Source organism: Mytilus edulis, chromosome 11 (assembly GCF_963676685.1).
Source record: "Mytilus edulis chromosome 11, xbMytEdul2.2, whole genome shotgun sequence".
Lineage (NCBI taxonomy): Eukaryota > Metazoa > Mollusca > Bivalvia > Mytilida > Mytilidae > Mytilus > Mytilus edulis.
This window is the reverse complement of record NC_092354.1, coordinates 64074472-64199825: the sequence shown is the minus strand read 5'-3', so window position 1 is coordinate 64199825 and position 125354 is coordinate 64074472. Positions and strand designations below refer to the sequence as shown.

General features: G+C 33.2%; 6 protein-coding genes and 2 long non-coding RNA genes across 8 annotated transcripts; 4 read left to right on the top strand and 4 right to left on the bottom strand.

The window, feature by feature from the left end:
- The first annotated feature begins 4410 nt into the window (after nucleotides 1–4410).
- LOC139496052 (uncharacterized) lies at nucleotides 4411–11119 on the top strand. The gene is made up of 5 exons (XM_071284480.1): nucleotides 4411–4584; nucleotides 4896–4965; nucleotides 7648–7877; nucleotides 8619–8763; nucleotides 10688–11119. Exons 1-5 carry the CDS (start codon nucleotides 4454–4456, stop codon nucleotides 10907–10909), a joined length of 798 nt encoding a protein of 265 aa, XP_071140581.1. The 5' UTR covers nucleotides 4411–4453; the 3' UTR covers nucleotides 10910–11119.
- Nucleotides 11120–15826: 4707 nt separating this feature from the next.
- Nucleotides 15827–16483, top strand: LOC139494482 (uncharacterized). Its single transcript, XM_071282641.1, has one exon. It carries the CDS (start codon nucleotides 15827–15829, stop codon nucleotides 16481–16483), a length of 657 nt encoding a protein of 218 aa, XP_071138742.1.
- A 145-nt stretch (nucleotides 16484–16628) lies between these two features.
- On the top strand, nucleotides 16629–17102 carry LOC139494481 (uncharacterized). The gene has a single exon (XM_071282640.1). It carries the CDS (start codon nucleotides 16629–16631, stop codon nucleotides 17100–17102), a length of 474 nt encoding a protein of 157 aa, XP_071138741.1.
- Nucleotides 17103–17122: 20 nt separating this feature from the next.
- On the top strand, nucleotides 17123–19171 carry LOC139494479 (uncharacterized). The gene has a single exon (XM_071282639.1). The coding sequence runs from the start codon at nucleotides 17123–17125 to the stop codon at nucleotides 19169–19171; it is 2049 nt and encodes a 682-aa protein (XP_071138740.1).
- Nucleotides 19172–23414: 4243 nt separating this feature from the next.
- Nucleotides 23415–30040, bottom strand: LOC139494941 (complement C1q tumor necrosis factor-related protein 3-like). The gene is made up of 3 exons (XM_071283068.1): nucleotides 29816–30040; nucleotides 29141–29209; nucleotides 23415–23837 (listed from the first exon to the last, which is right to left on the bottom strand). Exons 1-3 carry the CDS (start codon nucleotides 29892–29894, stop codon nucleotides 23434–23436), a joined length of 552 nt encoding a protein of 183 aa, XP_071139169.1. The 5' UTR covers nucleotides 29895–30040; the 3' UTR covers nucleotides 23415–23433.
- A 5971-nt stretch (nucleotides 30041–36011) lies between these two features.
- Nucleotides 36012–76803, bottom strand: LOC139496051 (E3 ubiquitin-protein ligase MIB2-like). Its single transcript, XM_071284479.1, has 19 exons — nucleotides 76650–76803; nucleotides 66424–66652; nucleotides 64766–64940; nucleotides 62677–62783; nucleotides 61757–61954; nucleotides 60845–61062; nucleotides 59396–59500; nucleotides 54347–54451; nucleotides 52396–52567; nucleotides 51272–51441; nucleotides 50286–50434; nucleotides 49278–49434; nucleotides 47484–47638; nucleotides 46666–46792; nucleotides 46076–46178; nucleotides 43151–43233; nucleotides 41479–41654; nucleotides 37980–38197; nucleotides 36012–36490 (listed from the first exon to the last, which is right to left on the bottom strand). Exons 2-19 carry the CDS (start codon nucleotides 66623–66625, stop codon nucleotides 36447–36449), a joined length of 2664 nt encoding a protein of 887 aa, XP_071140580.1. The 5' UTR covers nucleotides 66626–66652; nucleotides 76650–76803; the 3' UTR covers nucleotides 36012–36446.
- A 2711-nt stretch (nucleotides 76804–79514) lies between these two features.
- On the bottom strand, nucleotides 79515–82043 carry LOC139496050 (uncharacterized). The gene is made up of 2 exons (XR_011657536.1): nucleotides 81919–82043; nucleotides 79515–80208 (listed from the first exon to the last, which is right to left on the bottom strand). It is a non-coding gene; the product is annotated as an uncharacterized lncRNA (long non-coding RNA).
- A 13390-nt stretch (nucleotides 82044–95433) lies between these two features.
- On the bottom strand, nucleotides 95434–97945 carry LOC139496049 (uncharacterized). Its single transcript, XR_011657535.1, has 2 exons — nucleotides 97812–97945; nucleotides 95434–96133 (listed from the first exon to the last, which is right to left on the bottom strand). It is a non-coding gene; the product is annotated as an uncharacterized lncRNA (long non-coding RNA).
- Between the last annotated feature and the right edge of the window lie 27409 nt (nucleotides 97946–125354).

Here is a 125354-nt window from a genome sequence, read left to right as displayed (position 1 = left end):
TTTTGTTGAGAAAGGTTTCTGCAGATATTTTCAGGTTTGTTTGAGACATGTAGTCAGATGGGATCTATTAGTAGTTTCCATGTGGGAAACTATTAGACCAATCTATTTGATGTCTGAGGGTTTTAGCTGTTCCCCTAATGGATCGGTAGTTTCTTTCCGGGATCCTTTATCATAGGATTTTCGGCTTTCCTCTACCAGGAAAACAGCTGGGCATTTAGCGGTATCGGTTTGGATTCCAAGTATGTCCTCTCCGGTTTCCCGTTCGTTGTCTAGGCATTTGTGCGGCATCCGTGGTGACCTTATCCTTTATATAATGTTTTTTATATTATTCATTTTTTTTATATTTTTGAGAATGAGCGAGTCAGGTGAGTGGGTGTGTTGGTGTGTTGGTATGCTTTATTACATTGTACTTATTGTTTTGGGGAAGGTTAACTTTCTGGTAGTAAGACCCGTCACGGCAAGGCTGGGAAACTGGATAGGCAAATGCTCACATTAAATCTGTATCGATACAGTGTGTTAAATATCTTCCTTTTACACCATAACCCATGGTGGTGCTCCTACTGAAGGAGGGAGATACGGAACATACATACGTTAGTACTATAGACATCACAGTCAGACCATCGCATTTCATCATATCTAACAACAAGTAAACGTCACAATTGTCACCATCGCACTTCAGCGTGTTAACCAACGCACTTCAGCGTGGACCACCGTACTTCAGCGTGACCATCGCGATTCAGAATACCATCACAGTTCCGAGTCCTACACATATACACATTCATGGATCTGTCGATACCTGCATCTTGGCATTGCACAAGATCGTTTTTCTCTGACTGTTGTTGACGTCCTTACACTAAATCCATGTGCATAATTTAGTCTAAGATGCATGATTTTTTTATTTGTTGTTAGTGGCTTTTAACTAGCTGTCAGTTAACTGTGAGTATTATCAGATCTGTACCTAGTGTCTTTTTGTTGTTGGAATGTACAAGTACCCGGCCACGTCCATTTGTATTTTGTTCATCTGATGAGTTCAGCATTTTTCAATTGATTTTTATAGTTCGTACTTATGTTGTACTGTTATATAACTGTCCCAGGTTAGGGGGAAGGTTGGGATCCCGCTAAGATGTTTAACACCGCCGCCATTATGTATGTATGTATGTGCCTGTCCCAAGTCAGGAGCCTGCAGTTCAGTGGTTGCATGTCGTTTGTTTATGTGTTACATATTTGTTTGTCGTTCATTTTTTTGTACATAAATAAGGCCGTTAGTTTTTTGTTTGAATTGTTTTACATTGTCATTCGGGGCCTTTTATAGCTGACTATGCGGTATGAGCTTTGCTCATTGTTAAAGGCCGTACGGTGACCTATTGTTGTTATTTGCTGTGTCATTTTGGACTCTTGTGGAGAGTTGTTTCATTGGCAATCATACCACATCTTCTTTTTTATATCAAGAATTGACAAAATTATAAGAGGAACCATGCAGCATTACACTAAAATACTTCCGCTCTATGGACGGGTGGTTGTTTCTTTGACACATTCTTCCTTTCTATTCTCAATTTTATTAATTGAACATTGAGGGTCAACATAAGTAGATCCTGACTTGACAAAACCCAGATAATACCAATTTTAAAAATTAAACCGACAAAAGATCATACAACAGGCAACAAAACACTTCGCATAAACTAATGAATGGGCAATACGATATTTTGTTTTATCAGCTATTTATTTTACAGGTAACAAATACACATACATACTGACAATAGTTAATTTTGGTAACGGCACATGTACTGAACTTTCCATTGTGGATACGTATGGAAAAGTGCTTATGAGCTATGAACCAACTAGAACGTTTTCAGACATTGATATATTGTGCTCTGCAGAAATAATAGTACCAAACACTGTAAGTAGAGTTTACCTAGTAAAATCCAGTTTTGTATTTTTTTGGGAGTTTATACAGTGTTCGCCTTTAGTCTCGTAGAATAAAAACGAGAAAATACACGAAAAATAATTCATTTCTTGTGTATCGTCCCTATAAAGCATATATATAATATTAGGAACGTGATAGGCTATATTATACGATTCAAATCTTATTATACCTTAGTTATCATTTTTTATGTAAAACAATTTCACAATATTTCGACTATTTTTCAAATTGCAAGCGTTGAACTATTGAACCGGTCAATAGTTTCAAACTATTGGACCTCAATGAAACTATTGAACCGCATGCGACTTTATATTTCGCGGAATTTTTAAATGCAGCTAGGGGATTTGATAATTTAGGAAACACCGTGTGAATTACAACGTCACGTTTTACCTTTCGTATCCAGAGTTGCAGGACGTAGCCTAAGCATAATTTATTAAAGTAAACATTTTACTGTCTGCGTCTTATATAACAATAGTTGACTATTCCACGCATTTAATTGTATGTTGTCTTTTTCGATATAACAAAACACTTACTGACTGAATATTCGTTGAAAAGTAAGTTTATTGTCACCTCGGATACAAGTTTTGCCCTCGGCTACGCCTCCTGGCAATAGTTACACCCCGGAGACAATAAACTTACTATTAACTCATGTTTAGTCAAAACGTATACAATATAATATCCAATCGTCCATTACAAACGCATTATAAGTAAAGCATGTAGGTACGATTTTTAAAAAAGGTATAACTGTATGGGGTTTTATAAATCTTGATGAAATTGCAGAGTTAATTATTAATTAATACTAAATACCTACTTATTATTCATGGCATGCAAACAGTAAGTGTCATATTTGATAATGTCATAATCGCAGAGAAGAAGACGATATCAACGCGACAATTCTCCACAAAAGATCAAAATGACGTAAGGAATCATAGGTCACTGGCTGGTTTTCAAAAATGAGGATATCAAGTCATTAAATCAATATTAGCAAATAGTAAATATCATAAGTCGACGGAGAACACAAAGAATAATGCAAATTCGAGAGAACCGCACAAACATTTTTACATATTTATTGAATGATATAGTTCTACATGCAGGCTTTTATTTCAGGCTTTTCAAGTTAAAGTAACTGCTGTAGATGAGTCCAATGCCATAATCATTCGCACTGATCCATCTGTCATCAGACCCACTAGTGTTGAACTGATGATTACATCATATAGAGGTATGTTATAATATGGTCTGTTCAATTTAAGTAATATAGTTGTATGAATTTTTACTTTGAAATAGGTGTAGGTCAAGTATAAGATTGTGTGCCGTTACGTTATCAAGATAGTAATGTAAATTAGTATAGTCATGTACTTTATGGTAACAACACATTATATAATATATTATTTTAATCGAAAAGACAAACATGCTTACGAAAGACAATAATATACAATTACTGCCTTTTCATGAAGTAAGTATGTGGTTTTATTGGCTTTTGATAAACTTAGCCCAACGGTCGAAATAAATAACTTATTTAACCCGCCACATTCTGTATGTATGTGCTATGCCTGTAATGCAGTGGTTGGCGTTTTGTTTATGTGTCACGTTTGTTTTTGTTTAATTTTTGTACATAAATTAAGCCGTTAATTTTCTCGTTTAACATTGTCATTTCGGGGCCTTTTAAACCTGACTATGCGGTATATGCTTTGCTAATTGTTGAAGGCCGTAGGGTGACCTATAGTTGTTTATTTCTGTGTTAGTTTTGTCTCTTGTGGAGAGTTGTCTCATTGGCAGTTATACCACATCTTCTTTTTTATAATCCACCTATTTACTGAAACAAAAGACTAATTGTTTTATCCAATATACCGAGAGAGGTGTATGTACTCGCAATTATTCACCCAAACCAATTTGTTATGCATTCAAAATCCTATTCATATGGAAAAACCTATATAGTTGGATCAATTTGGAATAAAAACAAGTATCCATATCGGAGGAAGACAGTCCGATTAATTTTTGAAGTTAACACCATGAAGTCCCTACAAAAAGAAACCCATTTTTTACGAGGGTAAATGTGTATTATCTTTAAAAAGTATAATTTCTAAATTTGGTTTACACGCAACATTTTGTTAACGGATTTACTTTGTCGTGACTATTTAAATTTAGTAAGTCCCCAATAAAAAAAGCATCGAATTGACTTAACTATTGTAATCGATGCATGCAAACTTTTTCCAACAGTTTGTCAGTTAGACATGACGACATTATGTTCGTGCGTTGTACTTAATGCTTGAATCCATTGATTGAATATTTGAAATATACACATTTAAAAAGACATCATGCACACAGTTGTAGTAAGTTATTAACAAATTAACAATTTACAATTTACAATGCATGGGCTTGTAAATAAGTATCAGCATTTTATGTGTATTGTAACCTAGATGTCATCTTATTAGCCTATCATCTTTCTGTCTTTTTTTTTGAATAGATGACATTGCTCTTGACAAGGAAAACGAAGTGTCATACAGTGTTGTTAATTCAGGAACACATAAAGAGATGTACAATGTTCGATTATTCGATGACAAATCATGTGCTCTTGAACCTCTGATATATTACCATACCTTGAATGCAGGAGATCAAGCAAATGGAAGTTTTATCCTGTTTCCGAAAAACGATATTGGAGTTCTGTAAGTATAAATATAAACTGATTTACACGTGGTCGTTGATTCAAGTATCTTTTATTCGATTGTGTAGTCAAATGTGTATCAAACGATTTGTTAATTAGATATAGAAATATGTGATATGAGTGCTAACAAGACAACTCTCCATCCAAGTCTCTTTTTATAAAAGTAAACTGTTAGAAAAATTAAGATTTATTATAAAAACTGCACTCAATCCCAATCGATTTATAATAATAGAACACAATACTGTGTAATTTAAAATTTTCTTTTCCTCTTATATTTTCAGAAAATTCATTATTTTTTTTACATTTACTTAGAACATACCAAGTAATGGTAGAACTGAATACAACGTTAGAACGACGACAAACTATAACAAAGAGGGTATCGGTAAGTTCATGCAGATATTCGTTCAGTTTTGATTTGCGATGAAATGCATCACTGTATTTAACGCGCTATGCCCAGAATGTTTTCTTTTGTGTAAGTCGGACCACAACTTTTGAGTACAATGTTATCATTTGAGTAAAGTTACGTTTATTACATATATGTACCTTTTTTGCTATATATATAGGATTAATATGGGTACTTTCGCATTTCTTTGTTGTTAACTTGGGTTGTCTCTTAAATCGATTTACTGTTTTAGTTTGATATTTGGATATCGTAAACCACTGATGCCGTCACAAGTCATTTTCAACCTTCTTATGTTTTTATCATTTTTCAAATAATACAAGGTTTTCGCACTTACGCCACATAATTTCCTTCTATTATCTTTTTAATTCATTATCTAATTTAATTTGTGACGATTTGTTCGAGTCGTGAGAGTGCTATGCATAGAACATATAAACAAGAAAGAATTCATTCAGATCCATTATAATTGTAATAAGTGAAATACTATAAAAAAATTAATGAAATAAAACAGCATTACTATATAGTCAAAGCAAATCCAACCCTTATAACTTATGTGAATTGTCGGTTATGAAATAATTTTTCCTTAATATTGCAGTAATATGAAATTTTGCAAAACAGTCCCTACATTCTAATATAGGAGATACTGAATTCGTTCCATATTACTTCGTCTGCTTTGTTTTTAGTTAGCAATATTTAGGTTTTTTTTGTATAACATATGTCTTTTGAATGATATGTTTAAGCCATCTTTCTTAGAAGTAGAATCATTTAATCTGTGTGATAGAGAGCATTTAGCACAATGTGGGGTGACAAATAATTGTGTTATTTTCCCTATACCACATTCCTTAACTTTTTCGTGTCGAGATTAACTACTGGAAGGATAGACGTCTCCAAATACAATAGATACCATGCATTAAAACCAACATAATTGATAAAAAAAAGTCTTAGATGCATGATTTTGTATTAGTTTTTTTGTGGCTTTGAACTAGCTGTTAGTACTCTCAGATCAGTACTTATTGTCTTTGTGTGGTTGGGATATACTATGAGTTAAGCCCATTTTAACTGATTGTTATAGCTCGTTCTCATGTTGTACTGTTACACCACTGTCCCAGGTATGGTGAAGGATTGGGATCTCGCTAACATGTTAAAACTCGCCACATTCTGTATGTATGTGCCTGTCCCAACTCAGGAGCCTGATATTCAGTTGTTGTCGTTTGTTGAAGTGTTACATATTTGTTTTTCGTTTCCTTTTTTGTACATGAATTATGCCGTTAATATTCCAGTTTGAATTGTTTTACATTTGTCATTTCGGTGCCTTTTATAGTTGGCTATACGGTATAGGCTTTGGTCAATGTTGAAGACCGTACGGTGAACTATAGTTGTTAATTTCTGTGTCATTTGGTCTCTTGTGGAGAGTTGTGTCATTGGAAATCATACCACATCTTATTTTTTTATATACACTATCACCTGAAATGCCAAAATATCAAAATATAAAATAGTGCCCCCTCCAAAAAATGGAAACAAAACAAAACAATTAAAAAGTACAAATAGTAAATAAAAAAAACGTCTAATATAATGCTACTCAACTTCGACTACAAAGGAATGCATTTTATACGAAGACAAATATTCCATTCAATTATATATCAATAAATGAAATTGAGGGGTATGTGTCAAAGAGACAAAAATCCGACCAAAGAGCCGAAAACAGCCGAAGTCCTGACAATGTAAACTAGTTTAGTGATAATAGAAGACATACTAAACTCCGAAACATACACAAAAAACTGAAATCTTAAATCCTACAAGACTAACAAAGGCCAGAGGCTCCTGATTTTAGACAGGCACAAAAATGTGGCGTGGTTAAACATGTTTTTTTTAATGTCAAGATGTAAACAACGTTTCAGGTAATATAAAGCATGCTTCCTAATTTTATATTTTACCATATGTTTGGAAAACAAAAGTGTTTAAACTTCAGGAATCTGACAAACACGTGCGAAAATCATTAACCAAATCTGGCACTTTAAGTCTTGCATATTGTGATAGTTAATTATATAAAAACACGAAAAGCTATATTATACAAAAAATGAAAAGCTATATTATACAAAAAATGAAAAGCTATATTATACAAAAACATGAAAAGCTATTTGATACGGTATACAAAACCTTAACGCAAGTCCTAATTTGAACCTGTGATACATTAATGTTTACGATTTCTATCATAAAGACATCAATATAGTCGTCAAATCTTTAAAAATCTTCCTTTTTTGCTTCATTTTTGGCTGATATAAAAAAAGAAGAAGATGTGGTATGATTGTCAATGAGACAACTCTCCACAAGAGACCAATAACACAGAAATTAACAACTATAGGTCACCGTATGGCCTTCAACAATGCAAAAAGCCCATACCACATTGTCAGCATATTTTTAGTTTCAAACAGCCGATGCGTGATTCGCAGTATAACAGTGTCCTCTTTTCATGCTTTTCTCATGTTTTTGTTTTTAATTTGATGTATGCAAGTAGATTTAGAAGGTTGCAACATTTGTTATATACCGTTGTATCATTGTTTGTTTGTTTGTCCGTGTAAAACAGATGACAAATTACATGTATTATAAAAAGTACGAAGTAACAGTTGTTTTCCAAATATGTGGTATTCTCAAATTGTGTTCTAGGTAACGAAAACTGAGAGGCCAGTCTGTGAAGTTGTATCAGTGATGGGCAAATGTGAAATTCCTTCACTTAATACTGCAAATTGTTCAAAATATAATTGGTATGCTGAAAGTAACTTATACTTTCGTGGAACATTAATTGAAAGCATATCGTCTTCCGGTGGTTCAGCTGTTCATTTGGAATATCAGAATTTAACAGACATTACAGAAGGACCCCTAAAAATCAATATAAGGTAAATATCTTATTTTTTGATTGTCAGGTATTGTTTCTTACAGAGCCTCCAGTCTACAAAACAGAACATTAATAACGCGGTTCAATTCAATAGTTCCTTTTTAAAAGGTTTCTTGACGAGACTTAAATTATTCAGTGACAAATACTTTAATTGCACATGGTATAACCTAGATTAAGAACTCGCCAAAAATCACCGTGGGTTACTAGAGCAGAGAGTAGACATATGAACGGTCAGCATATTGTTTAAGACGAACGAAATGTATTAAATGCAATCAACGATGAAATCATATTAATAACGAGATGTCAATCCTTAACGTGAATACTTAAAGTACACAAATGTGGAGTTTCAAAGTTGCTCCCCTTTTTTCTTCTTTAAAACGTTTTTATATTGATTGCTTTGAAATATTTACTCACGATCTCACTATTTGGAATGTTTGTGCATATAATACATAAGTAATTAAATTTTGGATATAACACGTCTTCTGATTGGCTGAAAGTGTTTTGTCTATCAGCTCATAGACACAATTCTGTCATGTGACCGCGACGTCATCAACGTTTTGTATCATTATCTTTTCCTTATTTGAATTGCATTAGGAATGATTTTTACTGTCTATTCGACATAACATCAGGAATGTGATGACCACTTTCAAATAACACTCTACACGGGTTAACCACATGTTTGATGTTCATAGACAAAAACAAATATTACAGTTATTCCTTAAATGTATTATTTGTATTTTAGTGGTGTATGTTGTACACCTTACATAACAATTGATGCAACCGATGTTGACGGCTTTATGTCACGTTGCATACTAGATCTATCTAACGGACTTGAAGTTGAATCAGTCGATCCAGTTGAGGATGTTATTTTAATTCCATCTACACCTGTAAGTAGCCAGTACATTTCTAAATGAATTTGAGAGATTTGAATGTTTTCAATCGGTAAATTGTCTCTCATTTAAGGGGGTAGACATTGGTTCAGGGAGATAACTCTTTAAATCAGTTAAGCGTTTGTAAAAGTCAAGTTCATCAATGTTTTTTAAGCATTTACCTGAAACAGATTAAAAATAATCTATGTAACCTAGAAGCTTAGAATATGTTTTTGAAAATGGTTGACACAAACGTACTGATGATTTTAAGAGTTGTTTCCCTTAACCTAGGTCTACCTCCTTAAAGGGTTATCACTCCTATTTAAAACGTTTTAGGCAAGGGACGACCAATTATCGTTATAGTATGATAGTAGTAACATTTGAAAAAAAAATGAAACGTGGTGTCGCGTTTATGCCAATATTTGTCTCGTGGATAAGGTAAAGTATTTTGTTAATCAAAAGAAGACACTTAATTCAAATTTAGATTTAGTACAGATGGTAAAACATGATGATTTATTTAGAATAATTCGAACAACTCATTCATTAAATATCTGTTCATTATTATTTAGACAAACACTGTTCTGTAGTAGAATTTAATAATTTTAATTTTCCAAAGCCAATATGGCTATATAATGACGGTCAATTTTACTTTGTGGACGAATCTAAGGTGCTCGAAGAAAACAAGAGATTGTCCTCAGGAAGAGTGAAAATCCTAATGAATTACGATTGGGGTCGATCGCACCTGTCACCTACGGGAATCGAACTTGCAACCTCAGTTGAGACAGACCAGTGATACAATACACGTATCGGTCACGGAGGCCCTACAATAAAACCTAGACACCGCTGTATTGTTTATAAAATTATTAAAAAAAGTAAAACAATATGTTTTCTGTTATCTTCGACTTCGACTGAAATATGTTAAATCAAAGCGATTTACAAAACATACAAAGTAATTAAGATATTCAGGGGTACAATTCTTTATTTCGTTATACGTAAATATAAACATTACACTTGGTCGGGACATTATGTAGCCTTATCAGGTATTGTAATTGGTTTTGTTTTATTTGATTAAGTGTATTAGCATTCGCAGTTTTCTATTTCATTCTTGGTTGGAATTCATATAATTTTTGTTAGTTTTACTGTTTTCTGATGAAATTGTCGCTTAAAGATTGAAAGTTCAGATTAACTCGCAAGTTATTCTCAGCACTGCAAAAGTCAAATCCGTAATGTACGGGAGGCAACTCTTGATATTAATTTCAGTAAAGGCATAGGAAAATATAAGGGAATATAAAGTATCACATGGGAAAAAAGTAAGATAAAAAAAAAATACTGAACTCCGAGGAAAATTAAAAGCGGAAAGTACCTAATCAATTGGCAAAAGCAAAAGATAAAAAACTTCAAACGAATAGACAACAACTGTCATATTCCTGACTTGGTATAGGCATTTGCTTATGTTGGAAAGGGTGAATTAAAACTGTTTTTTTTTATCGCTAAAACTCTCACTTGTGAACGCACAAAACGAGGTATTCTCATGTTTTCACAACATTTTCCATAAGAAGTTAAGCTTTGTTTGAGCAAATTACATTGTGTGTAAAGATTGCAAGTCTTTTAATGTCTCGGTTAAATGCATATCAACTTCAAAGGTAAGTTTAAATACATGATATTCTTCGTTGATATGTATTAATATAATTATTCCATTGACATTAAATAAAGGCAACAGTAGTATATCGCTGTTCGAAATTCATAAATCGATTGAGAAAAACATACTCCGTTTCTACAAATATGTCGATGATAAATGTGGTTTACTTTGAATCATTTATGTGTGCTTCATAAATGGAAACATTATCCCAAAATTTGCATTGCAAAAGGCGTAATAAAAATTCCAAGCTTGAATGACGATATGCCATATAAGACTATAAACTCCTACTTTTCTTTGTTTCAGACAAACACCAACAAGTCATACGTAGTAATTGGAGCTGTCAGTGGATGCGTTATATTCTTATGTATAGTCATATTGATTGGTGTGATAACTAAAACATATTTCGGACGTAAGGACAAAAAGAAGAAATACTGCATCACATCAAGGAATGGTCTACAGAACAAACCAATAAGAAATGTTCAAAACATATCTTTTTCATTTCACAATAGACTTGAAAAATTTTAAGATTATGACAATGATTCTTATTCGCAATGCTACTAAAATACATTTTGATGGTTTGTTTCATATTTTGTCAGAGACATACTGTGGAATCATTTGTTTTTTTGGACACCAAATTTTGTGGGTTTCGTGGGTTCTGGTGAACCACGAATTCTTCCAACGAATAACATTTTTCAATAGACTTTGAATAAAGAGATTGGCAAAACAACGGCATCACATATCCACGCATATGTTTACAGCAATCCACACAAATTTATATCCACGATAATAAATGAATCCACAGTATCTCATTAGTACTTACAGGCGATAGCATTCGCAAATCTATACCAGTATAATTTAGACAAATCAATAATTATACCTACAAATACGAGATTCAAACGTATTTCAAATTAGTTTGCAATGTATACAGCAACTGAATGTATAGAATTGTAAATTATGTGTGATAATTGTTTATTAAATCATTCTTGACATCTGTCAGAATTTAACAATATACTGGTATTATATCGATTTTTTGTAAATTTAAAAACACAAAGAAGAAAGGTCAATGTTTTGTTTTAAGTGAGAACATATTTATGTATTAATATCGAAATATAGAAAACAAATTTTTCTACTGTATTGTTCAGTGCAATCCATTGAATGCTTTTTTCAAGTGGCAATTCTCCTTATACCCTATTCATATCCATAAAAAGCCTTTTGTGGTTTTTTTGTATCAGTGCTCATTATTAGTCTGTATCATGAAGTTGTGAAAATATGACAAAAATATACGAAACAAAAGACTGTGTGCTTGTATTATCCATTTATGCTAAGCAGTTCATAAAACACTGATAACTTGTACAAATTTTTGTACAACATTACAACTTATATATATGTTTGATCATCTTTAAATATCCATAATTTTACGTAAAACACTGACGAGTCTAAAACGTGAGCACACGAACTTTATGATCTCTGAACAATATGCACATAAACCGGTTATTAACTTGTTAAGGTATAAATAAACTCATTATAGATGTTAGGATTAAATTTTGTAATTACGCCAGACGGGCGTTTCGTTTACGAAAGACTCATCAGTGACTCTCGAATCCAAACCAGTTAAATAGTTCAAATAAAATACGAAGTTGAAGAGCATGGAGGCTTAAATTCCAAAAAAATTGGCAAATACAGCTAAGGTAATCTATTTCTGAGGTAGAAAACCCTTAGTATTTCAAAAATTCAAAAGTTTTGTAAACAGTTAATTCATAAATATGACCATATCAATGATAATTCATGTCAGCACTGAAGTGCCGACTACTGACTGGTGATACCCACGGGGAATTAAAACTCCACCAGCAGTAGGATCGATCCAGTGTTTGTAAATAAACTCAACATAGATACCAGGATTAAATTTTGTAATTACGCCAGACGCGTGTTACGTCAACAAAAGACTCATCAGTGGCGTTCGAATCCATAAAAACTTAAAAAGGCAAAATAAAGTAAGAGGTTGAAGAGCATTGAGAACCAAAATTCCAACAAGTTAATTGCCAAATACAGCTCAGGTATTCTATTTCTGAGGTGGAAAACCCCTTAGTATTTCAAAAATTCAGAAGTTTTGTAAACAGTTAATTAAATATTATTTTCTAAGAGACAAATGCCTGTGACATTTAGATAAAAACAGCTTGAACAAAAAAAGCCAATTGGATCAGAAAAGAAATGTCAATAGTAACTACATGTATACAAGCATACATTTACCATTTAAAGACCCAATTACTGTGCCGCGCATAACGGACTGACCTTAAAGGGAAATGATACTTAACACATATGATCTAAAAACACAGTTTGTTTTCCAACGGTACTAGTTGTGCATCCCTGAAGTTCGACATGTTATACTTCTATCAACATGATCAAAGAAGAATTCATTTAAAACACCCGCGTATCGACAAATCTGAAGATCGTAAACGTCATTTTCTAAAAATTAAATATATATTAGCAGAGGTATTGGTTTTATCAACTTATCTAGTATATCATGCGACTCCACCGTTCAAAACTTTATATCTCTCTATTTTGATAACATCATGAACATAGAACCACCTATAATTTCAAACACACACAAAAAACCCGCAGAAGTTTAATTTTTGATTATACGTCGGTAACATCAGACGTGAATGTAGATAATAATACTCCCTGAAATTGAAACTGTGAATTGTCGAAGTTTAGATATGTTCCTTATGGCCATGTTATTACAGGGACCTCAGTATCGTCCATCACAGAGAGGTTAAAAACTTTGCGAAAAAAGGACCAAAATATCGTCCTTCGTCTAAAATAGATTGTCGTCAAGTCACCAAAGATGCTCTTTCCTCGTTTTGTAAAAAGTTGTGTAAACGGGAAAAATCTGATAAAATCTCTTGATTTTTATTTAAATAAATGTATGAATGTCGTAGATAAGAGAATATCACATTTGAATATAATTTAGAAGTAAAGAAAAGAGTAAATTATACACATATTTCCAGAATAAGAAATAAACTTCAAGAACTTTCAAATCAGTTTGTGTTTATACCGGCCGACAATGCAGCCAACAATGTGGTGGTGGTATGCAGTAAATAATACACGGACGTTTTTAAGAATGAAATTTTAAATTCATCTACATTCAGGTACATCCGCTCCACAGACATGACAGAGAGTCATATAGTAAACAAACATATCACAACCACATCAAAGCTTAAGGCTTCTTCTGAACATTGGAAGGTCCCTACTATGTATTGGCTACCTAAACTACATTAAAAAATCCATTTGAATATCGTTTCATCTCGGCCTCTAGTGAGTGTTCTAAAACCAATCTTTAATTGCTTTTAATATGTTCAATAAATAAACGCATTAAATATAACAGGAGAACAACGACATTAACTACTATCAAAGAGCTTATCATAAACTATTGTAATGAAATATATGAACATAGTGGTATAAACTATTTTTGGAGTGTAAAAAATTCTATGGATGTTGTAGCGGCCAAATTTGAGAACAAAAACCGTTGTTGCCTATTGTTGTATTTTTTGGTAAGTAGTGATATTCTATTTTGAGATAAGTTACTTTTCCTTTACTTTAATGAACCTCTTTAGGGAATTTGCACGAAACGTGCTTGGTGAAAATCTTTGATTATGATGAAAATAAGGAATACCACGAAGTAAATAAACAAACACTGAGGTCAAAAAGTGTAATTAGTAAACGATCATCACTTTCAAGATCAAGTTTATCATCGCAAAGGTCAAAAGAAGAACAAAAACGAGTTGAATTAGAGACAAAATTGGCAGCACTTAAAAGAAAGAAAGACATTGAGTTAGTGTAAAAGCCGGTTTCTTGAGGCTTTTAGTAAATAATAAACTAAACTTCTGAATAAGGTTCTGTAACTTTTATTTCAGACTAACGAAGTTCAATACTATATGGTAATGTAAATAAAGCCCTGTAAAATATAAATGTACTTATAAATTACAGAAAGATAAATCTGTTTACTAAGTAATAATAATTAAAACTAATGTTCGTAATGCATAATCAAACTTATTTAGCTGCATACATATGTATCTGATCACAAAAATATATAATGTGGATACCATAGCAATTACTTGTCTCAATTACAATTATACCAATTCGACTTTAAATTATTATAGTACATGTTCTCATATGCTGTCTCATACCAAAGTCTATTGAGCAATACTTGTTGATGTTGATAATCTAAACTACACAAAACGTAAGCTGCATGCTTGTTAAATCAAATAGCAACTAATCACAAAAAGTAACAATAAAAGCAAAGCAAATTTTTAAAACTAAAGCTAAGCGAAGCAAGAATACAAATACACTTAGCTTACCTCACATATCGTGCAAGTGGCACATTTCCATATAAACTATATTACACACTATATCTTTAATACAGTAAGGTTTAAATATACCTGTATAACAAAAATGTTTATTATAAATCTTTGTTAAGCAATGTTTATTGTTTATAGTAAAAATCAATATTAACCTAGATATCTATTTTCAGTTCTTATATCGATTTACTTTAATTCGATTAACCTTTAAACATTACAACATTCTTTCGGTCCACTCGACACTCGCAATCATTCAATTTATATGTAAACTTTATCTTCAAATCATTATACCAGATTTAATAGGTTATTGAAGTATTATTTTATATGATCGTAAAATTCAACTCTTCTTATGTTTTAATATATATTTACGTTCTCTTTTGTTATGAAATTTAGCTCTCGTTCTCGACATTCAATCTCAACATGCATACGTGTAAAATATGAACTATAGGACAGTTATTGCAAAGTTTATAAAGAAAGATATAGGACTGACCTTATTTATGAAACTCCAAATCACAGAATTGTTATTGTATAGATTGTTATTTGCAGACAGGTAAAATTATAGGTGTTGACCACAAGATGTCTTCCCATAAGATATAGAACAAAAGTACTGACCAATAGAAGAAATGTCCGAAAGCGCTCAAATCAACCGTGAAAATAAAGTAATAACTACAGTGAAATCAGACTTAACCAAAGCATAAGAATAGAATTCGTCCGTCAATAGTTCATGTCAATAAGTTAAAATAGAATAACACATAATACTAATCCTTAATTACAGAATGTAATTAATAAGCTAACAATATAACTTTATTCAAATATGTACTAATATCAATTACTGAGAATATAAAAATATACAAAATACATAAAATAACAGGCTATCACATTAGCAAAGTTAAAATTAAAATTAGAAGAAGAAGAATTGCAACTTGACACCGATATCGCTATAGCAGATGCAAAAACAAAACTATTAGACAAGTATGAAAATCTTGAAGTTGAATCAAATAGTACATGTAGTACTCACGTTTCCAAAGTACAATCAAAACCAAAGAAATCTGACACTGCACAAAAAACAGCTGTGAATTATAGCGTAATGGCAAAACCGTTTGTACCAAAGAACGAGATAAAAGAAGTACTCGAAATTAGACCAGTTAAAACCCTAAAGGTCAATAAAATTATATCTACCGCAAACAACACACATTTGAAAGAACCTACAAATGAACATAATACGACTGTGATATCCAGCATTAAACATGATGAAAATATGAACCATATTCAGGCTAATACAATGGAAAATAGTATGTCTGCAGTAGTGAAACACTTACGAAAACCTACACCGGATATTAAGAAATTTGGAGGAAACCCTTTAGAATACAGAAAGTTTTATAGACAATTTCAAGCAAGAATAGTTGCAAATACAGATAACGAGGAGGAGAAAATGACTTATTTGGAACAATTTACATATGGCGAAGCAAGCAAAGTAGAAAGTGGATTCAGCCATAGAATAGGTGAACATGCATATAGTGCAGCAATCAAACAGTTAGAAGAAAGATACGGAGATACAGAAGTTATTGCAAATGCATTCATTAAAAGAGCACTAGAGTGGCCTACCATACAAGCTGGAGATTCAAAGTCACTTGATGATTTCTCTTTATTTTTGATTGAATGTGAAAATGCAGCTGTAAACATGGAAGCTATGCGTATTCTGGAATACTCCGAGAACATTAAACGACTAATGATTAAATTTTGAGAAGGGACAGTACTACATTCCGCTACCCTTCCGTGACAGCAATGTGAAACTGCCAAAAAATGCTTCCCAGGGCCAGCAGCGATTGAGAAGTCTTAAGAACAAGTTTATCAAGAATCCTAAATTCAAACAGGACTATACTGATTTTATGGACAAACTGTTAGAAAGAGGTTACACGGAACACGTCCCTAAGGAACAGTTCAACAGAAAGGATGGACGAGTATGGTATATCCCGCATCCTGGTGTTTACCACAGTCAGAAACCAGACAAAATTAGAATTGTGTTTGACTGTTCAGCTACATATATGGGTGTGTCTCTAAATAAACAACTCTTACAGGGACCAGATCTCACTAATAACCTTCTAGGTGTTCTCATAAGATTCCGTGAAGAGAAAGTTGCAATTTTAGGAGATATAGAAGCTATGTTTCACCAGGTGAAAGTGCCACCACTTGATAGAGACTGTTTAAGATTCTTTTGGTGGCCAAACGGTAACATGGAGAATGAACCGGAACAGTATAGAATGACCGTGCATTTGTTCGGTGCCACATCATCACCAAGTTGCTGTAACTATGCGCTAAAAAAACAGCTGAAGACTTCGGTGAATATTATGACAAAGAAGTAGCACACACAATAACTAAGAGCATGTATGTTGATGATTGTCTTTCGTCATTATCGACTGACGTTGAAGCAATATCGTTGATAAAGAACGTAACTTCTTTGTGTGAAAAGGGTGGATTTCATATGACAAAATGTATCAGTAACAGCCCACTCGTAATTAAATCGATACCAGAGGAGGAGCGTGCCAAAGAGGTCAAGCAGTGGAGTCTTGAGGATGACCTCCCGGTTGAACGAGCATTAGGTGTGCAATGGTTTATAGAGACTGACACTCTTGGATTCAGAATTAAGTGCAAAGAAAAGATAGCGACTAGAAGAAGTATTCTTTCAATAACTAGTTCAGTATACGATCCTTTAGGAATTATATCGCCGTACGTGCTGAATGCAAAATCTATTCTACAGGGTTTGTGTAGACAAGGGTTTAGTTGGGATAAAGAACTTACAGGACCTGATTTAAAGAAATGGAACGATTGGTTAGATCAGCTTTCTGACCTTGAGAACGCGAGAATAGACAGGTGCTATAAACCTGAAAACTTTGGAAAGGTTGTTTCATCTCAGCTTCATTGCTTTTCTGATGCTAGTGAAATTGGCTACGGAATGGCATTTTATTTACGTCTTGTTGATGATGAAGGTATGATTCATTGTTCTTTTGTACTCGGCAAGTCTCGGGTAGCACCATTGAAAAAGGTAACTATACCTAGGATGGAACTTACAGCCGCAACTCGAGCAGTAAAACTAAGTAAAGTAATATTAGAGGAGTTAAACTACAGCATAGACAAAACATTCTTTTGGACAGACAGTATGTCAGTATTACGCTATATCAGCAATCAGAATATATGTTTCCACACTTTCGTTGCAAACCGCTTAGATATCATTCATGAAGCTACAATTGTTGATCAGTGGAAGTATATAAATACAAAGCTTAATCCCGCCGATTATGCATCTAGGGGAATGTCAGTTTCAAAGTTTGAATCAAACCCAGACTGGTTCAATGGACCAGAGTATCTTTGGAAACCAGAAATAGAATGGCCAGAAGGGCACATAGACAAGACTATTATTGATGAAGATAAAGAAGTGAAACGAGTCGTTAACACTACAATATTGTCAAGCGAACATCACGGATTAGATAGACTGTTCTCTCTATTCTCAGAATGGAAGAAACCGAAGAAAATAACTAGTTGGTTATTTATTGCGTTGGACAACTTTAGGAAACTCGTTAAGAAAAGAAAACAGATAAGAAACAGACGTCAGTCAGAAAGTGAGAACTCAGTGGATAATCAGAATGAACGAACATTTAGAAAATCATTGAACGGAGTAACGAAAGATGTTCAGATCACGTTACCGACAACTGAAACTCTTAATAGATCAGAAATAGCTATCATTAAATATGAGCAAAGTGTTCACTTTGAAGAAGAAATACATGTACTTCAAAATATCGACCGAGGTAAAGTGTTAAAGAAGTCATCTAAACTCTTCAAACTTAATCCATTTATAGACGAGCATGGTTTGTTAAGAGTAGGAGGAAGATTAGAGCTTGCTGATTTACCGTATGATGCGAAACATCAAATATTATCACCGAAAGACTCTAACATTTCAAAGTTGATCATTGAAGACATTCACCGTTCAGTAGGACACTTGGGTAAAAACTCAATTCTGGCGCAACTAAGGCAAAATTTTTGGATTATTGGTGCTAGCTGTATGATTAAAGGAATAGTATCAAAATGTGTAATCTGTAGGAAGTACTGTGCACCATTTGTTGACCAAAAAATGGCTAATTTACCAAAAGAGAGACTTATATCCGATAAACCACCATTTACGATGGTTGGAATGGACTTTTTTGGACCGTTTCAGATCAACCAAGGAAGAAGTTTAGTGAAACGCTATGGGGTTATCTTTACTTGTCTCTCCATTCGTGCCGTTCACTTGGAAATCGCACATTCTATGGATACAGATTCTTGTATAAACGCAATCAGACGTTTGATATCTCGCAGAGGAAATCCAGAATTCATAAGATCAGATAACGGAACAAATCTAGTTGGAGCAGAAAGAGAAATTAGAGAAGAAATAGAAAGATAGAACATAGACAAGATAAATAATTTCATGCTTCAGAAAAGTATAAAATGGGCATTCAACCCTCCTGCCGCGTCACACTTTGGAGGCGTGTGGGAGAGATTAATAAGATCAGTAAGAAAGGTGTTATATTCTGTCATGCAAGAGCAGAGTCTTCTATTGAACGATGAAAATCTAAATACATTGTTTTGTGAAGTGGAAGCAATCTTGAATAACCGTCCGATTTCTGAAGTATCTGAACACGTAGACGATTTAAAGGTGCTTACTCCGAATCATATTCTCTTATTAAGACCTGGCGAATACTTTCCTCCAGGAACTTTTTGTAAAACAGACAATTACGTAAGAAGACGTTGGCGACAAATACAATATCTAGCAGACATTTTCTGAAAGAGATGGACTCATGAATATTTGCCTTTATTACAAAGTAGGCAAAAGTGGAACTCTGAAAAGCGAACCTTGAAAATAGGAGACATTGTATTGATCCAGGATAATACACCGAGAAACCTTTGGAACTTAGGGAGAATCATTGGAGTACTAAAGGACAAATCGGACAATGTTCGTATAGTGAGGCTGAAAACATATCCAACAACTTTATTACGACCCATTGCAAAGTTGTGTTTGGTATTAGAAGCTGATATTTAGAGTCATAGTTTGAACTAGTCATGTTAGAACAGTAACTTGTGTTTAAAAGTACTTTGTTGTATAAATGGACTATATAAAGGTTTAGTTTATTGATTGTCACTTAAATTGGGAAATTATTTGGCCTCCTTATAATTTTTGATAATTGAGTTCTTTAAGACCACAATTAAGGGGCTGGAATGTAGCGGCCAAATTTGAGAACAAAAACCGTTGTTTCCTATTGTTGTATTTTTTGGTAATTAGTGATGTTCTATTTTGAAATAAATTACTTTCCCTTTACTTTAATGAACCTCTTCAGGGAATTTGCACGAAACGTGCTTGGTGAAAATCTTTGATTATGATGAAAATAAGGAATACCAGAGTCAACCAATATGGTATGTTTCTTTTATTTATTACAGATAAATTATCTTTCATGTTTAAAGTTAGAAATTTTGAGTTTGATTGATGTAAAACTGATAAAACTTGACCTTGATAATTTGGCAATTATTTACCGTAAATGTTCATGCTATTACTTTTTTGAAAGAGAACAAGTGTATGTTACTACCGTAAATGTTATGATAGTTGCCATTTTGTAATGTATTAATTCAGAAAATGTTAGTTTTGATAGTAGAATTTAGTGTGTTTTATCTTTTATTTTGTAGTTAATCTTTTCGTACCTGAATAAAGAGATTTGAACGGAAGGAATTAGTATTTATTTGGTATAGACATCTTAGATGTTTTAGATAAATTACGTACTTTTGATGATCCTTTTGATTCTGTTGACAGTTTTGATTATTCTACTCTTTACACTACACTTCCACACTATCTTATCAAACACAGTGGCGGATCCAGAAATTTTCATAAGTGGGGGCCCACTGACTAACCTAAGAGGGGGCCCGCTCCAGTCACGCTTCAGTGATTCCCTATATAAGCAACCAATTTTTTTCCCAAAAAGGGGGGGCCCGGGCCCCCGGTGCCCCCCCCTACCCTAAATTCGCCTCTTAAACAAAAGTTTTTCTATTCAATTAATTGGTCGTTTGGTAAAGCTGAATGCAAATATATTTGCTGCAACTCATTCAAAGCCTTATTCTCTAAAGAGAAAGGTAAATATGCTAGGTATACTTACTGGAGGTGTGATGAGATGATTGAAGCTGTTAATTTTCTCCTTGATAAAAGTTATGTACGTTTCGGCAAAAAAATTATCGACAAGTTGTAGGTATCCCTATGGGCACTAATTGTGCTCCTTTTATAGCAGACTTGTTATTGTACTGTTACGAATCACAATTTATGACTAAACTCAGTAAAGATCCGTCGAAATTGCATTTAATTGATAAATTCAACAACACTAACCGTTATCTTGATGATATTTTTTCGTTAAATAATCAAGAATTTTCTCAATATACTGCTGAAATTTACCCCAAGGAACTTACTTTAGATGAATTAATTTAAACTGTAATAACTGTCCTTTCCTAAATTTAGATATTTCGGTTTTAAACGGGAAACTCCACACTAAAATTTACGACAAAAAGGACGATGTTTTTGTCCCCTATTATTAATTTTAAATTTTTAGATGGTGATGTTCCGTTGGCACTATCTGACGGTGTTTATTTATCACAGCTCGTTCGCTATGCCCGTGTCTGTTGTGACGTTTTTTATTTTAACGCACGTAATCTATGTATTACTGGTTAATTATTAAACCCTGGATTACCATAGATTACTTAAAACCTTAACTAAATTTTTCCATAGATATAAAAATTTGGTTTGGAAGTTTGGTTGTACCTGTAGAAAACTTATTTCAAACGGAATAGCACATCCTCTTTTTTACTAAAAAGTTGTTAATAATTATCAAAGGTACCAGGATTATAATTTAGTACGGCAGAAGCGCGTTTCGTCTACATAAAACTCATCAGTGACGCTCATATCAAAATATTTATAAAGCCAAACAAGTACAAAGTTGAAGAACATTAAGGATCCAAAATTCAAAAAAGTTGTGCCTAATACGGTTAAGGTAATCTATTCCTGGGATAAGAAACTCTTTAGTTTTTCGGAAAATTCAAAGTTTGGTAAACAGGAAATTTGTAAAAATAACCACATTATTGATATTCATGTCAACACTTCGGTGCGACTACTGGGCTGGTGATAACCTCAGGGACGAAACGTCTACCAGCAGTGGTATCGACCCAGTATACTGTGCCCGGAAAATATGACATGATCCTTGTAAACTTACCGCTCCTTTTAATAAACTTATTCTAAAAGGTTACCAATTCAACACTGTAATAAGATCATTGAATTTGTTTTTATGGTATAAATATTGATTTTGTTATCAGTAAATTAAAAACCAAACTAAATATTACTAGTATGTTATATACATATACACATTCATGGATCTACAATCTGTCCATAAATGTATCTTGGAAGTGCTCAAGGTCACTTTTTACACTGAATCCATTGAATTTTTGGATGTGTACGGATTGATATTTTAGTTTTAGATTCATGATTTTTTTATTAGTTGTTAGTGGCTTTGAACTAGCTGTCGGATAACTGCGAATACTCTCAGGTCTGTTCCTAGTGTCATTTTGTTGTTGGTATGTACAAGTACCCGGCCACGTCCACTTGTATTTATGTCCATCTGATGAGTTAAGCTGTTTTTAACTGATTTTTATAGTTCGTTCTTATGTTGTACTTTTTATATGTGTTATATATTTGTTTTTCGTTCATTTTTTTACATAAATAAGGCCGTTAGTTTTCTTGTTTGAATTGTTTTACATTGTCATTTCGGGGCCTTTTATAGCTGACTATGCGGCATGGGCTTTACTCATTATTAAAGACCGTACGGTGACCATTAGTTGTTAATTTCTGTATTATGTTGGTCTCTTCTGGACAGTTTTCTCATTGGCCTTTATACCATATCTTCTTTTTTTTTATAATGAAAGACAAATACAAAAAAACATCTTTCTAATCAATTAACTTTCGCTTATATTGGCATATCATATATAATTCTACTTCTCGTTAAATGTTTGTATCTCATTTGCCCAACGGCAACACATTTCCCTGCAGTATAATACATTATTACCCATCGGATTGAGATTACATACATCCCCGATACGATACCTCGAACACGTTGTTATCAAATAAGAGTGCATTACCAGGGTGTGCTTTTGCCAAAAATATACTGTTCAATTAGGGTTTGTGAAGAACGACATATTATTCTGCGTTTAAGTTTACTCCATTTTGCATATGTACTAAGTCTGGTTGTTTGGGCTGTGTCCTGTTGTTTTTTGTTTGTACGCATGTTATTTTTGAACAAGTACTTATGGCGTATGTATGTGGTCTGGTGAAATAAGGTGATTTCTGTAATCTGTTGATGTAATACTAAGAACTGTCGAAAAACATGTCCTTGCAACTATCTTTAAATGATCATGAATTCAAAGGAATGACTCAAACTTTTCCTCAAATTTAAAATGATTTTTCATGTGCGTTTGTGTTCAAAATTATATGCAAGGTCCATTAAACTATTCTTGATCTGTGGCAATGTTATCCAATGGTATTTTGATTTTGTTCACCAAAGACATATTTGATCACTAAACCGTATCAATTTTATAAATTGAAGACAAAACAGATTCAATATAAATATTTTTAATAGTCATATATTATACACTGTAGCCCGTAAAGAAGCACCAATCGTCATGTATATTTTCCGATCCTACGCCAGGGAAATGACGTATTTTGACAACATCTCCCTTGCGGAGATATACAACTGCATTCATTGACCCTGTTTGTGATCCTCCACCAGTTGCCGCATGACCCCGCGATATTTCGTTGTTGTTTTTAACCATTTGAAGATTTAACTCAACACCTCTACCTCTCAGAAATGTACAGGCAAAGAAATATATGCCATCACAAGGCGCTGTGAAAAAACCCGAGTGTTGGTCATATGCTTGACCAATATTGGTTATAACGTCATCAAAAACAACAATCTGTTTCGAACCAAGGGTAACACTGGGTTTCAATCTTGCATGAAATGCAACTCTACAGGTACGGATAGGTGGATATGCTATTTTTAAAAGAAACAAGAAGAAAATTACACAACTGCATCAGTTTTGCTGTAAAACAATTGTTCATATTTTGTGAAAACTAGAAGAAAAAAAAATTAATAATACGGTGACATTTTTATTAATTGTTTAATTTCATTGACGTCTAGATATGCATTAGCTTACAATGTATTCATTGTTTCTGTTCATTACATTTGCGCGCATTCTTTTACAGGCATTTTCGTAATGTTGCATGCGTTTGGGTGTTATAATACCTTATGTTTTAATGCACGTTGTTTAACCAAACATAAAGTATTTATGTGCTAAAATGCTCCATCTATTTTGAACATATGTGTAAATAACTGAGCACATCCAATTATTTACACTTCAACATTAGCCTCTACTTTCTAAAATCAATAAAACAAACACAAGTTTGGATACTGAATGGCGCAGTGACCACCTCTAAAATTTTATTTCTTATACAAAATGTATCTGATCTGCATTTTAGTCTATCAAACTAAAATAATAAAAGTCCCATCAAAAACACAAGATGTCAGAATCTTGGACAATATGTTCTGCAACAAAATAATCTACAAAATAAATACAACACTTTTAAATACTGTTCTACATAAAACTTGAATACAAATATTTTGTATACAAAAAAAAAAAATGAAAATAAACTTCTACCTATATATATATGACGTGCGCGTATGTGGTCACTACCCAGTCCTCGATAACTAAAAACCCGTGCAATTTACTTTTATACTGACCGCCAAACCGGTTAACGGCAATAGTATACAACTTATACAAAATCTCCCTTATAAAATTAATGCGCAATCTTTCAAATACCTTCCGCATACCGCACATTAATTCATTTATGTTTTAATGCACGTTGTTTAACCAAACATAAAGTATTTATGTGCTAAAATGCTCCATCTATTTTGAACATATGTGTAAATAACTGAGCACATCCAATTATTTACACTTCAACATTAGCCTTTACTTTCTAAAATCAATAAAACAAATACAAGTTTGGATACTGAATTGCGCAGTGACCACCTCGACGCACAAAGAAAGTAGACAGAAATATACAAGTAACTAAATTCCAAGATGTTTAGAAACTGATAAACGCTTTTGTAAATTTCCTACCACATATCCGTCTTTGGCTCTATCTGATTTCCAGCGACCGTGCATTTTAAATAATCTATCAGATATACCATTCTGAGCGGCGGCTGTTGCCCCTCAAGCTCTGAAGCTATGTAAACCAAAATCAGTTTTACTACAGCCAAAATCAGCTAATGCCATAGATACGATTTCTCTAGTTCTAGTGTACGACAGACATACATTTTTCTTTCTTAATGAAAATACATTACGATTCTTAAAAAAACGAGATCGATCTAAAAATATACATATCGGACTTCATATCTATATTTGCTACATCTAAATAGTTTGAAAGTAAAGCAACAGGACATTGTGGACTTTCTAGATTTGATATCAAAACATGGTTGCCTTTTCTATAACAATCTGTTTTGCTTCTTTCGACAAAAATATCTATATAACCATCACAAAAACTTATATGTTTGGCTTTAATGTTACATAATTCATTAAAACGTAAAAAACCAGTATAAGCTATAGAACAGATAGTAAGTAAACGTAAATCTTTGAGTGTGCTATTGGAAGTATTATATCTAGCAAACAATTTAATCATAATATCAGGTGTCACAGGTTCGTTTTTCTTAATAGGTCTAGAAAGTGTTTTTCTTGCTGACTCAACTATTGAACAAATTAAATCTGAGTCGCAAGGATTTTTTACACCAGCTAAATTGTGTGCCCATCTGATACTATAAAATGCAGACTTTATTAAACTAAAATGATTTGCAGATTCTATTAAATTTTGCAGATAAAGACCAACATAAATTTCTTTGCCTGGTAAAGTACAAGTTATTTCACGATACTTTTCTGTCCATTTGGCAAATCTTTTAAAACCACCACTATATTTGTCTACTGTAGATTTAGCTCTAGCATCAGTTACAGTTGTTGGCAAATTATGTAAAAGCACACGAAGCTCAGGATGTGCCACTTTTTCATTTTCAGACCAGAATCCAGTAGAAAATATTTTCTGTAATCAAATAAACACTCCCATAAAAAATGTATTATATAATCAATACATACCGTTATGATTTCTATATGGTCCTGTGACCAACACTACACAATGCAAATAGGCAACACATCTTAGAAGATGTACGTCCAGTGACACTTTTTAAAACATATGGTCCAGTGACCTCTAAACACATACATGATCCAGCAACCTTTAAGGCAGTCCAGCGTAATCAGTACATAAAAAACACCCAGTGGTGCAACATCCAAAATCTGTAAATAATAAACAACATATTAATTCATCTGAGATGCATCCAAACGAACATCTAAAACATCTCTGACAAACCAAGCATATTCTAAATTTTCCTTAAATAAAAGAGGTCAACACGCAGACGATGGCCATTTCGGAACGATTAATGTTCCTACTGCCGTGCAATTAGTTAAATGATTGATGCATTTGCTAACTAGATTAACAGGAGGGACTAACCGATTATTATCCCCCTTCCAATTACAAGTAAAAGCATCAATTGCACTCGTACCCGGATTCCAAAATAGAGAATTAAATCTCCCGAGTTTCGCATTGTTCATATTAGCGAATCTATCAACTGTATGTAATCCCCATAATCTATCTATGAAGTTGAAAAATTCAAACAAAATACCCCAATCGTCAATATCGACGATCCTACTCAAAGCGTCTGCTTTTTCGTTATCTTCCCTCGGGATCCATTCTGGATGTAACGAAATATTACAAGAAACACAAATACTAAATATTGACAAAGCCAACGTTTGCAATTCTGGTACTTTGCTACCTTTCTGAATAATACCAACAGCATTTTGGTTATCTGTGAAAAACGAAACTAAACTATTCGATAGTAAATGCTTAAAGCTATCTATAGACAGTTCAATAGCTTTCAATTCTCTCCAAGTGAAACTTTTAATAGCTTCATGCTTCAACCACTGCTTGTGCATGATATAATCAGAATTAGCTACAAAACCTGCAGCTGCACCATCACTGGCGTCAGTGAACACTTTAAAATCTGAAATTTCTCGCAAGATTGCCACAGGCTTTAAACTAACGACATTTTGTCTCCAAAATAAAATTTCTCGTATAGAACCTGAATAAAAATTCAAATCTACAAATTGATCCCACTCATCTCTACTGTTAATCACTGAAAAAATGCACCTAGTCATTATCTGTGTGACATTTCCTATAACTGGGGTAACAGAAATTATTTTACCACAAAATTTCGCAAGCAACCTTATTTTCACTTTTTGAGGCTGTTCTAAAATTACTCCTGCTAAATCTACAAGATTTGCCACTTTCTCTGGAAGCAATTGAAATAGACAAAGCTTCAAATCCCATATAAATCCAAGCCAGACTTAATTCTGGACAGGCCTCCAAATACACTTATCTTTATTGGGTACAAATCCAGACAAAATCTAGTCATGTTTCACCCGTACAGCTTGTTGTGCACATACCTGTTCTTCTTCTGCTAACGCCAAGCCATCGTCCAAATAAACAGTTATCTTAATATCATCCTTACGCCAATGTTTTACCAAAGGACGAACTACCTTTGTAAAAATGTACCCTGCTGATGAAAGCCCAAATGGCAAAACAGTAAAAACGTAATATTTTACAGAATTACCAAATTTCCATGAAAATCCCAAATATTTTTGATGATTAGGAAAGATATTTATGTGATGATAACCAGACTTAAGATCAAAGACGAATCCAAAACAATTCGAAGTTAAAAACTGACTAGCTGTTTTCTAGTCCGAGATTACTCTGACGTCCAACGGCTGTTTTGCCAGACAAGCTGGGGCCGTGGGACGTCAGAGCTCGTCCCATATCAACAAGTGGATATTTGCCCACCCAAAATAGATGCGCTGCTTCGTCGCTTCTGGTGCCGACTGACGGCCTTAGAATTATATAAATCGGGCATCAATCTGTTCATTTTTTATTTATCTTTTCATTTATGTAAGTTTTACCTACCTGCCAACCTTTATTTTTCCATATTTTAACAGATTTCATAGAGACCCTTTGTACCTGTAAAATGTCCGAATTTCTTTTATGCAGAAGACCCTCTGGAAGATGTGTAGTTACTGTTCCCTCCGTTCTTGCATTCCTTGGCCCAATGCCCATACAACCCACATTTGTAGCAGATGTCTCTGGCTTTTGATCTGACGAATCTTGAATTAGGGCCCGATGCCCCGCCAACACAAAAGGGCGGCTGTGAAACAGTTGCAACACATTCAGCTCCACGAGCGACTGAAGACGGACCGCCAGTAGCTTCAGCGGGTCTTTTCTTTACACTTCTGTTACCGCTACTACCCTTTGTTACTTTCATCTTCTTCACGGCTTTCGTCTCTGCAGCTCGTATCTTCTTCTCATCTTCTGAAGTGCTAGCTACCTCGTCAGAAAGATATTCATCAACGGTTTTCCATCCTGCCTCTGACTTGTCCGCTATACGGATCAGTTTGTTTCTCTTCTTTAACACCTTTTCAGACTCCTCCAACAACGAAACGGCCTTGGAATATCTCTTATGATGCAAGTTTCTAAAGCGCCACTAATATTGTCTAAAATGTCTGAATTTATATCAAACTGCACCTGATTTTCTTTGTATCGTAAATTATTCTCGGTGTTCTTGACTTTACGGGCTAAATCTTGAGTAGTGTCAGCAAAATTTCTTTCAATCCCCGACAATTTCTTACCAAAGTAGTTTTGCAAACGCGAAAGCAAATCAGCATTGGAAATCTCCTCATCAGGAACCGCAGCATGTGAACCAACTTCAGGTTGAATATCATTCAATAAGTTGTCTGGCTCCATATCGGACATGATGAAAATAAACTTCTACCTATATATATATATGACGTGCGCGTATGTGGTCACTACCCAGTCCTCGATAACTAAAAACCCGTTCAATTTACTTTTATACTGACCGCCAAACCGGTTAACGGCAATAGTATACAACTTATACAAAATCTCCCTTATAAAATTAATGCGCAATCTTTCAAATACCTTCCGCATACCGCACATAAATTCATAACTTTAAAAGAGAACTTTAATCTATCTGTGATCCTTCTATGAACTATTTCAATAAAATCCACGAGGAGTTTTACTTGACTCAATTATAGTTGATCTTTTCCTCAATAAATAAATAGAAAATTATTGTACATTAGTATTATATTTATTTGGAAAACTTGTATAACAAATTTTAACATTACTTACTATTACCAAGCAGTTTGTATGCCTTCTGCAGGGTGTTAATTGCATCTACTAATGTTTCCTTTGCGGTACCTTAAATGAGAGTTTTTGTCATACACATAATCTAAAGGGGTTAATATGTATTATTATTTCAAGCATTATAGTTTAGGCAAAATTAATGACAAGAAACAACGTATCAAACTAAAGTTATAATTAATTTATGTAAACCAAATAATTTTCGCGAGCGTTTAATTTTCGCAACTTTCGTGAGTTAAAATAACGTGAATGTAAATTGTCAACAATATGTAAAATTTTTCTTATTTAAGTGCATGAAATAAATTTAACATAATAGAATTAAATCGCATCGAAGTGTGAAGGTAGGTGTCAAACGCGAAATAATGAACCCGCGAAAATAAGTTGCTTTACATAATTAGATAAATATAATTGATTTGAAACTATCATGCCGACAATACACTGTCAGAAAAGGTATGTCAAAAAATAAATATTGAACCCTTTTACAAAATAAATTGCTCGAAAAAACAATGAATGATAATAAACAAATGTTGATGATCCAAGTTGTGAGTTAATTGATTTAACAAGAACATATCTTATACTTGCTTCGAGATTTATGCATTTCGAATTCACAGGATAAAAAATAACTTTTGAGTTATACCGTACAAACGCATATTAAAAACGTACCAGCATTTTGGCAACAGTCATCCCCCGCGTAAGCAGTTATTACAGTAATCAACAGTAGGCTGATATGTCGGTTTTTCATTTTAGTTCTTCAAAGTGGCCCGTGTAGTTGAATCGGTAGGTCTAGAATTGAAATATCTGAATTAATACTGTAATAGTTAATTATGACATCTCGTTATAGTTTCGTTTCTTATAAATGATGAAAATGATGACATAGAGTCATTTAATACAATAATGATCTTATTGCGTGATACGTTCAGTGTATTTAATTACAAATATGTTACACATATGTTGTATGCTATAATAGATTGGTTGGTCTGTTGAAATAATGATATAATTGATTCGTTTATTTATAAATAATTAACTCCCAGTGGCCAATATTACAACAAATGTCTTAAACGTTTGTGTCTGGAACATACACAACTTAACACAACTATAAGTAGACAGATAAACATTTTCATACAAAACATGTTAATACATTGAGTCAAAATAACACATGATTAGAATGTATTGCATTGAACATGTTGAAGTAAAAATACAAATTTCAAGGCCTTTTGATTGACGAGGTTGTGCAAGACCTGTTGGTGACCTTCTGCTGTTGTTTTTTATTTGGTCGGGTTGTTGTCTCTTTGACACATTCCCCATTTCCATTCTCAATTTTATTTCAATGTTGGCCATAGTATTGGCCAGTTTCGCCAACTGTGATAATATTTGTCATTTAACGAATTATCCAAAATGTACCTAATTTCACATATTCAATGAAAACTGTCCGACATGACCGAAAACTTATAACATTGAAAATAAAATGCAATTAAAACAAAATAATGCTGTCAATTTTTTTTTTAATGGAGTTCTGTTATAGCCTCCGTGTTTTAGTTGTTGGCACATTTAAATTGTATGTGATATATTGAAACGCTGCAAAAAGAAATCATCATCGTTTTCATTGCTCAAGTCGTACAATGTCGTACAATGTAGATTAAGGAGCTATCGGAGCTATAAGAAGGTATATTGACGTAACATTTCTTTATTTAGAAGAAGAAAAAAAAATAAAGTAAATAACTCGAAAATGATGTTTTATTCGATAAAATTTTACAAGTTTAAGTGAAAATTGAAGTGAGCCATATCCCCGTGAAAATATTTATTACATGTACCTTCCGCACTCGAGGCGAGTATAAGTTGCACCTAATGAGGTGAAGATAGAAAAGGTCCTTTTGTAAAACAAAACTGTTAGACATCACGTATTTCATCGCAAATATATATATTAAACTTTTATTGAGAGAAATATGTTATCCGAAAAAATTTCAACAGTGAAATACGTCAAAGAAGTATAGTTTTTAAAAGAGAGGAGAAAGACACCAGAATTATATGCTAACCCAGAAGTCGAAAATAAACTAACGGGTTATTTAAAAGTGCGCACTTCATTTTTTTTCCGAATAGATAGAAAAATATTAAAAGTCATTCCTTATTTAAAAAAAAATCCATTTAAAAGAAAAAATCATGAAAAAGAAACGTTGGTGACATGAACAGAATAATGTGTATGATCTGATAAACAGAAACCTTTTAGTCAACAAGAAGACATGTGAAATCCAAAATTGAATAATACATATCAAGATAAGTAGAATGTTACATATCTAATCGAAATCGAAATCATTGATTCTGACATTATTTATGTAAATCAATATCTGATACTGCATCTTTCATTAGCCTTTCCGGACTTCAGACTTACAATAATACAAAACAATATCTGATACTGCATCTTGCATTAGCCTTTCCAGACTTTATACTAACAAAAATACAAAACAGCAACGGCGCCTTGTTTTGAAACCATTTTCATTTAGGTCAACAGAGTTATTTTATTTTTCTGTTTGATAATTGTCTTGCTTACAAGAATCCATATATGACTCGTAAAAAGATATTTTTACATATGTGTATACATGTGACGGGAAATACAACATTGATCTTGTCAATTGGTCAATCGTGTAAATGTCTATTTATTGTAAATTCAAAGTTATAAGGGATACCCTTAGTTTCACAGTATAATTATTCTTCGCTAAACCACACACTACGGAATGATATATATATATATAGAAATGAGGATACATTTTATATGGCCTTCCAAATACCGTTTCAAACCCTAACATCACTGAAGAGACATTTATTGTCGAAATCCGGATCTTTTGTACAAAAAATATTAACACCTTACGTTTGTGGCATAACATCGTGGCCAGAAGTTAATTGTTTTCTGTTTAGTATTAAATTTATATTAAGATCCATTTTGTTACATCTTGTGATCAATTTTATTTGGCAATCGCCAATTGCAGTCAGTAGGGTTAAAGAACATCAGTTGTTCGACCTGTTAGTCAAATGCGTTTTGTTTAAATATACTTCTTCACTTTTTTGGTCTTTTGGAAAATGTTGTTTGTGCTGTATTTACACCCTTCTACAACATGTGTACAACGAAACTTGTTTTACATGCACACGTGTAAAAATTGCGGTTTTTATCCAACGCAATCATAGGTTTGAACGGAGTTTTCAATTAAGACTCGTTTATATTTTTTCGTTTGGGCTTGTGTCATATTTTCCCTCCAGTTTATATGATCCGTTCATCCTATTTTGACTCTTAAAATTCAAGAGTCTATCTAAAAATGAGGGTACATTTTATATGGCCTTCCAAATACCGTTTCGATCCCTTACATCACTGAAGAGACATTTATTGTCGAAATCGGGATCTGGTGTACAAAAAAATATTAACACCTTACGTTTGTGTCATAACATCGTGGCCACAAGTTAATTGTTTTCTGTTTAGTATTAAATTTATATTAAGATCCATTTTGTTACATCTTGTGATCAATTTTATTTGGCAATCTCCAACGGCAGTCAGCAGGGTTAGAGAACATCAGTTGTTCGACCTGTTAGTCAAATGCGTTTTGTTTAAATATACTTCTTCACTTTTTTGGTCTTTTGGAAAATGTTGTTTGTGCTGTATTTAGACCCTTCTACAAAGAAATTTGTTTTACGTGCACACGTTTAAAATTTGCGGTTTTTATATAACGCAATCATAGGTTTGTACGTAGTTTTCAATTTAGACTGGTTTATATTTTTTCGTTTGGGCTTGTATCATATTTAACCTCCGGTTTATATGATCCGTTAATCCTATATTGACTCTTTAAATTCAAAAGTCTATCTAAAAATGAGGGTACATTTTATATGGCCTTCCAAATACCGTTTCGATCCCTAACCTCATTGAAGAGACATTTATTGTCGAAATCCGGATCTGGTGTACAAAAAAATATTAACACCTTACGTTTGTGTCATAACATCGTGGCCACAAGTTAACTGTTTTCTGTTTAGTATTAAATTTATATTAAGATCCATTTTGTTACATCTTGTGATCAATTGTATTTGACAATCACCAATGGCAGTCAGCAGGGTTAGAGAACATCAGTTGTTCGACCTGTTAGTCAAATGCGTTTTGTTTAAATATACTTTTTTCACTTTTTGTGGTCTTTTGGAAAATGTTGTTTGTGCTGTATTTAGACCCTTCTACAAAGAAATTTGTTTTACATGCACACGTTTAAAAATTGCGGTTTTTATCCAACGCAATCATAGGTTTGTACGTAGTTTACAATTAAGACTCGTTTATATTTTTTCGTTTGGGCTTGTGTCATATTTTCCCTCCGGTTTATATAATCCGTTCATCCTATATTGACTCTTAAAATTCAAGAGTCTATTTGAAAATGTGGGTACATTTTATATGGCCTTCCAAATACCGTTTCGATCCCTAACATCACTGAAAAGACATTTATTGTCGAAATTCGGATCTGCTGTACAAAAAAATATTAACACCTTACGTGTGTGGCATAATATCGTGGCCACAAGTTAATTGTTTTCTGTTTAGTATTAAATTTATATTAAGATCCATTTTGTTACATCTTGTGATCAATTTTATTTGGCAATCGCCAATGGCAGTCAGCAGGGTTAAAGAACATCAGTTTTTCGACCTGTTAGTCAAATGCGTTTTCTTTTGGAAAATGTTGATTGTGCTGTATTTATACCCTTCTACAATAAAATTTGTTTTACATGCACACGTATAAAAATTGCGGTTTTTATCTTCTTCTTCCACTTCCAGGATTTTATAAATCACTCAAATTGGGAGTTCCTTCCTTTTCAGGGTTTCCAGGCTCTGGTTCTTTGCCTTTTCCTTGAAAACATTATCGTTGATAAATTCGTTGTCTACGATTTTTGAACTTCCGAGTTCCTCCATCTTTTGAACGAAAGCCATACTTGTATTTACCCTAGGATTACATCCTTCTAAGGTATTTGGGTTTTGTGTAAAAGACATACATGTATTTGTATTTACCCTTAGACTAATTGAAACGTAATGCAATGTCGATATAAAACGAACAACCCAACACCAATCTAGATCAACAAACAAATTCACATCTTATTATGTCCTTCGTGACCTACTCTTCTCGCTACTATTGATATTTTATATAAAACTACGGTTACTAAAAAAAAATATTGCGGGCTTATTGCTGTTTGGATTTTAATAAATTTAATACCAATAAAAGCAGAGTTGTGAAACGTTTTTCTTTTCTGATGAAATAAAAACAAAAGTTTTATTTTGAACCCGCTGATGAGGAGGGGCAATAGGAGGTCCGTTAACATGTTGACAACACCTCCATTTTGGAAAAAATAGTTAACAAATAATGCAAAAATGCCGATAACAGTTAACACAGTGGGTTAAAAAATGATAACATTTTAAATTGATCTTAGATAACAATTAACAACACCTTGAAAAAGGCCAAAACAGGTAAACATAAAAAGGTTTTGCCCCCTACTCGCTGTTGTGTGTCTGAAATGGTAACATAGGTTAAACTAACAACAGAGTAATTAGATGTTTTTTTAGGAGTCATTCTTATCATTTGTTTGAAGTTTTAAGAAAGAACATGCATACTTAATTGTTTTGACTAACAATAAACCACATGAAGTTATTTTTGTGTGCCTTTGTTTACTTTCTTCGAGTAAGGGAGATAACTTGCGTAACTAACAAAGCACGTTTTTTACTCGAATTCCGACAGAGGCGTGCAATTACGTATACTTTGCCTTAAATGAAACATAGGAAACAGTCATCCAATTCGGAAGAAAAACCCATTCTCAAGTTGGTGCCAGTTTAGCTGTTTTAATGTATTAGGACACTATAAATCGATGCCTCGCGCAAAATAATGTACCCTTTTTTCCACTTTACCAAACCAATGAAGCGTCAGCGTCAGCATGGAAATTAAATGCGTAACTAGCGATACACGTTTGTATCCCGAATTCCGGTAGTAGGCTTGCAAATACGTATACTTCGCCTTAAAAGTAATATCGGAAATAGTCTTCCAATTGATTACATTCAAACACTTGAGAAAACACGTATCCAGACAGATATAAGACTGTTTAAAATGTGTCAAAACAATATCAGACTGAATAACGAATGTTAACAGTGTTGAATAACGAATGTTAACAGTGTGCGCATACAATATTAGACTGATTAAAGACTGTTTGAAATGTGTCCAGACAATATCAGCCTGAGTATAGACTGCATGTTTAAAATGTGCTCAGACAATATAAGTCTGAGTACAGACTGATTACAATGTGCTCAGACAGTATAATTTCGATTATGATAAAAAAAAAACAAAAAACAAGTGAAACTGCGAGCTACTGCTTACTGATGATACCCCCGCCGCAAGTGGATAATATTAATAGTGTAAAAATATGCAAGTGTTCGGTAAACGGGAAGTTGTCGAGTGCTGAATCTGAAAACGCATCACACGGTATAGCTGACTTATATAAATCCTGAAACCAAATTTCAGAAATCCTTGTATTGTAGTTCCTGAGAAAAATGTGACGAAAATTTTCAACTTGGCTATCATGTGTAAAATCATACAAGTGTTCGGTAAATAGGAAGTTGTCAAGTGATCAATCTGAAAACGCATCACACGGTATAGCCGACTTAGATAAACCCTGAAACCAAATTTCAGAAATCTTTGTATTGTAGTTCCTGAGAAAAATGCGACGACAAATATTCATGGGACGGACGGACTGACTGACGGACTGACGGAAGGACAGACAGAGGTAAAACAGTATACCCCCTTTTTTTAAAGCGGGGGTATAAAAACATGTTGTGCTGTAAAACTGATACAAATAACAGCAACAGTTACAGAAAACAGATTATATTCATGCTTTTTATAAACAAACGTGTGGGATTAGTAATTCTAACGTTTTAATACATTTTACAATAACTAGTTATTAACATGAGCGAATAAATATTCCTAGAAGTAAACGTCTATTTCTTTATTATGATGATTTATAACCGCCTTCAATCCTATTTTTTGCAAAAGGTCTTGCGACAGAGACTACTACACACATGACAATTGACTATCGCATAATTCAATTGTTGTAATTGGTTATCTACGACTGCTTGTTACGAATAATGATATTTACTAAATACGCATTCAAAAATGAATTAAGGATATAGTACATAACATGCATGGGAGACAATTTGTATACAAAACATTCTCATTAAAACTACTAACATATTTGGTTAACAATATTATTTTGTGAATAGCAAATTTTATCCTCAATTTCCTTTTTACTGCACTTGACAAGGATTTTCTAATACGATACGTCTTCCTTCTGTAAATATAAAGAGGGAAAAAAACAGAACATCAAATAAGACAAAACATCTCGATTCAATTTTAAAATTACTTTAATATTTATACAAACCGGTTGATTAACCTTTAAATACATGAAAAGAAGATTAATCATACTGTTCTGATGTTTTACATACAGTTATAAGTGTATAAGAAGAAGAAGTATACTTAACATCAAAATTATTTTCATTTACCTGTGTTTAATTTTGATATTGCAAACGGCGTATTTTTTTTTCAATGTTGATGTTTTTCTGAAATAGTTTAGCATTTCACAGCGGTATACTAATTTTATTTTATTTATTTACCCTTTACTTTTATTAACTTTGTATTTACATTTTATCATAGATCAAATCTATTAGTTCAGTGTATGTTCATTTGTGTTGCTTCGTCTTTTGATTGAGTTAGACCATTCCAATTGATATTTTAGAGTGTGTCTTTCTATGTTGTGATATTACAATATTGTTTCAGACAAGGGTGAAGGTTTGGTACCATTAAAACGTTTAAACCCGCTGCAATTGTTTGCGCCTGTCCTAAGACAGGAATCTGATGTTTAGTCGTTGTCGTTTGTTGATGTGGTTCATAATTGTTTCTCGCTTCTCGTTTTTACTATATAGGTTAGACCGTTGGTTTTCTCGTTTGAATTGTTTTACACTAGTATTTTTTTGGGGCCCTTTATAGCTTGCTGTTCGATGTGAGCCACGGCTCCGTGTTGAACACCGTACCTTGACCTATAATGGTTTAATTTTAGAAAATGGGGCTTTGATGGAGAGTTGTCTCATTGGCACTCATACCGCATCTTCCTATACCTATATAAGGACTACTAGGAAAATAGATCTTCTTTGAACGGTCTTCAGTTTGAAATAATACATATCCTGCTATACCCACATTTTTGACGTTTTTTACATATTATTCTGTTTGTTAAGCTCAATATTGTTGTCAATATAATGGAATTATATGCGACTGTCATACAAGTTAGAGAGTTAGCTTCAAAACCAGGTTTACTCCACCATTTTCTACATAAGCAAATGCATGTACCAAGTCAGGAATATGACAGTTGTTTTCCATTCGTTATATTTGTTAAGCTTTTGAGCTTTCCTTTTTCTAAAGGACTTTCCGTTTTGAATTTCTCTGAGTTTGAATATTTTACTTTTTACAAAGTAATAACACAGAAAAATTATCTTTGATATTCAATTGTCCAGTGTCGAATATAAGAGTTTAACATGATACAAAATATCTTTGTTAGGCGAACAAATAATTAAGGTTTCAAAATGTGAATTATGATTGTGAAATATCGATTATTCTCCTGACATAGCGGGTAACCTATCTACGGGTCAAATTATTGTTAACGTCCTTATATTTTAATAACTGTCTTGGTTATGATTTGTAAGAAAATATCAAAATCAAATTCAATATCAATTTGATTCAGGCATAACGCTGAATATGGATGATTGAACCCAATGTGTTATACTTACTATCATCAATTCGTGCTTCAACATCAGTTCTACATTTTGGACATGTGTCAAAACGAACGCTACATTCAGCACACACAAGTTTATGACCGCATGGCCGAAAAGTTGCATTGGCAACATTTTCGTTACATGAAATGCAGGGCAAAACTAGCAAGGCAGACAAAAGGGCCAAAAATGGATCACCAGCGGCAGTTGCTCCGCTCTGACTTTTCTCTTGTTGCCTGAAACAATAAAAAGAAGAGCAAATTGTCATAAATATGAACTGAAGAGTCTGTGTCGCTCACCTTGGTCTATAAATAGATGTGCATATTAAACAAAGGACAAAGATGAATTCATGACAAAATTGTGTTTTGGTGATGGTGATGTGTTTGTAGATCTTACTTTACTGAACATTCTTGCTGCTTACAATGATCTCTATATATAATGAACTTCGCCCAGTAGTTACAATGGAAAAAATATTCTAAACATTTACAAAAATTTACAAAATTTATGAAAATTGTTAAAAATTGACTATAAAGGGCAATTACTCCTTCAGGGGTCAATTGACCATTTTGATAATGTTGACTTATTTGTAGGACTTACTTTGCTGTACATTATTGCTTTTTACAGTTTATCTCTATCTATAATAATATTCAAGATAATAACCAAAAGCTGCAAACTTTTCTTAAAATTACGGGTTGCCTGACTGGTCTGAAAATTTCAGGGCAGATATATCTTGAACTAATGAACAATGTTTTCCCGTCAGCTCTAAATGCTTTAATTGATTTCAGAAATATGAGCCATTTTACCCTATGTACTATTTTTAGCCATGTCGGCCATCTTAGTTCGAGGGCGGGGTCATCGGACAAATGTGTTAAACAAGATACCCTAATGATGATTATGGACAACTTTAGTCAAATTTGTCCTAGTAGTTTCAGAGGAGAAGATTTTTGTAAAAGATTACAGAAATTTACAAAAAATTGTTAAAAATTGATTATAAAGGGAAATAACTCCTTAAGGGGTCAACTGACCATTTTAGTCATGTTGACTTATTTGTAGATCTTACTTTGCAGAACATTATTGTTGTTTACAGTTTATCTCAATCTATAATAATATTCAAGAAACACAAGTTTACCCCCTGTCAGATTTGCTCTAAATGCTTTGGTTTCAGAGATATAAGCCAAAATCTACATTTTACCCCTATGTTCTATTTTAGCCATTGTGGTCATCTTGGTTGGTTGGCCGGGTCGCCGGACACATTTTTAAAACTAGATAACCCAATGATGATTGTGGCCAAGTATGGTTAAATTTTGCCCAGTAGTTTCAGGGGAGAAGATTTTTGTAAAAGTTAACGACGACGGACGCCGGACGCCAAGTGATGAGAAAAGCTCACTTGGCACTGTGGGCCACGTGAGCTAAACAAAGAGATGTCGTATGGTTGCCAATAAGAAAACTATCCATTAAAGATCAAATAAAACGGATGTAATCAATTATAAGCAACCATTTTGCTTTCAGCAATGAGAATAATCCATACCGTTAAATGCTATAAAATACCCCAACATGGACATATGTAACAATTTACTTGAGAAAACTAACGGCCTAATTCATAACCAAAAAATTACGAAAACTAAATATGCCATACATGAGCCAACGACAACCTTCAAAGAGGCCTCTTCAAACAAAAAGCTCCCGACAGGCACGTTAAGTAGTGTCCTAGGCATTCAGAATGCTACAACCAGTGTTTTTTTGCAAATGTTGTTGGAAACATTAGTTTCAAAATATGTATGCACGATTTATTAATCTTAATACCTTTCAAAGCTTTGTATACAGTTAATTTATAAATATGACCATATTTGGTACATCGTTTATGTATCATGTCAACACAAACGTGCTGATTACTGCATTAGTCATACCATCAGGCATATACCTTAAATAAAATATGGTCCGGCCCGTTAATAACCAAACGAGTATTATATTCATATGGTCCGACCATACGCGTATGGTCGGACAATATGAGTATACGCATATGGTCATGACCATACGCGTATGGTCCAAATACTCATATGGTCCGGAACATATATACATATGCCAATGGACGTTTATAAACAATCAATCATCCAAATTTGAGTATTTAAATGCCTTTAACATAGTAATTCTATATCATTCTTCAGTGCATGGACATAACAGGGGGTGCAATTGAAAGAAAATCCTAGATTTTTGTAGTTTGCCTTGAGACATTTCTGTATGAATTTATAAATAAATCAGCGATCAACTCAGTTGGTTTCTTATTAATAAACATGTCGTTTTTCTGTTAAAAATACGTCCTAAGATTGTGATAATTATAGATCCAGAGGAATAATTGTTTAATCAGAAAATTTATTTGCAAAGTTTTATTTTCCTTTAACTAATTATGTAAGTCTACGTTCGCATTTATTCAATGATACACTGCTCTTCAACTGTTACGGTTCTTTTTATAATCTTATTTATTCGTCATCATTTTACAAATATATCATCATACAAGATATATCGGTTCTTACACATCATTGTCTTTCAATTATTCGACTTTGGTCGTTCCTGATGAAGGATAAACCAGAAAAGAACTTCGCATGATTATGAAGAATTGTTTTCATTTTTTTGGAACTGAATCTCCTTACACTTTTGGAGATCACCCTCTGTTTTTGGTGAAGTTCGTTGTGCTCAGTATTTAGTTTTTATTTTAGTGTTTTGTAGACTGTCGATTTGTTTTTGTCATGGCGGAGGTGACACGGCGTAGTAACTCTGAATAAATAAAATATGATTATCAATGCAAAACAACCCACTGGAGTCAAAGTAGCGTAGATTTAGGCAACGCTAAAGCAATATACGGACTTCAACAATGCGTAAAAATAAACCTGTAGTCAACTAAAAAAGACAGTGTTACAAAATATACAGCACCATAAACACAAACCAACGGCCTGCATTAGGGAGCTACCATTTGATTTTTATGGGGGGGGGGGGGAGGGGGGGGGGGGGCTAGGATGAAAAATTTTGTCCTGCATTTTTATTTTTTAGTTTATCCTGACTTTTTTTACCTAAATTGTCGTCATGACTTTTTTTTTTTTGCAAGTGTGTCATCCTGCCTTTTTTTTTACTCAAAACCCCTGTCCTGCCTATTTTTTTCAAATTTCATCCTAGCCCCCCCCCCCCCCCCCCCCCCCCCTAAAAATCAAATGGTAGCTCCCTTATGAAACAATACAAGAAAATACAATACAAGAAAACTACTATGACAAACAGAAACGAACATCGACAACTGAATCACATGATTTTGACCTAGGACACGCTCTTATAGATTACGAGGTTAAACATGGCACTGGACGTTAAACCATACCCCAACTTGGGGTAGTGAAGAAACAACTTAACGTATTAACAAACTTAAAATCAGAGTGAAACGGTTGAATACATTAATATTTCTCTCGTTTCAAGTGACAACATTTCATTATTACGCTGCTTTTGACTTTAGCCTGTTATATAATAATGTACTTACATCCTCTTCATGAAGTTAAGAACTCCGTCCCGTACTCTAGGACTTTTGCATATTTGAAGGGGAGTTTTCCCTGTATTATCTTTGATTGTAGTGTCTGCATCGTTGTCAATTAACAAACAGGCGATTTTCACACGTTCGCTCTCGTCATTTGGTCGACTCAACATTAATCCCAACAGCTGCACAACAAAAATATTAAGTAGATGAAAACTTACTATCAAGGTACAATTAAACATTTATGAATGAATTGACAATGTTAAAGTATAGAAAAGAACGTTCGCTCATTCGTAACTTCTAATTTTAAGTAGACGGATTACTGGTTTTGCGAAAATGGTTTTAATTTCTCGCTTTACTTATACAAATTTGATAATAGTATATTGGCAGTATCATACGTTTGGCGTCGAAAAAATGAAGAAGACATATGTCCTTTAGCGCAAAAGAAAAACAGTAGTGCACTCAATCACCTTTCTTGCTTGCTTTAACTTAGGAAACGTTGTCAAATGACAGCGTTATTTTATTTTGTGGAAATCAAGAATATGGCAGTTGTTATCAAATAGTACGTTTCTATGTATGAAGGCGTTAGTGTTGTTGCACTTCAGTGTGTCCGTTGTTCCGTTGTTTTCCTCTTATAGTTGACGTGTTTCCCTCGGTTTTTAGTTTGTAACCCGGAATTATTTTCCGTACTGTTGACCATCCAATTGTTTTGATACGTTTGTCATTTATGAATTTTGTAAAGACGAACTGCACGTTTGTCCTATTAAATTTCAATCTTGGTATATTTGATGACTTTGTACACCACTGGAATTATTCGATTGATGGTGGAATAACATTTGTTGGTGCTTCTGTGTTGACATATAATATAACCGATACCATCATTATCTCTATTTCAGGGACGACTAGTTATATAGGCAACTGTGTAACCCTCTTAAAATAATGAATTGTTGTTTTTATTTTTATCTGTACTATGTATAGAAAGTTATATTATTCAACCTCTCTCATACCTGGAACTTTTGGTTTTCAATGCTTGTACTTTAATTTTAATATATAAATAGTAAAACATAGATTGGCTAGAGGTATATGGGGAGGGTTGACATCTCATAAACATGTTTAACCCCGCCGCATTTTTGCGCCTGTCCCAAGTCAATTCAATTCAGTTCAATTCAAAGTTTTATTTAGAGTCGATATTCAATAAACTACATAACACAAGCTCTAGTGAGCTTTTCAAATCGACTTAGGTCAGGAGCCGCAGGCCTTTGTTAGTCTTGTATTATTTTTGATTTTAGTTTCTTGTGTACAATTTGGAGTTTAGTATGGCGTTCATTATCACTGAACTAGTATATATATATATATTTGTTTAGGGGCCAACTGAAGGACGCCTCCGGGTGCGGGAATTTCTCGCTGCATTGAAGACCTGTTGGTGACCTTCTCCTGTTGTCTTCTCTATAGTCGGGTTGTTGTCTCTTTGACACATTCCACTTTTCCATTCTCAATTTTATTTAATGTAAAAAGTGTCAAAGAAAAAAAAAATAACCGAAATACCAAACTCCCAGGTAAATTATAAAAGAAAGAAATCTATTAAAACTAACGAAAAAACAACCAATCATCATAAAAAAATATCTGTAAAACGTTTGCTTTTAAATAAAATACCCTCCTCCCCCAAAAAATGATATCTTACACCTGGGAGTTTCTGTTGCTCAACACCAAGCGTGACATGTAAAGGTGTATGCCCAGTATTACTCTTTGTGTTTACATCGGCATCTGGAAAAAAAAGTTCGATAATTTTATACGAACACAGGTTCAAAAGACTATGACATTTATGAGAGGCGGTATAATATGGAACGCCATGACTGCCTTATGTTGATGATCAGCATTATATGTGTTCACACCATTATATGCAATGCTCACAACATTATATGCAGTGCTCCCAGCATTATATGCAGTACTCACAGCATTATATGCAGTGGTCAAAACATTATATGCAGTGCTCACAACATTATATGTATTGCTCACACCATTATAAGCAGCGGTTCCAACATTATATGCAGTTGTCGGGACATTATATACAGTGGTCACAACATTATATGCAGTGATCACACCTTTATATGCAGTGCTCACACCTTTATATGCAGTGCTCACACCATTATATGCAGTGCTCACATCATTATATGCAGTGCTCACAGCATTATATGCAGTCCTCAAAACATTATATGCAGTGCTCACAACATTATATGAAGTCCTTACAACATTATAAGCAGTGGTTTCAACATTATATGCAGTCGTCGGGACATTAAATGCAGTGGTCACAACAATATACATTTTTTGTTGATGAAGGTGATAATCGGTGATGGTGATGATGATGTTTGATGTAAGATGAGATTGATGTATGATGAGATGATTCGGTAAACTTCGTTTTTTTTATAATCTATAATTGGTAATGCCCAGCAAACAAATTTATTAAATTCATGTTATCATTAAGGCAGTATACAATATTTAAAACATTAACTTATTGAAATAAGTAAATTAAGAAGTATGATCAATTTACCACAAATTTTTTCAACACCAGGGCAGTTTAAACTTATTTTGATGATCAGTTTCACCATATTCACAACTTAATATGTAAGTAAGTAAGTGAGTAAATAGTGTATTAAAGTGTCACATATTGATTGACATAAATATAAATAACATTATATAAATATATACACATAAAACAATCAATATCCAGCCATAAAAACGACTTATGAGACACTAAAAAGCTTATATACTTAAAGTGTGTAATAAATTGCTTCGCCGAACACAACTGGATACGGCCGCAGAGGTCAAACCCTAAACTGTTCGGACAAAAATGGACACACTGTTTACACTTGTTTCAGGTCTGAATTTGGAATGTAATTAAATATTTGACACATAATAGGTTTCTGACACAGAATAACTGTAGTCAAAGAACTTAAAATTGGTTATATAATTTAAATTTATACTTAATTTTTTGCTTTTGCACTACGCTGTTGCGAATTTCCCCACCCTCCTCCAAAAATTAAAAAAATACCCTCCTTTTTTGTGCAATACACTTTATATGCTGTTACATACTGACCCCTACCCGAAGAAGAAAATTTAGGTCAAGATGACTCTTTTTTCATGGACAATCGTTCCTATCCAGTTATAGTAAATCATTCTTTTTTACTCACAGTTTGTTTCAATCTTTACCTAAATGCAAAACTTAGATACATGTTTTTTTATTAGTTTTTAGTGGCTTTGAACTAGCTGTCAGGAAGTGTGATTACTCTCAGATCAGTACTTAGTGTCTTTTTGTTGTTGTGATATAGAAGTACCCGCCCACGTCCACTCTATTTGTTAGATGTATTTATATTTGTATCCATCTGATGAGTTAAGCCATTTACAACTGATTTTCATAGTTCGTTCTTATGTTGGTCTGTTACGCCACTGTCCCAGGTTAGAGGGAGGGTTGGTATCCCGCTAACTTGTTAAAACCCGCCACATTCTGTATATATGTGTCAGTCCCAAGTCAGGAGGAGCCTTTATTTCAGTGGTTCTCATTTGTTAATGTGTTATATACATGTTTCTTTTTCGTTCGTTTGTTTGTACATAAATTAGGCTGGTAGTTTTTTCGTTTGGAATGTTTTACGTTTATCATTTCGGGGCATTCTATAGCTGACTATGTGGTTTGGGCTTTTCATTGTTGAAGGCCGTACTGTGGCCTATAGTTCTTGAATTTCTGTGTCATTTTTTTCTTTTGTGGAAAGTTGTTTCATTGGCAAGCATACCACGTTTTTCGTATATTAACTGTGCAGACTGACGAACAAACGTAGGAAACGTTTTATTCAATCCCACAAACTCAGTTTCCATAAGAGATGATAAGTTCAAATAAGTTTAAATGAAAATGTTAAACTGGGTCTTGAAAGTGTAAACATTTCTTATGAAAGTTTATATCTCTATATAAGACTACTGGTCATATTTAGAAGACAAACTGCTTGGCGTGCTAAAAAGCTTGTAAAACCAGAATGTTTCCAAAGTACACGGATGCCCCACTCGCATTATCATTTTCCAAGTTCAATGGACTGTGAAATTGGTAAAAAATCTAATTTGGCATTTAAATTAGACAGATCATACCATAGGGACCATGTGTACTAAGTTTCAAGTTGATTGGACTTCAACTTCATCAAAAATGTACCTTAACCAAAAACTTTAACCTGAAACTCCCACTTTTATTTTCTATGTTCAGTGGACCGTGGAGTTGGGGTAAACATGCTAATTTGGCTGTGAAATAGGAAAGATTATATCCTAAGCAACAGGTATACTAAGTTTCAAGTTGATTGGACTTCAACTACACCAAAAACTACCTTGACCAAAAACTTTAACCTGAAGCGGGACAGACGGACGCACGGACGAACGGACGGACACACGGACGGACGAACAGTGGGATGCACAGACCAGAAAACATAATGCCCCTCTATTGACGTATAGGTGGGGCATAAAAATTGGAATAATTGATGTAAAGTTATGTTAAACACCTACAATGAAATGCTTTAAACTGAATTTTCCATATCTGTTAAATGATTGGTGATAAAAATAAAAGCGCACTTACCGTTTTCGATTAGCAACTCAACCATTTCAAAATATGCTTCTTGACATGCAACGTGAAGAGGAGTTAACCCTTCTTCATTCTTAAGATTAATGTCTGTGACACCCTAAAGCATTTTAAAAAACAACTTATTAAATGGTAAAAAAAATCTTCATTTCTTATATTTCCATTAGTCGTACTTGTTTTAGGTACACATGTATATCAGATGGTGTGTGTTGTTTAACAAAAAATAACATCTAGAAGAATTTTAAAATTATAGATTCAGATGATAAATATTTACTTCAGAAACAGTCATGACAGAGTAACTTCAACATGCATTGAGAATGGAAATGAGAAATGTATCAAAGAGACAACAACCTAACCAAAGGACAGAAAAAAAACAGCCGAAGTCCACCAATGGGTCTTCAGCACAGCGTGAAAATCCCGCACCCGGGGGCAGACTCTCAGCTGGCACCTATACAAAATGTGTCTTAGTTCATTAAAACTCTAAAATATATAAATGAACTCAAAACATACGAAACATCTATTATAGTTATTAATCTCCTTCATTGATCCTTACGTTGTGGTATGAGCATTTGAAAACATATGTTTACCTTTGTTAAAAGGGTTTCCGCAACATCTTGGTGATCATTAATAGCAGCAATATGCAGTGCCGTGAATCCACCTGTTTTCGTTGTTTTAGACAGCTCTGGGGATTTTTCTAACAGTTTTTCTGTCGCACTTTAAGATAGAATTTACCGTTAATATAGACAATCTGATCAATTTCTTTATTGTAGTTATTTATGTGGTATGATTGCCAATAAGACAACTCTCCACAAGAGACCAAATGACACAGAAATTAACAACCATAGGTCACCATACAGCCTTGAACCAAAAACAAAGCCCATACCGCATAGTAGCTATAAAAGGCCCCGTAAAAAAATTTAAACGAGAAAACTAACGGCCTAGTATATAATTAACAAAATAATAAACGAAAAAAGAATATGTAAGACAGCAAAAAACGACAACCACTGAATAACAGGCTCCTGACTTGGAACAGGCACTTACAGCATTTGGCACATTTACAATATTTTATGAAACTTGATATTTGTAAACAATATTTATTATTTTTAAAAACTGATGAACTTGGTCCTGTAATAGTGACGTTCCTTTGGTATGGTAGTGAACCATCAACGCACCGTGATTTTTCAGTTTGTATTTATTTGAGAATCTGTTGTGGTCATAATTGTGAGATCATAAAGACGAACATTTGTGTATGGATAAATACGTTATTGAGATTCCAACTCAAGTTAAATCAAACCGAGCAATTAGTGAAGTTTTCGCATCTTTATTACCCACATTTAAAGTATTATCAGGAGGTCATTTGCAGACACACTAGTAAAAATATAAAATTTCACATTCTAGTACATACTTATCATTTCCCTTGAATGCAGCAAAAGTTAGTAGGTTAAAATCTTTGTTATTACGAAGTGTCAGGTCGATTGATGGAACAGCAAGTAATAACTCGACTGCTTTGTCGTTTCCTGCTGCAATAGCATCATGCAATGGTGTATCACCTTCGACATCCTAAATATCAAATAACAAAATTATGAAACGAAATTCCTTAAAAAAAACCCACATGTAACTGCAAAATATCTGCTGATAAATCCATCATTTTACGGTAAAAAATACCAAATTCAAAAGTATTTATGACTCTGTTATTTTCGTCTGAACTATGGATCTCCAATGCTCTTTAGCTTCGGAAGTGAAAGAAGTAATTGATTAACAAGGATTTAAATCTGCAAACGTGGCTATAAAACTAAGTCGCGCTACCCCGTTTCGTATACAATAACATAACAATTTCGAAGAATGTTTTAAATAGTATAGTTATCCATTTAATTAGTTATCAAAGGTACCAGGATTATAATTTAGTACGCAAGACGCGCGTTTCGTCTACATAAGACTCATCAGTGACGCTCATATCAAAATATTTATAAAGCCAAACAAGTAAAAAGATGAAGAGCATTGAGGATCCAAAATTCAAAAAATTGTGCCAAATACGGCTAAGGTAATCTATGCCTGGAATAAGAAAATCCTTAGTTTTTCGCAAAATTCAAAGTTTTGTAAACAGGAAATTTAAAAAAAATGACCACATTATTGATATTCATGTCAACACCGAAGTGTTGGACTACTGTGAGAGTTTAAGAGTTTAATAAAATTTAAAACACGAAATCTCATCAAAGAGGACAGGTTTATTATTTGGTATACAAGTCACTCATTTCGTTTAGATTCATCAGTGGCTCACGAATCAAAATAATTCAACAGTCAAACCAAAATCGAAGGGCATATAAAAAAACAACAAAACTTTGAGACAAATACGCGTTTTGCCTTGGGAAAATAGTATATTCTAAAGAAAATAAACATATCAATGATATTTTAAAACAACACCTCATTGTCAAAACATTTATCAGAAAAACGGCTAAATACCTTAATATACAAAATGATCAGATATTTCATTATATGGAAATACCAAAGGATCAAACACATTTCATAGTTGGAAGAAAAAATTAACACAGCTCGACCAAACGAAAATAAACTTGTTAGCCTTAGAAACATGATTTCTTTTATTAGTTGTGATTGTCTTTTTAACAAGCTGTCAGTTACTGCGAGTACTCTCAAATCTGCCTTTTTTTGTTAAAAATGTACAAAGACCCTGCCACGTGAGGTTTGTGTTTTTGTTGGATGTTTTTTTCTGCTTTGTATCGATCTGATGAGTTTTCTTATGTTGTGCTGTAACACCACTATCTGGGTAAGGGTGAGCTTGACGCTCAAAAACATGTTTAACTCTGCTACACCCTTTATGTCCCTGTTCAAAGTCAGGAGCCTGTAGTTCAGTGGCTGACGTTGGTTCATGTCTATCATATTTGTTTTTCTTCAATTGTTTCGTTAGTTTTTCTCAATTGCTTTGTTTCATATTTTTCATGTCGATGCCCTTTTTTAGCCAACTAATTAAACGGTATGGGTTTTTTTTTTCATTTTTGAAGGCCGTACGGTCTCTATTAATTGCTTATATCATTTCCTCCACTTTTGAATTTGCAATCATATCACATCTTCATAGTTTAATATTATATGCCCGTTAATGAACCTGATTTGGGAAAGTTATAATTTGGTTTTTGATTTAAAGAAATGGAGTATTCAAAAAAAATTAATAAAAGTGTAGACTTACCTGCTGATTAGGGTTAATACCCTTTTGTAGGGTAGCTCGTAGAAGCTCGTTCATTCCAAAGTAACTTGCGTGGTGTGCGACAGTGCGCTTATGTCTCCCTATAACTTTGACAGATGCTCCTCGCTGCAGTATGTATAAAGCAATTGCTTCTTTTTTCCTGAATGGTTATTGTAAACTTTGAAAGTTACTTGAATTTGCTTTTAAATGTTTATTTGAGGTAAATTTATCGCACTTATCTTGTGTACCTACATATTACACAAAGAATCCTTCCCAATTAAAATTTATAGGTCTATTGTAACACTGTAATGTGCCAATTCTAACATAACTGTACACGTTTTTCAGACACTTAGAAAAGAAAATTTCATAATTTGTGTCATGTTAAAATGTAGACGTATCAAAATAAAATCCACGTTGCAATTCAAAATATTGCACAAAAAGCAACCAAATATCATGTATATTGTACTATATTACGATTCTACTATTTATAACCGCTACTTTATTTATTGTTTGTCTTGCTTGCAAGTCTACAATTATGTAATTGTTAATGTATAATTGTTATCCTTCTGTAGCACTATACATGTGCCTAAGTTGTAATAAATTGTCTTGTCTATCTTTTAATATATAAAACTAATGCATACGCTTAACAATATATTGAACAGGTTGATTGTTTTGTGCTGTTGGATCCTAAAACGAATCCTTTACCATTGTTTACAATAATAAAAAATGAGATGTAGAAAATGTCTTTGTTATCGGAATTTATGACGAATTTTCTTTGGCAATGTTATTATTAAATTTACTATAAGATATTTTCTCTCTCAAGTTACCTCCTTTATATATCACTTTTTCCTATTTGTTAGCATACTTGTAGTCCAATATCTTCTGATAAAGTACACTGATGCATGGATTATTCTGAGATTGTTGGTAAATTGACATCTGCAAATTTTATATCAGTGTTTGTGCATACCCTGCTGCAAACATGATGAGCGCCGTATTAGCATTTATACATACCCGGCTGCAGCTATGAGGAGTGCTGTATTGCTGTCCTCAGAAAGAGTCTCCAGGTTTGCTCCGTTTTCTAATAATAGCTTGACTATAGACAAGTGTCCTCCGTGACTAGCAAACATCAAAGGTGTCAGTTCTTTGAACTTGCAGTTAACCTTTAATTTTTTTAACGTATTTAAATGATTGAATTTTGATTTCATTATTATTATGCTATATTTTTTTTTATTTGTAGTAAAACTGTTCATAGTTTCTATGATTAGTATATAAATATTCATAACCATTTAATTATTATGCATTGTAACAAGCAAATGGGTACATGTGTAAAAAAAATACAAGTAAAATTTCTGTGGGCGTAAAACAGACTAGCACTACTGTATTTCAACGTTGCCCCAAATTAAATTTCTTATTTTAGTATATTCCAAAAATAACTTTTGTCTTGTGCGGCGTTGAGATGTTTCAATTGAAAATAGACAAAAGTTTTATTTCCTCATTTTAAAAAGACCGACAAGATTTTACGTCTTATTGTCTTATGATTTTTCTTGTGAATTCGACAAATTAAATCTATAAAACTCGTTAATCAAACGAACAGTTTGTAAAGACAACATAGAACAGTTTTTTTGGCTGGACAGTAGATATTTATGGATATGAAGATGACCTACAGTTAAACAATTGGTTCTTAATAAGAAAGTCATCTTTGAATCTGCTTTCAAATCAGTTGTTTCTTTTTTTTAATCTAATGTTAGACATGGTTTGCTTTATTTCAGTACAGTAAATGTAAACGGTTTTTTAATGATCTCACAATGTGTCACCACGAGGGACTGAAGCATTCCTGGTATTAAAAAGCTGCGATTATCCCAAATATTAAACAGAATTTAATTGGCACCAAGGACTATATTACGTTCTTTGTTTCGTGTTGTTATCATTTTATTTTGTTGTCATTGTGTAGTCTGTCTACTAGGTTTAGGTTTATCTTCATCCAATGAAACTATTACCAAATCTTTCTTCAGTTTGATATATTGCTGAACAGAAGCTATATCGCCTTTTACTACAGCTTGCACCATCTGCTCTGGTCCAATGGTTTGCATCCTTTGTTGATCACCCAGGATTACCATGTGTGCAACAAGTCTCGCGAGGCTGTCTGATAAGTCATTTCTTGTACTTTCTGATATAAGCAAAGGTTTAGTCATTTATTTAAACAATGTGAATAATACCACTAAAATAAAAAGAAAGTCACAGTTACAGTCCTCATTTTATAATAAGACAAAGTAACCTTATTTGTATAGCGCTAACCACATAATATAGTCTTACAGTATCAAACTGTTAGAAATAAATTGTTTTTCCTGTAAACTGTTTAGTCATGGACTTTATTCCATGATGATTTCAACTTACCAATCTACAAGTTCCAATTTCAACATAGACACATACCCTTTATCGAATAATATATCAGTAGATACGTTTATCTCGTGCATTTTAACCTCACACTACGTTCATCAGCAGGGATGTGTTGTTCACACAAAAAACAATCAAAAGAATTATGAAAAGAACGACAAAAATCGACATGTTTTACGGTCATTTTAAGGCCAAAAAAAATATGTAAGTTTCCTATTTCCCTACCTAACCTATAGTTTAAGCTTAGAAATAGCCTACCTTAAAGTTTTCTTTGTCATTTTTCAATAAGCACTGTTAAAATAAGAAATCTCTCCCATTTCCAATAGACTCGATGTAAACACAATTGTAAAATTAAAAAAAATCCATACCCATCTACCCTATTTTTTACAAAGATGTTATAGGAAACACATATATTTGGTCTTACGATAAATGTAACTGAAACATTCTTATGTGTCTCAAATCATCAGCAGTATTAAATCTTAATATATGAGAAGTCTTATAATCTGCATTTGTGGATTTTGTCCCATTGCTGATTGGGAATTCTTGATTAAATGTGTATTCAAATGGAGGTAAATGGATGCTTAGCAAGAGACGTTAACGCTGTCGACGCATCCAGTCTTGGCTTGTTCCTTTGTGAGTTGATACGATTCCCTAAATGTTTGTGTTTGTAACTTTGATTTGAAAATCGACAAACAACTGTTGCATTATTTAATGATTTTATGAAAACCTTCTCTCGCTTTTGGTTCCATTTGGGTCTGTACCAATTCCAGAGTATGGACCTCTTGACCTGGTGCAGGAATAAGACAGGCAGGACTATAGACCCAAACTTGCTGTCCAAACTGTACAACAACGTCACCATCGCTGTCTATGTTCTCAACTTTTCCTATTTTCCCACATGCCTATAACAATGTTAATTTGTATTCATTGTCGTTTCTATTTTTCGTAATGATACTAATTATTTGACTAACTATATAGAATTGTTGTTCGAATTCTTGTATATGAAGAAAAATGCAATGAAACAAAAATCTACAAAACTATAAAAAAAAAACATTCGCAAAAGAGTATAATACAAATATCGAACTCCAAAGGTGATTTGCAAAAGGTAAGTTCATTGTAACTGACAAAATCAAATGCTAGACTCTTTCAAACAAAGGACGGAAAGAATGGAAAACAACTAATATATTCCTGCCTTGGATAGGCTTAGACCTGCTTTACAGCTAGCTTAACCTCCCGGTTGCATGACAGTTGTCGTTATACAAATGACACGATTGGATAAGCAACACAAACAAACAAATATGACAATAATTGGGATCCAACACTGAGTAAATTCACATCAGAAATATACAACACAACTCAATAAAATTTCAAATAAACATACAAAGATATCTAAAAGAGTGGCGAAAATACCAGGGGGTCATCCAAACTCATAGATCGATTATAAACTGAAATAGACATGGCTCAAAAGAAAGAAAAAAACAGGTTCGGTGTAAGCCAAGGCTCTGTGTTGAAGATCGTACTTTGACCTATAATGGGTTACGTTTACAAATTGTGACTTGGATGGAGAGTTGTATCATTGGCACTCATACCACATCGTCTTATATATAAATGATAGTACACAAGACACAATATAGAAAACTAAAGACTAAGCAACACGAACCCAACCAAAAACTGGGGGGGGGGGGGGGTATCTCAGGTGCTCCGGAAGGGTAAGCAGATCCTGCTCCTCATGTGTACCCGTCTTGTTGCTCATGATCTTACAAAACCGGTAAATAGTCTAATTCGGTAGGTCATATTCGTGAAAAGGGAACGGGACTGTAGTTCCGACATAAGGAACATATCCGATAATATCTGTGAAACGGATATTTCATAACGGTCAACAAACTCTTGAAGGTGTCTGTAAAATTTACAAAGGGATGCGAACAAATACGCTTACAAAAAATGTTTCCGTTGACAGTACATACAGTTTTTGTTTACACTTTTTTGATACAGTACAATTTAATTTAAAAATACTTACAAGGGTAATCAGCACTATACTTGTAACACTTGCGTCCGAATCACAAACACAAATAAAGTCATTTTAACATTAATGTGAACTCTGTTGTAATGGAGTTATGTTATGCCATCTTTCTGTCTTGTTTATTTTTAAGGTTTAAAATTATCATTATATCTACTCATCAGTCTTAAGTAAAACATAGGAATGAATGAATAATTCTTCCGTTAGTTAATGGACATCAATTTAGATAAAAAGACTTTTAGAATAAACCACAATTGATGACAAGTGTCTTTAAATCCCAAATTACGCCGAGTCAAGAAAAGATACGACTCTGACAGATATTCAATCTACATCTTATCTCCTCAAGACAAAGCAAATCAAAATATGAATATTTTTTTAAATTCAAGAGCATCGTACTAATAAAACGTGTAGTCCTGGAGCTAAAACAGAGATCACTGACCTGTAGTTCCATTATTATTGTAGACCATATACATACATAAAACAGAGTTTTAAAGCTGAAGAGATTATTTGCGTTCTGTAAGAAATAGGCAGAACATACCAAATTGATATTCAACCTTTGAAACGCCACTGATGAATATATCAACAGGTCAAATGAATTTCCAACTTATGGAAATACATACATATAAATAAACTCACTAATGGTGAGAAATATTTCATGATATACCTTTTTCATGGCATCTTCCCATCCACCGTGACCTCTCTGCAACAATTCAACGACTTTTTCACCTGGTAGTATCTTAACTGTGTCACCTTGCTTGACATTATAAACCTTTAAATACATTTATTTCATTAAACTTGTGTTTTCCTCTTCATGTATGTACATACTGTGATGCATATTTTTTATTATATATATATTCATTTTCCTCTTCATTAACGCTGTAATTTGCATATATGACCTCAAAAAGCCAGTTAGTCTTTTAAGAACGTGTCTACGTTAGGATATATACTTTTAATATGTTCTTGAATGATACTTTGTGTCAAGTTGCTGATTATATAATTATTCAAATGACAATACGTTGTCATTAATCATATTCAAATATAAACACTGTTATAATACCATTACATTATTTAGTTACTGTCAAAACAAGTGAAGACCAACCCTTATAACACTACTGGAGCAATGCCCCGTAGATTGGCCATCGAAATGTCCGTAAAAATGCGTGTGATTTTCACAGTGCTTTTCACGGTTAATTTACGGTGGGCCATGAAACTAATCCGTGATAATGCCGTGGAATGACTGTCGTGAAAAGGCTGTGAAAAAATTGTGAAAAGGCCGTGAAGAGATGCCACCTGAAAACTTGGGCGAAAAGACCGTAGAAACCCTGTGAACAAAAATTGTACACCGTGAAAAAGTCGTGATAATGCATTATGTGCCCATTGTGAAAAGACCGGAAAATGTAGTATCGTATGCCTAGATTTGTCGTGAAAAGGCCGTGAAGCGGTGCCAACTGAAAACTTGGGTAAAGAGACCGTCAAAACCCTTTGAAAAACAAAAAATGTACACAGTGAAAAAGTCGTGATAAATTATGTGCCCATTGTGAAAAGACCGTGAAATGTACATGTACTATTGTGATAAACAGCCATTCACTGATTGTGAAAACTCCTGTCAAATGTTAAATGTATTTTTCAGGCTATAATTTAACAAAAAAAATAAATGCTGTTTCAATCAAGTGAAGTGAAATGCCTGAAAAACTAGTGTAAATATCTACAGACACATTATTTAAGTACAATGCAAGCTTAAGTGAGACTATGAAAAACCATATTAAAATGCTGTATTTTTTTTAGTAATAATTGTGACAAAGAATAAAAATATTAATTTTAATAGAACTTTAGTAATTATGTAAAGAAAACATAACAGCACACAAATGTCAGTGTGATTAAGTAGCTGAAGTCAGCTGTAACATGTATTGTATAAATGCTGTACATCTCTTGGGTCTGATTTTACCACTTCATCAATATTTGTCTAATGTAATCCTTCACTTCACTGCCCTTTTGAATAAATATTCCAGAAAAAACATTTATAGAAGTTCTTATTAATTCCCAGGAAATACTTTTAACTGAAAAGCTCTTCTTTCCAACTGAATTCCTGAACTATTTTATATAAAGACTACTATATTCTTTTGCTCTTCATTCCTAGAATAAATAAAGAAACATTACATATTTTATACATGTATATAAAAAAAAACTATTTATATATTCAAATTAATGTTTGGCATTTATGTACATATATATACTTTAAACAGCTACAATATTATTCCATGCAATACAGGACTTCACGGCTAATGACCCTATATTGAATAGGGGGCAGATTGTCATACTGGAGGTGCACATGGTATGAAAAATATTAAAACACATCATTGAAACAGAACAGCCACTTGGAAACATGCATCGGTTTTCCCATATTTCCTTACCATTTACCAGAAAATGTGCCCCTATCCAATATGGCATCATTAGTTAACGAAGTTCTGTATTGTCAACTTATATTTTTTTTTTTAGATTTTTTTAAAGACTAAAGACACTTTTATGACAGACTATAAAATTTAAATGTTTCTTTGAAGTGATAATATGTATGGCTTAAGCCAAACTTGTCTAGTGGCTTTAATGAGTCACAGCTATTTATTTTACAGGGGGCCAGGGGCGTAGCAACTTTTACTGCAGATACATTCGCCGTACTAATTTTTTTTAACACCTCATTGCCATACTAATTATTCTTATGATATGGCTCAAACCCTCTAGAAAGGACATTTTGCCGTAAACATATTAAATACTTTCCCTGCTACGCCTCTGATTAATACCTTTTGAACTCTGTGTCCCGACGGCCAAGTCAGAAAATACTTGAAAGTCTTAAATAGCTCCCGACACATTCAAAGGGGTTTATACCTCTGATTATCAGAGTGAACTCCATTCCACAGATAATTATTGCTTTTATAATCATTTCCAATTATCTATGTCTACGTAGTGTACTGTACATCAATGTCTTTTTTTTATGTGGCCAGTGTTGGAGAAAAGGACCACCCCTTTTTTCCCCAAATACATAAACAAATCAAAACCGTAATCGTATTTAAAGGATCCGGTAAGTTTTAGAAAATATTAACCGAAATGATTAAAGGAAATAAGTACAACAGTCTTAAAAATAGGTGAATATATCTCATGCATGTTTGTGCGGTTTCTGCAAATTCAGTGAAAATCAGTTCAATGGAAATGCTCACACATGTCATCTACACTTTGGTGATATGGTGCATAAAAGAATAACATATTAAAAACTTATCAACTTACCTCAAACTTGCTGTCACTCGTCTTGCATCTATAAAGTAAATATTAATCGACCTTCGCCGTCTTTCAAATTTACAACATTGCGGAAATGTTCCATCGAACTAAAGATAAAGGATACTACAGATACAGTTAAGTCGGCCTCATATCTTGACTTACATCTAGAATTTGACAATGAGGGTCGGTTGAAAACAAAACTTTACGACAAAAGAGATGATTTCAGCTTTCCAATTGTGAACTTTCCATTTCTAAGTAGCAACATTCCAGCAGCACCTGCATACGGGGTATATATCTCCCAATTGATACGATATTCCCACGCCTGCATTTCCTATCATGATTTTCTTGATAGAGGGTTGCTGCTCACAAGGAAGCTATTAAACCAAGAGTTCCAAATGTTGAAGTTGACCGTTATAGAATAACCGTTTCACAAATGATATCGGATATGTTCCTGACGTCGTAACTACAATCCCCTTCTCTTTCATGAATATGACCTACCAAATTATAATTTTTACCGAATTTTTTATCACATAAGCAACACGACGGGTGCCACATGTGGAGCAGGATCTGCTTACTCTTCCGGAGCACCTGAGATCATCCCTAGTTTTTGGTTTGGGTTCGTGTTGTTTATTCTTTAGTTTTCTATGTTTTGTCATGTGTACTATTGTTTGTCTGTTTGTCTTTTTCATTTTTAGCCATGGCGTTGTCAGTTTATTTTAGATTTACGAGTTTGACTGTCCCTTTGGTATCTGTCGTCCCTCTTTTACAATTACTCGAAAAGAAATACGAATCCGGATACGGCCTGATATTCCCGGAAGTTCTCGTTTTCCATGTTTCGGTCCCAATTAAAATTAATCTGTTTACATTGTTTATAATAATGTACAGACGAGAAGCAAAATACTTTTCTTTAAATAAAAAATATTTGTTGGCACAAATTCATTAATTATAACAACGAATGGTTTCATTTAAAAGTCAGTCCTGTACAGTAGTATTGCATATAACATGTATAATAATAGTTAAACAGACATATATTTATAATGAAAAGTTTATAGGATATTTAGAAAAATGTGAGTGGAAATAATAAGACCATATTACAATAATCACATGGGATGTTTTAAATCTGAATTAGGATAAAAAAAAATATACATGAAAAAATATCACGGGCTTTTCACTGGTTTCAGCAACCAGTGAAAAGGCCGTGATATATTTTTTATTAAGCATGAAAGGACAATTTATCACGGCCTTTTCACGGGATATCGAAATTTCACGGTCTTTTTCTAACATCATATATTTTTCACGGCCTTTAGAAATTTTTACAAAAGTCACGGGGTATTTTCACGGGGTTTTCATGGCCCTGTGATATTTCATTGCATATTCATGGGCTGTTGTTACGATAGTGTAAGTTTCAAGCAAAAACCATTGACAAGAAGACTAAAAATTAGATGGCAATTTTAAACATTGAGAAAAAGAAATTTAGTCATTGGTTACCAACACCACTGTGATGTTCATATGTTTAACATTTGCAAAACAAATATCATGACAGTAAGCAGAAGTCATAGATAGGTAAACATCTCACAAAATTAGTTAGACTTACCATTATTATTCATTATAAATACGATCACATTTTAACTACTGTCAGACAGTGTACCACTTACCAATAGCCTAATTCAGAATTACCAAGTAAAACATTAAAAGCGATATGTATAATAGTTAATTAAATTTATTTATATGAAAGTTTAGCAATTATAAACTGAAGCGTCTCCTTCAGAAACGACTACAAAGCTGATATTCGTGGGGGTAAAGACAACTATTCATGTACTGCACCCATTGCATACCAAGCTTGGAACTGACGTGACGATAAAATAAGGGAAGACATATCTTTGTTCCAATCTAAAATTTAGGTTATGGATTTAAGGTAGCGCGTGTCAGTGTTCCTCCTTAAAATGATACATGTAGTGAGTTGTCCAACTTATTTTTATTTTTTCGTACTCTATAATTTATATTTTTTGCATGCCTTTTTTTAAATATAGACATACTTCAACATATTTTAGTTCTTATTTGTTATTGCATGAATATCCGTTTGTCTGCATTTTACATTTGTTATTATATGCTTTTCATTGCTGATTATTTGCTATACATGTAATGTGCTTTGATAGGAATGGTAATGCTTTATATGTATTTTAATGTGTAAGTGTCGTTTAGTACTTACAATGTAGTTTGAACGTCTGATTTGTGCTGTTTACAACTTGAACTCTAAGAGATGATGACTTTAACTCTGATACGAAGAACATAAAAAAGCAATTGCACTATGGTTGTGTGTGAGGACTTTTTGGCATAAATATACACAACATTTCGTATCCATTAAGTACTGGACTATAATTTATACTTTAAAAAATGAATTGTATAAATTCAAGGAGTTCTCTACTAATTTATTTACTTAACTCACTTTCCTAACAGCACCTTGATAAAACTGCCATGAAATTCCATCGTACTGGACTTCAATGATGTCGTTAGATTCTATCTGTTTTACTATACCAATCCTTCCAATACACTGGAAAATAAATTTTAGTACAACAATATTGCTTTTGTTGGAACTTGTAAGACTTTATATACAATTCAGAATGGAATTAGAAAATATGTCAAATAGACAACAACCCGACCAATGCATAAAACACCCGAAGGCCATCAATGTGTCTTCAACACAGCAAGAAATATCCCGCACCCTAAGGCGGGCTTCAGCTGGCCAATAAACACAAATGTGTAAAGGTATGATGAATTTGGATGTCATACTAAACTTCAAAATATATTAATGAACTAAAATTTTAAACAAATACAAGGCCAGAGGCTTCTGACTTGGGATAGCATAAAAAATGCGACGAGATTAAATATGTTTTTTGATATTTTCACCCTACTCCTATACCTTGCCAATGTAAAATAAACAAACACACATCAATACGTTGATTTCGTTATAATTGTTAGCCTTTCTAAACAAATGTGACCAGACAAACATTAAAATCTGTATAATGACCCAAGTTTTTATTAGATGATGTGTTGTTTGGTTGCTATATTTTTAAATTAGTAGTTAATTCAGGGGCGTAGCTGCCGTTAGGCACTTTAGGCACGTGCCTACACATAATTTTTTCAGAAATATTTTTTTTATCAAAAAAAATAATAATAAACAACGTTATATATATATATATATATGTAGATGAACTCCAGTGAAGTTGTCACAACTCGAATGTCATGTGTACACTAGTCTCTCGTCCTTAGTGAATGGAATATTGGATAGAATTGAATGTTTTTATGTGTGTACCTTATATAGAAACTATAAACTAGAACTTTGGTTCAGATCATTTCAATTCTATCAATAAAAGTTTGAATGAACCTCAGCTTAGACACATGAATTTTTAAGTAGTTTTTGTTAGTTTTCAACTAGCCTTCCACTTTGTCTTCACCCAACTTGCAAATGTTGGTCGTCCGTTTGTTTGTGCAGGATGCATAAATACGTAGTCACGCCTGGTCAGAATGGGGACATTTAATCTTAAGCCTAGTTGTAGAGAGAATCCCACTCTTTGAGGAGTTCGTAGTTGGTCTACTGAAAGGCAAAGTTTCTGCTCCTATCCAATAGTCCCTCATTTTCCAATGCATGGCATTTTCAAATTACCAGACCTTCGTCCTGTACAACACCTATTACAGGACTAAGTTCCCTGTTGTGTTTATTGTAAATAATATTTTTTTTGTTTGTTCTAAACTTGCATAAATATTTTACACTGGATGTTAAGAAATCAATCTATCAACTAGCTTCCAGTAGTTTTGAGTACTGGCTCTAAGATCTACTAGTAATGACCACAATTATTCATTACCATGATTTTTCGTTCTACTTTTAAATACTAACTTCAGTCATGCGCATACTCCATCCTCCTTTTCCGCGTTGAACTTCTTTTAGTTCTTCTGAAGGAATAAATACGCATACACGATCGCCCACATGTATGACAGAATCAAGACCTGGGTTGTCAGCCTCATCTAAATTTTCCTCCAAAAAACCAAGTTCTTCTTTTGGCTTTGGTTTGTCGCCCATAAAACTGTATTCTCTTGTTAACCTTTGTGATGAATCTGCAAGTACATCATTCAATAAACAAACTTTTGACTGGCTGTCATACAGTTTTGTTATAAAGATTACTCAACATCAGTTAAGCCCGTCAAAAAAGTGCCATGACTGCATGATCCAGCATGCATTTTGTATCACTCAGTTTATAGAAATAATACTTTATTCGTGTTGTGCGCCTTTCTGGATTTATCTTCATCGGTAATGCTTAAAAGAAAAGTGTGAAAAGCCAGGAAATTATAAATACAAGAAACTTTAGTATAAACAATATCACTTCATGGAACAACAGAATAGCCACATTCAGCCAAGTTTGATTTTGCAAAAGGGCGTTGGAATCTTACTTTCTTAATTCTTTAACCGGGTAATTTGGGGAAAGTTGCTAGCAATCAATATGTACTGTACAAATGCTTTATCGGATGATACCCAAGGGACTAATAGTTCTTTCGGTAACACAATCAAATATATGATGAACTAAACACTCTATTGAGTGTGTAAGAGGATTATATTTTAAAATAAAACTGGTCCCTTGCATCAGATAACACATCAGTACTCTCTTACAAAAGTCAAAAACAAAACATTACGAAAAATATCAAACCAAAACAACTTAAACTACTTAATCAGATCTAATATCAATTTGTAATTTTTCGAAGGTTAGCTATTCGTAAATATAAATATATACGAATAAAGTGTGTCGTTATTTACCAGGAATGTAGAGATGGTCTCTGTAGTAGTCTGTCCCTACGCCTGGTTCAACATATATTAAGTCCATTTTACCACTTGCTCCGACCCGATATTCACAAGTTTTTCCATTTGTCCACTTTACATGGACAGCATTACGTGCACCAGTATCTGTTTTGTAGTTTTTGAGTTCAGTTACTGTTCCTTTTGTACCAGGACCACCTTTGTACATAAAATAAGTTAAATGGTTGTTCATTTTGTTTTGAATAGTCCTAATATAAATGTATGTTTTTCTTTTCAGCGCACTCATGAACACATTAGCCTAAGTTCCCATAAAATTATTAATTCTCATTGAATCCCATCAAAAGCTGGACTATTCCAAAGTGCTCGGGAAGGGTACGCAAAAGCTGTTCCACATGTGACATTCGTCGTGTTGTTCATGTCAAGACACAACCAATGTACCCCCAAGGGTGACTGGGGAATAGAAATATGGTCACATGGTCTTCTTCCTACCGGCAGTAAAACGCTTGCCAAAGTGGGGTTTCTGTTTGGCTGTGCGGGATGTATCAAGTATGCGGCCACGGCCGGTCAGAATGGGGACGTTAAATCGGATTCTTCGTGTAAAGATAGTGCCACGGTATTTTCACGTTAAGAACCCTTGCAACAACTCTTAGATGGCCTGTTGTAATTTCTGTCCCTATCCAATATACCCTCATTTTCCAGTGGTAGTCAAATTTCCTCGACCATCATCCCGGTTGCCTCTATTACAAGACCTACCTATTGTGTTCATTGTCAACCTGTTCTCGTCCTGAACATGCATGAAATATTTGCCACTGGACGTAAAGCAACCGACAATCAATCAATCACAACCGCTGTAAAGTCTATTTTGTTAGGTCACATTCTAGGATATACTTATTACGTTTGTACTTGGAAATGCTACTAACCGTCGTCTTTGCCATAGTTCCAGTCCTTGCCTCGTGTTACCACCGCGCCTGGAAATATTCCGAGTGCACGCATTTTTTGAGAAATGGCCCTCTTTTTTACTTGTTCCCTGTATAAAATAGAATTTATTTCACGTTATGACAAATCAGTATGCAAGCAAACTAAAATTGACAACTTCAAAGTAAACATTGAACTACTCAAGAAGCATGACTGGTTGTCTTGACATTTTAGCGTATCTTGCTATAAAACATAAGCAGATAAAATCTACAACGGTAATAGATCGCAGTGTGAAAAAAATACAGACCAGAAAACTATAATGATACTTAAAAATATAAAACTGCGAGGATAGGTAATTAGTCTAAGTTTGTTATGGTGAAGGTAAAATTTAAGTAGTGTCTTTTTCAGTTGTCCTTCCTTCATAACTCTATTGGATCAGTATGTGTGTAAGAGGCACAACCTGTAAAACGAAGTCCAAACACTCTAGACGTTATTCAACTGGTGATAACCCGATATTTAGAAACAACACGTTAATCATGTAACACAGTTTGAAGTGATTCGTTTGTTTATTATTCAATATATGATTTTATTGTATAGCAATATAATATTTTCCACAGAACGTAACCAAAAGTTAGCGTGCAATGAATTCTAATATTGCACTAGTGCAATAAATCTTTAAAATTCATGACGTCATTAACGACAAAATCTTAGTTTAAACCAATTTTTACTTTCAAATATTATATTGATATACAATAAAAGGGTTATTGCATGAATATTGGGGAATATTGTCCCTCGTAGAACATATATTGCACTCGCAAGCTCGTGCAATATAAAATTCTACTCGGGACAATATTCCCCAATATTCATGCAATAACCCTATATTACTGATTTTGATAATGTGTTATTATGTTGCACTGTTACACCACTGTTCCAATTCCCATGTTTAACCCTGCAACATTGTGTATGTGCCTGTCCAAAGTCAAGAGCATGCAATTCAGTGGTTGTCGTTTGTTGCCGCCGTTAAAATAAATTGAACAACAGGCTTCTGATTTAGGATGGGTGCATACAAATTCAACGGATTTAAACATCTTAACACTTTAACATTCACCCTAGCCTGAACAGTAGTGTAAACATATATAAACTTGAACGCTTATGTATGTTGAGCTATAGCAAGCTCATCAATACTTGATACATTTTACGGTTACCAACACGAATTGGTTAACAAGTACCATGTGCACATATACCTCATCTCAAAAAGAGTCATGATTTAGAGTTTTGAGAACTATACATGTATATGCTGGGCTGAAAGTGTTACTCTACGGATTGTGTCTTTTCTATAACAAACGTATCACACTCGAAGTATTATAGACATATATGCAACACAGGAGAGGCAACCATTTTTCTTATTTCAATGCATTTCACTAGATTTGTATATTCAATCTGATGTGAATAAAAGTTATTTTTGCTGTTTATTATTCATGGCACAAGAACAACAAATCGTAGTGACAAAAACATTCAAAAAGTTGTATATGTTTTTGTAAATGATAAAATGAAAAAAAGAAAAACCTGATGAATGTTATGTAAGGCACCGGTTGCTGATTTGTTTCAATAGTTAATTAACCTGTAACCACTACGTTTTGACTCGATGCAAATTTTGATTATCAAGGATTTTCATTTCCCCTGTAACAAAATGGATGATCTTTCCTGGCACTCCGGCTTTTTAATATTTAAAAAGTGCTGTAAGTAGCGTCAAACACAAATCAATCAATTAGCCGTTTCAGAATCTAATGCATCCTGGGTAATATTTTCAAAAGTGTACACCACAACGTCCTGATTGGTTAAAAATGTCATAAACAATGGAAATTAAACCAATGACGTGGCGTTATTTTCATTTTAGGGTACGAACAATGAAATTACCCATGATTCTTTAGATTCTGAAACGGCGAATTATTAAATATGTTTCTTGCACCTTTTTCTGGATTCACCTGTAACATCAACGTTCAAACCAACACAATTGAAAGCCAATATCAAAAGACATGGAAAGAAATAAACACTTAGTTATCATGAACAACTATAACTACAAATTATGCTTACGGTCTGCTTGTTGTTTGTCTGTTATATCGTTCAAATTCGTGACTTAGATCGTGCTTATCAGAGAAATAACAAATGGTACAAAGATTGACATCATTGCATTTTCCACATTTCCATCGAGTTCCTAGTATGGGTTGTCTTTTACATACATTGCATGCTATTCCGTAATGCTTTATCCCTATAACAAAATTCTCATTAATTCTTCATTCATATTATACAAAAATACAAAATGGAAAGTCCTTTGTCGAATGACAAAATCAAAAGCACAAATGTTAGGATTGTAAATGAAAAGAACATATATCTGAATATCTGGATTCTTTTGTCTGCTTGGTTTTTACCCCAAGGGTGCCTGGGGAAACTAAATATGGTCACTTGGTCTTCTCCCGACCGGCAGTAAAACGCTTGCCGAAGTGGGGCGTCCTTGTGGCTGTGCGGAATGTATCAAGTTCGCAGTCACGTCCGGTCAGAATGGGGACGTTAAATACAATGCCTCGTGTAAAGAGAGTGCCACGCTATTTGCACGTTAAGAACCCTTGCAACAACTCATTGAGGGGTTCGTAGGTGGCCAGTTGCCAGGCAAAATGTATATCCCTATCCAAAATACCCTCATCACGAATGGCCTCTATTATGACAAGACCTTCCTTTGTTCTTGTCCTGAACATGCATGAAATATTTGCCACTGGACTTTAAGCAACCAACAATCAATCAATCAACCTTCTTGGTTTTTAAATGTGTCTGAAGGAACTCCGACTCATATGAAAATAAGAAGTCGGAAAGGAGTGGCGCACGGGTCCTTCTCATAGAAATGTTGACGATTTGTTGAAAAGTTTACCTCAAATTAAAAGAAACTCTAGCATACTGATCACTTGTTCCTCTGTGTAACATGTTTTACCTTCTTGTTCACTATAAGCAAAATATAATGTATGATATCCTAAAGCAATATTCATACCGTATGCTACCATTTTTATATTGAGAACTATTTCGTTCAAACGACTTTCAGTTTTACATTAGGGATAATGGTATACAGGGTTGAAAAGTCAAAGGTTTTGATAGAATTATTCTATGAGAAAGATTGAGATCCAATATTATCCAGAAGATCTTTAAAGTTCTTTTTTGAATCCACATAGGGTTAATATATACATGCATGTACTGGTAAATTGCTCCGTTATCTGAAGAACCCCTAGAGAGCTAACGCTGAGAGAGTACAGTAAAATCCATGTACACTCCCTATCGGGATTAATTAAGATGTGTCACTAACGTATATATATACGTCAATTTTTTGCAAGGACAATCAAACCCACCCAACACAAAAGGAGTGCTAGGACACTGGGAAGTCTGTAGAGGAAGACGAAGTACTCGGAGAGAGCCACCGGGCCACTCGGCGGAAACAGACAAACCGGAGAAATATCAGAAGATTGATTTCCAGGTCAGAGTAGGGAACAACTCTGACCAACCGAGGCCTCCAAAGTACCCATTCTAGTACAAACTCCGGTTTGGGTACCAGAGAAGTGTGTAGAAGGGTGAAAATCAACCTTGTGATGTACTGAAATTTCCAGCGTCCCGAGTCAGGATCGAACACGGAAACTTCAGTACTGTAGCCATCGGTTCTTTTACGCTAGTAAACAGTTTCGTTATTATAACATACAAAGATATTTTATTACCTGCAGGTGCATTATCAACCACTCGCAATTCCCTTCGCCCGTCCTTTCCTATGTTGCACGTTGTCAAATTTCCATTGTCCCAAACGACATCTACAGAATTATTTTCCTTAACGCAAACAACTGTTCCCAAATGTCCTTCCCCGCCATCTTTTTCACCCTGTTTCCAGTCTGGTCCTCGCACTACTCGCAAGCCAATGGACATTCTTGTTTTAAAATACCGAAACAGCACCTTGTAAAACAAAAATTTAATAATTATATTAAACTTATCAAATATATTAGGCTTATAATAAAAAATATAATCAAAGATACCTGAATTGAAATTCTGAACGGCAGACGTGCGTTTAGTCCAAAAAAAAAAAAAAAAACAACTAATCAATGACGCTCAAATTAGAAAAACTTAAAAAGACGTTGAAAGGACTCACGACCTAAATGTTAAACGTTTTCCAAATGCAGCAAGGTTATTTATTCCTGGAGTAGATAATTCTTAGTATTTCTAAAATTTCATAGTTTGGAAACAATTTATAATTATGACCACATCAATAAACACTGGAATCGAAAAGCTAAATGTTACTTTCTTTACAGACTATGGAAAATATCATTTCTAAATCAAACGGAATTTATCTCAATAATTTATATGTTGTCGCTTACCGAGAGAAGAATATAAAAAGCAATCTTAACAAATCGGCAAAACACCTACAATGAAGAATGTTTGTAAATCAACAAAAAAAATTAAATCGATTTTAAATGAATTGAAAAATACGGGTTTCTGGTTTTATATCAACATCTCCCATCATAGTATATGCATAAAGATAGTTGTGGATGGTACCTTTCAAGCTGATTCGATCGTTGTGTGTCATCATTCATCAAAGTTTTGTCATGCATTGACGAGGAAATTAAAGTGTTCATGTTCCAACTGATCCTATAGAATTCAAGTCCATGGCAATAAATGATAAACAACCAGAATCGACAGAAAAAAAAACACAGCACGACCCCGGAGTAATTTCAAACTGTATTTTGTGTTGCTTCTTTTTTTCCTTTTTTCAAGGTTAAATGGTTTGATACCTTTTGCAAAAAGTCTCATGGCTTTATCATGTATACATATGAGGTAAAAGCAAAGGTCAAAATCTAGAACGTCAAATTAAGCTACGACCTTAAGATCAATTTCAAGTTCATAAACCAAGAACCTCAAATCAGAAGACCAAAAAGGTCTACTTATATTTGGTTAATAAACGTTGCGCACGATATTGGTGTCACTTTGGAAATATGGGTTAGATCGCGGGTTATTCAAATTCAAGCTCTTATCCTATACAATAAATATCCATGTTATGCATATCATTCGAAAGGAAATAAGGGAGCTACCATTTGATTTTTATTGGGGGGGGGGGGGGGGGGGGTCTAGGATGAAATTTGAAAAAAATAGGCAGGACAGGAGTTTTGAGTAAAAAAAAAAGGCAGGATGAGACACTTGCAAAAAAAAAAGTCAGGACGACTATTTAGGTAAAAGAAAGTCTGGTTAAACCAAAAAAAAAAGGCAGGACCGAACAGAGTGAAAAATAAAAAGGCAGGACAGAGATTACAGCTAAAAAAAAATGCAGGACAAAATTTTTCATCATAGCCTATAACTTCATTTCAAGGGTGTCCCGCTGTCACAATTTTGTTTTATGTGCGTCTTTGAAATCCCAGTGCGGATTCAATAGTAAGTAGAATGATTTAAAATTTTACAACTGTATTGTATACATTTAACGTTAAATGAAGTAATACACGTTTTTAACTGTAAGAGAAGGAAGATAGTCAGAGAAGTTTAAATAAAAAAGAGAAAAAATGTCCCAATTAGCTGCTCAACCCGTAAAAAACCTTTCTGTCTCCACTTTCATAACATATAACGGATAAAAATGGAGAGAGAGAGAGAGAGAGAGAGAGTAGTTGTCCGACATATATGATTGGTGGCACACATACATGTAGCTAGATCCAAAAAATTGTTCATGTCTTTGAAATTTTGTTTTAATTCATTTGAATTTTGCATTTGCACCGGCTTGAAAAAAAAACATAAAGAAATATCTGTAATATAAGCTGCATTTTCACATGAGTAGAATATACGGTCAACGTTTGAAACTTTCCGTGGGACAACGTCAAAATCGTCGTTTTATAGGAACGTCGTGTAACGTTAAGTGGCACCAACACCGTGCGTCACTAAAATGAGCTACATCACTAACGCCTATTTTTAAATACAAGAGGGAAGAAAACTCCCTTTTACGTTCAACGTACCCTTGCAATCAAAATTTACGTGTTACGACATGTCGCAACTAACAAATTAGTAAAAATAATTTGTTGATATCTTATACGGTTTATGGGAATAAGTGAAAATAAGCAAAATTCAAAAAATAGAATATGACCTTGACATTTGACCTTGAACTAATTTTCCTTTTTTTTTTACCAAGGACCTCAAATCAAAAGATCCTAGGTCTCTATCACTTATGGTTTACAAGATAAAAATGCAATCACTTAAATCTAAAGCATAAGGGGAAATAACTCTCATATGGAGCGTTCATATTGCTTCAGTCAAAATAGGACAAATCATGCGAAGGATATAACGAGCAATTTTATAAAATAATTTTGTCGTAATATTTTACGGTTGCGAAGGAGAAGTGGTAACAAGGAAAACAGTGTTTGGGGAGATAACTCCTACAAAGAAAGTATTCGGTTACGCAGGGTAAACAAAAGCGCATCAATTGTTCGATATCATATACCAAATATCAAAGCGACATATTGCGAAACAAATATTTATCGCCAGAACAAAATTATGCGGAAGAAAAAAAAAATAATCAGAAGAAAAACAATAGGTCTTTCCACAGAAAAGTGGAAACCCCTAATAAATATTCAACTAATTCAGATTTAACGATACGTTACAAAGACATCATTCTATTGAAATGCGAGTTTTCAAGACCTACACAATCCACACTGAAATGACCACTGTCATGTTAAAAATCTTTTGAGCTCTATAAAACATTGAAGAGGAATGATAAAACATTTTTCAAGACAAGTAAACATTAAACTGTTTCTCTTGAATATAGGAAATTATCAAGCAACCGAAAACAATACAACAATAAAAAAGTCAATAATGATCAAATATAAACTGTAGAACTTCTAAATTCCTATTCCATTAAATAAAAAAAAATAAAAAAAAACAATAGTTCGTAAATCTGACATAGACCAAATACTTTGTACCATTGTCTGTAAATGAACATACATTAACAAAGTAAAATAACAAAAATACCGAACTCCAAACAAATTATAAAACGGAAAGTCCCTTATCAAATGGCAAACTAAAAAGCCCCAAACATTTAACACATTGAAAACAACTGACAAGTTAGAACACAACTTGTGAGAAATTGTATTGTATGTCTGTAAAAACAAATGTTCTCCGTACATTGTAAACAAATGTTCACGGTAAACATTTAACACAAAGTAAGTAGTCTATTTATTGCAGTGTTCAATGACCCGAATACGAAATTTACGTCTCGGTTATTGTATAGAAAGGTATATACTATGAAAAATAGAGCGAGGGGCTTTGCCCTAAGCTCTTATTTTCATAGTATTTACCTTTCTATACAATATCCAATTTAGCACATATTTACAACTTGAGTAATCCTGTAATTAGTCTATTGATATGTTTTGGCTAACTGGATGTAGCTCATTTACGTAGTTTTGTAAATCTACTCACTATAATATCATTGTAAAAATGGGATTTCAAAAGGCCCTTGACTTTAGAATGTAAAGAAGGTAGCTGCTGGTGTAAGTATGTTTATTGATATGAACGAAGCGTTGTTTTACTATACATGTACTTATTTACATGGTAAGATGACAAAATGAATTGACCAAGAGCAGACAATTCTTAAATTGCAGTGAAAGCTTTACATTCTTGAAAACATTTTTTTAATTTCACATAAAACCTGAAACTATCTTAAAAATGCTTTTGAATGAGTACAAACAGTTGGATCCACCTCCCACATCTTCGATTGAAACACCTTTTTGAAATGGCTGGATCTGCCCCTGGTATGTACCCATAGGTAGTCTAGTGGATAGTTTATATGCATGAAATATTTGTCACTGGACATTTGGCAACCAACTATCGACCAATTTATGACTAAATATATCAAATTGCTTTATTAATAATTTCCCTTCAAAAGATTCATGGTTGACTCTTTTTGTGTACAAAGTAATTGCATGGAAGATAAATGATTACAAATTTTAGATTGAGTTGTACTTTAATCAAGGTATGAAGCACCATTATTATTACTCTCTATTTAAATGAAAGAAACTTTTTTAATTGTCAAAACAAAATTTAGATCAAAAGATTGATTAGTAGGATGTTACAAATCTGTTTGAAAACTAATTACAAACTATTTAGTTAAATTTGGAACACATCATTTATTTCAAAATAGCCAGTAGCAATTTTTGTTCTAATATCTTGATTATAATACAATGAAATCTTACCCTTGTGGTCATTCATGCGTAGTTACTTAGTACAGTTACTTAGTACACGGAAAAAGTATGTACTATGAAAATTAGAAGGCAAATTCAAGCAATTTGATTGGACGAGAAGTTGTAAGTATGTGCTAACAAAACTAATAAAAACAATATTAGCGGGACTATTTGTATCTATGCATGCAAGTACACGTGAAGTACCCCACATGTTAAATGGTTGGTTCACTGATTGATTGATTGATTGATAAACAGGTTTACGGTCACTTTCACCATTGTTGGCTACATCGTGGAGACCAGTATTTATTTTATGGACCAACTACAGTCCCCGGTGAAAACCATCGACCATCGGTAGGAAGACTTGCAATCCTTGTCAATTAAGATTGGAGTATAACGCACCTGCCACATGAAGACTCGAACTCGCAACCTAGCTAGGTGTTGACAGGTTAGTGATACAGTAGCTCAAATATCGGCCAACAAGGCCCCTGCCGATATATTTAAAGTAGTTCACACAATCCAAAACACTTAAAGTTAATAAAATCATTTAAATTGATTAGTTGTTGGTTTTCATTTGCACATTATCGCTATTGTTGAATTTGTGGTGGCCAGTTTTTCTTGTTAATGGAAGCCATGAGTTATAACCAACCACATTACAAATTGGAAACAAATACAATTTTCACAGAGTAGATAAACAACTTCTTCGACCCCCTTGGCTCCAAAGGCATTCTTATTAGTTTGGTAAGAGAAAGACAAATGTATCAGTAGATGAGATAAAAAAGGTAAAAAATATATAAAAAAAATAGTTTAGACGTTATTAATTCTAATCAAATGCAGAAATTGTGATTTTCAAACCTGCAGAAAAGTTCCCGTTTATGTGGCTAAGTTTGTAACGATGCTTTTTAAATACTTAAGTGCTTGCGTTAACGTTAGTATGACTGTTGTTCATGGTACATTAAGCTGGGGTCACACATTCACGATTTTTACTGCCGTCCTTGACAGGACCATTCCCGATTAAAATTTGTCAAAAATCTGATCAAGATCCTGTGAATCGTGGATGGAAATTCAAATTTAAATCAAATTTGTAAAAAAAATATTTTAATCACGACAACAATCAGATATTGTTCAGGAAGCGACGATATTCAACCGTTTCCAAGCGAATTTGTCCGGATAATCCCGTTTTCAATCCGCTTCTAGTTCGATTTGTATCTTTCGCATGGTTAAATTCGACTGAGTCTGTCACAACTGCGTCCCGATTCTACCGAATGTAATCCGACAGTGACCAGACAGTGCACCGACACCGACGGAAGTTATCCGTTCAAAAAACTGTCGGCATACTCGGGATGATCAGGTACTGTCGGAACGTAATCCTATCACGGTCCGCCCTATCGCATATTGCAAACGTCTTTGTCTGGTCTCAGTCATATTGTATTCTGTAATTGTCGGGACTCTGACAGGGGTATCATTGACGAATTTCGTATTAATAACAGGACAATTCCAGAACGGAATCGGCAAAGACGGTTCGCAATCGACAAGATGGACTCAATCGGTAGAAAAACAGCAATGAAAAATTCCTCCAGATCATTCCCATGCCAGAGGACACCGTCCAGAAAACACAGAACAATGTTAGGATTTTGATCCGATACAGTCTAATCTGTCACGACATAGTCACGCTTGTAATCCGACTAGACAAAATCGGCTGAGTTTCCCCGAATGTTACGGGACGCACCTGAATGTCGGGGTGCTTCGTCGAACTATCAGGACCATTCCCGACCCGTAGGCATCTGTGTACGAACTTATTCGGCTGCGTTTAGACAATGATAGGATATTCCAAATAATTGAGGATAGTAATCCGACTTTTTTACTTTAGTGTTTTATCACTGTTTGATCTCAAACGGGAGCAATAATCGGCAATTTGTGAACCTCGGATTAGTTATTTCATTTTAAGGTAGAGACACGAAGTTACACTTGATGAATGAGGAAAGAGATAGACATTTAAGACGAAATTGTGTATACTTTAACGAATATTAAATTTCAGACAATTATGTTATAATAATTTTATTTGCTGATCTTTAATTCTGAACAAAGGATATTTTGGATGGCAGCTATAAACACAATAATAACAAAATATCCGGCCACTATAAAATTGTAATTTAAAGTTTATTTAACAATATGCTTTTTATCTGATATCTATTTAGAACAAAAAAGATCGATTAAAATGTCAAATGAAATGATCACGATAAAGATAATACACAATTTTCTTTGTGTAGAAAACAAGTTGAATATGTTTGTTTAATTAACATTAACCACACGACGAAAAAATATATAAGCTATTTATTTAAATTTGTATAGATGTCTTTTAAATTTATATTCAAAACAACGCATTTTAATCAGCACAGTGTTGGCAGAATGATGCGACTTTAATATATATACTCTACTTTTGTAAAAAAAAAAAAAAAATACAACCAACGACAAATGACTGTAATTATAAGCATGGCAAGAAATAAAGGTTTAATTTAAGTATCCAAAAATTTTATCTTTGGAATGTAGGAAATGCTTCATTTTCTTTTTTTCAACATTACTAAAATATACTAATATAGCTTTGCGTTGGACAAATAAGTTACAAAAAAGAATTATAACCTTATATGTATTTTATGATATAAAAACTCTTAAGAATAGTGGGAAGAACGGTTCAATACTCACTTGATCAAGATGCAATACTAAACCTTTTCAATATCTCTCGACACCGACTAATGACACCTACAGTTTACAGGTAAAATGGATGGGTCGTCTCAAAGACAAAAACCATCATGATTATCAATACGTAACATATTGGATTGACGGTTATATACTGTCTTGACTATATAGCTTCAGAATATATGTGAACCAAATAAATAAATGAATATATGTCTCTGTCATATAATATTCTTATTTTGTATGTATTTACACGATATTTCATGTTGAATTGATTAAAACAAATACAGCACCCATTCTGCATCCTAATCCGCTTTCTCTTCAATTTTATGATTATATGAGTCTTTTACCAAATATTTGCCGCATGTAAATAACGATTAATTTGTTGGTGTAGAAGCTTTTATTAAATTGTCCAAAATTTACGAAAATTAATTACTGGACTGTCCGTACGTCCGTATCACACTTGTGAACACTACCAAATTGGTATTTTTCAACAGATCTTCACCTTAGTTGATGTACATATTCAATTTCTGGTGGGATAATTACACATGTTGATTTTGAAGGTCTTAGGAAAATATCAAATCTAATTTTTTTTTTATCAATGGCGGACTTCTCCGCTTCAAGATATTGTTAGAGTTGATGTTTTTCATGATAAATTTTGAAAAAAATATAATTGACTTCTCGTTTTAATGTTACAACATCTTAAGCAGTGCATTTTTTTACATACCTTCGTATGGAATTTATATTTCAAGTTGTTAGTTTATACTATAGAGCTTATTGACATTGCAAAATCAAAATGGACAGTGCTAAGCAGGGGTTTGGAGACCAACGGCTGATGTCCCGAAAACAACATACCTTGTCCCTTCGTCATGATAGTGTCCTTCTCCTGTTCCTAAAAATGACTTTTAGGTTTCTTACTAGAAGTTGATCAAATTTCGTTGATTTTATTTATACACTGTCATTGCTATATTTTGTTTTTATTTTCATCGGGTCAGAATTTATTTCTCTATATCCAATTTCCGGAACAAAGTTTTGTACCTTTTTCAAGTTTTTTCGTACTTATTTTTTTTGTATCTCATCTATGACCATGCATAAGGGAGGTTTTCAATCAAAATAGGGAGAAATAATCAGCTGCGTTTCCCTGAGGACTGTGTTCTCCTTAGAGACAAAATTTATCAAAATCGTCATCCTTTAGTTACTGTAACACCTCAAATAATCGTAAGCCATAACCTTTGAGAGAAAGAGCAGAAAATTTAATCGCGTGATTGGTAAATACAGAATTCAAGTGGAACACCAAATTGGTGAATTGAAAATATACAAAGTATTCAGTAGATCTTGAAGGCACACAAGGCCAAAACTAACAGACATTGTGTAAACAAGTGCCGCCCTTGTCAACAGACATAACATATTGTTTAATTAAATATCAACTACAACTTAACATTCTTAAGTTTGTTTTTTTCATTTTCCAAATTCCACCAGGACAGCTAGAAGCTCAACGTCCAAAAAGATGAAATGTGACTTAAAGACCATAATTTTTCTTTTCATTTATTTTTTATTTTTGAGACGACCCCAAACATTTTACCTGTCGTAGTCGTTCTCAAATGTAGGTGTCGAGAGATGTTGAAAAGGTCTACTTGTGGACACATATTATTAGTTACATAGTGTACCAGTGACCTAATACAAAAAATATGGTGTCAGCAAATCCATGCAGATTGAGTATGATTCATATGTGATCCGTTCGTTATTCAACCATATACTTATATATCGTATTACGTTACTAATAGACATGTTACAAAAAGGTATATTCACGACGCTGAGGTTGACAAATTACACTTTAAATGTGGGGACTGTGTCAAAACACAAAAGATATTACAAATTGTACCTGCGTATATAACTGCATTGATACTTTTGGAGGCAATCCCGCCGTATCATCATCGACCGCCGTATGGAACGAATATTCAGAAATATTTTTACCATAAGAAATAGAGATTAATAAATTCCGTAATATTTTTAAGAAACTCTAATGCAAAAAGTGGGGCGGGAGGGAGCGGTCATGTAAATGCAACGGACTATCTTACCATGTGGTATTTAGACTAATAACCTATCAAAATAATCAAGTCATCTATATTTTAGAACTTAATGTCACTTGTCTATACAAAAAATGTCAACAATACACATTGATTAGCTTTAAATGTGTTTAATGGGGAGTTGTCTCATTGGCACTCATACCACATCTTCCTATATCTAATTAATGAATCTATTTCAATCATTCATATCAATTTCTTCTTCTGTTGAAACCGTTCAGATTTTCCCTCAACACCGTGTTGTTCTCGTAAAGGGAAGTTACACTGTGTATTGAAATAAACCACACCTACTAACCTCATATGAAATATACACGGTCTCCACGCGGTTGCTCTTAACCAATTATATTCTTAGAAATGTAAAGGTGGTAAGATAATTTCGTTTAGCCAGTGTTGATTCAGAACCATTATCTTAAGCATGTCGACAAAATTATTAATTTGTGTTGTGAACATAATCCGGAGTTGTACACACGTAGATATCAGAGGGTTTATCCAGTCAGTCGGAGAAATATCTAACACAATTTACAGAAGGATAAAACATATAAGAAGAAAAAAATTGATGTCAGCAAAACACTACACCAATATATATAGACAAAACACGGGCTCTTTCAAATAACAATTTAACCCTCCGGAGAATAAACTGTTACATGTTTAAAAAAACATTTGTAAATGCATTGTTTTACCTATCACAAACAGTATACTAGTATGATGGAGATATACTGAGATGCATACGTGCATGAGCCTAATAATGTTGGTGCTCTAAGTCAAAAGAGTTCCCGCTGTTAGTGACTTTTTACATATTATATTTCAAAAGTTATCAAATTTAAGTTGGGTTCAGAAAAGATATATATAAACGCAGGAATTTAAAAGTAAATGGTGAATTCCACTTTTAATATTGTAAGGAAATTGCAATTGAAAAAAAGTATATTAAGTAGAAGAAAATAACGCCAATAACCTTTAAAAATGACTTACCGAACGTCTTCGTTTGATAAAAACGAAACTAGAGATACTTTTCGTGGAAGCTCTAGTGTTTTTTTGGAATTTTTAAAGGAAGTGAAATGGCAGAGATCCAAAAATCAAATGTATGAATCAATGAACGGATATACTAAAGTAAATGATATCGATTAAAATTGTTGAAGGTATTTAAATTATTCAATGTTAGACTTTTGAACGACTTTTTATTTAAATTATTTCACAGATTATTTGTAAATATTAAGTTTACTTTATTAAAACGTGAAATGCGTACAGTGGAGATCACTTCTAACCTGTCATTAAATCTGTCAGGAGAACTGTTCTAGGACAGTACGTAGAACTGTCAGCCTGACACCTTTTAGTCAGTTCTAGCTAGAACAGTTCTAACCTAGAACTGATTTGGTCAGTTCTACCTAGAACTAATTTGGACAGTTCTACCTAGAACTCATCCTAACAGTTCTACCCTAGAACAGTTTTAGACAATTCTAGCGAGAACTGACCAAATCTTTGGTCAGTTTTACTTCTAGAACTGTTCTACGGTTACAATTGATGTCAAATTCTACCACTAGAATTGATTTTTAAATTCTACGGCTACAATTGATCTATAAATTCTACGGCTAAAATTGATTTATAAATTCTACGGCTAGAATTGATTTATAAATTCTACGGCTAGAATTGATTTATACGTTTTAAGAAATCTTTGTCTAAATATAAAGGCTTCGACAAAATAGCGATTAATAGTAGAGTTTTGTTATTTTGCCGGTTTTATTTCAGATTTATAATCGGCAAGAGAACATGTTTAACCCCGCCATATCTGCATGTATGTGCCTGTCTCAAGTCATGAGCACAGTAATTCAGTGATTTTCTTTTGTTGATGTGTCACAGAAATTTTTTGTTTTTCTTTCATTTTTTGTCCATACATTAGGCCGTTAGTATTATGGGGGGGGGGCATTATTATTTGATAATTATCATTTGTTATTCCGTATCACATAACAAAATTATCTGACCTCATTAACCAAATGTAATATCTGTTTAAGAGTAGTTTTCATATCTTGGACGGACCTGTTTAACACAAATCTTTTAACCGCATCAATCTAAACTGACATTCTTTGCTCTTTCTTTCTGCAAATCTATATAGCTGCACAGGACTTCAGATTTAATTTTAGGCCAAGAGGGACTGTAATATACAAGTTACAGCAATATTGGAAAACAATTTTGTTCGCACCAATTTATAATGCCAGCATGCAGGGGCAGATCCAGCCATTTAAAAAAAGGGGTGGGGGTTCCAACCATGAGTAAAGAAAGGTTCCAACAATATGATCCATTCAAATGCATTGATCGTAAACAAAAGGGGGTTCCAACTCCTGGACCCACCCCTTGATCCGCAAATGAGCATGTCCTCTTTTTATTCAAAATATTGAATCATAAACAAATATCAGTAGTTTTCATACTTCAGACTGAGTTGTGTAATAAAATCTTTTGACCGCTTCAACCAAAACTTACCATATTTGCTTTTTTTTAATGTAAATCTAAATAGCTGCACAGTAATTCAGTTATATTTTTAGGTCAAGAGGGACTGAAGTATATAAATAACTGCAATATTTGAAATCAATGACCACAATTTTTTTTCTCGCATCAATTGAGAGTGCCAGCATTTCCTATTTTTATTCAAAATATCGCATCAGAAAAAAATAACAGTAGTTTTCATACCTCAGACTGACTCATGTAACAAAATTATTTGTCTGCATCAATCAAAACTGACCATATTTGACAACATCAACCAAAACTGACAATATTTGACTACTAGTTGAGTGAAAACGTACTCCGATATATATATATATATATATATATATATATATATATATATATATATATATATATATATATATATATATATATAAAATAAAAATTATACAAGACTATCAAAGGCCAGAGTCCTGCGACTTTGAACAGACACCAAAAATGCGGCGGGGTTAAAAACAAAATTTGAGATGCCACCCCTATACCTCTAGCCAGTGTAAAAAAAACACAGCAATACGCACGGTAAAATTCATTTTAAAAGAAGTCCGAGTCCGATTTCAGAATAGGTAACAAGAGAAACTAAACAAGATAACAATGATGTATAGGACTACAAGATGTTACTGACATGCCAGCTCCAGACCACAATTAAACTGATTAAGAGATTATGTCTTCATCATATGAATACCAAGCCATTCCGTTAGGGATTAAGTATCATAGTATCATGAGATATATGAGATGAATATAACCAGTATCATGCCAACAACTGGATATACGTTAAAACTGGTTATACGCTAATGCTGCATGTAGTGAATGGCTGTAGATATTGCCTTAAGTCCAATTAATACTCATATACTCATGTTTTGTACAACAACCTATAACTGTCACATAATTATACTCAGCTGTGTACAAGATGAACAATTATAGGTGTAGTTTTTCTGAACTATCTCACTAAAACCCTAAAAAGAAGAATACATGGCATTGTACCAGAAGAAATCTATATGACCTCGAGTTCTCAGCTTTATGTTTTCATTCATTTATTTTTTGTTCAGTAAATATGAAATTAACAGTTTTTGTATCAGGCATCAGTTAAACTTTGAAGAAAAGGTCATATTACCTCTTTCAATTGTTAAATGATACTCAAGGTTATAATTATACACATCTCATTTAGATAACCAATCGATTTTGTTCGTTTCTACGCTCATGATTTCTTTAACATTTTGTGTGTTTGTTGTAGCTTTTTTGTGTGTTTGTTGTAGCTTTTTTGTGTGTTTGTTGTAGCTTTTCATCAAAATTAAAAATACATGTTCTCTCAACTATAAAAAAACATTAAATTAAACAAATGTCTTTAAAACTATTTCATTTTAATTTAAAAAAAACAAACAGTTATAAAAAGTAGCCCCGTATTTTTGTAGTCCCCTTCAAAATGTCCCCAAAAATGTTATTACAATCAATATAAGCATTGTCCGTGTCACAGTATATAGGTCGTCAGGGTCCATCATAGTCTCGTCAATGTTATTTTTTGATATTCAGCATTTTCTTTAATAAACCACTTCTACCTCTGTTTGACTTGAGAATATTTTTCAAGTTGTCGAAATTCAAGCTCCTCTTCTCACTGGGCTTTGGTGGTAGCTGTGGAAGATCGTGTCCTGATCCAGAAGACTTTTTGATACCAAATGATCGTTTGTCCTTGCAATCATTTGATTCAGATAACAGCCATACGCAACCCCAGTATTCTTCTGCTTCTTTACAAAATTCGAAAGGCGATGTTTGCAACACGGCTTGCCAGATAACAGCTGAAACAACATCCCGACCTCTTCCGTTACAATTTCCGGAACAAACCTTATCAATAACAGCGTTTATGCAACCTTCATAGTTGAAATCTGTACCTTCTTTGACTTGGCATGCTTCTTCGCGAGTGTGAACTGTTTCAAGGTCAACTTCATTTGTCCAAGCGAGAATTCCTAGAAAATCCGACCCAGGACTTGCATGGACACAGCTGTAAACGCTGACCAACAAAAAGAACAACATCGATTTCATCCTAAAAAATAACATATTTTTCATTAGATTACATGCTGTTTATTTTTTTGATAAACCTTAAATTTGTTTTATCAAAAGTGACAGGTACGTTTCTTAATATGTATATTCTGGGATGTATTTTTAAATTTGAGACCTTTTGTACATAGAATGTCACATTCTCTGCATGTTAAAGACCTACACTTAAAGGGTTCCAAATGCTCAATTTGTTGCAAGGCAAAATGTTTTCCCGTGGCATTGTTTACAGTGGCAATTCCCTATCGTTCTACCTTGTACAATCTACATAACATAGTAAAAGGTGTTATGATGACATTGTTGATGTTCCAATGGGGGGGGACGTCGTATATACCCCGGCAGTTTCCTGAATATATACTGACATCTCTGTGTTGTTATCCAGTCACAAAACTCGACTCATTTGTAATCCGTAATATAAAGGAATATCAATACATCTGTTATAATAATTCGGGTTAAGAGATATATGTAAAGTATTTAACTGTTTTTTTTCTCTTGTAAAGTGTTGTCTCATTGGCTTATGTGCACATCGAATCTCTTTTTATTAATTACCATTACATATAAAACATTTTAAAAACACGAGCTTGTAAAAATGCCTTCTTAAGGTCGCCAAATTTGTTTCACTGCGATATTAAAGTCAATATTGTTTTTAATTGATATTTGTAAACGCAATCATGTTTTGGAAAAAAACACAGTTTACATGGCAAAGGATGGAAATAACGTTAATAAAGCTTAAAGGGTGGTGCCGCAGGTATTACACTTGAAATTATTATTCTTTTTATCAGTGTTAAAGATTATACCCACACAAATTGTACAGTCCCCTATTACAGTAGAAAATTCCATTAAAAAAAAAAAAAAAAAAAAAAAAATCGGGAAAATTTCCCGAATTTTTCATTGTACTAATGAACTCAAAATCGTTCAATATTTTTTTGTCGCGTTTTTGAATTTCCGGATCGGCGCAGAAATATACTTCCGTTTCCGGTCTTGTTTACATGTGACTGAATAAAATGTATATGAATATGTATATGTAAAGAAAGGAACTTATACTAATTCATTTGAAGAAAAAAAAATTCTTATTAAAAAAACGTTACCTGATGACAGCGTTTCTTTATTTACATTGAATATGACGTCACAACTTAAATAACTTTAAAGTCCCTAACAACAGAACCAAAATCGGAAACGTTACGGTATTTCCGTTTCTCTTTTTTAACATTGTTGATTTAAAAAAGAAATCATAGACTTCGTCTCCATTCACAGATAATTCTTGCCTCATATTATTTACAATAGCAATGTGACAGGAACATTTCTTTTACCAAAATTTAAATGTTAAAAAATGTAATCAAAATGATTATATAAAACTGATTTTTTTTCTGAATCAATATTAAAACAAATTTTCTATTTTATTTTATGATTTTTCAAAGATCTTGCTTCGCCTAATAACACTACGTCCTACAACACACGTCCGACAAAATGTACCGCATAAAAAATGTTTAGCAACAAACATTAATAATTGAAACTTATTTTTTTTAAATGCATGTAGGTAAATCCTTTTTCTTCATCTCAAATTCCCTTTATTGACAATACATTGTTAAATATATCCACTATTTCAACTTGAAACACGTAAAGAGTAAAGGTAATACGAAAATTCAAGTAAATTAAAAGAAGCTATCAGATCAATTAATTTAAAATAAAAAAAACTTACATTTTGTATCTGTTTTCTGAATACCTCTGGCAATAATTTTAAAGTGAAGAAAACTGGCATTTATACAAGAATTACTTTCTCAAATTGACCAATCAAAAACGTTCATAAAACATTCACCCTAGTTTACTTTTTTCAAAATAACTAAAATTATTTCGAAATACATTAAAAATAAGTCGCTGACAAAACATTTTTAATTATTCAGATCTCAATAAACAACTCGGTTTTTAACCCATATTTCTCTCTTTGGTGTCAAAAGATATAGAATTTATTTTTGTTTAAATCAAAGATCTCATTCTCGTATTTTGTTGACAGATTTTTGCTTCACTGGTCTTTTGTTTTTCAGTCGAGCGATGAGTTCAAGGTTTTTATTATCTGACCAATTCATTTGAATACAATGTGTTTAAATTACACTTTATCGTCCTCATTTCTTTAAATTGTCAACATAAAAAAGTTTCAGTTTACAGAAACTTCAAATCTAGTTTTATAATCTAAAATAATCTACGCTCAACAAGTAAACATCTAAACCATCTTGTGTGAAAACTAAGTATTAAAAAATGGAGTCAAAATAAACTGACATATATCCAAACTGAGAAATATTGGACTGACGTGAAGAAATGGTGTCAATATATACTAAAATGGGACAATAATTTATAAAACGGAAGCAACTCGTAGTGCAGTAGAATGTAACAAACACCTTCATGCATTTCACGTCCAACCCTTTTTTCCTTTTGTAAAAAAACTTTTTTTCAAATACCAATTTTTGACTACTGAGTATATAACTTTTTCGACAGGTGGTTCGAATAGTTGAAGCTTACAATTGGTGTGAGTTGGAGGCAAACATATATTATTTCCTATGATATTGCAATTGACGCGTTTAGAAACGTATAAAACAAATTCATAAAAAGCAATGCATTTTTATAGTTGAATTCGTTATAATTATGAAAACAGTGTATTGAATAAAAAGTTTGCATGATGTATTTTTTTTTTTTTTATAGAATACGGATCACATAACTGTGACCATTCAGCTAATAATATGTATTCATATATGTATGACGTCTTGACTGGAGTTTGATGATGTTCCAGACACTATGAATATTTAGACCATATGTGTATGGCCATGGCCAAATCAGTATACTGATATGGTCTGAGTATGGTCGGACCATATAAGTTTACTACTCTTTTGTTTAATAATCGACCAGACAATACGAGTATTAAGACCATATCAGGTTTTTTTTCTCTCGAAAAGTTCTATCTTGCTTTGCAGGAACAGATAACTCATTCTCTGAACAAAAAACTGCACAAGTTACTATCTGAATTCGTTAGGTTTTACTTATTGTCTAAATCTTGGTATCTGTTATTTTGCATTCGTTAAGAGTCATTTCAAGTCGAAGTGAAAGCTAATGCGATTGGGGCATAATTTTTTTTCCTGTTTTCTGTGTCTAACTTATTTTTTCAGAATCAAAATTCTTTTTATTTCCACTTATTTCATGACATTGGTGTATTCTTTTTCCTATTCATACAATCTTACTTTCGTCGTTATATCGTATGAAAAGGAGCAGGAACACATTTACTAAAATTAATTTTGAAGGAGATATGATCAGAAAAAAAACAAAAAAGAACATGATCATTAAAAACATTCAAATTAATTATTAAAAAAGATAATAAATAAATTAAAAGATATGAGTTTTATTTCTTTAGTGAACTAGCTTATGTATTATTTTAATAACTGTCAATACTTTTCATTTAAGTATTGGTAATTAATTTACTATAAAAAAAAATTTGAAAAAAGTCATCAATTGAAATTTCAAATAAACTCAGTAAAATTTGGTACATATAATATATTTATTCAACTTTAAATGATAAATATATTGAATTGTGAAATACTTGCATTACAATATTAGGTCATTTGATGTTACGAACAATTCAAAATTAAAGCAGGTGGTCATACATGGGTCTGCGTAACAAATATTCAACCTTTTTTTACAAAAACAAAATAGGTTAATAAGGAAGTAATATCCCTTGATAATATTTGAAAAACACTTTAGTTAATAATTCATGTACAAAGATAATTATCAAGGAGTCATTTAAATTTTGAAGTTTAAAGTCGTTAAAAAGGTGTAGTGTATTTATTTCGATGCAATAAATCTTAAATCAATTGAATGTTTTTATATTTTAGAGTAAATATGAAACAAGATCGAGATTGACTAACGCGAGACTAATTAATTTCCATGCAGTTTATTTTAGACGTTTTTGTACGGCCGTTTAGAAATTGCCTTTATCTTGATCTTAATCTTAAACAACAAAACAGAATGTCAGAACTTTTTGCTCCAGTAGGAAAAGATTGTTATACAATTATGTTCGACGTTTTATATACTTAACATGTTATCACTGGTCATATTTTTACAACCGCACAAAAGTACAAAAAGACGTATATAAATGCTATATTCTTGAAATTTCAAGTTAACGCGTATCTATAGAAATTTTTTATTACATAAAAAAAATCGTCAACTTTTAAATAATTGATATGGACGTGGCGTTAAAGGCCCATTCGTTGTTCGTTATTCGATACTAGAATATTTAACCGACTGCTAGATTAGTCGGTTAGAAATTTAAATATCATAGGTGAAAATGATAATAAAAAAATGAATATTCGATAATAATAAAAGCCGGATAGCTTTATAATCGTAAGGCGTAAACCAATATGAAAGAAATCCTTTTCACCACAAATATTACCCTTTGTGTAAATCGCATATAAAATGTTATCAACAAAATGCAATCGCCAAGATGACCGTAAATCACAATCGAGATGACCGTAACAGAATCAGCGATTCATAACAAGGCTGACCGTAACTGCTTTTAAGATGACCGTAATTTGTAAATGATGACCGTAACTTTTAAAGGATGACCCTCAATTCTAAGAAATATCCGTATTTATATAACTATCTTTTTGTATCAAATGATTAATCGTGTTGGTATACACATATTAATATGAGAGTTTTATCCTATAGGTAGAAGAAAATAAGACGTGCTTCAAATGCAAAGATTACCATATGTATCTTTTTTACAGTAGAGGGTTCAATTTTTAAAATGAATATGCCAAAAGACATGCAAATGAACAGGAAGGGAAAACATGCAAAAGCGCGATAAAATGACACCTTACAAGCATAATGAAAAAAATGCGGTACACAGCCTTCAACTGCTCGACAGAAGATTTTTTTTTTGTTTCTGGGATTCCTTTTAATGACATATAATAAATACACATTTTTTAAAATGCCAAAAAATTGCATGTACACCCATTGATATTATATCGTCTTTCATTTTGTCGTGCAAATAAAATAACAGAAATATTTTGAAAATATCATTCGAATAAACTAGTGAAGTTAAAATAGTATTGTACGAAAAGCGTATCACAAGGCGGAACGTTGTCAATTTGTATATATATACAAAAATGTTATTCATACAGTCAGGATTCTACTTCTTCAAAAGTATCTCCCCATTACGCCAGTTCATGCTCACAATCGTAGAAATGGAAGCCATTGTAGGGATGACGTTTTGCCAATTTTGATCTTGAAAACTGATAAATTTATCCACATAGCACCATTACGATCGATCGTTATATGTCAGTTATATTTTAAAAGACAAATGTATCTACTAGCTAATGAGCATTAGTTAATGAGCTTGTCTGCATTGATTCAACTTAAAAATATTGTCTGTTTGGATGTCAGATGGAATTTTTGAAATTCTTAAGCATTTAAAAAAATTCTAATTAAATATTTCGTGGAAGGGCAGACTAAACATTTTCAGTGGTTGAAGATTATAAACTCTAGTTATCACACACAAGAAAATCATATTTTTTCGAAGATATCCATTTTCATCATCCAAATTAAAAGACTGTCGTCAAGTACTTTTAGAGAAAAAAAATAGCGATTCGAACACACCTACTCTGTTTTTGTGATTCATTAGATAGGTATCTCAATTGACCCATATATTTCATCTTTTTGTACTGTTATTTTTTTACGTCATAAAGTCAACCTGTAGCTTTGATATATAATAATGATAGAATCTGAAGCGAGATGCTATATAAAATACTCTTGCTTTGTACGTTTTAAAGACAAAATATACACCCCAAACATGCCCTAACATAAAAAGGTGCACTCGATTTTTCTCTTTTTGATACAATCGTTACCTGTTTTGGGGAATTTTTTCTTGATTCACATAATGGAAGGGCAGACACGAAAATTTCTGAACTAAAGGATTGATATGTTCTCCGTCCGTGATAAAAAAAATTGGAGGTTATGCATTTTCTACATCAAACTTATAAATACTATATATAAAAAAGAAGATGTGGTATTATTGCCAATGAGACAGCTATCCAGACAAGACCAAAATGACACAAACATTAACAACTATAGGTAACCGTAAGGCCTTCAACAATGAGCAAAGCCCATACCGCATAGTCAGCTATAAAAGGCCCCGATAAGAACCATGTCGTCGACTTGATATCTTATTGTTTTGCATTACTATGTAATAAATACATTGAAAACTTATGCAAATGGTGTTTTTAGAATAAGAAAATTGTCGTTTTATTTGTTTCTATTAACTTTTTAAAATTTTGTTACTATATCAAACATTACAGTCAACTTTTATCGCTTTCTCGATAAACACAGAGCTTCGATTCTTTTGTTCTATTTCAAAAGTGTTTCCGCCTGCATATAACAAGACAAATAAAGATTTTAATCTGCTTCCTCTGGAACCATACACATGGGCTCGATTATCAAATATTCGTATGTATTATTAATGTTTTTAATGCTCCATTTATTGGCAATATGTTTTTCTGGTCTGTGCGTATGTTCGTCCGTTCGTCTGTTTGTTTGTCCGTTTGTCCAGCTTCAAGTTAAATAAAATTGAAACTTAGTACACATTTTCCCTATGGTATGATCTTTTTAATTCTAATGCCAAATTACAGTTTTATCCCATTTTCATAGTCCACTAAACATAGAAAATGATAGTGTAGATGAGGCATCCGTGTACTAGGGACACATTCATGTTTCTTCAAATTTTCGTCGTATCGCTGTCAATTTGTGTTAAAATTTTAACGTCGATATCAATAAATATTTCATTGTTTACGAGAAATATGCAATTTACTATCATTGTTATAAATCCTAAATATGGCCAATTATATTATAGTTTAAAAAAAGAATTTATGAAACATATTTATATCCGCTAACCGAGCCCCTATTGAGATCGACAAACCCAACAAAAAAGCTTTGAATACAATACGGATATTTCTTAGAATTGATGGTCATCCTATAAATGTTACGGTCGTCCTATATAAATTACAGTCAGTCTTTACAAATTACGGTCATCCTTTACAAGTTACGGTCATCTTTTTACCAATCACATTCATCCTTGTTTTATGTTACGGTCATCTTGAAAATATTTTGATTATGATTTACGGTCATCTTAACGATTTTTTCAAATCGAATTTCCCGTTCCATGCACATTTCTCGGAAGTAATTAGTGATTTTCGAGTGATTCTTTTATAAATTTACATCGTTTCAATTTATTTATGATTTGTAAAGAAAATGATATAGAGACACTTTAACAGACAATACAGAAACTGACCTAATTTTTCATCCGACATCTTGGGATGACCGTGAATGCAGTTACGGTCATCAGCTTTACCCCAGTGACTTTTGTTAATCATATTAATAGAACAAAACAAGCGATCGCTCTTACATTTTAATTAGTAATCTATAAAAAATATAAATTTAAATAAGTATGACAAGTCAACCAAAACACCTAAGATATTCAGCTAAACATCGTTAAGAATTTAGGTAAAAAAGCACATAAATATTCATAATAATAGGCAAATATTCAGTAATGTCAAATATACAAATGACCCCAAAGGAATTAACATAAAAGAGGGACGAAAGATACCAAAGGGACAGTCAAACTCATAAATCTAAAACAAACTGACAAAGCCATGGCTAAAAATGAAAAAGACAAACAGAAAAAAAAAGAGTACACATGACACAACATATAAAACAAAATGTAAAACTAAAGAATAAACAACACGAACCCCACCAAAAACTAGGGGTGATCTCAGGTGCTCCGGAAGGGTAAGCAGATCCTAACTGTTTGTCTTTGTGTTAACAGAAGACTCAAAGTGCAACTGTGATATTCAAAATGTATGGTGAAATCCTACGGTGACCGCTTACAAAATGTACATGACGTTGAAAATCCCTAGTCTTTCAATTTCATTAAAATGCAATGCTATTTTAAAATGTATATAATATATATACAGATCATATCAAAAAATATCGTAGAATAATGGTATCTTAGATGTCTAAGTAGGACTGAAACTGTCACTTTTCGGGTAAAAATCGTCGAAAATTCAGATAAAAGGGTACAGGTTGATGTTTAGAACTTCATGCTCTCTTATTCGTCAAAGTGTTATGCAAAAAGTAGTTATTAGAAATATACAAATGACACCAAAGTACTTTGGGTAATCTTCTTGTCTTCTATATTTATGGAGATTTAAAAAATTTGCAAAAATGTTATAGACATTAAAAGACTAAGGTCTTGTTGTATTTTCAGTGGTTTACCAGTATGTTTTCCCTATATATTTTGATTATCAAACTGGCAATTTGAACCGTCAATAAACATAGAAAAGCAGAAGTTTACATGCACTACTTCTGATTCACCGCGGTGAATATCAATTTTCTTCAAACAAATATGGTGTTTTATTCAAAGTGCAGCTCATATAGAAAAACTTATTTAAATAATACCATTATAGAATAATCTGTTTAAAAAATTATTCATGGAAGCCATAGATTGTTGGAAATTTACAAATGGCCTTGGCAGTGATATTCGAATATTTCTTGCGTAGTTTTGTTGTTTCGCAAGATCTCGCTTTGATATTTGGAATATGATATCGTATAGTTTATACCCTTTTTAAACTGACAACTGCGTAACTAAAAATTTAACGTTGTAAGAGTTATCTCCCAAAACACTGTTTTTCTTGTGGCCAGTACTCCTTCGTAACCATAAAAGACTCCATATTAGAGCTATTCCCCCTTATGTTTTTGATATAAGTGAATTGCACTTCTAGCTGGTAAACCATAAGTGATAGAGAACTAGGGTCTTTAGATTTGATGTCCTTGGTCCAAAATAAGGAAAATGAGGTCAAGGTCAAAGGTCAAGGTCAAGTTATAAATTTTGATTTTGGCTTATTTTCACTTATTTTCACTTATTTTCACTTATTTTCATAAAATTTATAACATGTTGACATCTTATTTTTACAAAATTGTTAGTTGCAACATGTCGTAACACTTTTGTTTTGATTGCAAGGGTACGTTGACCATAAATAAGAGTTTTCTGCCCTTTTATATCTAGAATAATGTGTTAAGTGATACAACTCATTAACCAAACATATTACAGAGCAAGTGTCTTTTGATTTGAGGTCCTTGCTTTATGACTTTGGAATTGAGGTCAAGGTCATAATCAAATTGGACGTTCTAGATTCTGACCTTTGCTTTAAATTCATATTGATACATCATAAAGCCATAAGAATTGACATTTAAACTTAATTTCAATGTTTTCATAACAAAAAATATATTGTAAGTGGTGGAAAGAACTTCAATTGTTCTCTGAACAATTGGTTTTTAATTAGGTATTTCCACTTTTCTGTGGAAAGACCTATTGTTTTTCTTCTGATTATTTTTTTTTCTTCCGCCTAATTTTGTTCTTGCGATAAATATTTGTTTCGCAATATGTCGCTTAGATATTTGGTATATGATATCGAACAGTTTATGCGCTTTTGAAATTTACCCTGTGTAATCGAATACTTTTCTTTGTAGGAGTTATCTCCCCAAACACTGTTTTCCTTGTGTCCACGACTCCTTCGCAACCGTAAAAGATTACGACAAATTGATTTTGCAAAATTGCTAGTTACATCTTTAGGATAAGACTATTCATTTGGACCGAAGCAATATGAACGCTCCATATGAGAGTTATTTCCCTTTTTGAATTCGAAATTTTGAAATGTATTTTAAACTGGAACACCATAAGTGATAGAGGCCTAGGATCTTTTGATTTGGGGTCCTTGGTCCAAAAAAATGAAAATTGGGTCAAGGTCAAAGGTCAAGGTCATATTCTAAATTTTGATTTTTGCTTATTTTCACTCATTTTCAAATACCTTATTACATATCGACAAATATTTTTTTATAAATTGTTAGTTGCGACATGTCCTTACTTGTATATTTTGGTTGAAAGGGTGCGCAGATAATAAATGAGAGTTTTTGCCCATCTTTCATTTAGAATTACACGTAAAGTGATATTACTCATTAACTAAACCTGTTAAAGACCTAGGGTCTTTTGAATGAAGGTCCTTGGTTTGAGACCTTGATATTGAGGTCAAGGTCATAGGTTAATATGATGTTTTAGATATTGACCTTTGCTTTAAATTCATATTAATACATCATAAGGCCATAGGAACTAACATTTTAAATTGATTTTTCATATTTCAATATCAAAATAGATCTTAACTAGTGGAAAGACCTTCAATTGTTCTCTGAACAATTGGTTTTTAATTTTTTATTTTTTCTTCCCCCTAATTTTTTTCTTGTGTAGTTTGGTTGTTTCATAAGCTGTCGCTTAAATATTTAGAATATGATATCGTATAGTTTATACTCTTTTAAAATTGACAACTGCGTAACCAAATACTGTACGTTGTAAGAGTTATCTCCCCAAACACTGATTTTCTTGTGACCACTACTCCTTCGCAACCGTAAAAGATTACGACAAAATTATTTTACCAAACTGCTGGTTACATCTTCAGGATTAGGATTTTAATTTTGACCGAACATATCCGGAGACTTCATATGAGAGTTATTCCCCCTTTTGTATTTGATATTAGCAATATGCCTTTCTAACTAGTAAACCATAAGTGATAGAGATCTAGGGTCTTTTAATTTAAGGGTCTTGTTAAAAAAAATGAAAATTAAGTCAATGTCAAAGGTCAAGGTCATATTCTAAATTTCTATTTTGACTTATTTTCACTTAGTTTCAAAAAAACGTATAACATATCGACAAATTATTTTTACTAAATTGTTAGTTATGACATGTCGTAACTTATAAAAGTTGGTTGAAATAGACAATAAATGGAAGTTTTTGCCCTTCTTATATTTAGAATTATGAGTAAAGTGATATTACTTATTAACCAAACATATAAAGGACCTAGGGTGTTTTGATTGAAGAAACTTGGTTTGTGACCTTGAAATTGAGGTCAAGGTCATAGGTTAATAGGACGTTCTAGATTTTGACATTTGCTCTTAATTCTTTTTTTTTACATCATAAAGCCATAGAAGCTGACATTTTAGACTGATTTTTAATATTTTAATATCAAAATGGATCTTTACTGGTGGAAAGACTTTCAATTGTTCTCTGAACAATTGGTATTGTTCTCTGAACAATTGGTTTTTAATTGTTTTATATTTTCCGAAGAAAGTAAACTCTCCCCCCCAAAATGCACCGATTATATTTAATTTTCCTTTTTTTGTTGTAGTTACTCGACCGAGTACTAGAATATCCGACCACAAAGTAGGTAAACTGTCAAAATATTATATACAATCTGGTGATATGAAAATGGTAAAATGAAATGTTTAATCTGAAGTGTACGGGAGACAATCCATTTTAAACTTCACATACGTCTGATTCGTGTACTTACGTAACGTATATGTAAAATCAATGAGATATGATAACATTATTATAGATGAAACTACATGTAGTCACTAGAGACCATAAAACGATCGCGAGGATGCATTCAATTAATCGACAAACACTGCCTTCAACAATGAATAAATCCCATACAGTATAGGAAACTATATCTATATATAACAATGAAAAACATACAAATATGATATTCATCAACAAATTAAACGACAACCAATGCTTTAGATGAGCATGACCACGGACAGGCACCTGACAAAATGTGAAAAAAAAGAAAAAAGGAAAAACATGAAATCGTCGCTTATGTGATTTTCTTTAAAGATTGATAGTTGAGTTAAACAAGCTGACCCTTCCGGAGAACATTAGTTTTCGGCAGACAGTTTTTTTTAAACTACGTAGAGTGTAGTTGACTTGTTTCGCCTAATCTTTTTTCCTTTTGAAATTGATCATCCTTACAATAATTAAATACTTTTGTTCTATTTGAATAATGTTTTAACTATAATTACTTGTTGTAATATAACAACAATGACGGGAAGTGTTCGTAGGAAGGAAACATATATTTTGAAGTAAAAAATCAAAATGTATATCATCTGGAGGACAATTCAGGATCTTTGTAATAAAAACAGTAAAGTGAATAAAATAAAATTTATTACAATCACAGGAGCACAAATACATGTATACAAATAACGACATTAGAGCTCGTTATAGTGTCAAGTCACCTTCCAACTATTGAAGACCGTATGCTAATCTTTTAAAGTGATGTTGTATATTAATGTAGTTTTGTTACTGTCTTAATGAAATATACATTTTCTTTTCTTTACTTCGCCGTTTCAGAATCTAATGCATCCGGGGTAAAATTTTCAAAAGTGTACACATAAACGCCGTGATTGGTTAAAAATGTCATAAACAATAGAAATTCGACCAATGACGTGACGTTATTTTCCGTTTGGGTTACAAATAATGAAATTACCCATTATTCTTTAGATTCGGAAAAGGCCAATTTATAACAGACTCGATTAATCATACAACATTTTATATAAAGGTATGATTGTTAATAAAAAGAGAAAGCTCTCGACCAGGCCAGATAATGTAGAAGTTAGTAACTTTGTGTACAATGTTTATAAAAAAGAAGATGCGGTATGATTGCCAATTAGATAACTCTCAAAAAGAGACCAATATAACACAAAAATTAACAACTATAGGTCATTGTACGACCTTCAATAATGAGCCAAGCCCATACTGCATATTTAGCTATAAAAGGCCCCGAGCGACAATGTAAAACAATTCAAACGAGAAAACTAACGGCCTAATTTATGTTAAAAAAAAATGAACGAAAAACAAAAATGTAACACATCAACAAACGACAACCACTGAATTACAGATTTCTGACTTGGAACAGGCACATACATTAATAATGTGGTGAGTTTAAACATATTAGCAGGATCCCAACCCTCGCCTAACCTGGGACAGCGGTATAACATTACAACATAAGAACGAACTTTAAAACTCAGTTGCAAAAGCTTAACTCATCAGATGTACACAAATACAAGTGGACGTGGCCGGGTACTCTACATCCCAACAGCAAAGAGACTAGGAACAGGTCTGCAAGTGATCATAGTTCACTGACAGCTAGCTCAAAGCCAATAACAACTAACAAAAAATCATGCATCCAAGACATGAAGTATTGATGATATTATAATAATCTAGACTGTAACGCATTATGTTAGAGCATACTATATGTTTCAGGATCTTGCAACGAATGCATGTTTGAGATACTTAATTAGCGGAAATGCACAAATGTCTCCTGTTGTCCATTCATCAGGTATCAAGCTGGTATTGATGGTGAATAATAATATGATAGCTGCTAAGTCGTTTTATATATTTTTACATTCTATAGCTTTTTCTTCTGGCCCTCATACTTTTTATGTATTGAATCCATATTCTGATTTTGTTCTCGTCTATACTTAGGTTATTATGTCTTTCCATTTTGGATGTAATGGTTCATTTAGTGGTTCATATTTAGTTGATGTCTTTTTAGTTGATTCAATTATAGTGTAATGTTCATTCAATGTTTTTGATCTGTTATGGTCGTTTCTGCTGGTACTAAAACCTGCTTTAGTCTTGAGTGGTATTCTTTAAGAGAGTTCTTATTTTTTTTTATCTGACCTTGCCCTGCTAAATTAGCTTTTCTCATCACATGGCGTTCGTCGTCCGATTTTGTCTTTGTTAACTTTTACAAAATTTCTCAGTCTCTGAAACTACTGGGCCAAATTTTATTGAACATATGTCGTTTAGGGAGTCGTCTGATAGTTTTGGTTAAACTTTGCAACAATTATCATTTGTGTATCTAGTATAAACATTGTGTTGGATACCCCTGCCTGTCAGCCAAGTTAGCCGACATGTCTAAAATAAAACATAGGGATAAAATGCAAGGGCTGTCTATTAAAAAAACGCTATAAATACGAAAATCTGATTTGAAAAACATGTCTAATCTGACATCGGACTCAGACGTCTTTTAAAATGAGTTTTACTGTGTGTATTGCTTCATATGTGTTTCTATGTTCTACATTGGCTAGAGATATAGGGGAGGGTTTGGATCTCCTCACAAAACATGTTTAACCCCGCCACATTTTTTCGCCTGTCCAAAGTCAGGAACCTCTGGCCTTCGTTAATCTTGTATATTTGTTTTAATTTAATCTCATTTATATGTTTTCAAGTTTAGTGAGACGCCCATTTTCACTGAACTAGTACATAATTTTATTTATGAGCCAGCTGATACCACCTCCCGGCAAAATTTCCCAACAAGGCAAGATCTATTGATTTTCTTAGTTCTTCATCCCCCTTAAAATCCATCTATATAAAACTTTCTTTCCGTTTCTGTTTCGTTTTCCGTTTCCACCGTTTAGCAACACCAGAATACGGCGGGGTTATACAAGTTTTTTTTAGATCTCAGACCTCGCTCTATACCTCTAGCCAGTGTAAAAAAACACAGCAATACGCACGGTAAAACTCATTTTAAAAGAAGGCCGAGTCCGATTTCAGAATAGGTAACAAGAGAAACTAAACAAGATGACAATGATGCATACTTTAACAATGGACTACAAGAAGTTCCAGACCACAATTAAACACTGATTGATAGATTATGTCTTCATCATATGAATATCAAGCCATTCCATCCCGTTAGGATTTAAGTATCATAACATCATAAGATATATGAGATGAATATAACCAGTATCATGCCAACAACTGGATATACGTTAAAACTCATTATACGCTGATGCTACATGTAGTGAATGGCTGTAGATATTGTCTTAAGTTCAATTTATACTCATATACTCATGTTGTGTTCAACAACCTTTAACTGTCACAGTACTATACTCAGCTGTGTACAAGATGACATGTCTAAACGTAGTTTTTTTGAACGATCTCACTTAAACCCCATAAAGAAGAATACATGACATTGAAATAAGAAATCTATATGACTTCGAGTTCTCAGCTTAATGTTTTCACTCATTTATTTTTGTATTCAGCAAATATGAAATTAACAGTTTTTGTATCAAGCTTCAGTAAAAATTTAAGAAAATATCATATCACCTTCTTCAATTGTTTAATGATACTCAATGTTAAAACTATACACATCTCATATAGATAACCAATCGATTTTGTTCGTTTCTACGCTAATGATTTTTTTTACATTTTGTGTGTTTGTTGTATTTTTTCGTCACAATTAAACATGTTAAAAATACATGTTCTCTCAACTAAAAAAACACTAAATTAAACAAATGCCTTTAAAACTATTTCATTTTAATTTTAAATCACATACAGTCATTAAAAGTAACCCCGTATTTTTGTAATCCCCTTCAAAATGTCCCCCAAAATATTATTACAATCAATACAATCATTGTCCGTGTCGCAGTTTATTGGTCATCAGCGTCCACTATAGTATCGTCAATGTTATTTTTTTATATTCAGCATTTTCCTTAATAAACCACTTCTACCTCTGTTTGACTTGAGAGCATTTTTCAAGTTGTCGAAATTCAAACTCCTCTTCTCACTTGGTTTTGGTGGCAGCTGTGGAAGATCGTGTCCTGATCCAGAAGACTTTTTGATATTAAACGATCGTTTGTCCTCGCAATCTTTTGATTCAGATAACAGCCAGACGCAACCCTCTTCATTTTCTGCTTTTGCACAAAAATCAACAGCCGAGGCTTGCAACACGGCTTGCCAGATCACGGCTGAAACAACACCCCGACCTCTTCCGTTGCAATTCCCGGAACAAACCTTATCAATTACAGCGTTTATGCAATCTTCTAAGTTGAAATCTGTACCTTCTTTGTATTGGCATGCTTCTTCGCGAGTGTGAACTGTTTCAAGGTCAACTCCATTTGTCCAAGCGAGGATTCCTAAAAAATCTGACCCAGGACTTGCATGGACACAGCTGTAAACGCTGACCAACAAAACGAAAATAAACAAAAATCTGATCCTGAAAATAACAAATATTTCATTAGATTGCATGTTTTTCATTCTTTTGATAAACCTTCAATTTGTTTTTTTCATAAGAGACATATTGTTTTCTAAACATGCCGATTTCGTGATGTTTTTATAATAACACATGTCAATCGGTTCTTTAAAGTTGATACCTTTTGTACAATAAATACTCTATGATGGTTTGTAGCTTTGTTCCCAGTGGCAATTCCCTATCGTTCTACCTTGCATACATGTAATCTATGGAATAACCGTTTCACAAATGATATCGGATATGTTCCTTACGTCGTAACTACAATCCCCTTCCCTTTCATGAATGTGACCTACCGAATTAGACTATTTACCGGATTTGTAATCACATAAGCAACACGACGGGTGCCACATGTGGAGCAGGATCTGCTTACCCTTCCGGAGCACCTGAATTCACCCTTAGTTTTTGGTGGGGTTCGTGTTGTTTATTCTTTAGTTTTCTATGTTGTGTCATGTGTACTATTGTTTTTCTGTTTGTCTTTTTCATTTTTAGCCATGACGTTGTCAGTTTGTTTTAGATTTATGAGTTTGACTGTCCCTTTGGTATCTTTCGTCCCTCTTTTAATCTACTTTTTGTATTAACTGTTAAATTTTCGTTCCGAAATAATTGCAATTAGTTCTAAGTAAGCGACAATCAATTATTCAATGTGTGTTTGCAACGCACAATGTGTTATATAGTCTCTGTGGTTATCGTCATTTTGTTTTATAACAAATGAGTTGAGTCGGATAGAAATTAATATCAATACATCTAGATCTGTATTTCGGGTTAAGATATATGTAAAGTATCTAACTGTTGTTTTTATTTTTCTCTGGTAAAACGTTTCTCGTCAACTTATGTGCACGTCGAATCTCCTTTTATTAATGACTATTACATATAAAACGTTTTTAAAAATAAAAACACGCACCTTGTAAAAATGCCTTGAAGTTCATAAAGTCGCCAAATTTTTGTCACTTCGATATGTCAAAACATTTATTTTTTTAATTTATATTTGTAAACGTAATCAACTTTTGATATAAAACATACAGTTAACATTGCAAAGAATGAAATTAACTTTTATTAAGCTAAAGGAGCGGAGGTTCTCAACTTGAAAGAAACATTTTTTTTATCAGTGTTAAAAGATTTTACAAAAAAAAAGTAGTAAAATGAACATTTAATTTACTAAAATTAAAATGTTAAAACATGTTATAGAAATAACGAAAAAAAAAACATCTGCATGAATTATAAAATAACTTTTCCATCTTATTAAATGATTTTCAAAGATCTCGGCTCGCCCTATTACACTGCGTCCTTCAACACAGGTCCAATAAAATATACCGAATAAAAAAGTTTAGCAATAAATGTTGTAATTTTTGTATTTTAGAAACAATTTTTATTTTTAAACATATTAATAAGAAACGTATTGTAAAGAAATTAAACCATCTTTACTTGACAAAATAATATAATTAATAAATACTAAACATTTCTATGCATTCAAATTGAAATGCATGATTGTAAATCCATTTTCACAAAATCTCAATAATTATAATGTTAAATATATCGACTATTTCAACTTAATTGATACGTGTAGGGAGCAAAAATAAAACGAAAAATCAAGTAAACAAAAAGAAGCTTTCAGATCAATTAAGTTGTAATAATAAAGACTTACATTTTGTGTCTGTTTTCTGAATACCTCTGGCAATAATTTAAGAGAAAAGCAAACTGACATTTATACGAGAGTTCTTTCTCAAATTGACCAATCAAAAAAGTTGAACACTTACCCTAGTTTACATTTTTCAAAATAACTACAATTATTTCGAAATACATTAAAATAATCGCTGACAAAACATTTTAAATTATTTCGTTTTCAATAAACATCTTAGTTTTTAACCCATATTTCTCTCTTTTGTGTCAAAAGATAGAAAATTTGTTCGTTTGAATGAAGCATCTGATTCACGTACTTGGTTGACAGATTTGTTTTTCACCTGTCTTTTGTTCTTTAGACGAACGATGAGTTCAAGGTTTCATTATCTGACCAAAACATTTGAATACAATTTGTTTAAATTACACCCGTTCGTCTTCATCTCATTGAATTATCAACACAAAAAGTTCTCAATTTACAAAAACTTTAAATCTAATAGTTTAATCTAATATAATCGACGCTCTACAAGTAAATTTAAACATCGAAACTGGTTTGAATGAGAACTGACTAAAATATATACATTGTTCTCTTTAAGATGCTTTCTAAAGTCATACCTGTGAGAAAACGTATAACTGATAGGGGAGGATACAATTATATATAATATAGGTCAAAACAAAATAACAAGAACGAATAGTAAGGACTTATTTGAAAATAAGAAGATGTGGTATTATTGCCAACGAGATACATGTAACCCTAACAGTGGCGGATCCAGAAATTTTCATAAGATGGGTCCACTGACTGACCCAAGGGGTGGGGGAGGGGGCGCCCGCTCTAGTCACGCACCAGTAATTCTTTAGAAAAGCATCCAATTTTTCCCGGGGGGGGGGGGGGGCTGCTTCTGCCTAATATGGTATGCATGTATATTGTAAAAAGTACATACTTGTAACATGATAATAAGTTTGTGCACGAAGTTACAGGTTTATCAACTAAACGATAAACCATCCTATACACCAACACAGACGGCAGACGGACCCATCAAAACACGTAATGCACCCTTACAATTGTAGGCGGGCATTACATACATATATTAACGATTGCAATATCCAGAGACTTAATGTATTACATTTGTAATTCACGACGTAAGAATTATATGCAATTGTTACATAATTAAATGTACAGTGGCGGATTTAGGGTGGGGGAGTTACGGCAGTTGACCCCCCCCCCCTCTTTTTTGACAATTAATGCATTTAAGTGGGAACATACAGTGGAGATCACTTCTAACCTCTCATTAAATCTGTCAGGAGAACTGTTCTAGAACAGTACGTAGAACTGTCAGCCTGACACCTTTTAGTCAGTTCTACCTAGAACTGATTCTGACAGTTCTACTTAGAACAGTTCTAGGGTAGAACTGTTCTAGGTAGAACTGTTCTTGGACAGGTTAGAACAGTTCTATGACAGTTCTCCTGACAGTTCTAATGAGAGGTTAGAAGTGATCTCCACTGTATAGTTAGATCCCCCCCTTTTTATAAATGACTGGACCCGCCCCTGGTGTACATATAATAATGCAGTTATAAACTAATAATGCAGTTAGAAACTTGGTAGTCTAAATGGAGAAGATTGTAACGAAATCCACCATTGTGGAGAAATATTGAACTTAAGGAGGCTCGCGGGTATAAGATTTTCAGAAAAAAATTAAACATTAATTTTTCATTACCTTAAGTAGTTGTTACTTTATCATGTGGTACAAAAATCATTAAAAAAAATCAATTCGTGTTGGCCCCAGCGGACTTTTAAAATGTAGATATCACTTAAAAAGCTCCAAATTATCTCCCTTTGGTGCACCAAAGATATTAATTCGAAGGAACGTGCACTGCAAAATGTCTGAATTAATTATGAAAAAAAAAATGATAAATAAATTAAAGGATATGAATGGTTTATTGGGTTGGCTTGTCTATCTTATTTATTATTATAATAAATGTCGGTACTTTTTTTTAGAATATTAAAATTAGTAAAAAAAAAGAAAGAAATTAAATTTGACCAGAATACAACCTGAATTCAAATTTCAAAATAGTCCTCAGTAAAATTATGTAACCATTCTTTTTTTAAGCTTTAAATGTAAATGAAAGACGCAATTAGAATTGTGAAATAACTACATAACAAATATGGGTTATTTAATATAAAGAAAATTTAAATTAAGCACGCTCAGGTACATTTGTACTCATTCATAGGTCTTTTTTACAAATATTTAACTTTTTTCAAACACTTAGATGTATTACTACCTCTTGATACTATTTATAAAACACTTTGAAAAGTACATCGTAAAGGTGGAAGTGCAAAAAGAGTAATGTAAAGGAAGTATTTAAATTTTGGCAGCTAAAGGTCGCAGTGAAGGACGCAGTGATTTTACATCGGTGCGATGTGCGTTGTAGCTTTAGGGAGCTACCATTTGATTTTAAAGGGGGGGGGGGGGGGGGGGCTAGGATGAAATTTGAAAAAAAAGGCAGGACAGGATTTTGAGTAAAAAAAAGGCAGGATGAGTAACTTGGCAAAAAAAAAAGCCAGGATGACAATTGTTGTAAAAAAGTCAGGATAAGCTAAGAAAAAAAAAGGCAGGACCGAATAGACTGAAAAATAAAAAGGCAGGATAGAGATTACAAATAAAAAAAAAAGGCAGGACACAATTTTTCTTTCTAGCCCCCCCCCCCCCCCCCCCCCCCCCCCATAAAAATCAAATGGTAGCTCCCTTAATCAAATGAATGTCTAATAAACGGAGCTGACACAAATTCTTATCGGTGGCAACGTTTTTGCAACCACATAAAATTATAAGAAAGAGGCAGTCAGTGCTATAATCTTGAAATTTCAAGTAAAAGCACATTAATTGATTGCTTCCTGTAACCAGATGCAGTACTCAAAAAAAAGAGCAGCAACAAAATCAAAACTCTAATAACGTTTGCCTTACTAAAAAGAACACTGTGCATCTGATGGGTCTTTTTTAACTCATTTTTATAGTTCGTTCTTATGTTGTACTGTTATACCACTGTCCCATGTATGGGGGAGGGTTGGGATTCTGCTAACATGTTCAACCCCGCCACATAATATATGTATGTGCCTATAAATCAGTGGTTGTCGTTTTTTTTATGGCTTTACATATTTGTTTTTCGTTCATTTTTTATACATGAATTAGGCCGTTAGTTTTCTCGTTTCAATTGTTTTACATTGTCATTTCGGGGTCTTTTATAGCTTACTATGCGGTATGGGCTTTGTTCATTGTTGAAGACCGTACGGCGACCTATTCTGTGTCATTTTGATATCTCAATTGTCTCATTGGCAATCATACCGCATCTTCTTTTTTAATACTATATATATGATAGACTGAACCTGGTAATTGATGATATTATATATTGTATTTAGTACTGCCAGTTCTCAATTTTACCATTCAAATTTGAGATCAGCTTAATTTCATATATATGGCCTGTATCGTGTGCTTGATTAAAAAAATAGGATGATTAGTACTCGCCATGATATTCCAATGTGATAAAAATAACAAGAATGTGTCCCCCATTACATGGATGCCCCATCCGCACTATCATTTTCTATGTTCGCTGGCTATGAAATAGGGGTCAAAATTCTAATTAAACAAGATCATGTCATAACGAACATGTGTACCAAGTTTCAAATTGATTGTATTTCAACTTCATCAAAAACTACCTTGAAAAAATACTTTAACCTGAAGCGGGACAGACGGACGGACGCACGGACGAACGAACGGGCGCACAGGCCAAAAAACATAATGCCCATAAATAGGGCATTAAAATACAAATATACCCGTATTTTACACCCTCTAAGGAAATCAGTTAGTTATTACATAAATCAGTACTAGTATTAGTTTCAATAAGCTGACTATCGATATCCTCAAAATATTATGCATTATTGATACATATTTACAATCAATAAAGATTGCCTATGAAATAACTGTCCACAATGTTCAAATGAAGTGGATATAGACAATTATATACGGCCTTAAACAATGAGAAAAAAATCATACCGTATGGTCGGCTATACGGCCTTTAACAATGAGAAAAAAACAGCATACCGTATGGTCGGCTATATGGTCTTAAACAATGAGAGAAAAAAATCACAAACTGTATGGTCGGCTATAGAAGTCCCGATATGAAAGATATGAAACAATTCAATTTAGAAAACTTATGGCTTTTTTTAAACAAAGCAATTTACGAAACACAAATATGACAGACCCGAACCAACGACAACCACTGACCTACGGGTTTCTGACTTAGGACAGACACATGAAGTATGGTTTTTAACCGCATGACTGTTGTCCTGTATTCAAGAACTATTACTAAAATTGAGAATGGGAATATGGAACATGTCAGAGATACAACAACCCGACCAAAGAACAGAAAACAGAAAACAGCCGAAAGCCACCAACGGGTCTTCAATTCCGCACTCGGAAGTGGACCTTAGACGGCGCCAAAAAATAGGTGTCCTTGTTCTGTAAGAATAGACGTCATACTAAACTCCAAAACATATAAATGAACCAAAATTAAAAAAAAAAAAACCATACAAAACCAATACAGGCCAGGAACTCCTGATTTTGGACAGGTGCAAAAAATGCGGCGGGGCTTATCGTGTTTTTTAGACCCTCCCCCCTTAATACCTCTAGCCAACGTAGAATAAAGAAACACATAGCACTGTTTGTAATATGTGTGATCCCAAACTATACAAACATAAAGAGAGTGCCATGCTCTTTTCACGTTAAGAACCCTTGTAACAACTCTTTGAGGGCCCGTAGGTGGCCTGTTGCAAGGCCAAATATCTGTCCCTATCCAATATGCCCTCATTTTCCAGTGGCAGTCCAAATTTCCCGACCATCATCCCAAATGGCCTTTATTATGTCAAGACCTACCTATTGTATTTATTGTGAACTTGTTCTCGTCCTGAATATGCATTACGTATTTGCCACTGGACGTTAAGCAACCAACAATCAATCAATCAATCAATCATTACATCGGTACAGAGATTGAAGGAGAAGAAGGAATGATATATTAGGAATCACTTTATTCCTATCTTTTCTGTTTGTTTCAAATAGTATTTCTTCAAGGAGTATTTGGCAAAGGGAGGGGGTAATGTTGGTTTTTTTTTAGTTTTAAGGGTAATTTAACGGATCCGAGATACAGGTACTAGACAAACAATACATTTTCCTCACACTTTTTAAGTAATGCATTTATGAGTGAATCGTTGTTTGAGTAAAGATCAGTGGCAAACATTTCTGTGCAAGTCAAGTCGATTCGAAAAGACCTTAATTTTCAAATGAATTATGTGTTCGGCAATGATGCTGCTTTGAGTCTTGATAAGGGCTTAATAAAGCTACGTTAAGTTTGAAAACAATATATATCAAGTTCAGACAAATATTTCTGTAAAGAACTTTATTAATGATTGTTATACATGTAAATATCAATTTTATTCAAAAATTGTTTTTTCCTTAAATATACACGGTGAAACTAATGTTTTAAATGCCTAGTTTTGTGTACACTTAATCTACACAAGGCCTACATCGAGTATCGACTGCATGTAGACAAAACATGTTTTACACTACATTTAAACATTGAATTTTATCAATGGGAACGTAAACACTGTGTCTAAACCACACCGGCAAAATTTGTTCGGACTCGATGGTATCTAACATCCGGCACAATGACGGAACATTAATAGACAGAAGAAAGCTAGGTTTCTCCTTATTTTTTCAATTTTTTTTATGATATCGAAGAATATATATACATATACAACTATTTTCTATTGTGAGATGCAATATTTTCTACAACCGTTCTATATTAACGGAGAAATAAGTCAAAATGCATGTCAAAATGACGAATTGAGTGAACCTTGCCTCGAAATTGTTTAATTTCTCGTTAAATTGTTCACATTGTACGGAAAGAAAGGTACGTGAAGATAGATATTGACACGGAGATTGCAAATTTAGTTATTATGAGCATCTCCATAATTGTATCTCAGTGTATGGAACGAAAGAAATGGGTCATGTCAAAATGGAACTGGCCGGTTTCGTCAATGTATACAACCCGGTTTCGTCATAGATTTCAAAATGCATAACCCGGTTTGGTCAAATAAAAAAAAATCATAATCGCATTACATTATAATTGATTATTTAACTTCAGCGTTCAAAAGGAGTTTTGTGGGTCGTTGGAAAACAAGTTCGTTCACCGGACAACGGCTTATTATATATGAGTCTCAGATTCAAATAAATAATAAGCAAAAACTTGAATTCCTACTCTTATAGAACACAAATATTTTAATTTACTTTGCATTCCGAAATTTTTTAACAGCATATTGAGATTAAAGCTCTCTAAATATGCATTTTCTATATGAGTTATGGGAAAATATGTTGAACATGTTTAAACTTGAAATTAAAGTTTACGGTCTTAAAAATCGAAACACACAATTGATATGTGATTTTCTCGCACAAAAGGATGGACACCTTTATAAGTAATCTAATCATTCTATGTATGTAATCTTTTCTACAATCGTTAAAAATAAATCTTCTTATGGATAAACGTTGATAATAAGACAACTGTATATGCATGCATAATCGACATAGAAAATGAATGTAGGATTACAACTACCATGCATTAAAATAATTTTTTTTATCCCTTATTGTAACTATACTGCTATGTCCAAATTAGTATAATAGTCTCAGGTCATCGACAAAATTCAATAATAATTATTTTGTTAACATTACTAAAAAAAACGAGTCTGTACTGTCGCCGTTGTGTTGTGGTGATCGTACACTGACGTTGGTCAATATATTTTGACAATATATACGGACAGACGGATTCAGTTTATTTCAAAGTGGACGTAATTCGAACAACTTTTACATACCGCCGAGCGTAGAGAGTCGAACAATATTTTGATTATTTTTTGCTTTACAAAATCGTTAAATACAGGAATCAATATAGTTTTTGGCAACCAAAGGTGGGGTCGGGGCGTGCAACCTATACGTCATCTAGATTCGCCACTTATCTTTGTATACCGAATTAAAATATTGTAGGAAATGAGAAAACAGGGACACCCGGGAAATCGGATTATGTGAGTTGGATTATGTTTATTATAATAAATGCCGAATATCAAGTTTTTTTTTATCGATTTCTATACATTTTTTTCAAATATATATAAAAGTTATATAGCAAAAATGATAAGGCAGACAAATATACAAATAAATCGACTTGGCCGATATCCTAATAAAACTTATTGACCTTTAATTACGAGTTTTTTTTTCATTTCTTTGCGTTTTTACACGCCCGTCCCAATTTTGACAGGACGTATTATTGTATACACCCGTCTGTCCGTCCGTCCTTCCATCCGTCCGTTCCTCCATCTATCAGTCGTTCGGTCCGTCCGTCTGTCCGTCTATCTATCTGTCTGTCCAGCATAAACATGTCGCACCGTAACTTCAGGAGAGCTTATCTTAATAAAAAAACAACAGATTATTTAAAAATGTCTATCAACATGAAAAGTTCATACAAATTCCAAGCGACAACAGCCCGACCATAGAGCAGAAAACAGCTGAAGGCCACAATGGGTCTTCAATTAAGCGAGAAACTCCCGCATCCGGTGGCGTCCTTTAGCTGGCCCCTTAATAAATATTTATACTAGTTCAGTGATAGTGGACTTCATAGTAAACTGCGAATACATGTATATTTATTATATTTAAGGGATAATTTAAACTATGATACAAGTTTTGGCACACATCGCGCATTTACTATACAGGCTCTGTCATCGGACGAGTTAAGGACTTTTCATCATTTTTTATTATTTGTACTTTTGTTGTACTGTTTGTGTCAGCGACAACACTTTGACTCAGTCCATTCCCGAATCACACGCTTGTGATTCCATGGTTGTCTTTGGTTGCTTTATACCATATGCGTTTTGAACATAAAATAGGCAGGTAGTTTTCTTGTTTGAATTGTTTTACATTTATAATTAGGGCCCTGTTATAGCTTGCTTTCATGCAGTTTGTGTGTTTTTCTCATTGTTTAAGGCATACGCTGACCTTAACTTGATTAATTCAACATAATTTTTGTGTCTAAAAGAAAGTTGTTTCATTGTCAATGTTTATGGGATAAGTGATTACCGTCACTTTTTCTTCATAAGACCTAGATATAAATGACGGTCATGTTTTGCAAACCAACTTTTATTCACATTGAAAATACAAAACTGTCAGATATTGTTTTCGAAAGTTATCTTGAAGTTTCAATTGAATTTGAACTGTAAAAATAATGTGAAAAAACTGCCTATGAAAATAAATGTGCCTACCAGAAACGGGGAGAAAGACTAAAGTTACAAATCTCACTGCTATGTTATGGATGCTTAAGTGTGAAAACTCTCTTTAGTGCGTAACACAGTATATATAGTACCAGGAAATCTGGCAGGACTGCATGCATGATTAATTTGTGCAGAACAGTATAGACTATAGTCGGTTTGGGACTGTTCGTCAATGATTGAATGATAAATGTATTAATAATTCAGTGATAGTAAATATTGTAAACTAAGTGTATATAATATAGTATAGTAAATTAAAATTATGGCACAATCAAAACACATCCTTTTATTTTTCATCTTTACATAATAATATTATAAACAAAGAAAATATAATAATGTTACAAAATAATTAGATACCAGCGTTTGCTATTCAGTATTTATATTTCATTTAAAATTAGTTTGAAGTTAAGTGAAATAAGGGATACACCTTTCATTAGAAAAATGTGTATTATCATAATTAACTATGTCCAAAAGTGCCCGTTAAAAATAGATTTTAACACGCCAAGTTTACTTTACAATAAATATATATTTTAATTCTCGAAAGACAATGTTCAGATCCGTGCAAAAGTTTCTTTACATAAATTGTTTGTTAAAAAAAAAACTAAAAAAACCGGGTGATATATATATAGACGAAACCGGGTGATTGTGTAGTAACAACATTGACGAAACCGGTTTATTTTAATTTGACATGACCCTTTTCTTTCGTTCCATACACAGAAATACAATTATGGAGATGCTCATAATAACTAAATTTGCAATCTCCGTGTCAATATCTATCTTCCCGTACCTTTCTTGCCGTACAATGTGAACAATTTAACGAAAAATTAAACAATTTCGAGGCAAGGTTCACTCAATTCGTCATTTTGACATGCATTTTGACTTATTTCTTCGTTAATATAGAACGGTTGTAGAAAATATTGCATATCACAATAGAAAATAGTTGTATATGTATATATATTCTTCGATATCATAAAAAAAATAAGAAAATAAGGAGAAACCTAGCTTTCTTCTGTCTATTAATGTTCCGTCATTGTGCCGCATGTTAGATACCATCGAGTCCGAACAAATTTTGCCGGTGTGGTTTAGACACAGTGGTAAATTTGTTCAGTTTACGTGTGAGTTACACTTACACAAGACCAAGTTTAGGTCAATGTGAACACGGCCTAAGTATCAATACTCTGACTGTTTAAACACATGACATCGTGTATCACTACACTGAGTGACTGAATAAACACATGACACTAGGTATCAATCTTCCGACTGAGCAAACACATGACATTTCGTATTAATCCGCTGACTGAATAAATGTAACAACCACTATGTTCCGACTGTTATTTATTTCCGGCTAGGTACTTCGTTCCGATGGAACTTTCCAACTAGTTGTTTTATTCCGAGTGCAGTCGAAAAGTTCCGGAAAAAAGAAGCTAATTGAAAAGTCCCAGAACAATGTAGCTTGTTTAATAGTTAACCCTAACCCTTACCCTAACCATAACCCTTACCCTAACCCCAACCCTAACCCTAACCTAACCCTTACCCTAACCCTAACAAAAAAGGAACTATTTGACTAGTTGATAGGTTCCGTTTGACATTTGTGGCTAATATCTTTGTTCCCCTTTGAAAAAGATCAAGGATAATATGTTGCGCTTTTACTTTGCATCAAATCTCCAAATGGAACTTTATGACTGGTTGATAAGTTCCGTTGGAACTTTTGGGCTAGTTTGTTAGTTCCGGTTTTGAAATATTTGCCAAGGAGGAACTTTGTGGCTTGTCGATAAGTTCCTTTTGACTTTTGTAATCAGTATCATGGTTTCCCTTTGAAAGGTTCAAATATAATATGTTGCGCTTGCACTTTGCATCAATTCTCCGTTGGAACTTTTGTGTTAGTTTGTTAGTTCTGGTTTTGACTAATTTGGCATACCAGATATTTCAACTAGTCACTTTGTTCCGGTGGCACTTATAAACCAGAGGAAGAACAAAATAACTAATAAGTTCTCCGGAACTTTTCGGCTACTTACTTTTTCCGTGGCATCATTCTGAAAATATTAAAAAGTGGTTCAGAATAATGCAAATTCCAAGTAAATTGTGACTTCTTCAGCACTTTCTCTTCATTATCTGTAGAACAAATTCTGAAAATAAAATTCCATAATATTATATTTCATCTTTACAATTAAAATTGTCTATTTCAGGAAGTCCGTCCATTTTGATTTTATCTGATACATAATATATTTTAACATAATTTTTTAAGATTTTTAGAGCATCTTCTAGACTTGCTCTTGATTGTTTTTTCTACTTTCCTCTGAAACAGTAGAAGCCAATTTTTCTGCTTGGATAATGCTTTCTTTTTTTAATCTTTTATTATCTTCAATGCATTTACGATTTTCAACAACAAGTGTGCGTAAACAAGCAAAAATATCAGCACCATTTCTGTAAATCATTCTCCCTAAAAAAAATTCTTTGGCACAATATATGATAGGGCTCGGCCAAGGCATGACTTCAACATGGTAAATAACCACTGTGGACGATAAAAACCTTCTGCTCAACACATAAGCCTAATTTGTTTGCATTATTGTGTTAAATATATTTGTACTGTTAAAAAAAAATTGGTAAAAGCATGGCTTTTACTTCTACAAAAGAATTCATAACAGATTCTAGGACAGACCTGAAAAAAAATCTATATTTTCTGTAGTAACCTTTTCAGTGTCTTTAATCATAAAATTTTTTGGACAGCTGGTCCTCTGCAGCATCTGATCTAGAAAAGGAATTTAAATTTTTGTAACAATAAGGACAACAAATTAAATTTTCCACATGCATATCAAAGTTAAAGTAACGAGTAAATAGCTCCCGTTTATCCTCACTGACAGTTTTAAAAGAACCAGCGCATGTTCTTTCCAGAAAATTTGTCACATACTATACATTGTACAACAGTTAGGTTAATACATTTTTTCAATTTATTATAATTGGAATGACAAAGATGAGAAAAATAGGTATCACTGGTACTGTATTCTGGAAACTGTGTATGCGTAGAAACTGAAAAACTTATTCAAAAACTGGAACATTGATTTCTGTACTATGGAAAAAAACTTTTTTCAACTTACCCTCACATTTTCTGCATATGCAGTCAAAATCAGCAATTTTATAGTTTGAAGAAACAAAATTAGTAAAATCTGGCAAGTCACTCGCTTTCTGAATTAAATGAATATATCTATTTGATATATGATCATTGTTACAATAGGCACATTGTCCTGGTATTCTCTCTAGGTACAATTTACTACAACTGCTAAGACCAGACATGGTTATGGGTAAATGAATAAAGTCATCAAATTTAAACATAAATGCAACAAAAAAAACTCAGATGAACAAATAACAAGTATTCCTAACTGTAAATAGGATCAATTAATAGTCAGCAGAACCTGTGCCACTCTATTATAGAAAGTCAAAAATACATCAGATAATCTGGAAATCGTGCTTTCGTGTATTTAAAAGGAACAAATCACTTAATTGAAAAAAATATGTGAGGAGCTGGTCTGAAATACTGAAAATGAACATTAAATTTTTTAACAAGTTCGTCCCCTCAGCCTCAGGTTTGTGGGGTAACCTCTTATAAAAGGGTATGTGGTCTTAAAATATCTTAAACTAATGTTTTATCATATATTTATATTTAGGTCAACTGCATCTGTAAGGAAACATATAAAAACGGTGTTATAAATGCCATTATGGTTCAAAACGGGTGCAATAAGGGAACCTATCTGTAATCTTGAAACTGCATTCTGAAGGTGAAATTGCGGAAGCTGTAAATGAATGCTGGGTAGTTTTGAGGTTTCCCTGATGCATTTATATATAATTCATTCATTTTAAGCATCTACCATTTGATTGGTATAGGGAAATGAAAGTGTGCCAGTTAAATTTAGGCTGGGGTTTTACCCGCCATAAATTTAGACACAGAAGTCAAAGCAAAATTGACTCTAGAAAACGACTTTAATTTCAACATTTTCCAAAACAAATAACATTTCAGCTGTGCAGTTAGGTTTCTGTGGCATTTATCTTGAAAACAAAACACATACAACCAGGCACGATTACAAGGTAGTAACGTTTAATCATCGTATTACCGACTGTTGCCGCTAGCGAGAGATTTGTTTTGTTTTACATACAGCACCACCTATAAGAAAATTCCCGATTATCTCCGCGAATTTCGACATCCAATGATCTGATTGATCGATTCGACCCGTGGCTTCCGGAACTTTTCGGCTACATAGTTTTTTTCCGCCCGGAACTTTCCAACGTCGGAACAAAAGAGCATTTACATAAACACATGACACTGTGTATCAATACACTGAATGACTGAATAAATACATGACACTAGTCTACGTATCAATCCGCTTACTGAATAAACACATGACATCACACTACGTACATGTATCAATCTGCTTACTGAATAAACACATGACATCACACTACGTATCAATCCGCTGACTGAATAAATACACGTGACATCACACTACGTATCAATCCGCTGACTGAATAAACACACGTGACATGACACTGCGTATCAATCCGCTGACTGAAAAAAACCACGTGTCATGACTGCGTATCAAAACACTTGACTGAATAAACACATGCTACTACGTATCACTCCGCTAACTGACACAAAGGTATCTTTCATGTCTGGGACTTTTAATGACAACTATACGGGTATATATGGGTTTTTCCCATAGCTGAAGCCCCTACTGCTGCCTTTAATGGCTTATATCAACCTTATTTGAACTCTACTGGATGTAAATCTCATTTGCAATTCTACCACATCTCCTTATTCTTATTATATCACAAACCTGTACTTTAAACCGTCAACAACATGCAAAAATCAGATCTAAAGTACTTCAGGAACAACTATGCAATGTGCCACGTATGCTTCAAATACTTAAAAAAACCAACATCAATAAACAGGATTATTAAGAGTCTAGGTCAAACAAGTACAATAAATCAAAATCTCTATATATAGCTCTCAATCAGACCTGCAAGAACTTTTTAGTTTTATAGTTCTCTGTCAAAAGCTGATAAGCATACACTGAGTTTTGTCTGTATACCATCTACAGGGAAAACAACGGAAACAAAGTCGATAACGAGGTTTGTAACTGTATGAAGGCTTATCATTATCATGCATTGGTTTTTGATGAAATAAATCATAAATTGTAATTGGTGTCAAACATTTGACTTGCAGACTATTTATAATGTAAATGTAATCAACTATATAATTATCTCTTGATCTGTGTTGAGGATTCGATCGTAACTGTAATGTGCTAATCTTGTATTTATACATCTGTGTCAAAGAAACGATAATAATTTTATAGTCTAATCACGTTGTCAAAAGTTCGTTTTTATGATGGCGTTTTATGAGACAATTTTTATCAATTCGGGTTGAGTAAATTTTAAACATTTTAAATGCGATATATATAACACAAAGTCTACATATGAAAACAAAACCATTGAAAAAAACCCACAGAAACTCAGTTATATACTGTACTTGAAAACTCAATTATTTGCAAAAGTTTTTAAGTTTCTTTTAGGACAATTAATTTTGAAATTGTATTATAAATGTTGATCTCCTGAATCATTCCCTGTTGTAATCATATATCATCTAGACTGTTTTACTGTCAATAACTACGTAGGAAACATATATAGATTGCAATACAATCAATCGCTCAACACATCCGTCACATTGAATAACCTACAGATTTTACAAGATTGCGAAATGAAGACTTGAAGCCAACTTATTGTCACTGTTTTTACTAAAACGGACAAACGCCCCGTTTGAACAATATAAATTGTAAATGAGAAAAATGCCCATCAAAGTTAATTTATTCATGAGTATGTTCTTATCTTTAGATGTTTTTGTCATATGATGAAATTGGCGGTTAAGTACAATGTCAGTCTCTGCTGCTATCGATAAAAGCCTGAATATCGAATGGAATATCTAATTTACTGTACTTTTTAACAAAGTAAATACTCGAAACTCACAATATAAAGACCTTCCTCAAATAATACAATGTCCAATGCAAAAGTTGTTTACATTTGTCTGGACAGTAACGTGTAAATATTTGATATTCATATTGTTTTTTCTCATCATGTCATAGACGACATTACATAATATATGACATGTTCAAATATCATGATGCCATGAATGATTCTGCAATACAGCAATGCTTTGTTATATACGAAGTTCTGTATGTCATAGATTTTCCGGAATGTTCGTGTTATCATTTTCATCAAAGATCACCAATCACTACTACGAACCAGCGACTCTTTTCACAAAAAATCTTAGATAAATTTTACTCTTTAGAATATTCCTTAGATTTTTAGAAATCTTAAAAAAATAAAAATGGCTGCATTAGCTATTTTCAATGTTATAAACAGAAAATTTATAAGAAGTGATCGCGTTTTTCGTGACAGGACAGACGACCATGATTTCTAAATGATATCGGTATCGTTTCCCAGGACAGTCCATTTGGATTTAACAGACAAGCTCAGAGATGCCATTGAAATAACTTCCAACAGATCAGGGCAATCCCTCTTACTTATTTTAAGCCATGTCGGCCACCCTAATGATGCAAGATTGTCTCAGTAGTTTCAGAGTAGAAGATGTTTGTAAAAGTTAACGACGGACGACGACAGACGACGACGGAAGATGATGGACGCCAAATGCTTTAGTTGGCCGAAGTACATTTTGTTTCAAGCACAGAAGACTGAGAAAAAAATACGCCTTACATCTGTATATGTACAATGCGATATCCAGTTCTCACGTGTTACGAAAGCTTTAGATATACGGAATTATAAAATGTTTTTGTTTAAATCAGCCGTAACGAGGATAATAATATCAACGTAGCTTGCTGTCAAAAGTTCAATACAGAGAGGAGATTCAACAATCCATGAACAGGGGGAAATCGATCGGTAAAAATATTGCATCCCAGAAAACATCAATTTGACTATGTGTGTTCCGTTTAAGCAACGACGCTTTTAATTATGAATAAACAAAAAAATGTTCTGATTTATAGTAACAATAACGTTTTTTTACTTGTTTTGTATGTTCTGTATTGTGTTTTTCTAAAATTCTGATTGAAATTGAAAAAAGGAGGGAGTTGAAATTTGAATAAAAGGTTTAAAAATCCAGCCTTATTTTTGCGAACTTTTCAAAAGCTTAGAACCTCGTAATTAGAACTTTTCCCACGTTACATATTAAAGTTGTTCTTTATTTCGAAAATCCTCTACTAGTATATCATATGTCTTTATATTTTTCGCTGTTGTTGGGTTGTTGTCGCATTGACGTATATATAATATCTGTTTGTATTCTAATTTTAGAGAACGAAATCGTTTAATACCGTTTTGCAAACTAAATTTGTATCATCATTAAAAGAAAACCACTTAAATGTGTACGTATCACAACTTATCCCTGTGTTTCAGATCATGATCTTCCTTCACTGGAAATAGAGTATTAACTTTGATATTAAAGTCTTTTGACACTATACAAGATTTGTGTAAGGAAATTGTCAGCTTAAATAAGGTAAATGATTTATATGTCGAAACTTAACGACTATTTTTGATCGATATGTCCATCTGGATGAATCTTGTTATTAGAGAGAATACGAATGTGACCGTTCGGATCTCCCTCAGGAACCAGGGTACATCCATTAGTTTATGGATAACCCGTGTTTCCGTCTTAACAGTTAATTGACAAAGATTTTGTTAAAATCCCACTGAGAAAATTGAAGTAAATGTTTGTAAAATCATTATAAAATCATAACGAAAATAAAAAAATAAGATGTGGTATGATTGCCAATGAGACAACTCTCCACAAGAGACCAAAATGACACAGCAATTAACCTTATAGGTCACATACGAAGTTGTTTTTCACAAAAGTTTAGTACAGATTTTCCTGACTATCTATCTTCATTAGTTCTAAATCCGATGATAGACTTATGTATATTACTACGTGACTAGAGGGTCTAGAAATATACAAGCTAAGTTGACTCCGGTTGCGGGAGTTTCTCGCTGCATTGAAGACCCATTGTTGTCCTAATGTTGTTGTCTGCCCTTTGGTCGGATCAGGGTTTCCCCTGGGTCAATTATTTTTTTCGCCACCTCTTTCGCCAGAACAATATATTTTTCGCCACTTTATTATTTTTTTCGCCAAATAACATAACTATTTTTCGTTTAAAATTTACCTTTTTGTCTAACCCCCCCCCCTTTCCCCCTTTCCCTTAAATAAGATGATTTTGCCCATTGTGTCTATGATTATGCTCTCAAACTTATTTTTAGAGTTTACATGTTAATGAATAAACACTAAAAATTTACTTTAAAACAACAGATTTTTTTAATTTAAAAGGGAAAACTATTCATTGTATTTTAAACAACTTTTCTAATTGATTGGGCCACTATACTTTTAATAATAAAGAAGATATACGTCCTGGAGTATAACAAAATTAATGGACATGTTTTGATTATATAATACCAGTATAGTTCGTAGGGAAAGTTTCTTTAAAAGAAAAATACTGATGTTCCCTTTTGTACTAAGAAGGTTTTTTTACAACAAAACAAAAGCTTTTATCACATGAAATTGATCCCTCGTTTCATGTGAAGTCATTACACTGAAGGGCTACTCTCATTCGAGCCAACCTTTTGGATAGATTTCTTCATAACGACAGTTTTCTTTTCTTAACCATCGTAAATGAAAAAGTTGACACGTAAAACTAGGCTTGAAACACGTGTGTCACTCAAACGACTTTAAAAACTTCTTCCTATTTAATTACCGATATTTAAGTCGAAGGATAATTAAAGTTTTAAATCCGAGAATTTTCTTGCTTTTGGACATTTTTCGTCACAACAACAGCTTTCTTTTCTAAACTATCTTTAAAAGCGGAGGAGACGTCAAAAGTTTGCTTCAAACACGTGCGTCTCAAAGTGGTAAATAAATTCTGTATGTGACATTTAGCAGAAGCCATTTAACCATATCATTTTGTCAAACAATTCAATCAACACCTTTGTTAATATAGTCCTTTGTTGTCGATAGCTATAAAATGCAATCAATTGATTATTGATTTTCTGTCCAAACCTTAATGAGGTCAAGGTGAATCCCGAGTATTGTCTGATCAGGTAAAGTCCGAGAAACTCGAAAGAAGTAAATAAACAAGATGGAGGAAAATAAATCGTTCTATATATTTCTTTCGCCAAATTCTTTCGCAAATGACGATTTTTTATCGCCACAATTATTATTTTTTCGCAAATTGCGAAAATGGCGACCGCCAGCGGAAACCCTGGGTCGGATTGTTGTCTCTTTGACACATTCCCGATTTCTATTCTCAATTCTATGTTGAAAAAATCTTTCGTTAACTATATCTAATAATCAATGTTCATTATTTGCAAATCGGATGATTGATATGTTGATAGCTGACTATTTCTCATTGTTGAAGGCCTTGTAGTCGCCTATATTTGCTTACAGTTACTTCATTTGAATTCTGGCTGAGAGTTGCATAAATGGCAATCATAAAACATCTGTTTATTTTTATATTATTCAATAATTGAATGCTTCTTCTTGTAAATTCATTGGGGTGTAAAGGTATTGACCGAAGTAAATTTTGTATTCTAAAAATGTGAGCACGGTCACTGAACGCTTTTACAACCCTATGAAGTTACGAAAAGAAGCATCCAATACTTGTTAGTACATGTTTTTTTTAGCTAGGATCATGATAACACGATTTTTATCAAGAATTCATTTAATTTACCTGTGCACTTTCTTGTGGGACCTCGTGTCAACCACTAAATTATAGAAGTAGGACCGGACCGACAGAAGACCATCAAAAACCAATCAATTACAGAAGTAGGACCGACAGCAGACCATCAAAAACCAATCAATTACAGAAGTAGGACCGACAGCAGGCCATCTAAAACCAATCAATTACAGAAGTAGGACCGACAGCAGACCATCTAAAACCAATCAATTACAGAAGTAGGACCGACAGCAGACCATCAAAAACCAATCAATTATAGAAGTAGGACCGACAGCAGACCATCAAAAACCAATCAATTACAGAAGTAGGACCGACAGCAGACCATCAAAAACCAATCAATTACAGAAGTAGGACCGACAGCAGACCATCAAAAACCAATCAATTATAGAAGTAGGACCGACAGCAGACCATCTAAAACCAATCAATTACAGAAGTAGGACCGACAGCAGGCCATAAAAACCACTAATTACAGAAGTAGGACCGACAGCAGACCATCAAAAAACCAATCAATTACAGAAGTAGGACCGACAGCAGGCCATCTAAAACCAATCAATTACAGAAGTAGGACCGACAGCAGACCATCTAAAACCAATCAATTACAGAAGTAGGACCGACAGCAGACCATCTAAAACCAATCAATTACAGAAGTAGGACCGACAGCAGACCATCAAAAACCAATCAATTACAGAAGTAGGACCGACAGCAGACCATCAAAAACCAATCAATTACAGAAGTAGGACCGACAGCAGACCATCAAAAACCAATCAATTATAGAAGTAGGACCGACAGCAGACCATCAAAAACCAATCAATTACAGAAGTAGGACCGACAGCAGACCATCAAAAACCAATCAATTAAAGAAGTAGGACCGACAGCAGACCATCAAAAACCAATCAATTACAGAAGTAGGACCGACAGCAGACCATCAAAAACCAATCAATTACAGAAGTAGGACCGACAGCAGACCATCAAAAACCAATCAATTATAGAAGTAGGACCGACAGCAGACCATCAAAAACCAATCAATTATAGAAGTAGGACCGACAGCAGACCATCAAAAACCAATCAATTACAGAAGTAGGACCGACAGCAGACCATCAAAAACCAATCAATTACAGAAGTAGGACCGACAGCAGACCATAAAAAACCAATCAATTACAGAAGTAGGACCGACAGCAGACCATCAAAAACCAATCAATTACAGAAGTAGGACCGACAGCAGACCATCTAAAACCAATCAATTACAGAAGTAGGACCGACAGCAGACCATCAAAAACCAATCAATTACAGAAGTAGGACCGACAGCAGACCATCAAAAACCAATCAATTACAGAAGTAGGACCGACAGCAGACCATCAAAAACCAATCAATTACAGAAGTAGGACCGACAGCAGACCATCAAAAACCAATCAATTACAGAAGTAGGACCGACAGCAGACCATCTAAAACCAATCAATTACAGAAGTAGGACCGACAGCAGACCATCAAAAACCAATCAATTACAGAAGTAGGACCGACAGCAGACCATCAAAAACCAATCAATTACAGAAGTAGGACCGACAGCAGACCATCAAAAACCAATCAATTAAAGAAGTAGGACCGACAGCAGACCATCAAAAACCAATCAATTACAGAAGTAGGACCGACAGCAGACCATCAAAAACCAATCAATTACAGAAGTAGGACCGACAGCAGACCATCAAAAACCAATCAATTAAAGAAGTAGGACCGACAGCAGACCATCAAAAACCAATCAATTACAGAAGTAGGACCGACAGCAGACCATCAAAAACCAATCAATTACAGAAGTAGGACCGACAGCAGACCATCAAAAACCAATCAATTAAAGAAGTAGGACCGACAGCAGACCATCTAAAACCAATCAATTACAGAAGTAGGACCGACAGCAGACCATCAAAAACCAATCAATTACAGAAGTAGGACCGACAGCAGACCATCAAAAACCAATCAATTACAGAAGTAGGACCGACAGCAGACCATCAAAAACCAATCAATTACAGAAGTAGGACCGACAGCAGACCATCAAAAACCAATCAATTACAGAAGTAGGACCGACAGCAGGCCATCAAAAACCAATCAATTACAGATGTAGGACCGACAGCAGACCATCAAAAACCAATCAATTACAGTAGTAGGACCGACAGCAGACCATAAAAAACCAATCAATTACAGAAGTAGGACCGACAGCAGGCCATATAAAACCAATCAATTACAGATGTAGGACCGACAGCAGACCATCAAAAACCAATCAATTACAGTAGTAGGACCGACAGCAGACCATAAAAAACCAATCAATTACAGAAGTAGGACCGACAGCAGACCATAAAAAACCAATCAATTATAGAAGTAGGACCGACAGCAGACCATCTAAAACCAATCAATTACAGAAGTAGGACCGACAGCAGACCATCAAAAACCAATCAATTACAGAAGTAGGACCGACAGCAGACCATAAAAAACCACTAAACTATCATTTAGGGGCCTTATATATCTGAATGAGTTTTCTCATTGCTGAAGGCCATATATACATATTTTAAAAATGCACAAATTTATAATTAAAAAAAGAAGATCGTTCTTCCAGGTTAGAAACTTTGCTGATTAAGTATATATGAAAGCAAATTTACAGATCTAACATTGTTGGGTTGATGTTTAGACGAGTTGTATATATATATATTTATGCACACATACAATACATATTTGTTTGTCGTTTTTAAGATGTATTATGTTTTATAAGAATTAAGCATTCATGACTTGTGTTAATTCAAGATGATACATCATCTAAAGAGCGTATTTGAAATATGAATGGGTTACAGTAGTTAAATATTGAGTTATACATGTACATGTAACTACATTTATTAAATTTGATCACAGTTCAATATTATACACAACGCTCATTATACAAGTTTCACAATGTTGCGTTTTGAATTACAAAAAAGTTAAATCACAAAAATACTGAACTCCGAGGAAAATTCAAAACGAAAAGTCGCTATTCAAATGGCAAAATCAAATGCTCTAACCAATTAAACGAACGGATAACAACTATCATATTCCCGACTATGTACTCGCATTTTCGTATGCCAGTTGTGTATGAACCAACATTACCAGTCTTCAAAATTAAAAATACTTGTTTTACAAACTCCAAATTGAAATATTTGAAAAGTTACATGAATGCCACTGTTGAAAGTAACCTATGAAATGGATGACGTCAAGACACTTTGACATTGATGCCATTGGTGTTTCATGACTATCATTCTCTAATGTAACATATTCACGTGCTTAATCTAGCGAAATACCGCTCAATAAGACAATTACTTTACAATAGACAAACCAACGACGGAAACAATATAGCTGTACTGGTTTGTAGTATTGTATCTAACATTCAATCTGTTCTTATCCGTAAGCTTATCGATAGACTTTGCAGAAAACTAATCACAGTGAATTAGTTATGCGGATATGGTAAGAATCAGAGATATTGAGACGTTCTTGATATGCCGCATTTATTCACCAAAAGTATTAATTGAAAACAAAAACCATGTTATTCAAATGGAAAACAATCTGTCATCATTTTCTTTAGAACAGCGGTCTTCGGGAGAAGTTGACTGTGATATTTTAATTCATTTAACTGTCCACAAGGTTAAGCATGACTTTTTGGTCCTCTAGGTCGAATATCATTGGTTTTGTTTTTATATAATTGTATGTTACTTAATTGACGAAATGCGGTCACTGCTGCTGGACCTGTAACATGTAGTCTCCAAAGGAATAATTAGCTCAAAAGAGAGTCCGTACTATCAGTACTATCTAAAAAAATCCGTTGATAAATTAATAAGATAGTACATTAAAAAAAAACAAAAAAAAAAAGTTTCCAATACACGCAGGCAAACTTGCATGCCATAAGATGAATTCGGCTTTTTTTTATGGAGGTTAGGGACGGGGAGGGGTCATTTATTCCCTTTTGTATTCATGTTTCTTTTAAAAAAAAAAAGGATTTGTTATGAAACAGATGTGGTATGATTGACAATGAGACAAAAGACCAAATGGCACAGAAATTATTATTTTGTCTATATTATAACAGGTCATCGTAAGGCCTTCAACAATGTGTAAAGATCATACTGCATAGTCTGCTATAAAAGGGCCCGAAATTACAAAATTTAATATAAAACAATTCAAACTAAATAACTAACGACCGAACCTATGTATAAACAAATGAACGAAATAGAAATTTGGCTTTCAAATATTTAGGTCGAAGTTCACGATAAGGTTATACGGACGATGGTACAAAATATTAAGAGTTATTTGACATTGCTACTGTTTTTGAATTGTTTTGATAAATCTGATAATTATCTTAACTTTTCACTGAATAACAAATGATTTTTTGTATAGCATCTATGCAGATGGCGATACAAGCTGAGGATACCAGTGCGAATCTTCCCCATTAACGTAAATGATATTAGATATCTCGTTTAATATATGATTGGACATACTTATGTACGATATATATATATTTATAACAAACAAAACATCCGGAAAAACGGAGGCGACCATTGCAATGTTAATTTCCCATAGAGAAGTTTAAAATGCTACGTGCACTCATTTAGACTGTTTCGGAATGGCCCGAGGTACGTGAATCGTGTTGTGATTTTATTCTCTTTAAGAAAATAGCTTTTTGGAACAAATATTTCCACAAATAAAAAAATAATCGCAATTTTTTGGTGAACAGCAAAACTTGAACCAGACTATAATAGCGTATGATGTCAATTCAATTGATTTAGCGTTATAATTTGACTTTTTCAAAATAGTACTTATTTTCGAAAAGAAGAACATCTTGAGATGAAATTGTTTTATTCTAAACTTCAATGGATTTAGTAGTTTAATGTACTTTATTTATTTAACTGAATACTTTATAAAATTAAACCGTGCGACCTCAAAATACAATTAATCTCAATCAATAGTTTATGTGTTATCATGAATAAATTCGCCAGCTTGCTACAGTGATAGAACCCAAAGACAAAACTTTCTAAGTTTCTGATCCAATTGTCATTGACTTAGTCAATAGCAGATATGTATAAACTAACTATAGTGAAAGTTAAACGTGTAGAGGAAGAGCGGGATATCTTTAATGTTTAAAAGTGAAGATCCTTGATGTTTTGTTCGTTAGCTATTATTCATGATGACACAAGGAGAGATTTATTTTCTCGTGTTAACGTCAGCATGTTGGGTTCTGGATACTTACGGAAATTTAACGGAAAACTCTGGTAGGACCGGAAATATTACGGAAAACTCAGGTAAGAATTATTGTTTGTTCCCTTTTTTCATATTTTTTTTTACGTTATTGTCTAATTTTGATTATAATTTGAGTATTTGTTTAATTGAAATGATGGTGACTTATTAGTGTGGAATTCATCATTCGTTCTTGACAACGTGAATAACAAGAGTTTAAGAAATTACGAAACATTCCCTGACTCAAAATATGATTTTAAAGTAAGAAAAGAAATAGGTTATAAGTAGCATAGGAGACCGGCTGTATAATGCCATATGTTACTAAAAACTATGGGCACCATACTTTGTATCAAACTGAAAGATTGAACTTTCATATTACGACATCTATGGACCGACCATTACCGTAAACTTACTTGTTTACACATGGTTAATTCATTTATTAGTTTAAATTATACTTTATACTGGTTTTCTGCAACTGTCAGAACCTACAAAGACCAGCTATATATTTGATTTCTGTTATTAGTCTCCGTACTAATAATATCTGATGACGCCTTTAGAGGTGCCTTAACAAAACAAAACAAAAACAGTTTTGGGAGACTGTTTAGTTTATGTTTTTGTGGACTTTCGATAGTGACTTTTCGTCGATTGTCTTTTTGATCATGGATTGCAAATGATTTCTCGTTCTTTCAGTTATATTTTAGCAATTCTTCTTTAAGCCATTCGTTTGGTATCCATTGTTGTTGACATTGTTGAAATACACTTATAAAGGATGTGAAATTAAAAAAAAAACACCTAGAATTAAAAAAGATACTTTAAATTTGTACCAAGTCAGGAATATGACAGTTGTTATCTATTCGTTTGATGTGTTTGAGCTTTTGATTTTGCCATATGCATTTGATTAGGGACTTTACGTTTTTTTTTATTTTCCTCGGAGTTCAGTATTTTGTAATTTTACTTTTTAGAAGAAAACTATTTGAGGAACAAAATAAGATTAAAACGATATAGGTCAGAGAGCTCTTTTTCGAGATATTTGATTTTTGTCAAGGTAGGGAAAGGCTGACTCGGACATTTACCTCAAATTTAGCATTGCCATTATTTGGGTGTCAAATCGTAAGAAAAGAAATTTAAAATCTGGTTAAAATTTGGTAATGATCTTTTTATGAGCTTTTAGAGACTTTTATAAAAAGAAAAGGGGATGATATGGGGCAAAATATTTTACTTTGTATCGTACAAATGTAGCCACCGGATTCCGATCATCTGCCAAAAGTTGTCAAACGCGTGATGACCGGCTATGTACTTCATTAAGAAAGAAAAAAAATAACGTTAAAAAACTTTATAATTATATAATTCGCACTTTTTTCTCTCAAACAAAATGGTTATTTCAATTGCAATTGGTTTATTCAAATTCTTCCTAATCAACATGTTATGAAGTTAATCCTTCAGAATTTTTCGATGTTCCATGTTGGAAATATTAATTAAACGCGGGAAACAAATTAGAGTATTGAAATGGTATTGCCTTTGACCCCTTTAATGTTGGTTGTAATTGTTATATTTGTTTCAGACAAATTGATTGATATTTCCAATTTGTCAGCAAGTCATTAATTAAATGTATTTAATCATTTTTGGCATTTTCTTACAGAAGGAACGATACATATTCTATATAGTGTAGAGCGACTTAATAATGAGAAATATTCTTTACATGGTTAGGGTGACACATTTTCAATCAGTATTCATTTTACTTATTATATTTTATACCAAATCAATACAAAGTTTACGTTGTACATGAAGGGTAAAAGCAACAAAACAAAACATAACAAAAAATACACTTAAATCTCAAAGTTGTATTGAATGTTATAGGCCTGGATTCGTGTGATCCATGTTTAGACAGTATAAAAGAAAACCGTTGTCGCGTATTCTTCATTTATCTAATTTAAAACTTGACCAATTTACCTTATTTTATTTATTTATGATATATTGTATTTGCATATATATATATTATATTTGTACTGAGGCCATATAAAATAGAATGTGTGGTTCCAGTTACATCAAAAAATTTAGGGTAGGTAGGTAGGGATTTTTTTTTATTTTATGTTATTTTTTTTACATTGAGTCTATGGGAGCAACATTCTGACTTTAACAGTGCTTCATAGAAAATGGCAAAAAAATCTTAAGGGTAGGCTATTTTTACGACTAAAAAGTAGGGTAGGTAGGGTAACTGGAACCACGAATATATTTTTATTTGGCCTGATGAGCATCATTTGCTCAAAGTAAACAAGAATGTGTCCCCAGTACACGGATGCCCCAGTCGCACTATTACTTTCTATGTTCAGTGGACCGTGAAATTGGGGTAAAAACTCTTATTTTGGCATTAAAATTAGAAAGTTCATATCACAAGGAACATGTGTACTAAGTTTCAAGTTGATTGGACTTCAACTTTATCAAAAACTACCTTGACCAAAAACTTTAACCTGAAGCGGGACGAACGGACGAACAGACGAACGGACTGACGAACGAACAGAAAAACGGACGTACAGACCAGAAAACTTAATTCCCCTCTACTATCGTAGGTGGGGCATAAAAAAGAATTATACTGCACCACATGTGATTTTCGACAAATATGCTTGTGGCAAAAATACATAAATACCAAAGGTAAATAGAAAGGTTGAAAAGCTGATATGATCGAGAAGGACAAAAAGTGCTACCAAACCCGAACACAGAATAAAAGATAATTCTTGAGGATGACACATTCCTTCAGTAAATCCAATGATAATCATATGTCTTTCATCTCATTTTTTTGTTTTTGTAAAATTGCGTCCAAAACTTCGTGAAGAAAAAAAGTGTTTGTTGTGTATTTATAACTGGCTTTGGGTTCTTATATATAAAACACAACTTTCTGAAAAAAAACGTGACTGCTTCTATAGGTGGCACGGTAGTATTTTCTGGCCCATAAGGGATAATGATAGCCTTTTTAGAATTTTCACCACTTTCTAACACTTCAAAAAATTCTACATTCACAGTTAACTGAAGTACTTTCATTTTACTGTTCAGAAAGGAATTTGAATATGTATCATGACCGTTTATGTTTTTTGCTATTTTTAAAAACCTAAGGCCACTAGTACTTTTAGGTCTTTTGTGGTGCAGTGAATACAAAATTTAAAAAAATTCTCAAAAATTCATTTTCATCTGTATGCAAAATTATTTCATATTTTTCTTCACCTGATTCATCACTCAGTTTGGGAAAGTATGTTCAGTTGATACTGTATTTTTTGTCCAATCACACTGTTTAGATATATTTACCTAAGTAGGGTACACAAAAGAGCAACCTAAATTCTGGAAAGCAAATACTACCGTGCCACCTATAACTACATTTTATTAAACCGAACTATTTCATAGATACATACATAGAAAAGTATGAAAGATAGAAACCAGATGATATTTAATTGCTTTATTGTTTACAATGTCAGATTCTCTGCTGTAGGTTAAAACTGCGTAGTATTTATAATCCGGTGATTTATAATAGAAGATAATTAATAAACATTCATATAAAATGCCAAAACACTATAGGGAAAATGGTACTATTTATTCTGCCATAGGCGACAATACTAACATTTTTTAAATTTACCAGTTTTTATAATAAAAACCTGGATAAAACAGTTATGTGTGGTGTTAGGACTTTATTACTGTATTCTAAAAATTGAAGCCAAATAGTATCATGACCAATTTCCAACGGAGCTTGTTTATGTTATCCATGCCCACCGTCATTTTGCACCAAATTTATAAAATTTTGGAAGCCTTTTCGAATAATTCTCTAGAAAATATATCAATAGGTTTTAACATTTATATTGTAAATTTACACACTGAAGTTATTCATAGATAAATAAAAAAATATATATTGTACCCTTACATCCAATCACAGTGCTCCTAAGTTGACTTCCTTCACCTGTCTTGGGTACACAAAAGGCTAACCTAATGCTGGGAAAATATAATACTACCGTTTTCCCTATAGTGTTTGTAAACATTCAATTTACATTATCTCAGATGGTGCCATTAAAACAAAATACATATATGGTTTGGCGATATCTGGCCACAGCTTTTATTCATAATATGATAGATTCATATAATATATAATATATATAGATATAGATAGATAGACCATAGATGTATATGTATATGTAGATAGATCTATGGTCGGTTACCCGAAGAT

Excerpts from the sequence above, each read along its gene's own strand:
- LOC139496052 (XM_071284480.1), top strand. The coding sequence starts at position 4,454 with ATGTACAATGTTCGATTATTCGATGACAAATCATGTGCTCTTGAACCT. Across the intron at positions 4,966-7,647 it reads CTATAACAAAGAGGGTATCG|GTAACGAAAACTGAGAGGCC; the intron begins GTAAGTTCATGC and ends ATTGTGTTCTAG. Across the intron at positions 8,764-10,687 it reads TTTTAATTCCATCTACACCT|ACAAACACCAACAAGTCATA; the intron begins GTAAGTAGCCAG and ends TCTTTGTTTCAG.
- LOC139494482 (XM_071282641.1), top strand. The coding sequence starts at position 15,827 with ATGGCAAAACCGTTTGTACCAAAGAACGAGATAAAAGAAGTACTCGAA.
- LOC139494481 (XM_071282640.1), top strand. The coding sequence starts at position 16,629 with ATGGACAAACTGTTAGAAAGAGGTTACACGGAACACGTCCCTAAGGAA.
- LOC139494479 (XM_071282639.1), top strand. The coding sequence starts at position 17,123 with ATGTATGTTGATGATTGTCTTTCGTCATTATCGACTGACGTTGAAGCA.
- LOC139494941 (XM_071283068.1), bottom strand. The coding sequence starts at position 29,894 with ATGAAAAACCGACATATCAGCCTACTGTTGATTACTGTAATAACTGCT. Across the intron at positions 29,210-29,815 it reads TGACTGTTGCCAAAATGCTG|GTACCGCAAAGGAAACATTA; the intron begins GTACGTTTTTAA and ends CTCTCATTTAAG. Across the intron at positions 23,838-29,140 it reads ATACAAACTGCTTGGTAATA|CATATCCACCTATCCGTACC; the intron begins GTAAGTAATGTT and ends TTTTAAAAATAG.
- LOC139496051 (XM_071284479.1), bottom strand. The coding sequence starts at position 66,625 with ATGTCCATTGGCTTGCGAGTAGTGCGAGGACCAGACTGGAAACAGGGT. Across the intron at positions 61,063-61,756 it reads AGACCATCTCTACATTCCTG|ATTCATCACAAAGGTTAACA; the intron begins GTAAATAACGAC and ends ATGTACTTGCAG. Across the intron at positions 59,501-60,844 it reads GGAGTATGCGCATGACTGAA|TGTATTGGAAGGATTGGTAT; the intron begins GTTAGTATTTAA and ends TTTATTTTCCAG.